The 144,179-nt window shown below is 46.0% G+C and overlaps 1 protein-coding gene across 2 annotated transcripts; it reads right to left on the bottom strand.

The window, feature by feature from the left end:
* Positions 1–51,604: 51,604 nt before the first annotated feature.
* LOC103648908 (phosphoinositide phosphatase SAC7) lies at positions 51,605–119,411 on the bottom strand. Of its 2 annotated transcripts, none has more exons than XM_020548405.1 (19): positions 119,283–119,411; positions 110,681–111,050; positions 110,517–110,611; positions 110,219–110,276; positions 105,804–105,860; positions 105,511–105,544; positions 105,153–105,233; positions 104,927–105,033; positions 104,635–104,721; positions 104,417–104,494; positions 98,721–98,791; positions 98,541–98,639; positions 97,470–97,569; positions 70,843–70,951; positions 70,687–70,759; positions 69,902–69,995; positions 53,146–53,238; positions 52,605–52,671; positions 51,605–51,887 (listed from the first exon to the last, which is right to left on the bottom strand). In XM_020548405.1, exons 2-19 carry the CDS (start codon positions 111,038–111,040, stop codon positions 51,757–51,759), a joined length of 1,794 nt encoding a protein of 597 aa, XP_020403994.1. In that variant the 5' UTR covers positions 111,041–111,050; positions 119,283–119,411; the 3' UTR covers positions 51,605–51,756. The 2 variants fall into 2 exon arrangements, with proteins under 2 accessions (XP_020403994.1, XP_020403995.1); XM_020548406.2 differs by having other exon boundaries at positions 110,517–110,608; positions 119,283–119,403.
* Positions 119,412–144,179: the final 24,768 nt, after the last annotated feature.

Raw genomic sequence — 144,179 nt, 5'->3', positions numbered from 1 at the left:
GCTTCGGCGGTAGAAAGAGCTACGGAATTTTGCTTCTTTGAAGCCCAAGACACCAAGGATCTTCCCAAGAACTGGCAAGTCCCCGATGTGCTCTTTCTATTAATTTTACACCCCGCCCAATCGGCATCCGAATAACCATTTAAATCAAATGTGGATCCCCTAGGATACCAAAGCCCAAACTTAGGAGTATAAACTAAATATCTCAAGATTCGTTTTACGGCCGTAAGGTGAGCTTCCTTAGGGTCGACTTGGAATCTTGCACACATGCATACGGAAAGCATAATATCCGGTCGAGATGCACATAAATATAGTAAAGAGCCCATCACCGACCGGTATACCTTTTGATCGATAGATTTACCTTCCATGTCGAGGTCGAGATGCCCATTGGTTCCCATGGGTGTCTTGATGGGTTTGGCATCCTTCATCCCAAATTTGTTTAGAATGTCTTGAGTATACTTCGTTTGGCTAATGAAGGTGCCCTCTTGGAGTTGTTTGACTTGAAATCCTAAGAAATACTTCAACTCCCCCATCATAGGCATCTCGAATTTTTATGTCATGATCCTACTAAACTCTTCACATGTAGATTCGTTAGTAGACCCAAATATAATATCATCAACATAAATTTGGCATACAAACAAATCATTTTAAAGTGTTTTGGTAAAGAGTGTAGGATCGGCCTTTCCGACTTTGAATCCATTAGTGATAAGGAAATCTCTAAGGCATTCATACCATGCTCTTGGGGCTTGCTTGAGCCCATAAAGCGCCTTAGAGAGTTTATAAACATGGTTAGGGTACTCACTATCTTCAAAGCCGGGAGGTTGCTCAACATAGACCTCTTCCTGGATTGGTCCATTGAGGAAGGCACTCTTCACGTCCATTTGATAAAGCTTGAAGCCATGGTAAGTAGCATAGGCCAATAATATACGAATTGACTCAAGCCTAGCTACAGGTGCATAGGTTTCACCGAAATCCAAACCTTCGACTTGGGAGTATCCCTTGGCCACAAGTCGGGCTTTGTTCCTTGTCACCACACCATGCTCATCTTGCTTGTTGCGGAAAACCCACTTGGTTCCTACAACATTTTGATTAGGACGTGGAACCAAATGTCATACCTCATTCCTAGTGAAGTTGTTGAGCTCCTCTTGCATCGCCACCACCCAATCCGAATCTTGTAGTGCTTCCTCTACCCTGTGTGGCTCAATAGAGGAAACAAAAGAATAACGCTCACAAAAATGTGCAACACGAGATCTAGTGGTAACCCCCTTATGAATGTCGCCGAGGATGGTGTCGACGGGGTGATCTCGTTGGATTGCTTGGTGGACTCTTGGGTGTGGCGGTCTTGGTTCTTCATCCTCCTTGTCTTGATCATTTGCATCTCCCCCTTGATCATTGCCATCATCTTGAGGTGGCTCATCTCTTTGATCTTCACCTTCATCAACTTGAGCCTCATCCTCATTTTGAGTTGGTGGAGATGCTTGCGTGGAGGAGGATGGTTGATCTTGTGCATTTGGAGGCTCTTCGGATTCCTTAGGACACACATCCCCAATGGACATGTTCCTTAGAGCGATGCACGAGCCTCTTCATCACCTATCTCATCAAGATCAACTTGCTCTACTTGAGAGCCGTTAGTCTCATCAAACACAACATCACAAGAAACTTCAACTTGTCCAGTGGACTTGTTAAAGACTCCATATGCCCTTGTTTTTGAATCATATCCTAGTAAAAAGCCTTCTACAGTCTTAGGAGCAAATTTAGATTTTCTACCTCTTTTAACAAGAATAAAACATTTGCTACCAAAGACTCTAAAATATGAAATGTTGGGCTTTTTACCGGTTAGGAGTTCGTATGATGTCTTCTTGAGGATTCGGTGTAGATACAACCGGTTGATGGCGTAGCAGGCGGTGTTGACCGCCTCGGCCCAAAACCGATCCGAAGTCTTGTACTCATCAAGCATGGTTCTTGCCATGTCCAATAGAGTTCTATTCTTCCTCTCCACTACACCATTTTGTTGTGGCGTGTAGGGGGAAGAGAACTCATGCTTGATGCCCTCCTCCTCAAGGAAGCCTTCAATTTGAGAGTTCTTGAACTCCGTCCCGTTGTCGCTTCTAATTTTCTTGATCCTTAAGTCGAACTCATTTTGAGCCCGTCTCAAGAATCCCTTTAATGTCTCTTGGGTATGAGATTTTTCCTGCAAAAAGAACACCCAAGTGAAGCGAGAATAATCATCCACAATAACTAGACAGTACTTACTCCCGCCGATGCTTATGTAAGCAATCGGACCGAATAGATCCATGTGTAGGAGCTCGAGCGGTCTGTCAGTCGTCATGATGTTCTTGTGTGGATGATGAACACCAACTTGCTTCCCTGCTTGGCATGCGCTACAAATCCTGTCTTTCTCAAAATGAACATTTGTTAGTCCTAAAATGTGTTCTCCCTTTAGAAGCTTATGAAGATTCTTCATCCCAACATGGGCTAGTCGGCGGTGCCAGAGCCAACCCATGTTAGTCTTAGCAATTAAGCAAGTGTCGAGTTCAGCTCTATCAAAATCTACTAAGTATAGCTGACCCTCTAACACTCCCTTAAATGCTACTGAATCATCACTTCTTCTAAAGACAGTGATGCCTACATCAGTAAATAGACAGTTGTAGCCCATTTTACATAATTGTGAAACGTAAAGCAAATTGTAATCTAAAGAATCTACAAGAAAAACATTGGAAATGGAATGGTCAGGAGATATAGCAATTTTACCCAATCCTTTGACCAAACCTTGGTTTCCATCCCCGAATGTGATAGCTCGTTGGGGATCTTAGGTTTTTCTTGTAGGAGGAGAACATCTTCTTCTCCCCTGTCATGTGGTTTGTGCACCCGCTATCGATGATCTAACTTGAGCCTCCGGATGCATAAACCTACAAAACAAGTTTAGTTCTTGACTTTAGGTACCCAAATAGTTTTGGGTCCTTTGGCATTAGACACAAGAACTTTGGGTACCCAAACACAAGTCTTTGACCCCTTGTGCTTGCCCCCAACATATTTGGCAACTACTTTGCCAGATTTGTTAGTTAACACATATGATGCATCAAAAGTTTTAAATGAAATGTTATGATCAGTTGATGCACTAGGAGTTTTCTTCTTAGGCAATTTAGCATGGGTTGATTGCCTAGAACTAGATGTCTCACCCTTATACATAAAAGCATGATTAGGGCCAGAGTGAGACTTCCTAGAGTGAATCCTCCTAATTTTGCTCTCGGGATAACCGACAGGGTACAAAATGTAACCCTCGTTATCCTGAGGCATGGGAGCCTTGCCCTTAACAAAATTAGACAATTTCTTAGGAGAGGCATTAAGTTTGACATTGCCTCCCTGTTGGAAGCCAATGCCATCCTTAATGCCGGGGCGTCTCCCACTATAAAGCATACTACGAGCAAATTTAAATTTTTCATTTTCAAGTTCATGCTCGGCAATTTTAGCATCTAGTTTAGCTATATGATCATTTTGTTGTTTAATTAAAGCCATGTGATCATGTATAGCATTAATATCAACATCTCTACATCTAGTGCAAATAGAAGTATGTTCAACGGTAGATGTAGAGGGTTTGCAAGATTTTAATTCTACAACCTTAGCATGCAATATATCATTTTAACTTCTAAGGTTGGAAATTGTAACATTGCAAACATCTAGTTCTTTAGCCTTAGCAAGCAATTTTTCATTCTCAATCCTAAGGCTAGCAAGAGAAATGTTCAATTCTTCAATCTTAGCAAGCAAATCAACATTATCATTTCTAGGATTGGGAATTGAAACATTACAAGCATTTGAATCAACCTTAGCAATAAGTTTAGCATTGTCATTTCTAAGGTTGTCAATAGTCTCATGGCAAGTGTTTAGCTCACTAGATAGTTTTTCACATTTTTCTACTTCTAGAGCGTAAGCATTTTTAACCTTAACATGCTTCTTGTTTTCTTTAATAAGGAAGTCCTCTTGGGAGTCCAAGAGATCATCCTTTTCATGGATAGCACTAATCAATTCATTTAATTTTCCTTTTTGTTGCATGTTTAGGTTGGCAAAAAGGGTACGCAAATTATCCTCCTCATCACTAGCATTATCATCACTAGAGGACTCATATTTAGTGGAGGATTTGGATTTAACCTTCTTCTTTTTGCCGTCCTTTGCCATGAGGCACTTGTGGCCGATGTTGGGGAAGAGAAGTCCCTTGGTGACGGTGATGTTGGCGGCGTCCTCGTCGGAGGAGGAGTCGCTAGAGCTTTCGTCGGAGTCCCACTCGCGACAAACATGGGCATCGCCGCCCTTCTTCTTGTAGTACCTCTTCTTCTCCTTTCTTCTCCCCTTCTTGTCGTCACCCCTGTCACTATCACTAGATAGTGGACATTTTGCAGTAAAATGACCGGGCTTACCACATTTGTAGCAAACTCTCTTGGAGCGGGGCTTGTAATCTTTCCCCCTCCTTTGCTTGAGGATTTGGCGGAAGCTCTTGATGACGAGCGTCATTTCCTCGTTGTCAAGCTTGGAGGCGTCGATGGGTGTTCTACTCGATGTAGACTCCTCCTTCTTCTCCTCCGTCGCCTTAAATGCGACCGGTTGTGCTTCGGACATGGAGGGACCATCAAGCTCGTTGATCTTCCTTGAGCCTTTGATCATGAACTCAAAGCTCACAAAATTCCTGATCACCTCCTTGGGAGTCATTAGTGTATATCTAGGATTGCCACGAATCAATTGAACTTGAGTAGGGTTAAGGAAAATAAGTGATCTTAGAATAACCTTAACCATTTCGTGGTCATCCCATTTTTTGCTCCCGAGGTTGCGCACTTGATTCACCAAGGTTTTGAGACGGTTGTACATGTCTTGTGGCTCCTCCCCTTGGCAAAGACGGAAGCGACCGAGCTCCCCCTCGATCGTCTCCCGCTTGGTGATCTTGGTTAGCTCATCTCCTTCGTGTGCGGTCTTGAGCACGTCCCAAACTTCCTTGGCGCTCTTTAATCCTTGCACTTTGTTATACTCCTCTCGACTTAGAGAGGCAAGGAGTATAGTTGTGGCTTGGGAGTTGAAGTGATCGATTTGGGCCACCTCGTCCTCATCATAATCCTCATCCCCTACGGATGGTACCTGTGCTCCAAACTCAACAACATTCCATATACTTTTGTGGAGTGAGGTTATGTGAAATTTCATCAAATCACTCCACCTAGCATAATCTTCACCGTCAAAGGTTGGCGGTTTGCCTAATGGAACGGAAAGTAATGGAGTATGTCTAGGAATGCGAGGGTAGCGTAGGGGGATCTTACTAAACTTCTTGCGCTCATGGCGCTTAGAAGTGACGGACGGCGTGTCGGAGCCGGAGGTGGATGGCGATGAGGTGTCGGTCTCGTAGTAGACCACCTTCCTCATCTTCTTCTTTTTATCACCGCTCCGACGCGACTTGTGTGAAGGGGATTCCTTTTCCTTCCCCTTCCCTTTGTTGTAGGACTCTCCCGATGGAGCCTTCCCGTGGCTTGTAGCGGGTTTCTCGCCGGTCACCATCTCCTTCTTGGCGTGATCTCCCGACATCACTTCGAGCGGTTAGGCTCTAATGAAGCACCGTGCTCCGATACCAAGTGAAAGTCGCCTAGAGGGGGGTGAATAGAGCGAATCTGAAATTTACAAACTTAATCACAACTACAAGCCGGGTTAGCGTTAGAAATATAAACGAGTCCGAGAGAGAGGGTGCAAAACAAATCGCAAGCGAATAAAGAGTGTGACACGCGGATTTGTTTTACTGAGGTTCGGTTCTTGCAAACCTACTCCCCGTTGAGGTGGTCACAAAGACCGGGTCTCTTTCAAGCCTTTCCCTCTCTCAAACGGTCACTTAGACCGAGTGAGCTTCTCTTCTCAATCAATTGGAACACGAAGTTCCCGCAAGGACCACCACACGATTGGTGTCTCTTGCCTCAATTTACAAGTGAGTTTGATCTCAAGAAAGAATGAGAAAGAAAGAAGCAATCCAAGTGCAAGAGCTCAAAAGAACACAACAAATCTCTCTCACTAATCACTAAAGCCTTGTGTGGAATTGGGAGAGGATTTGATCACTTGGGTGTGTCTTGTATTGAATGCTTAGCTCTTGTAAGTAGTTGGAAGGTTGAAAACTTGGATGACTTGAATGTGGTGGTGGTTGGGGTATTTATAGCCCCAACCACCAAACTAGCCGTTTGGTGGAGGCTGCTGTCGCATGGCGCACCGGACAGTCCGGTGCGCCACTAGACACTGTCCGGTGCGCTAGCCACGTCACCAGGCCGTTGGGTTCCGACCGTTGAAGCTCTGTCTTGTGGGCCCGCCTGGCTGTCCGGTGGTGCACCGGACAGGCCCTGTAGGCTGTCCGGTGTGCCACCCGCGCGTGCTCTGACCTCTGCGCGCGCTGGCGCGCATTCAATGCGCCTGCAGTCGACCGTTGGCGTGAAGTAGTCATTGCTCCGCTGGCTCATCGGACAGTCCGGTGTGCACCGGACATGTCCGGTGAATTATAGCGGAGCGGATTCCCGAAGCTGGCGAGTTCAGAGTTGCTCTCCTCTGGAGCACTGGACACTGTCCGGTGGTGCACCGGACAGTCCGGTGAATTATAGAGGAGCTCCTCTGCGTTTTCCCGAAGGTGAGGAGTTTAGCTCGGAGTCCCCTAGTGCACCGGACACAGTCCGGTGGCACACCGGACAGTCTGGTGCGCCAGACTAGGGTGCCTTCGGTTATCCCTTGCTCTCTTTGTTTTAACCCATTTCTTGGTCTTTTTATTGGCTTAGTGTGAACCTTTGGCTCCTGTATAACTTATAGACTAGAGCAAACTAGTTAGTCCAATTATTTGTGTTGGGAAATTCAACCACCAAAATCAATTAGGAAATAGGTGTAAGCCTAATTCCCTTTCAATCCACTATCGAGCGGCTCGGATCCTCCTGCTCTCGTGCCTTCTCCGCAGTCATTGTTGAGGCTGCGACTGTGGTGACTGCCAGCTTGGGGCTGGGGATATGGCTACTGTCATCGTACCCGCACACTCTGGCGGACTTCGGTCAGGTGGTGGATGCCACCACCGCAGGCGGCATATGAAACAGGGCCTTCACTGCGCTTCTGGTGGTGTCGGGGCCACCGGGACTGGGAGTGGGAGGGCAGGTTCCTGTTCCGAGGTGAGCTCCCCTGTTCGTTTACTCCAGAACGGTTCCATTCCAACCGTTTAGAATGATAAGTTTATTTGTGCTAGTATTGATTAGTTAGAATAGTTCCTAGCCACAATCCAACCTAACCGAACAGGGCTTTGGTTGAGCCTGTATCTCGTCTGTGGTACTTTTTGGGTAGATACAATGTGATGAGTCAGAGCCTATGGATTTATGACTATCGTTGCACGTAACATGGTTTTATACAGTAAACAAAGTGCATGTATTCTTGTCCAAACGGCAGGAGCCCCATGGCCCGGCACTGTTACAGCACCACCCGGTCCGGTCCGTTTGTAACCATGCCTCGGATACTTTGGCATGTGCAAAGTGTCGTGTTTGGGCAGGCGCCCTAGCCCATGATGTGGATGCGGGCCAACCCAGTTAAGGGGTGGCCAACCGCGCAACCGCCACCGCCCCGCACGCCCGACCCCGAGCCAAACCTAATCCCCCCGTCCCCTCTCTCACCTCTCTCGTGCAGGCACAGCCGCTCTTGGCAGCTCTCCCCTCGTCCACTCTAGTGCTCCCCGACTCTGAGGCATACGCCGGCAAACCCGTACCGACCGTCGATGGATCTGACGCTCCTCCTCCTCCCCTGTCCCCTCTGGCAAGCCACGACCCTCTCTCGTGTTGTCTGTGAAACCCTAATCCTTGATCTAGTGTTCATGTCTCCTCTCGTTTCCTCGTCACCGTCCATCTTGTAGCCTCGTCTCTGGATCTGGTGCTCCGGTGCACAGGTATGGATCTGGACACTAGTGTTAGGGTTTGGGGTTTTGTTCTTTTGATTGGTTTGTCCTCCTTTCTCACCGTGTGATGTCTGCTCTCTCCCTCTCGTCGTGAGGACCAAGTGTAGGACACCGACCATCTAGCTGGTGCCGCTTGCCGTGAGGAGCCAAAGACGTCGATGAGGTGACAGGCTGACAGCTGGTGCCTTATAGCCTAGTTCATGGTGCCATGTCATGTCACACCCGAATTTAAGGGCAAACCCGGGTGCGTCTCAAATGTGTGCTATGATCAAATCTCACACATGATGAGTCGAGTACAGAAATAAAAATCACATCTTTATTATATAGTAGAAATTATGTGCAAAATAACTAAATAAAATTATCTCATATGATGACAACGATCCTCCACAACCATAGTTGACTTGGGAGACAACGACCTAGACCTCTCCAAACTTATTGTAGCATCCTTCATGTTCCTTCAGTGGTACCTGTTCTTGACCTGGTGTGATTATAGTAAGACTGAGCTCACATACATTCATCGCTCAACAAGTGTGGGAAATAATGTGCATGAGCTCACTTAGAGTGGGGCTCATGTGTAGTGTAAGGCTTATCAAGGAAAAATGGTTAAGGCTGAGCATTGCTTTTAATAAGTTGGTCAAAATTTTATTAGCAATTACTAAGTATAAGTGTATACCAACCCAATTAAACAATTGATCACAATTAATAATAAATCCCACAATGCAATGTTAATGACAAATTAAGTTTAATTCCATAAGTTACTCATGTGAGGATTCGAGCCGCTCTTGACCGTGAGCGCAACTAATATACCGGTTTTACACTCTGCAGAGGTTGCACATCTTTACCCATAAGTCGTGTTGTCCGTTCGCCAAGGAATCACGACTTCCCATTCATCTCTACCGAGGAGACGTGGCAGGATAGCACTACAATGTCTTTACAAAGTTCTACTAGCTTTAGAAAACCCGCTATGGTTTCTGCGAGAAGGGGACGATATAGGAATCCCTCATCCGAAAAGCCATCGCAACATGATCGACCCGAGAAACTCTATATACCGGCAGCTCTTCACACTGTGGTTGCCCCTTTTGGGTAAGGTAGTCCTCCACTAGTTTTCCTAATTAGTCAGCCAAAGGTGTCCCAAACCACCCTTGTGGTAGCACTGTTTCCTCGGGTGGTTCTCCATGTTCCAATTAACAAAAATGATCTTATCATGAACAATAAAGAATCCAACAATAATGATAAAACGTGATCATAATTCAGATATAATATTAATCCTAAGACCAGGTAGAGCATAGCAAGACTACCCAATAATTCATTTGTTTGCAAGGCGTAAGGTGAACAAAATTAGGTAACCTATTAGGTCCCATCAGCTACACCTAACAGTGCCATGGTGATTGAGAATCATGAACATTATTAGGTCAAAGAAAGTGATCAAGGACATAACTTGCCTTTTACTTGCAATTCCAGGTGTTTCCCCAAGTTTGGGCTCCAGGTTCCTCGTGACCTCGCTTCTACTCGTAGCAATACATACAAACGAGCAAATAATGGATATGGTAAGATTACATTAAAGATGGAAACAAACTACACAATAACATACTACACGTTGCTACGAGATCGTAGATTTGAGAATCACTAAAATCGGAGTTGTGGTTAAACGATATAGCTTTTGGAAGATCTACGTGATTAACTATAAAAACTAGGTTCTAGGTTGATTTTAAGTAATATAAATCATGTGAGAAAGTTAACCCTATAACTAATTCAACTTCAATCTAAGTTATAACTTGATTATAGATTATACCTTATTTAGTTTATAATTATGGACAAATTAACTTTGATTAGCAAGATTAATCTACTAAACATAGGTTAAATAAATATCTAGTTATAAAAACATATGGTATGTCTAATTAATGTGTGTTACTGTGTGCTAAATATTTATACGAAGCTAATGCAACTTGAATGGACCAAATCAGAGTCAAAACGTACAAGTTATGGATTATCTAAGTTTTATGTATATTTTATTATTGATTTTGTACCCAAAATAACTAATAAGAGCTAATATGCAAATACCTAGGGCACAGATGCAATTATTCTCTACTGCTAAGGGATGGCAGGTTAGCTAAACTAATATTTTAAGGACTCTTTAGCAAAAGATCACATTGAAAGGATATGGAACACTCTGAGCCGTCTGATCTATTGTCTCTGGCCATGATTAGAACTTCTCTTTAATGAAACGGTATGCAATCACCGCAAGATCTAATATCTACGCTTCATAGTCACCACGCCTAAATCTAACAGGGACGGCTCGATCGCCAATCCCACGGCTCAGATTAGATTACTTGAAGAGGTATTTCTCCTATGATCGATGGCTAGCGCACCTTCTCCCTTCCATGGTCAGACGGACCTAGGCGGCGACGCTGCAAGCCCACGACGGCGCATCGCCGGCGCTACAACGACCACGTGTTCTACTGCCCTTATACTCAATGCAGCTAGGCAGAGACGAAACAGATCATGGCAAACTTAGTCGAGCCCTAGTTACCTTCAATCGTGCAGCGAGGTTCCCTAGCATCGACCTCCAGCGGCTCCGCAGCGGTGTGCTAGCTCCGACGAGGAATTCCCTTCGGTCCGCTACATCCCCCATCGAATTGAGGGTTGTCGAAGCTCCCCACATGCGCTCACAAATCTTCATGTCTTCTTCTTGGAACCCAAATGGCATCGAGACTACGGGGTGTCGGTGGCGGCTTCTCTCCTTACCTCTCGGCACCTGATGATGGCTCTCGGCTACTGGCTTCGGGGTGGTTCATGGGATCCAGACGCAAGGGAGGATGCAGATGAGAGTCGACTTATATGGCCCGAGTCCGCAAGCGAAGGCAGCTACGATATTTGTTACAACGTCCACGCGGATGGAGTTTGTTGTGCCTGAGTTGGGAGAAGATGAGTTGTGCACTGGGGCCCACCTGGCAGCCACCAACGTGAGCGCAAACCTGGAGCTAGCATAGGGCCCCATCGGTCAATGAGTCCCCGCCATTCATGGGTGATTAGTTGTTCGTGGGCCGTGTGGGTGAGTGGCTCAGTAAGGCTTTGTTCGTTTACACCAATCCAGCTCTGGATAAGCATGGATTGAAATTAAATCCATGTCACAATCCATGCCCCAAAATAATCCAAGACTACTTAAATTTTTTTATTCGTTTAAACCCATCATGGAATATAACCCAAGTGTTTGGGAATTTTTTAAACTATGGAATACATGGATTCTATCCATAGCTCATTAGGTATGGAACAAATCCATGAAGATATTGCACAAGTTTACATTAGAATCCATGGATCAAAAGAATAACTAGATTTGAGAGACACATGGATTAGTTGATGAATTAATCCCACCATAAGATTGGGTGTGAGGTATGGATTCACCCAATCCATACCGGGATTAAATCCATGGTGGGATTTCATCCCATGTAACCGAACAAGGCCTAAGGGGGTGGCCGAGCTGGGTAAGCGCTTGGGCTGGCTGGAAGTCTGGCTGGTGTGCGGTGGCTTGGGCCCAAATTAGAGTTTCCCCTTTTTTCTATATTCAATTTTCCTTTCCATTTTTGTTTTCCAAATTTAATTTTAAATTTATTTCAAAATTCAAATAGAAATGAAATGCAGCAAGCAAGGAACATCAGCATGAATGCAGACCTATTTTATTTATTTATTTATAACTACTTATATATTCAAACAAATGCTTTTAAATACACATTTCATGCACAGAAAAATACTTATTCTAAGAAAATAATCTCTAAGGTATAATGTTTATTAATGGATACTTTAACTTAAAACTTTAGAGGACATTCATGACTATATTATTTAATAGCTTAACTTATATAAGGATCTTCTTATTTGTTTGCCTAATTTACCCCTTTTTAGTTTCAATTTAAATGTCTACTTTCAAAAGTTCAATCTAAGTTTGAACCATTCATGATTACCATTTATCCATTATTTGGAAGAAATGGTGTAACATTATTTTAATTTTTTATCTTTTTGGAAAAAACATTTTATAAATCCTAAAGTAGAATTTTGGGTGTTACATGTCGTCCGTCGGAGATGACAAGGAAGTAGACCCAATCGCCAAGGACGAGGAGAGGAGGCTAGAAGACAAGAATGAGGTTCAGGATGCCTTCCAATTCATTATCAGTGGCACGGTTGAGGCGGGGCTAGCACTTGATCCAAACCAACGAGCCCCACGGTCGCGACGAGAAGTGGGTCTAGATCCCGCCCAGGTCTAGGCTACCGTTCGAGGAGAAGGAGGCCCGTCGTCCAAAGTCTGGTTAGACTTTGAAGAGGTAACTGCGATTGAGAGAGGTAAGGAGGTAAGAGTTGTTGCCATATGCCATTACTAAAAGCAGAGTATATCTGCTAAGTCATCTTCTGGAACTAGCCACTTGATTCGACACTCGATGCATTGCTCAACTAAGAAAGAAAAGAAAGCTGGCATTGTTTAGTCTATTGTTATGTTTAATTTTGATGGTTTTGTTGTTATCTGGGAGTACTCTGTTAGTGATGCATGAAATGAGCTTTGTTGTTTGATTTCTAGATTAGATTTGCCTATTTCCTTTGGTGAATCTGATGCTTTCCAGGAATACATTACTCATGCTCATAATCCTAGGTTCATTAAGTCATCTAGGGAAACAATAGCAAGGTATTTAATTAGACTCTATTGACTGTGCTGGACAGTTAATTGAGGTCTTAATATATGTATCATATATTGCTCTAACCTCTAATATTTGGTCTGCCAAGGCCAGAGAGGACTATATTAGTGTAGTTGCTCATTTTGTCAATTCTGATTGGTGTTTAGAGAAGAGACTGCTTGGTTTAAGACCTATAAAAATTGCACATACAAGTGAAATCATAGCTGAGGGTGTTGAAATGGTTGTAGATGACTATGGCATTAGTGATAAATTGTTTCCTATTGTTCTGGATAATGCTTCTTCTAACAAAACTGCTATGTATCATCTTAAACATGTTTTCTTTAGTTGCATGGGCCATTTAATACTTTCTGATGCTTCTACTGATGATCATTTGAGTGAAGTTTCCTTGCATCAGTGTTGTGTTTTCCATATTATTAATTTGATTGTTAAATGTGGCTTGAAACACTTGAAAGAACATGTTGATGATTTTAGAACTGCTATTACTTTCATAAATGCTTCAAATCAAAGAATTGCTACTTATAAGCAATATTGTTTGTGTGTTGGTGTTAGACCTCGCAAGTTTGGAGTGGACATGGATGTTAGATGGAACTCAACTTTTCTGATGCTTAAGCATTTATTTCCTTGTAGAGGGACTTAATTTCTCTGTGTGGATTAAAACAAACCATCCTAGCAAAGAGTATGGGTCTTTCTTACTTAATGATGATCAATGGTATATTGCTAAGAAGATGTTATCTTTTCTTCAAGTTTTCTATGATTCAATTATTGCTCTGTTAGGTGTTTATTACCCAACATCACCTTTAACAGTGACACTGAAACTTAGTTTGTTTCTGATTTCAATATTCTTACCTGGTGGAAAAGCCATAACCAGACATATCCTATCCTTTCTATACTTGCAAAATATGTACTAATTGTACCTGCTTATACAATATCTTCAAAATCCACTTTTAGTTTGGCTAGCAGGGTCCTCGAGGAGTGGCGGCGATGGCTAACAACTAAAATGGTGGAGGTCCTCTCATGCATCAAGGATTGGGAGCTAACAGACTTGCACAAGCAGCATGATGTGGAGAAGGACACCAATGAACTAGAAGTGGCTTTTGAATCTTTGTACCTGGATGATGACCAAGAAATAGCAACTGGGATGAAGAGAAAGGAGCAAGAAAGTGCTGATGCTTCTAGAAGCAATATGGTTAGAACTTGAGCTCATGGATTCTATAATGGACTATCATTATGTAGTAGTGTACTGAACACTTGGACTTGAACTCTAAAAGGAGTTGGTTGTACTCTTTTCCTTCCTAGGGTTTTCTCACAAGGTGTGAGCTTTTACATAGGAAGGTTTTTAACGAGGCAGCATTGCACTAAGGCACCAGTTTGAATGAAATTTGTGTTTAATCTGTGTTGAATATGTGTAAGTATGTTGAATCTGTTCACTCTGTGTTCAATCTGTGTTGAATATGTTGAATATGTGTAAGTATGTTGAATCTGTTGATTCTATGTTCAATCTGTTGAATCTATGTGATTATGGTTTGTGGGCACAGGCCCGACACAACATTATTGACCCATCGTGCCTCTGGCCCGGCACGGCCCATGTAAGGACAGTCGTGCTAGGCCTAGGCTGCCTCATATCGCCCACGGCCCAACCTGGCACAACACAACATTTAAGTTGTGCTGGGCATAGTCCACGTCCTGTCGTGCCGGGCTCAGTCCTGCCCGGGCCGGGCTGACATGAACGTTTGGACATGTATAAGGGCATGTTTGTTTGGGATTATAATCTTCCGAGATTATATAATCTAACTTATTTTGAACTAACACTTAGATTATATAATTTGAGTATATTATTATCGTGGTTTTGGAAACCGGGGGACAATAGAAATAGCTCGGACTCACTCTGAATGGTGAATCACCGAGATTCAAAGAGGGGGTGTGAGATGGTGGGTTATACTGGTTTAGGCTTGCGCCCTAGTCCAGTGTAGTGCTAATCATAGTATTGCCTGAATAATGATACAACTAGTGCATGTGTTTGAGAAGGAGGGCCTGCCCTTTAATAGTTCAGGGGTAGACCTTACAATAGGGACTTGTTTTCTATTCGTAAGGGGCGCTTTGCCGCCCCTGCTTGAGGTAGAATTCTTGACACCGTCTCTAGGGCCGTGCGTAGCCATACTCTCGGTATGGCGTATTGTTTTGCCTACGTGCCATACGAGTCCATGTAGCGAATCCTTCGCTGATGTCTTCGTAGAAATGTGAGGTGGGTCTTGTGGGTCAGCACCATGACATGATCGTGTGCAGCACAGCTCCGCCAGTCGTCACGAGCCACACGTCACTAGCCCGCATACGTTGGCATACGCTTGGCATGTCACATTGTCCTGTCTCCCTGATATGCGAGTCACTGTTCGGACTCTAGGGATAAGGTCCCCTTGCGGCTGAGGTTGACTAACCCCACGGGGCAGTGGGGGCACATTTGAGGTTGTATGTGGAGGCGTTCGGTCATGTTTGATAGCGACCTCCCAGTGCTCCTTTTGTATACTGCACCTATGCCCAAACGTGGGGTGGTGACGACGCATCTTGTCGTAGCTATCGCTGGGTTGGCTGGTTCAAAGTTGGTCAGTCACCCCGCCTCATAGGGTTGCTTGGCAGGGAGTTGGTCGTCAGCCTCGCCTCGTAGGGTTGCTTGACGAGGAGTTGGTCGGTCGCTCCGCCTTGCAAGGTTGCTCGATGAGGAGTTGGTCAGTCGCTTCACCTCATAGAGTTTGTTCGACGGGGAGTTGGTCGGCTGATCCACCTCGCAGGGTTGCTCATCGGGTGTTGGTCACTCGTTCTCAAATGCTATGAATCAAGAACAAGGCAACACAATTGTTAATTATTAGGGACCTTTATCTTCTGAAGCATTATCTCCCCATGGATATAATGCTCATCAGACGAAGGTCATGAAGGACATACCTTCATCATTTAATGTGTAAACAGGAATGCAAAGGGACAAAGATAATAACAGCATCTCATTAATTCATTCATATTTTGCATTCTATAAAACATGTATGAATATCAACAGAATTCATATTACATTAATACTTTTGGCTTGCTCGAAGGTGAAGACGCGAGAGAGTGATTACAATTCAACGTGAACAGTACGTTGTTACTGTTCATCTATTTATAGGCACGGAACGTAGCCCGGGTGAAATTACATTCATGACCCTCAACATTTATCTACAGACAACCTAGATTACTAAGGTCTATCTGATTTTTTCTTCTTCTGCTTAACTTGAACCGAAGCTGATGGTAGCTTTGGCATTTGGCAATGTTGCTTCTACGCAAGGTCTTTGTCCTGAGAATCTTCAACAGAGGAAGGGAAGACTTCTGTGTCATTTTGCCCAAGGTGTTTTCTCTTGAGGACCTTCGGCGGAGAAGAAGACCCCCAACAGCGGGGAGTTGGTCTGCTAATGGGCCAGGAGATGGTTTTGGGCCTACTTTTGGATACTATAAGGAAAATGGACCCAGTCCATTTGATAAGGATTTTGGTGTTTGATGATCAACATAACCTTGTGGATTAATGTAGTCTTTAGTGTTTGTGGTTGTAGTTCACAGGATGTAAAAGAGGATTGGACTTATGCTCTGAGGATGTAACACCTCATAAGAAGACCTAAAAGATACTTAGAATATTGACAAATATCAAGCACAAGTCCAGGACTCAAGACCAAAAGAGCCCAAGGAAAAAGATTGAACAATACAAGAAAAGGGTAGTCAGCTAGCGCACTGGTGGAGCACGGGACTGCCCCCGTGTGCACCGGACAACCTGCGCAGAGAGCTCCACAAAAGAACTCTCAGGTGCTGGTGGACCAGACATGTCCAGTGTGCACCGGACAATCAGTCCAATGTACAACAACTCTTCCAACGGGCAGCGGCAACTCTTCACAACAACCAACTGACGTGGCATAGGCACCGGACATGTCCGGTGTACACCAGACTGTCTAGTGCGCCCACAAACAAAAAAGTCTGCTTTCTGTCCAATGACTAGAATTCAAGTGGGGGCTTATAAATACCCCCTAGCCGTCCATTTGAGGTGTATGGAGCACAAGAAACATATCCCAAGCATATAGGATCATTTCCAAGAGCTCCAACACACAAGTGCATAAGAGAATCATTTGGTGATTAGTATAGGTGCTTTGCGAGGTGGTTAGGCTAATTAGACGACTATTGCACTTGCTCTAGTGTAATGCTAGTTAGTTGAGTGAGGTAAGAAAAACCCACACCAGCCCTCGGCTCTTGCGCGAGCCGTTGTAATTGTACCGAGCGGGCAAGAGTCTTGCGAGACCGTGTCAACCACGTTTGTGATACGCCCGCCACTATGTACGGGAGGGAACGAGGCACACGGTGTTTTCGGCCAGAAGCTCGATAACAAAGACGGCGGGGAGCATTAGAGAGGAGTCGGAAGCAGAGAACCACTTGCGCGTGGAGAAGGCTCGTGGCTCTCTACGGAGTTACTCGTCCGTGGTGCTTGGTCCTCGTGTCGGCTACCTTTGTGTAGGGGCACCAACGAGGATTAGTCAGGACCTTGTGTGGTTCTGGATACCTTGGTAAAAATATCAACGTCGAACATGGAAATTTGTATCTTTACCTTTACATTAAGTACTTAAGTTTCAAGCTTTCCTTTCTCGTTAGAATATTTTGGGTTGGAACTTATGTTGCAAAACTCCTTTTGCTGTAAAGATAGCAACACTTAGTCAAAACCAAGTTTGCACATTCTAGTTTACATTTTTGCATAGGTTTTGTTCTAGGGGTTTATTTGTGGCCTATTTTAGAGAGAAGTTTTTAGAAGTCCTAATTCACCCCACCTCTTAGGTATCAGCATTTCCTACAAGTGGTATTAGAACCAATTTGGCTCATTTGAAATGCTTTACCTTCACCGCTAATAGAGCAGACACTTTTTAGAGTAAGGGGATGGATACTCATAGGCCACCACACTTCTACGACACTAACTTTCCATATTATAGTGCTAGAATGGCTTGTTACCTAGAAGCGGTTGATCTTGGTGTTTGGAGAGTCACTTGTGATGGGATGAAACCACCTCCAGAAGCTCATCGCAAGTGATGAGAAAGAAATTCATTTAAATGCTAGAGCTAAAAACTGTTTGTATGAATCTCTTAGCATAGATATTTTTAATCAAGTATTCACTTTGAAAAATGCTAATGAGATTTGGCTTAAATTACATGAGCTCCATGAGGGCACATCCAATGTCCAAGAGCAAAAACATTGCCTAGTCTTAAATGAATACAATTCGTTTCAAATGAAAGAAAATGAGCTTGTTAGAGATATGTATTCTCCTTTGAATATAATTATCAATGAGCTCAATTCTATTGGAATTAACAAGTTAGGTGATGCGGACATTGTAAGGAAGATCATATCCTTATTACCACAAAAGAAATATGTGAGCATCATCACCATCCTTCACAATTTGGAGGACTTGAGTCAAATGACCATGGCCATTGTAATTGGGAAAAATGTGGCATTTGAGATGTCACGTAAAATGGGTCAAGAGGAGGAGCCGACTTCTTCAAGGTCATATGCTTTTGCATGTGATGAACACAAAATGATTAAAGGAAAGAAGAAGCCCAAGTCCAAGTTCCTCAAATGAAGAAGAGGAAGAAGATGAAGATGGTGATGAAGGAGATGATCAAGCCTCTACATCATCGTCCGAGGACGAAGAAACAGTCTGACGCATCAGAAAGATAATGAGGATGATTCGCAAGATTAATCTAATGGGTGTGCCCCTGCAGGTCGAGGATCTTCTCTTTAACATTAATAGAAAAAAGCAAAGAAAAAGAGGATGCTTCGCATGTGGGGAGAAGGGTCATTTCTGGGATAACTGCTCAAATTCGACCAAACCCAAGAAGAGGAAGAGCAAAGGCAAGGTGCTTACAAGTGTTAAGGCTTGGGACGATTCTTCCAGCGAAGATGAACCCCCAAGAAACCATGGCCACCACTCTTCATCATGCTCTTCACATTCATTACACAAATGCCTTATGGCAAGAGGTAAATCAAGTATCTCATCCTCTAGTGATGATAGTGATGATGATTGTGATGGTGAGGGAAAAGCGTCCTTAGATGAACTTGCACATGTCGTTCAATTTTTTGAGGATGTTTGTACTAAACAAAAGCTCCACTTGAAACTTTGAAAAGTAAGTTGCTTATCTCTCAAAATGATTATAAATGTTTGCTGGAGAAATTTGAAACTTTTCCAAATTTGAATTGTGAGCTAACAACTAAAATTGAGCAATTAGAGTTTAAATTTGTATCCTCAACTATCGATGACAGTCTTGTTAAAAAGAATTAAAAACTTAAAGCTAAGTTAGCTAGCTCTCAGGATACTATTGAAAATTTGCTAGAGAAAATGGAAATTCTTAGCATACATAATAATGAGCTAACTACTAAGCTAGAAAGCATCGGTAGTGCCCGAGAAGCATCTCTTGTTGAAATTCCTGAAATTATTAAGGAAGATGCTTCTACTTCTTGCTTAGATTTAAATTGATGATTCTAACCCCATTGTAAAGAATTGAAAGGGAAATGGACTTAATCATTTCCCATAATCAATTTTGGTGGTTGACGTCCAACACAAACCATGTGGACTAACTAGTTTGTCTAGATGTCACTTATCTCAAGTGCATAAGGTTCAACACAAACCAAGAAAGAAATTCAGTTAGGGTCACAATCAAATTTGGAGCAAGTTTGAGAGTGTGCTGCCAAGTGGCGCACCGGACACTGTCCGGTGTGCACCAGACACTGTCTGATGCACCAGGCCAAGCAACCAGCGAACCAGCCACTCTCGGGTTTCTTCTGGGTGCGCTCCACTATAATTCACCGGACTGTCTAGTGTGCCACCGGACTGTCCGGTGAGCCAGCGGAGCAACGGCTATCTGCGCGCCAACAGTCGACTGCTCAGATGAACAGTGATGAACAGTGCCTCGACAGAAGTCAGAGCTCAAAAGTCAGAGGTCACCGGACTGTCCGGTGCAGCAAAAAGACAAACAGCTCCAACGGTCAATAGCTCCAAACCCTAACGCACGAGCTTACGTGGCATGCACCGGACAGTGAACAGTAACTGTCTGGTGCGCCCATCGCCAGCAGACTTTGCCAACGGCTAGGACATGGTTGGGGGCTATAAATACCCCTCAACCACCTCATTCAAAGCCATCCAAGTGTTCTGAATTCAACATTCAATACAAGAGCAAAAGACTCCACTCCAAGACTGAAAGGGAAATGTGCCCTTGGGCCATTTCTATAAGATTTTGGTGACTAAGTTCCCAACACACATTAAGGGAATGAGTATATGCCAAAGGGTGGACAAAGTGCAAATCAATATAAAGGTATGATTCTAGACTTAGTACATTGGTTTTTGTGTACTAACATATTTGTCTAAGTGCTAGAATCAGAGAAAATACAACTGGAAAAGACTTGGCTCGAGCAGCCAATACTCTACATAGTCTGGGTGCACCGGACAGTGTCCGGTGCGCCAGGCTGGCTCTGGTGAAAAGGCCGCTCTCGGGAATTCGTCGGCGGCGTACGGCTAAAATTCACCGAACTGTCCGGTGTGCACCGGACTGTCCGGTGAGCCAACGGTCGGCCGCGCAATCTGCGTGTGACGCGTGGCCAAGCCAACAGTCAGAAGGGGCACCGGACTGTCCGGTGCGCACTGGACAGTGTCCGGTGTGCCAACGGCTCCAAAACTTCAACGGTCGACTGCGCCAGAATAGGAAAGAAATCTGCATCGGACAGTGAACAATGCCTGTCCGGTGGTGCACCGGACTGTCCGGTGGTGCACCGGACTAGACAAGAATTGCCTTCCTAGAATGCTCTCAACGGCTCCTAGCTGCCTTGGGGCTATAAAAGGGACCCCTAGGCGCATGGAGGATGACACCAAGCATACCTTGAGCATTCTTGATCATTCACACTTCGTCTTTGCGCACTCGTTTGACATTCTTAGTGATTTGAGCTCCGTTCTAGTGAGAACTTTGAGATATTCGTTTGAGCTCAAGTCTTGGCCGTGTGTGTGTGCGTATTTCTGTGGACTTGTGTGCGTTGCTTATCCCATCCTTACTTCCGTGTTCTTTTGTGATCATCTTTTGTAAGGGCGAGAGACTCCAAGTTGTGGAGATTCCTCGCAAACAGGATATAGTGAAAGGAAAAGAAACACCATGGTATTCAAGTGGATCTTTGGATCACTTGAAAGGGGTTGATTGCAACCCTCGTCCGTTGGGACGCCACAACGTGGAGTAGGCAAGTGTTGAACTTGGCCGAACCACGGGATAAACCATTGTGCCTCTCTGTGTTGATATCTTTGTGGTTATAGTGTGTTGCAAGAACTCCCTTCTAGCCACTTGGCTTTATTGCTCTAACACTAATCAAGTTTGTGGCATTAAGTTTTAAGTTTTTATAGGATCACCTATTCACCCCCCCCCCCTCTAGGTGCTCTCAATTGGTATCGGAGCCATTCTATTCAAGAAAGAGACTAATCGCCCGAAGAGATGGATCCTAAGGGAAAGGGGTTGGTGGTCAACGATAATGAGAAGGAGTCCATCTTCAACGAGCCAAGGGACGACAAAGTCAATGACTTCGGCTCGAGTCAAAAGAAGAAAGATGGAAAGAAGAAGAGGCGCATCAGGAAGGTTGTCTACTACGACAACGACGAATCTTCCTCTTCTCAAAAGGACGACGAATGCGAGGAGAAAAAGAAAACGGTTAACTCGAACTTTTCTTTTGATTACTCTCGCATTCCACATAATTCTAATACTCATTTGCTTTCTATTCCACTCGGTAAACCTCCTCACTTTGATGGAGAGGACTACGGATTTTGGAGTCACAAAATGCGTAGTCATTTGTTTTCTCTTCATCCAAGTATATGGGAGATAGTAGAAAACGGAATGCAATTTGATAGTTCGGATAATTCTATGTTTATTAATGAACAAATCCATAAGAATGCACAAGCTACTACTGTCCTTTTAGCATCTTTGTGCAGGGAAGAATACAATAAGGTGAGCGGCTTGGACAATGCCAAGCAGATCTGGGACACCCTCAAGATCTCACATGAGGGGAACGATGTCACCATGCTCACCAAGATGGAATTGGTGGAAGGCGAACTAGGAAGGTTTGCGATGATCAGGGGAGAGGAGCCAACCCAAACGTACAACAGGCTCAAGACCCTCATCAACAAAATAAGGAGCTATGGAAGCACACGATGGACGGACCACGACATCGTCCGACTCATGCTAAGGTCTTTCACCGTCCTTGATCCTCATCTTGATAACTCTATTCGTGAGAATCCTAGGTACACCAAGATGATGCCCGAGGAAATACTTGGGAAGTTTGTAAGCGGGCGGATGATGATCAAGGAGGCAAGATACGTTGATGATGCGTTGAATGGCCCAATCCACGAGCCTCAAACCGTTGCTCTCAAAGCAACGAGGAGCAAGGTGGCGCAAGTTGAGGCGGCCGGGCTTAACGAGGAAGAAATGGCCCTCATCATCAAGCGTTTCAAGACGGCGCTCAAAGGTCGCAAGGAGCATCCCAACAAGAGCAAGACAAAGGGAAAACGCTCCTGCTTCAAGTGTGGTAAGGTTGGTCACTTTATTGCTAATTGTCCCGACAATGATAGTGACCAGGATCAAGAAAAGAGCGGAAAGTGGGAACAGAAGAAGACCTACAAGAAGGCAAAGGGTGAGGCACATCTTGGAAAGGAGTGGGATTCGGATTGCTCCTCGTCCGACTCCGACAATGAAGGACTCGCCGCCTCAGCTTTCAACAAGTCGGCTCTCTTCCCCAACGAGCATCACACATGCCTCATGGCAAAAGAAAAGAAGGTAAATAGTAGAAGTACTATTACATATGCTTCTTCAAGTGATGATGAGTCTAGTGATGATGAAATAGACTATGCGTGTTTATTCAAAGGATTAGATAGAACTAAAATTGATAAAATAAATGAATTGATTGATGCTTTGAATGAGAAGAATAGACTTTTAGAAAAGCAAGAAGATCTTTTATATGAAGAGCATGATAAATTTGTAAGTGCACAAAATTCTCTTGCTTTAGAAGTTAAAAGAAATGAAATGCTTTCAAGTGAATTGTCTACATGCTATGAATTCATTTCTAGCTTAAAGAGTATAAATGATGACTTGAATGCTAAGTTAGAAATAGCTAATGAATCTTGTGTAGAACATGTTGTGATTTGCAATAGGTGTAAAAATTTGAATGTTGATGCTTGTGGTGAACACCTAGTTGCCATTTCTAAATTAAATGATGAAGTGACTAGTCTTAGTGCCCAACTTAAGACTAGCAAGAATGAATTTGACAAACTAAAATTTGCAAGGGATGCCTACACTATTGGTAGACACCCCTCAATTAAGGATGGGCTTGGCTTTAAGAGAGAAGCCAAGAACTTAACAAGTCATCAGGCTCCCATCTTCACCAAGGAGAAAGGGAAGGCCCCTATGGCTAATAGTACTCAAAAGAATCATGCATTTATTTATGATAGGAAATTTTCTAGAAATGTTCATCATGATAGGAGTTGTAATGCTTATGATTCAAATACAATGTTTGCTTCAAGTTCTTCCTATGTGCATGGTAGGGATATGCCTAGGAAAAATGTCATTCATCATATGCCTAGGAGAAATGTTGCTCATGTTCCTAGGAAAATAGTTAATGAACCTTCTACAATCTATCATGCTTGCAATGCTTCCTTTGCAATTTGTAGAAAGGATAGGAAGGTGATCGCTAGAAAATTAGGGGCAAAGTGCAAGGGAGATAAAACTTGCATTTGGGTCCCTAAGACCATTGTTACTAACCTTGTAGGACCCAACAAGAGTTGGGTACCTAAGACCCAAGCCTAAATTGCCTTGCAGGTTTATGCATCCGGGGGCTCAAGCTAGATTATCGACAGCGGATGCACAAACCACATGACGGGGGAGAAGAAGATGTTCACCTCCTACGTCAAGAACAAGGATTCTAAAGATTCAATCATATTCTGTGATGGGAACCAAGGCAAGGTTAAAGGATTAGGAAAAATAGCAATTTCATCCGAGCATTCCATTTCTAATGTGTTTTTAGTAGAATCGCTCGGATATAACTTGTTGTCTGTTAGTCAACTTTGTAGTATGGGTTATAATTGCTTATTCACAAATGTAGATGTGTCTGTCTTTAGAAGAAGTGATGGTTCATTAGCTTTTAAGGGTGTACTAGACGACAAACTTTATTTAGTTGATTTTGCAAAAGAGGAGGCTGGTCTAGATGCATGCTTAATTGCTAAGACTAGCATGGGCTGGCTGTGGCATCGCCGCTTAGCACATGTGGGGATGAAGAACCTTCACAAGCTTCTAAAGGGAGAACATGTGTTAGATCTAACAAATGTGACTTTCGAAAAAGATAGACCTTGTGCAGCGTGTCAAGCAGGTAAACAAGTGGGAAATGCTCATCACAGCAAGAACGTGATGACCACATCAAGACCCCTGGAGCTGCTACATATGGACCTCTTCGGACCCGTCGCCTACCTTAGCATCGGGGGAAGTAAGTATGGTTTAGTAATTGTTGATGATTTTTCCGGCTTCAATTGGGTATTCTTTTTGTGGGATAAATCTGAAACCCAAGGGACCCTCAAGCGCTTCCTAAGGAGAGCTCAAAATGAGTTTGAGCTCAAGGTGAAGAAAATAAGGAGCGACAATGGGTCCGAGTTCAAGAACCTTCAAGTGGAGGAGTACCTTGAGGAGGAAGGAATCAAGCACGAGTTCTCCGCTCCCTACACACCACAGCAAAATGGTGTGGTAGAGAGGAAGAATAGGACGCTCATAGACATGGCGAGGACGATGCTTGGAGAGTTCAAGACGCCTGAGCGGTTTTGGTCGGAAGCCGTGAACACGGCTTGCCACGCCATAAACCGGGTCTACCTTCATCGACTCCTCAAGAAGACTTCATATGAGCTTCTAACCGGTAACAAACCCAATGTTTCATACTTTCGTGTATTTTGGAGTAAATGATATATTCTAGTGAAGAAAAGTAGAAATTCTAAGTTTGCTCCCAAAGCTGTAGAAGGGTTTTTGTTAGGTTATGACTCAAATACAAAGGCGTATAGAGTTTTCAACAAATCATCGGGTTTGGTTGAAGTCTCTAGCGACGTTGTATTTGATGAGACTAATGGCTCTCCAAGAGAGCAAGTTGATCTTAATGATGTAGATGAATATGATGTTCCAACGGACGCAATTCGCACCATCGCGATTGGAGATGTGCGACCACAGGAACACCAGGAGCAAGATCAGCCTTCATCCTCAACAATGGTGCATCCCCCAACTCAAGACGATGAACAGGTTCATCAAGAAGAGGCGTGTGATCAAGGGGGAGCACAAGACGATCATGTTAATGAGGAAGAAGCACAACATGTACCTCCAACTCAAGTTCGAGCGACGATTCAAAGGAATCATCCCGTCGACCAGATATTGGGTGATATTAGCAAGGGAGTAACTACTCGCTCTAGATTAGTTAATTTTTGTGAGCATTACTCTTTTGTCTCTTCTATCGAGCCTTTTAGGGTAGAAGAAGCCTTGCTAGATCCGGACTGGGTGTTGGCCATGCAGGAGGAGCTCAACAATTTCAAGAGAAATGAAGTTTGGACACTAGTGCCACGTCCCAAGCAAAATATTGTGGGAACCAAGTGGGTGTTCCGTAACAAACAGGACGAGCACGGGGTGGTGACAAGGAACAAGGCTAGACTTGTGGCAAAAGGTTATGCCCAAGTCGCAGGTTTGGACTTTGAGGAGACCTTTGCTCCTGTGGCTAGGCTAGAGTCAATTCGCATATTGTTAGCCTATGCCGCTCACCATTCTTTCAGGTTGTTCCAAATGGACGTGAAGAGCGCCTTCCTCAACGGACCAATCAAGGAGGAGGTGTACGTGGAGCAACCCCCTGGCTTTGAGGATGAACGGTACCCCGACAACGTGTGTAAGCTCTCTAAGGCGCTCTATGGACTTAAGCAAGCCCCAAGAGCATGGTATGAATGCCTTAGAGACTTTTTAATTGCTAATGCTTTCAAGGTTGGGAAAGCCGATCCAACTCTTTTCACTAAGACATGTGATGGTGACTTATTTGTATGCCAAATTTATGTCGATGACATAATATTTGGTTCTACTAACCAAAAGTCTTGTGAAGAGTTTAGCAGGGTGATGACTCAAAAGTTTGAAATGTCGATGATGGGCGAGTTGAACTACTTCCTTGGGTTCCAAGTGAAGCAACTCAAGGACGGCACTTTTATCTCCCAAACGAAGTACACGCAAGACTTGATCAAGCAGTTTGGGATGAAGGACGCCAAGCCCGCAAAGACTCCAATGAAAACTTACGGACACGTCGACCTCAACATAGGAGGTAAGTCCGTTGATCAAAAAGCATACCGGTCTATGATAGGTTCCTTGCTTTACTTATGTGCTAGTAGACCGGATATTATGCTTAGTGTATGCATGTGTGCTAGATTTCAATCCGATCCAAGGGAGTGTCACTTAGTGGCCGTGAAGCGAATTCTTAGATATTTAGTCGCTACGCCTTGCTTCGGGATCTGGTATCCAAAGGGGTCTACCTTTGACTTGATTGGATATTCAGTCTCCGACTATGCTGGATGTAAGGTTGATAGGAAGAGTACATCAGGGACGTGCCAATTCTTAGGAAGGTCCCTGGTGTCATGGAGTTCAAAGAAACAAACTTCCGTTGCCCTATCCACCGCTGAGGCCGAGTACGTTGCCGCAGGACAGTGTTGCGCGCAACTACTTTGGATGAGGCAAACCCTCCGGGACTTTGGCTACAGTCTGAGCAAAGTCCCACTCCTATGTGATAATGAGAGTGCTATCTGCATGGCGGATAATCCTGTTGAACACAGCCGCACTAAGCACATAGACATCCGGCATCACTTTTTGAGAGATCACTAGCAAAAGGGAGATATCGAAGTGTTTTATGTTAGCACCGAGAACCAGCTAGCCGATATCTTTACCAAGCCTCTAGATGAGAAGACCTTTTGCAGGTTGCGTAGTGAGCTAAATGTCTTAGATTCGCGGAACCTGGATTGATGTGTAGCATACATGTGTCTTATGCTTTGATCATGTTCCTTTATGCATATTGTTGTTTATTTATGGTGCTCAAGTTGTACAAGCACTCCCCGGACCTCACAAGTCCATTTGCAAGTGATGCACATATTTCGGGGGAGATGTGCTACAACTTGACTCTTTGAGACTAACCATATGCTTGAGTGTTCTTAAGATAAGTCTCAAATGGTGGATTAAAAGGAAAAGGTGGACTTGGACCATGAAAGACTTCCACTGCACTCCGATGAGAGGGTAACTCACTCCAAGTTCATCTCCATGTCTCTTATTGCCTTTTGCTCTTAATTGACAATTTTGGTGAGGCAATGGGGTTTAAGGGCCAACAATGATCCCGTTTTGGTGCTTGATGCCAAAGGGGGAGAAATTAAGGGCCAAAGAAATAAATGGATCAGTTACCACTTGAGAATTTTGAAAATGGTAGAGTTAGGATTTTTGATTTGTCAAAATTCTAAATGTCTCTTTTTGTCAAAAGTTGGTCTCTTGTGGGGAGAATGGTTGATTATGGGAAATAGGGGGAGTTTTTGAATCTGTGATCAATTTCTTTTGGAATACCTCTCTCTATGCCTCTACAAGTGATTTTGACTTAGAGATAGGAAATTGAGTTTGATTTGCAAAAACAAACCAGTGGTGGCAAAGAATGATCCAAATATGCCAAATTTGAATCGAAACAAATTTGTGTTCTCATTTGCCTTGATGTTGCACTTCTTTTAGTTGCTTTTTGTTGTGTTGGCATAAATCACCAAAAAGGGGGAGATTGAAAGGGAAATGTGCCCTTGGGCCATTTCTATAAGATTTTGGTGATTAAGTGCCCAACACACATTAAGGGAATGAGTATATGCCAAAGGGTGGACAAAGTGCAAATCAATATAAAGGTATGATTCTAGACTTAGTACATTGGTTTTTGTGTACTAACATATTTGTCTAAGTGCTAGAATCAGAGAAAATACAACTGGAAAAGACTTGGCTCGAGCAGCCAATACTCTACTCAGTCTGGGTGCACCGGACTGTCCGGTGGTGCACCGGACAGTGTCCGGTGCGCCAGGCTGGCTCTGGTGAAAAGGCCACTCTCGGGAATTCGTTGGTTGCGTACGGCTAAAATTCACCGGACTGTCCAGTGAGCCAACGGTCGGCCGCGCCAACGGTCGGCCGCGCAATCCGCGCGTGACGCGTGGCCAAGCCAACGGTCAGAAGGGGGCACCGGACTGTCCGGTGTGCACCGGACAGTGTCCGGTGCGCCAACGGCTCCAAAACTTCAACAGTCGGTTGCGCCAGAATAGGAAAGAAATCCGCACCGGACAGTGAACAGTGCCTGTCCGGTGGTGCACCGGACTGTCCGGTGCGCCAGTCGACAGAAGGCAAGAATTGCCTTCCTGGAATGCTCTCAACGGCTCCTAGCTGCCTTGGGGCTATAAAAGGGACCCCTAGGCGCATGAAGGATGACACCAAGCATACATTGAGCATTCTTGATCATTCACACTTCGTCTTTGCGCACTCGTTTGACATTCTTAATGATTTGAGCTCTGTTCTAGTGAGAACTTTGAGATATTCGTTTGAGCTCAAGTCTTGGCCGTGTGTGTGCGCGTATTTCTGTGGACTTGTGTGCGTTGCTTATCCCATCCTTACTTCCGTGTTCTTTTGTGATCATCTTTTGTAAGGGCGAGAGACTCCAAGTTGTGGAGATTCCTCGCAAACGGGATATAGTGAAAGGAAAAGAAACACCGTGGTATTCAAGTGGATCTTTGGATCACTTGAAAGGGGTTGATTGCAACCCTCGTCCGTTGGGACGCCACAACGTGGAGTAGGCAAGTGTTGAACTTGGCCAAACCACGGGATAAACCACTGTGCCTCTCTGTGTTGATATCTTTATGGTTATAGTGTGTTGCAAGAACTCCCTTCTAGCCACTTGGCTTTATTGCTCTAACACTTAATCAAGTTTGTGGCATTAAGTTTTAAGTTTTTATAGGATCACCTATTCACCCCCCCCCCCTCTAGGTGCTCTCAAAGACACATCCAATAGATCAAAATCCTCTCCAAGTCCCAAAATCAACTCCACCACTTAGTGACTTGAGGGAGAGAGTTTTGTGTTCATTTGGCTCTTGTTGCTTGGATTGCCTTCTTCCTTTCTCATTCCAATTCTTGGGTGCTTTGTAAAGCCAAGCAAGAGACACTAAGTGTGTGGTGGTCCTTGTGGGGTCTTAGTGACCCATGTGATTAAGAGAAGGCTCACTCGGTCTAAGTGATCGTTTATGAGAGAGGGAAAGGGTTGAAATAGACCCGGCCTTTGTGGCCTCCTCAACGGGGACTAGGTTCTTTGGAACTGAACCTCGGTAAAACAAATCACCGTGTTCACTTGTGTTGATATCCATTTGATTTGTTTTCCCCATTTCCTCTCTCTAACATTTCCTTGCTAGTATTGATTTGAGTTTGCTCCCAAACGTCATCTGCATCATTTTAGCAACTCATAACAAGAGAAACAACCTTCTGCACTCGGATTTAATTCTAACGCTAACCCCAGCCTTAGTGTGTGTTTAAAGTTTATAAATTTTAGGTTTCGCCTATTCAACCCCCCCCCCTCTAGGCGACTTTCAATTGGCATCAAAGCCAGTGCTTCATTAAGAGTCTAACCAACTTGAAGTAATGTTTGGAGATCACGCCAAGAGGGAGATCATGAGCGGCGATAAGCCCGCGGGCTCGGGGAAGACTCCATAAAGGGAGTCCAACAACAAGTGTAAGGAGGAATCCTCTTCCTCCATCAAGTCACATAGGAGGGGTGACAAGAAGAAAAATAAAATGAAGAAGGTGGTCTACTACGAGACCGACTCTTCATCACCCTCCACGTCTGGCACCGAGTCGTCCACTACTTCTAAGCGCCATGAGCGCAAGAAGTATAGTAAGATGCCCCTACGCTATCCCTGTATTTCAAAACACGCTCCATTACTTTCTGTACCCCTAGGCAAACCACCATATTTTGATGGTGAAGATTATTGCATGTGGAGTGATAAAATGAGGCACCACCTAACCTCACTCCACGAAAGTATTTGGGATATTGTTGAGTTTGGAGCGTAGACACCTCAAGTGGGGGACAAGGACTACGACTCGGATGAGGCCGCCCAAATTAGGCACTTTAACTCCCAAGCCACTTCTATACTCCTCGCCTCTTTATGTCGAGAGGAGTATAATAAGGTGCAAGGGTTGAAGAACGCTAAAGAAATTTGGGACGTCCTCAAAACGGTGCACGAAGGGGACGAGGTGACCAAGATCACCAAGCGCGAAACGATCAAGGGAGAGCTCGGTCGATTCGTCCTTAACAAAGGGGAAGAGCCGCAAGCTATGTACAACCGGCTCAAGACAATGGTAAACCAAGTGGGCAACCTCGGGAGCACCAAGTGGGATGACCATGAGATGGTCAAGGTTATTCTTAGATCACTTGTTTTTCGTAATCCCACTCAAGTGTAACTAATCCGTGGACACCCTAGATATAAACAGATGTCTCCAGAGGAAGTGATTGGCAAGTTTGTGAGCTTTGAACTTATGATCAAAGACTCCAAACAAATTGTCAACTTGGAGTAAGGCGCCACCTTTACACCCAAGGTGCAACCCATTGCATTCAAAGCAACGGAAGAAAAGAAGGAGTCTACACCAAGTAGGCTTCCAATTGACGCCTCCAAGCTTGACAACGAGGAGATGGCTCTCATCATTAAGAGCTTTCGCCAAATCCTCAAGCAAAGGAAGGGGAAGGACTACAAGCCCCGCTCCAAAAGGGTGTGCTACCGGTGTGGTAAGACCGGTCACTTTATAGCTAAATGTCCATATTCTAGTGAAAGTGACAAGGACGACGATAAGAAGGGGAAGAAGAAAATGGAGAAGAAGAAGTACTACAAGAAGAAGGGCGACGAGGCACACATGGGGCGGGAATGGGACTCCGACGAGAGCTCCACTGACTCATCCTCTGACGAGGACACCGCTAACATCATCGTCAACAAGGGACTTCTCTTCCCCAACGTCGGCCACAAGTGTCTTATGGCTAAGGACGACAAGAAGAAGAAGGTACACTCTAGAGCCACCCCTAAATATACTACATCCGATGATGAGGGTAGCTCTAGTGATAATGAAGATGATTTAATTTCTCTTTTTGCCAACCTTAACATGGACCAAAAGAAAAAATTAAATGAATTAATAGAGACCATTAATGAGAAGGATGATCTCTTGAAATGCCAAGAGGACTTGCTCGTTAGGAGAACAAAAAATTTGTTAAGTTGAAAAATGCTTATGCTCTAGAAGTAGAAAAATGTGAAAACTTAACTAAGGAGCTTAGCATTTGCAATGATTCAATTTCCTGTCTTAGAGATGAGAATGCTAGTCTAAATGCTAAGATTGATGAATTAAAAGATTGCAAGCCCTCTACATCTACTACTAAGCATGTTACTATTTGCACTAGATGTAGAGATATTAATGTTGAAGCTATTGATGATCACCTTGCTATGATTAAAGAACAAAATGATCACATAGCTAAATTAAATGCTAAAATTGCCGAGCATGAGCTAGAAATGAAAATTTTAAATTTGCTAGAAGCATGCTCTATAATGGGAGAAGCTCTGGCATTAAGGATGGTATTAGCTTCCAACAGGGCATCCAAGACAATGTCAAACTTAATGCTCCTAAGAAATTGTCTAATTTTGTAATGATTAAGGCTCCCATGGTTCAGGATAGAGAGGGCTATATTTTATATCCTGCAAACTATCCTGAGCATAAGATTAGGAAAACCCATGCTAGAAAACCTCACCCTATTTCTCATCATGCTTTTATGTATAGAAATGAGGCTTCTAGTTATAGGCATACCACTCATATCAAAATGCCTAAGAAGAAAATTCCTAATGCATCAAATGAGCATAACATTTCATTCAAGACTTTTGATGCTTCTTATGTGCTAACTAACAAATCAGGCAAAGTAGTTGCCAAATATATTGGGGCAAACACAAGAGTCCAAAGACTTGTGTTTGGGTACCCAAGGTGCTTGTTTCTAATGTCAAAGGACCCAAGATCGTTTGGGTACCTAAGAACAAGGCCTAAATTTGTTTTGTAGGTTTATGCATCCAGTGGTTCAAGTTGGATAATCGATAGCGGGTGCACAAACCACATGATAGGGGAGAAAAGGATGTTCTTCTCATATGAGAAAAATGAAGATCCCCAAAGAGCTATCACATTCGGGGATGGAAATCAAGGCTTGGTCAAAGGTTTGGGTAAAATAGCTATATCTCCTGACCATTCTATTTCCAATGTTTTTCTTGTAGATTCTTTAGATTATAATTTGCTTTTTGTTTCTCAATTATGCAAAATGGGCTACAACTGTCTTTTTACTGATATAGGTGTTACTGTCTTTAGAAGAAGTGATGATTCAATAGCATTTAAGGGAGTGTTAGATGGTCAGCTATATTTAGTTGATTTTAATGATAACTAAGCTGAACTAGACACTTGCTTAGTTGCTAAGACTAATATGGGCTGGCTCTGGCATCGTCGACTTGCCCATGTTGGGATGAAGAATCTTCACAAGCTTCTAAAGGGAGAACACATTTTAGGACTAACAAATGTTCATTTTGAGAAAGGCGGGATTTGTAGCGCATGTCAAGCAAGGAAGCAAGTTGTAGTCCATCATCCACACAAGAACATCATGACGACTGACAGGCCGCTTGAGCTACTCCACATGGATCTATTCGGCCCGATAGCTTACATAAGCATCAGCGGGAGTAAGTACTGTCTAGTTATTGTGGATGACTATTCTCGCTTCACTTGGGTATTCTTCTTGCAGGAAAAATCTCAAACCCAAGAGATCTCGAAGAGATTCTTAAGACGAGCTCAAAATTAGTTCGGATTGAGAATCAAAAAGATTAGAAGCGAGAATGGGACGAAGTTCAAGAATTCTCAAATTGAACGATTTCTTAAGGATGAGTGCATCAAACATGAGTTCTCTTCCCCCTACACACCTCAACAAAATGGTGTAGTGGAGAGGAAAAATAGAACTCTATTAGACATGGAAAGAACCATGCTTGATGAGTACAAGACTCTGGACCGATTTTGGGCGGAGGCGATTAACACCGCCTGCTACTCCATTAATCGGTTATATCTTCACTGAATCCTCAAGAAAAAATCGTATGCACTCCTCACTGGTAAAAAGCCCATTGTTTCTTATTTTAGAGTCTTTGGGAGCAAATGCTTTATTCTTATTAAAAAGAGGTAGAAGTTCTAAATTGCTCCTAAAGCAGTAGAAGGCTTTTTACTAGGTTATGATTCAAACACAAGGGCATATAGAGTCTTTGACAAATCCACTGGATTAGTTGAAGTTTCTTGTGACATTGTGTTTGATGAGATTAATGGCTCTCAAGTGGAGCAAGTTGATCTTGATGAATTAGATGATGAAGAGGCTCCATGCATTGCGCTAAGGAACATGTCCATTGGGGATGTGTGTCCAAAGGAATCCGAGGAGCCCACACAAACACAAGATCAATCGTCATCTTCCATGCAAGCATCTCCACCAACTCAAGATGAGGACGAGGCTCAGGAAGAAGAGGATGAAGATCGAGACGATGAGCCACCTCAAGAAGAAGACACTGGTCAAGGGGAGATAATGATAATGAAGATGAGGAAGATGAACAAGAGATTCAGGATCAAAGACCGCCACACCCAAGAGTCCACCAAGCAATTCAAAGAGATCACCTCGTCAACTCCATTCTTGGTGACATTCACAAGGGAGTAACCACTAGATCTCGAGTTGCACATTTTTGTGAACATTACTCCTTTGTGTCCTCTATTGAGCCATACTGGATAGAGGATGCACTAAGGGATCCGGATTGGGTGGTGGCAATGCAATAGGAGCTCAACAACTTCACGAGGAATGAGGTATGGCATTTAGTTCCATGTCCTAATCAAAATTTTGTAGGTACCAAGTGGGTATTCCACAACAAGCAAGATGAGCATGGTGTGGTGACAAGGAACAAAGCCCGACTTGTGGCCAAAGGTTATTCACAAGTTGAAGGTTTGGATTTTGATGTTATGCACTCGTAGTTAGGCTTGAGTCAATTCGTATATTACTTGCCTATGCTACTTACCATGTCTTTAAGCTTTATCAAATGGACGTGAAAAATGCTTTCCTCAATGGTCCTAGCAAGGAAGAGGTCTATGTTGAGCAACCTCCCGGCTTTGAAGATAGTGAGTACCCTAACCATGTTTATAAGCTCTCAAAGGCGCTTTATGGGCTCAAGCAAGCCCCAAGAGCATGGTATGAATGCCTGCGAGACTTTCTTATCACTAATGGCTTCAAAGTCAGAAAGGCTGATCCTACTCTCTTCACTAAAACTATTGCAAGAGACTTGTTTATATGCCAAATTTATATTGATTATATTATATTTGGGTCTACTAACAAGTCAACTTGTGAAGAGTTTAGTAGGATTATGATACAGAAATTCAAGATGTCTATGATGGGGGAGTTGAAGTATTTCCTTGGATTTCAAATCAAGCAACTCAAAGAGGGCACCTTCATCAGCCAAACTAAGTACATTTAAGACATACTTAAGAAGTTTGGAATGAAGAATGGCAAACCCATCAAGACACCCATGGGAACCAATGGGCATCTTGACCTCGACACAGGAGGTAAGTCTATAGATCAAAAGGTATACCAGTCGATGATAGGTTCTTTACTTTACTTATGTGCATCTCGACCGGACATTATGCTTTCTGTATGCATGTGTGCAAGGTTCCAAGCAAATCCTAGGAAAGTTCGCCTTAGGGCCGTAAAAAGAATCATGAGATTCTTAGTTTACACTCCTAAGTTTGGGCTTTGGTACCCCAAGGGATCTACCTTTAATCTAATTGGGTATTCCAATGCCGACTATGCCGGATGTAAAATTGATAGAAAGAGCACATCAGGGACTTGTCAGTTTCTGAGAAGATCACTGGTGTCTTGGGCTTCAGAGAAACAAAATTCAGTAGCTCTTTCCACCGCCGAAGCCGAGTACATTACCGTAGGCCATTGTTGTGCGCAATTACTATGGATGAGGCAAACCCTTAGAGACTATGGCTACAAATTGATCAAAGTCCCTCTCCTATGTGATAATGAGAGTGCAATCCGCATGGCAGATAATTTCGTTGAACACAGCCGCACTAAGCACATAGACATCCGGTATCACTTTCTTAGAGATCACCAACAAAAGGAGGATATCAAAATTTCTTATGTGAGCACCCACAACCAATTAGCCGATATCTTTACCAAGCCACTAGATGAGAAGACTTTTAGCAAGCTTAGGAATGAGCTAAATATACTCGATTCTCGGAACTTTGATTGAAACATTGCACACATAGCTCATGTATATAACTTTGATCATGTATCTTTCATTTGGTACAAATGCATATTATTCTTCTTGTGCTAAGGCTAAGACTAATGTGCTTTCAAGTGTATTTCTATAATTAGTCTTAGATTGAAAGGGAAATGGAGTATTCTGAGAGCACCTAGAGGGGGGGTGAATAGGTGATCCTGTGAAACTTAAACTTATAGCCACAAAAACTTGTTAAGTGTTAGCACAATAATCGCCAAGTGGCTAGAGAGGAGTCTCAACAAAACACAATACCACAAGAGATCAAACACAGAGATGACACAGTGGTTTATCCCGTGGTTCGGCCAAGACCAACGCTTGCCTACTCCACGTTGTGGCGTCCCAATGGACGAGGGTTGCAATCAACCCCTCTCAAGCGGTCCAAAGACCAACTTGAATACCACGGTGTTTTGCTTTGCCTTTTAATATCCCGTTTGTGAGGAATCTCCACAACTTGGAGCCTCTCGCCCTTACACTTGAGATTCACAAAGAAATATGGAGTAAGGGAGGAACTAGCAACGCACACAAGACTCAAAATCAGAGCAACAGCACGCACACAAGTCGCAACAAGAGCTCGCAACACAACTCAATGAGTTCACAACTCAACAAGAGCTCTAGATGCTATCACAACGAATCAAATGCGCGGAATCGATGTCTTGGTGCTTAGGAATGTTGTAGGAATGCTTGGTGTGCTCCTCCATGCGCCTAGGGGTCCCTTTTATAGCCCCAAGGCAGCTAGGAGCCGTTGAGAGCAAATCTGGAAGGCTGATCTTGCCTTCTGTCGACTGGTGCACCGGACAGTCCGGTGCACACCGGACACTGTCCGGTGCCCGATTTCTTTCCTTAAACGGCGCAGCCGACAGTTGGCCGCCAGAGAGCCGTTGGCGCACCGGACATGTCCGGTGCACACCGGACAGTCCGGTGCCCCTTCTAGCCGTTGGCTCGGCCACGTGTCCCGCGCAGATCACGCGGCCGACCGTTGGCCCGGCCGACCGTTGGCTCACCGGACAGTCCGGTGAATTATAGCCGTACGTCGCCGGTACATTCCCGAGAGCGGCCAGTTCGCCCGAGTCAGTCTGGCGCACCGGACACTGTCCGGTGCACCACCGGACAGTCCGGTGCTCCAGACCGAACAGCCTTTTGGCTGTACACAGCCAACTTTTCTCTGACTCGATTTCTCCTGTTTCAAGCACTTAGACACAATACATTAGTCTTCAAAACAATGTACTAAGGCTCAGAAACATACCTTTACTCTTGATTTGCACTTTGTCCATCCATGGGTATAGATTCACATTTAAGCACTTGTGTTGGCACTCAATCACCAAAATACTTAAAAATGGCCCAAGGGCACATTTCCCTTTCAATCTCCCCCTTTTGGTGATTTATGCCAACACAACATAAAGCAACTAGAACAAGTGCAATATCACTTCAAGTAAAACTCAAATTTATTTTGATTCAATTTTGGCATATATGGATCATCCTTTGCCACCACTTGGTTTGTTTTTGCAAATCAAATTCAAATTTCTATCTCTAAGTCAAACACACATGTTAAGACATAAAGAGAGTCATTTCAAGAAGTTTGATCAAGAATTTCAAAAACTCCCCCTTTTTCCCATAATCAATACTTCTCCCCACAAGAAGCCAACTTTTGACAAGAGAGACAATAAAAGAGTTTTGACAAACCAAAAGCTCTACTCTACTATTTTCAAATCTCTCAAGTGGTAGCTGATCCATTTATTGCTTTGGCCTTTATTTTCTCCCCCTTTGGCATCAAGCACCAAAATGGGATGAATCTTGGCCCCTGAACCCCATTGCCTCACCAAAATCTTCAATAAGAATACAAAGGCAATGAGAGTACATGAGATGAACTTGGAAATAGTTACCCTCTCATCGGAGTGCAGTGGAAGTCTTTCATGGTCCAAGTCCACCTTTTCCTTTTCAAACCTCCTTTGAGACTAAAACAAGCAAACTCAAGCACATGGTTAGTCTCAAAGGGTCAAGTTGTAACACATCTCCCCCTAAAACTGTGCATCACTTTGCAACGGACTTGTGAGGTCCAGGGAGTGTCTGTACAACTTGAGTACCATACTAAACAACAAAATGCAAAAAGGAACATGATCAAAAGCATAAATACATGTATGCTACAATTCAATCCAAGTTCCGCGAATCTAAGACATTTAGCTCACTACGCAGCCTGCAAAAGGTCTTCTCATCTAGAGGCTTGGTAAAGATATCGGCTAGCTGGTTCTCGGTGCTAACATGAAACACTTCGATATCTCCCTTTTGCTGGTGGTCTCTCAAAAAGTGATGCCGGATGTCAATGTGCTTTGTGCGGCTGTGTTCAACAGGATTTTCCGCCATGCGGATAGCACTCTCATTGTCACATAGGAGTGGGACTTTGCTCAGATTGTAGCCAAAGTCCCAAAGGGTTTGCCTCATCCAAAGTAGTTGCGCGCAACACTGCCCTGCGGCAACATACTCGGCCTCAGCGGTGGATAGGGCAACGGAGGTTTGTTTCTTAGAGTTCCACGACACCAGGGACCTTCATAAGAATTGGCACGTCCCTGATGTACTCTTCCTATCGACCTTACATCCAGCATAGTCGGAATCTGAGTATCCAACCAAATCAAAGGTAGACCCCTTTGGATACCAGAGTCCGAAGCAAGGCGTAGCAACCAAATATCTAAGAATTCGCTTCACCGCCACTAAGTGACACTCCTTAGGATTGGATTGAAATCTAGCACACATGCATACGCTAAGCATAATATCCGGTCTACTAGCACATAAATAAAGTAAAGACCCTATCATTGACCGGTATGCTTTTTGATCAACGGACTTACCTCCTTTGTTGAGGTCGGTGTGTCCGTCGGTCCCCATCGGAGTCTTTGCGGGCTTGGCGTCCTTCATCCCAAACCGCTTCAGCAAGTCTTGCGTGTACTTTGTTTGGGAGATGAAGGTGTCGTCCTTGAGTTGCTTCACTTGAAACCCAAGGAAGTAGTTCAACTTGCCCATCATCGACATCTCGAATTTATGCATCATAACCCTGCTAAACTCTTCACAAGACTTTTGGTTAGTAGAACCAAATATTATGTCATCGACATAAATTTGGCACACAAAAAGATCACCGTTGCAAGTCTTAGTAAAGAGAGTTGGATCGGCTTTCCCAACCTTGAAAGCATTAGCAATTAAGAAGTCTCTAAGGCATTCATACCATGCTCTTGGGGCTTGCTTAAGTCCATAGAGCGCCTTAGAGAGCTTACACACGTGGTCGGGGTACCGTTCATCCTCGAAGCCAGGGGGTTGCTCCACGTACACCTCCTCCTTGATTGGCCCGTTGAGGAAAACGCTCTTTACATCCATTTGGAACAACCTGAAAGAATGGTGAGCGGCATATGCTAGCAAAATACGAATGGACTCTAGCCTAGCCACAGGAGCAAAAGTCTCCTCAAAGTCCAAACCTGCGACTTGGGCATAACCTTTTGCCACAAGTCGAGCCTTGTTCCTTGTCACTACTCCGTGCTCGTCTTGTTTGTTGCGGAACACCCACTTGGTTCCCACAACATTTTGCTTAGGACGAGGCACCAGCGTCCAAACTTCATTCCTCTTGAAGTTGTTGAGCTCCTCTTGCATGGCTAACACCCAGTCCGGATCTAGCAAGGCCTCCTCTACCCTGAAAGGCTCAATAGAAGAGACAAAGGAGTAATGCTCACAAAAATTAACTAATCGAGATCGAGTAGTTACTCCCTTGCTAATGTCACCCAAAATTTGGTCGACGGGATGATCCGTTTGAATCACTGCTCGAACTTGGGTTGGAGGTGCCGGTTGCGCTTCTTCCTCCATCACGTGATCATCTTGTGCTCCCCCTTGATCACACGCCTCCTTTTGATGAACCTGTTCATCGTCTTGAGTTGGGGGATGCACCGTTGTTGAGGAAGAAGGTTGATCTCGTTCATCTTGTTCCTGTGGTCGCACTTCTCCAATTGCCATGGTTCGTATAGCGGCCGTCGGAACATCTTCTTCATCTACATCATCACAATCAACAACTTGCTCTCTTGGAGAGCCATTAGTCTCATCAAATACAACGTCGCTAGAGACTTCAACCAAACCCGATGATTTGTTGAAGACTCTATACGCCTTTGTATTTGAGTCATAACCTAACAAAAACCCTTCTACAGCTTTGGGAGCAAATTTAGAATTTCTACCCTTCTTCACCAGAATGTAGCACCTGCTCCCAAATACACGAAAGTAAGATACATTGGGTTTGTTACCGGTTAGTAGCTCATACGAAGTCTTCTTGAGGAGGCGATGAAGGTAGACCCTGTTGATGGCGTGGCAAGCCGTGTTCACGGCTTCCGACCAAAAACGCTCGGGGGTCTTGAATTCTCCAAGCATCGTCCTTGCCATATCGATTAGCGTCCTGTTCTTCCTCTCTACCACACCATTTTGCTGTGGTGTGTAGGGAGCGGAGAACTCGTGCTTGATCCCTTCCTCCTCAAGGAACTCCTCCACTTGAAGGTTCTTGAACTCGGACCCGTTGTCACTCCTTATCTTCTTCACCTTGAGCTCAAACTCATTTTGAGCTCTCCTGAGGAAGCGCTTGAGGGTCCCTTGGGTTTCAGACTTATCCTGCAAAAAGAACACCCAAGTGAAGCGGGAAAAGTCATCAACAATAACTAAATCATACTTACTTCCTCCTATGCTTAGATAGGCGACGGGTCCGAAGAGGTCCATATGTAGCAGCTCCAGGGGTCTTGATGTGGTCATCACATTCTTGCTGTGATGTGCTCCTCCCACCTGTTTGCCTGCTTGACATGCTGCACAAGGTCTATCTTTTTCGAAAGTAACATTGGTTAGACCTATCACGTGTTCTCCCTTTAGAAGCTTATGAAGGTTCTTCATCCCCACATGTGCTAAGCGGCGATGCCACAGCCAGCCCATGCTAGTCTTAGCAATTAAGCATGCATCTAGACCGGCCTCTTCTTTTGCAAAATCAACTAAGTAAAGCTTGCCGTCTAATACACCCTTAAAAGCTAGTGAACCATCACTTCTTCTAAAGACAGACACATCTATGTTTGTGAATAAACAGTTATATCCCAGATAGTAAATTATATCCCAGAGACTCAACTAAAAACACATTAGAAATAGAGTGCTCATTTGAGATTGCAATTTTACCTAACCCTTTTACCTTGCCTTGGTTCCCATCACCGAATATAATTGAATCTTGGGAATCCTTGTTCTTGACGTAGGAGGTAAACATCTTCTTCTCCCCCGTCATGTGGTTTGTGCATCCGCTGTCGATAATCCAGCTTGAACCCCCGGATGCATAAACCTGCAAGGCAAATTTAGGCTTGGGTCTTAGGTACCCATCTCATGTTGGGTCCTACAAGGTTAGTGCAAATATCCTTAGGAACCCAAATGCAAGTTTTGTCTCCCTTGCATTTTGCCCCTAACTTCCTAGCAACTATTTTCCTATCCTTTCTACAAATAGCAAAGGAAGCATTTAAAGCATGATAAATTGTAGAGGGTTCATTCATTACTTTCCTAGGAACATTAACAACATTTCTCCTAGGCATATTATGAACAACATTTCTCCTATCAACATTTCTATCATGCACATAAGAAGAACTAGAAGCAAACATGTCATGAGAATCAAAAACATCATATGCGTTACATCTCCTGTAAGCATTTCTAGATTGTCTCCTATCATGGTACATAAAGGCATGGTTCTTTTGCACACTACTAGCCATAGGGGCCTTCCCTTTCTCCTTGGCGGAGATGGGAGCCTTATGGCTTGTCAAGTTCTTGGCTTCCTTCTTGTAGCCAAGTCCATCCTTAATTGAGGGGTGTCTACCAATTGTGTAGGCATCCCTTGCAAATTTTAGCTTATCAAAATTACTCTTGCTAGTCTTAAGTTGAGCATTAAGACTAGCCAATTCATCATTAAGTTTGGAAATTGAAACTAGGTGTTCACTACAAGCATCAATGTCAAAATCTTTACACCTATTGCAAGTTTCAACAATTTCTACACAAGATGTTGATTTACTAGCTATTTCTAACTTAGCATTCAAATCATCATTAACACTTTTTAATTTAGAGATGGATTCATGACAAGTAGATAATTCACTAGAGAGCATTTCATTCCTTTTAATTTCTAGAGCAAGAGAATTTTGTGTACTAACAAATTTATCATGCTCCTCATATAAAAGATCCTCTTGTTTTTCTAGTAATCTATTCTTGTCATTCAAAGCATCAATCAACTCATTAATCTTATTAATTTTAGATCTATCTAATCCCTTGAATAAGCATGAGTAATCTATCTCATCATCATCACTAGACTCATCCTCACTTGAAGAAGCATAAGTACTAGTATCATGAGTGCTTACTTTCTTCTCCCTTGCCATGAGGCAAGTGTGACGCTCGTTGGGGAAGAGGGATGACTTGTTGAAGGCGGTGGCGGCGAGTCCTTCATTGTCGGAGTCGGAGGAGGAGCAATCTGAATCCCACTCCTTTCCGATATGTGCCTCGCCCTTGGCCTTCTTGTAATGCTTCTTCTTCTCCCTTTTGTTCCCCTTTTCCTGGTCACTTTCATTATCGGGACAGTTAGCAATGAAATGACCAATCTTACCACATTTGAAGCACGAGCGCTTCTCCTTTGTCTTGGTCTTGCTTGGCTGTCCCTTGCGACCTTTAAGCGCCGTCTTGAAGCGCTTAATGATGAGGGCCATCTCCTCATTATTTAGCCCGGCCGCCTCAACTTGCGCCACCTTGCTCGGTAGCGCCTCCTTGCTCCTCGTTGCCTTGAGAGCAATGGGTTGAGGCTCATGAATAGGACCGTTCAACGCATCGTCCAAATATCTTGCCTCCTTGATCATCATTCGCCCGCTTACGAACTTCCCCAGAACTTCTTCGGGCGACATCTTGGTGTACCTAGGATTTTCACGAATATTGTTCACCAAATGAGGATCAAGAACGGTAAAGGACCTTAGCATTAGGCGGACGACGTCGTGATCCGTCCATCGCGTGCTTCCGTAGCTCCTTATTTTGTTGATAAGGGTCTTGAGCCGGTTGTATGTTTGAGTTGGCTCCTCGCCCCTCATCATTGCGAACCGTCCAAGCTCGCCCTCCACCAACTCCATCTTGGTGAGCAAGGTGACATCATTCCCCTCATGAGAGATCTTGAGGGTGTCCCAGATCTGCTTGGCATTGTCCAAGCCGCTCACCTTATGGTACTCGTCTCTGCACAAAGAGGCTAGCAACACAGTAGTAGCTTGTGCATTTTTATGAATCTGTTCATTAATAAACATGGGACTATCCGTACTATCAAAGTGCATTCCACTTTCTACAATCTCCCATATGCTAGGATGGAGAGAGAACAAGTGACTACGCATTTTGTGACTCCAAAATCCGTAGTCCTCTCCATCAAAATGAGGAGGTTTACCAAGTGGAATAGATAATAAATGAGCATTAGTACTTTGAGGAATACGAGAGTAATCAAAAGAAAAGTTTGAATTGACCGGTTTCTTTCTCTCGTATTCGTTGTGGTCGTCGTCCTTATGGGAGGAAGTAGACTCATCGCTGTCGTAGTAGACGATCTCCTTGATGTGTCTTGTCTTCTTCTTCTTCCCATCTTTGCGTCTGTGGCCCGAGCCCGAGTCGTTGGACTTGTCATCCCTTGGCTCGTTGACGAAGGACTCCTTCTCCTTGTCGTTGATCACGATTCCCTTCCCTTTAGAATCCATCTCTTCGGGCGGTTAGTCCCTTTGTGAAGAGAACGACTCCGATACCAATTGAGAGCACCTAGAGGGGGGTGAATAGGTGATCCTGTGAAACTTAAACTTATAGCCACAAAAACTTGTTAAGTGTTAGCACAATAATCGCCAAGTGGCTAGAGAGGAGTCTCAACAAAACACAATACCACAAGAGATCAAACACAGAGATGACACAGTGGTTTATCCCGTGGTTCGGCCAAGACCAACGCTTGCCTACTCCACGTTGTGGCGTCCCAATGGACGAGGGTTGCAATCAACCCCTCTCAAGCGGTCCAAAGACCAACTTGAATACCACGGTGTTTTGCTTTGCCTTTTAATATCCCGTTTGCGAGGAATCTCCACAACTTGGAGCCTCTCGCCCTTACACTTGAGATTCACAAAGAAATACGGAGTAAGGGAGGAACTAGCAACGCACACAAGACTCAAAATCAGAGCAACAGCACGCACACAAGTCGCAACAAGAGCTCGCAACACAACTCAATGAGTTCACAACTCAACAAGAGCTCTAGATGCTATCACAACGAATCAAATGCGCGGAATCGATGTCTTGGTGCTTAGGAATGTTGTAGGAATGCTTGGTGTGCTCCTCCATGCGCCTAGGGGTCCCTTTTATAGCCCCAAGGCAGCTAGGAGCCGTTGAGAGAAAATCTGGAAGGCTGATCTTGCCTTCTGTCGACTGGTGCACCGGACAGTCCGGTGCACACCGGACACTGTCCGGTGCCCGATTTCTTTCCTTAAACGGCGCAGCCGACCGTTGGCCGCCAGAGAGCCGTTGGCGCACCGGACATGTCCGGTGCACACCGGACAGTCCGGTGCCCCCTTCTAGCCGTTGGCTCGGCCACGTGTCCCGCGCAGATCGCGCGGCCGACCGTTGGCCCGGCCGACCGTTGGCTCACCGGACAGTCTGGTGCACACCGGACAGTCCGGTGAATTATAGCCGTACGTCGCCGGTACATTCCCGAGAGCGGCCAGTTCGCCCGAGTCAGTCTGGCGCACCGGACACTGTCCGGTGCACCACCGGACAGTCCGGTGCTCCAGACCGAACAACCTTTTGGCTGTACACAGCCAACTTTTCTCTGACTCGATTTCTCCTGTTTCAAGCACTTAGACACAATACATTAGTCTTCAAAACAATGTACTAAGGCTCAGAAACATACCTTTACTATTGATTTGCACTTTGTCCATCCATGGGTATAGATTCACATTTAAGCACTTGTGTTGGCACTCAATCACCAAAATACTTAAAAATGGCCCAAGGGCACATTTCCCTTTCATATTCGGCAAAGACAAGGCTTCCACTCCAACTCTAACGGTATCATTTACCCTTTGCCGTTACTCATGTAAATCTCATTTGGTATGACCCTTCACTCATACTTGTTTTACCATTTGGGAGAAAATATTAGGCCCCAAAGGGGGAGAAAATGCAAAAGGGCTCTCAAGTTCTCCAGTTTTGGCGATTAATGCCAAAGGGGGAGAAAGTATTAAGCCCAAAGCAAAAGGACCGCACCACCATTTCAAAAAAAATTCACAAGTGTTTATTTCAATTGGTATTTGAGTTAGCCTCAAAATGAATTTTCAATTGGTGTCTTAAAGTTAGTTTTCAAATTGGTATCTCATTAGTATGAAAAAATTCAACTGGTTTTTGGTATCCATTTCAAAAAGGGAAAAATCATCTCAAAAACCCTCTTGAAGCTAAGGGGAGAATTCATTCAGGGGGTGCTTTCATTTAGTCAAAGGAAAAGCATTTGAAATAGGGGGAGGAATTTCAAATCTTAAAAATGCTTCGTGTAATTGTATTCCTATACCTTTGACTATTTGCAAAGATCTTGAAAGGATTTTTCAAAAAGATTTGTAAAAACAAATAAGTCATGCAAATGTGGTCCAAAATATTAAATAAGAGAAAAGCAATCCATTCATATGCATAAAGCCTTTCATTGGTTTAAATTCCAAGTAACCTATGCACATCTATCTCAATTGCAAACTAGTCACATTTCTACACTTCATATTTGCTTTGGTCAGTGTTGGCATCAATCACCAAAAAAGGGGAGATTGAAAGGGAAATGGACTTAATCATTTTCTATAATCGATTTTGGTGGTTGACGTCCAACACAAACCACGTGGACTAACTAGTTTGTCTAGATGTCACTTATCTCAGGTGCATAAGGTTCAACACAAACCAAGAAAGAAATTCAGTTAGAGTCACAATCAAATTTGGAGCAAGTCTGAGAGTGTGCTGCCAAGTGGCGCACCGGACACTGTCCAGTGCACCAGGCCAAGCAGCCAGCGAACCAGCCACTCTCAGCTTTCTTCTGGCGCGCTCCACTATAATTCACAGGACCGTCCGGTGTGCCATCGGACTGTCCGGTGAGCCAGCGGAGCAATGACTCCCTGCGTGCCAACGGTCGACTGCTTAGATGAACAGTGATGAACAGTGACGCGACATAAGTTAGAGCGCAAAAGTCAGAGGTCACCGGACTGTCCAGTGTGGCACCGGACTATCTAGTGCAGCAAAAAGACAAACGGCTCCAACAGTCAACAGCTCCAAACCCTAACGGGCGTGCTGACGTGGCGCGCACCGGACAGTGAACAGTGACTATCCGGTGCGCCCATCGCTAGCAGACTTTGCCAGCGGCTAGAAAGTGGTTGGGGGCTATAAATACCCCCAAACCACCTCATTCAAAGACATCCAAGTGTTCTGAATTCAACATTCAATACAAGAGCAAAAGACTCCACTCGAAGACACATTCAATAGATCAAAATCCTCTGAGAGTCCCAAAATGAACTCCACCGCTTAGTGACTTGAGGGAGAGAGTTTTTGTGTTCATTTGCGCTCTTGTTGCTTGGATTGCCTTCTTCCTTTCTCATTCCAATTCTTGAGCGCTTTGTAAAGCCAAGAAAGAGACACCAAGTGTGTGGTGGTCCTTGCAGGGTCTTAGTGACCGTGTGATTAAGAGAAGGCTCACTTGGTCTAAGTGACCGTTTGTGAGAGAGGGAAAGGGTTGAAATAGACCCAGCCATTGTGGCCTCCTCAACGGGGACTAGGTTCTTTGGAACCAAACCTCGGTAAAACAAATCACCGTGTTCACTTGTGTTGATTTCCATTTGATTTGTTTTCCCCATTTCCTCTCTCTAACGTTTCCTTGCTAGTATTGATTTGAGTTTGCTCCCAAACGTCATCCGCATCATTTGAGCAACTCATAGCAAGAGAAAAAATCTTCCGCACTCGGATTTAATTCTAACGCTAACCCCAGCCTTAGTGTGTGTTTAAAGTTTATAAATTTTAGGTTTCGCCTATTCACCCCCCCCCCCTCTAGGCGACTTTCAAGAATGTTGTTATAGAAACATGTCCCGATGAGGTTGCTTTGGAAAATGAGTTGTTGAAGTAAGAGGTGGCTCGCCTTGGTAAGACCTTGTATAACAAGAAAGGCCAAGCCAAACAAACCCAACCTTCTTAGGATAACACCACTGCAGTAGTGAACAAGCCTATGGAGGGAGAAACTATGGTTTGCTGGCTCTGTCACAAGGAAGGCCACAAGTCTTACCAATGTAAGGCAAAGATCGGGGAGAAGCAAAAGAAAAGGCCAACATGCAAAGTCTCCAACAACTATATCAACAAGGTGGACAAAAAGGCGGCTACACCATATTTGATCAAGAAGAAAAGAATAGCAAGGTGATAGCCATCAAGGCCAACACACAAGACAACAAAGGAAAGGGGGCCAAAAGCATATGGGTGCCAAAGGAGATTATCTCAACCATGAAAAGCACCAAGAAGGTTTGGGTTCTGAGAGGGAAGTGAGAAGTCTGAAGGACTTCGAGGAATTTGGAGACTTGGAAAAATTGGGGTGTATATCATGGGATGCATCACACCAGATTAAGTTTATTTCCAAGTGGGTTAGTGAATACCTTGGACCCAAATTCCACATCCATGACTCAGGTAACTAGATTTATTGCATTTCCTTGCTTTTAGATATGCGTATCTATTTTCTTGCATCTAGTTTACCATTCATGCCTAGTTGCTCATCTTAATTGATTTCTGCTTTCAATTGCTATACATGCTTGCATCCTTTTAATCTTACAAGTGGTATTTAACCTTCAATTGAATTGCATGCATTCTAGGACAATCATATGGTAGGAATACTCGTTTTCAATTCAATCTCTTGAGCAAAGCTACATGGTTTAAAATGATTAGCAAAGCACGACACATAGCTTTTTAAATTCCTAAGTAAATGATATCCGTGCTTATCAAATAGTTCTTCAAGTGGTATATGTGCCAAAGATCAAATTATAGATAACTTGCCACTCTTGATCTCAAAATCAAAGTGCATGTCTCCTATAGGTATTCAAAACTTGTATGCACACCTTCAGGGGGAGGTTACTCTATAATCTAAGTCTTTGAGACTAATACTCTTTTTCAAGTCTATTATGTGTGTAGTAGTCTCATTGAAGGAAAATGGAGTCCCCGAAGAAAGACAATAAGCTTCCACTGCAAATCTACAAGTGCTTTCAAGTTCTGCAAGTGGTTTTATTCCACGATTGGTATCTTTTACATGTTTTCTCCAATAATTGAATAGATTATGCTTTATTTTAATCATATGCCCTCCATGTTGCCATGTATGCATATGTTGTTACTTTTGCCATATACCTATGCATAGTTTAAGGGGAGTTAGTCTTTTCATCATGTCTTGTTTCCTCTCATATTCATGTGCTTTTTCTTAGTAGAGGGCTTTTCAACAGGGGGAGTATGTCTTTTTCCTTGAAAGGGGGAGTATACTTCTCCACATGGGGAGCACTTTCTTTTAGGGGGGTAATCCTTTTAAGAGGGCAAGTCTTTAATTTCCTTCCTATATGGTTTTAATGCCTTCATTTTCGATGTTTGATTCCAAAGGGGGAGAAGTTTTAGGGACCAAATCAATTCAATGTATACCAAATACCAAAACCACCAAATTTAAAATTTTTATCTTTACAAGTGGCTTCTTATGTTGTTTGTGGTCCAAATTAGGAAGTATGTGGATTATGGAGTTAGGGGGAGGCTTATGTCCATAATCTCACATTATGGGGACATTCATGCATCCTAGCAAGTAGATTGCATTTTACCAAGTATTTGTTGTATTTGCTTGCTTTGGTTGTGTTGTCATCAACCACCAAAAGGGGGAGATTGTAAGGAAAATGGACCCCGACCCATTTGATTAAGGATTTTGGTGTTTGATGATCAACATAACCATGTGGACTAATGTAGTCTCTAGTGTTTGTGGTTGTAGTTCACAGGATGTAAAAAAGGATTGGAATGAGGCTCTGAGGATGCAACACCTCAAAAGAAGACCTAAAAGATACTTAGAAGATCAACAAATTTTAGGCACAAGTTTAAGACTCAAGACCAAAAGAGGAAAAAGATTGAAGAATACAAGAAAAAAGTCAGCCAGCACACTGGTGGCACACCAGACTGCCCGGTGTGCATGAGACAGCCTATACAGAGAGCTCCGCAAAAGGACTCTCGGGAGCTTATGGACAAGACATGTCCGGTGTGCACCGCACAGTCAGTCCAACTGTCAGCAATGACTCTTCCAACTGTTGGCAGCACCTCTTCACAACGGTCGGCTGACGTGGCATAGGCACCAGACATGCCCAATGTGCATCTGACTATTCGGTGCGCCGCAGACAGAAAAGTCTCCTTTCTGTCCAATGGTGGCCGACCAAAACTTTTTCCTATAAGAATTGCATGTCGTTTCTTCAGTTATGTTTCGAAATGCAACACATATTTCTGCATTGTCACTCTTTTTATGTTTACATGTCATTTCTTCAGCTTTCTTTGCTTAATGAGTGGTTGAGCCTTTTCCTTGTATATTTGATATGCAATATAAAAAGCTTACGTTGTTTACCATATTCTGTGAGAGGAAATACATATGCTTGGGCTTGATAGAAGATCATTTGTTCTTTATTTCCTTTTAAATGACAAAGAACCCTAAAATCCCATAGGGAAAGCAACCACCATGTGAGTCAGTTGGGTAATCAAAGAAATAATTGCAGCCTTTAGTTGACACCTGTAAAAATAGCTGTTGTAGTTTCATTGGATGTACATAGCATGGAGAACCCATGGAAGGGGAAAACACTCCCTAATGTCTTAAACTACATAACTCTGAGTAATATAGAAGTGGAGATTGCCATTTAGCTCTCAGGCTTGTCCTGTTGAGAAGTGGCTGAGATCAGCCATAATATATTATAACTTATGTAGCTGGTATTTCTATTAGTTGATGTAGAGGTATTGTAAGCAGTTGCAAATGTCATGGTGGCCTGCAATGTTTTAATAGAATAACCAAGAAGCATGCCTTGTATGGGTGCACTAGTGGGGAAATGATGGGATTTGATACATCTGTGTTCAAGTAATCAATTACCCTATGTGGTATGGTGTATGGAGTTCACATGTCTTATTAGCTAATTCGTCCTAAGGTTGTTCCTTTGTTCCATCTCAATTTCTTTCTTTTTGTTGATTTGGTGGCCATAACAATGAGAACAATCAAGATGTTGTGATTCATTGAACTTTTGCCCATTTGCTTTAGCGTGGGTAGAATTTGTATCGTTCTACCGTCTGTAAAAAAACTCGACCTACGGCAGTAAGACCGCCCCCACGACATTCTATTAAGAGGGAGACCTTCTCATGCTGGTCTTGAAAACCCCTGAACCTCTGCCCCACCCATACACAATGACACCATAGCTCAAGTGAGAACGACGGCAGGGACGACGGGGCCACGCGTGGCATGAGTGGGATCGACGGTGTCGTGTGGGGTGAAGGTGGGGTCGACCGGGGTGGAGGAGGACATGGTCGGAACCAAGGAGTGAGTCAAGATCGATAGGTGGAGTGGATCCAACGAGGGGAAAGACATCCTCGTCAAAAACGACATGTCGAGAGATGATGATGTGGTGGGTGAGGAGATCAAGGCAGTGGTACCCCTTGTGGCCAGAGGAGTAACCAAGGAAAAGAAAATGAGAAGAGCGAGGAGAGAGCTTGTGAGGAGCAGCGGCAGAGGTGTTGGGATAATAGGCACAACCAAATACACGAAGGTGGTCATAGGAGGGGGCTTGTGTCATACAGGGCAAAGTGGGGGGGTAGGGTGATTCAGCGCCTTCAAGGGAAGGCTATTGAGGAGATGTGTAGAAGTGTTCATGGCCTCTACCCAGTAGATGGTAGGAAGAGACGCCTGAAAAAGGAGGCAGCAAATCATGTTAGTGGTAGTGCGAATGATTTGTTTGGCCTAGCCGTTCTGAGGATAAGTGTAAGGACACGAGAGTCACAACCGAACGTCGTGGGAGAGAAAGAAAGAGCGAGAGGTGGAGTTGTCGAACTCATGACCGTTATCACACTGAAGGGCACGAACCGAGCGACGGAACTAAGTGGAGACCCAGGCGAAGAAGTGTGATGGTTGGAAAGGTGTCGGACTTCAACCGCAGCGAAAAGTCCAAGAAAATGAGAGAAACCATCCAAAATCACCAAGTAGTATCTATAGTAAGAAAGACTGGGTATAGGAGATGCCCATAGATCACAATGAATAAGATCAAAAGCCTACTCAACCCTAGAAGAAGAGCTAGCAAAAGGGATACGAGTATGGCGACCTAGCTGACAAGCATGACACAAGCCCTCAAAATGTCGCCCACTACAAGAAATGTCTGAATTACTAGTGAGCTTGGACATGACGTAGGGTCCAGCACGACGGAGACCCGGACCGGATGTTGTGAGCTCTGGCCGCCTGAGCGGAAGAGCGGCGATGGTGTCGACATCGAGCCCGGAGGCATGGGGAGCCTCAAGGGCCACCGTGGGGGTACAGCACTGAGGCCGAGGATGAGGCACTGAGAGGTCGCCATTTCAGCGGTCAAGGCGGCGCCCACGGTGCCCTTGCTCTCCAGGGCGAGGGACGTAACACGTTCTCGCTCTTGAGAGGCAGCGACGACAGCTTGGATGGTGGCGAGGGCCGCAATAAGAGCGGAGTCGGTCGTTTAGCTCGACCACGCTCAATGGAGTAGAGAGGGCCCATGTGGGGCTCAGAGAAGTGTGGGCGAGAGGTGGGAAAGCCGTGGGGGTGCCTGCCAAACTTGTTGCGACTGCTGCAGGGAGAGGCGCGTAGGGAAGAGGGCGGCGACAGGCGATGCGACATGGCTACCCACGCCTGCTACGGCAGCGAGGCTACCCGTGTCTACAGCAGCGGCGAGGTGACCCGCATTCGTGCTAGTGAGGTAGGTCCCTCTGTGCGCGTGGGTAGCCGGGCAGGCCTAGCCAGTCGGAGTCCGGTGCGGTGAGGTGGGAGCGGTCGAGGAGAGCAGCAGGGGCGCCACGCAGCTAGAGAAGGAGCCAATGGCAGGGAGAGCCGCACGTCTGTGGCATGACAAACTCTAACCCTAGTCCAAGATTAGGTGTGTATTATATAGACCGGTTAGGTGAGCCAGGCACATTACACATTGTTAAACGGGTAAATACAAGAGAACCTAAGCCCAACTCTAAACATGAGTCTAACATTTTGTATTTTCTTTTATTGTCCTAAAATTTCTAGAGTACAACATATTAGGATGGAGGGAAACAAATGATAATAAGCTTCTTAGTAAATATATTTCTCAATTTCTTTGCTCGTTTATACTACACATAGGTAACATTAATTATTTTTCTCTCGTAAGAAAACTATGGGAAGAACAGCAATCGCACGACTAGTTGGGCACATAAAATCCGTTAGTAGCACTACACAAACAGAAGCAAATGTTTAAGCAAATCATAACAGATCAATATTGGGGATGCAACCAAAATTGGTGAGGAACAAGTCCTTTACAAGTTAATGATAAAGGAATAGAATCTTTTTCACAATTGTTGTTGCAACAAGCAGAAGGCAACCTGACAAACACACATGACGTGTAAGCATCCTTGTGCAGCGATCAATGGCGTGACTGGTAGAAACGGGGTCGATTGCAGAACACACGACCATTGGTTCTCACATATTGTGTTATGCCAATGCAAATACCAGCCCACATAAATGAGAGCACCAAGTGCCGAGCATCATTTCGTGCTGCGGTGTTATAAAAGTAGTTAGTTATCCACATTTTCCAACCAGCATGGTGTTATGGTTCAGAAAACATGTATAAGCTAGCACAATTGGCTATGAATCAAGGAAAAGCTTGAAAATAATCGAAATTTCAATTTTAGCATGTGTCAATTACATGTTAACCTTTTTTTTCAAAGTTCTATTTACTATTATCCACTAGATATCAAGTTCAAAGTTGCCACATTAACTTTCTGAGAGACTCGGAGGCACCAGTCTGAGTTACACTAGGTAGACCGTTAAATTTTAGTAAACCATGTGACCAGTCCTGGTACAAACATCTTATAAGAACAAAATAAGGGGACATGTCTCCCATGGTAGACTTTTTTCTTTCACTTTATGCAAGACTTGAACAAAAGCAGAAAGGTGCATTTTACTTATTTCACATAAGAAATGTGTTTTAGATAGAGAAAAGGATGGTGAATATAAATGCACACTACTTTCCAGAAATGCAAGTAAACCTTAGGCGAGGCTTAGGGGTTTTTTGTTTGGGATTATAATCTATCCAGATTATATAATGTAAATTTTCTTAGTTCAATAAAGTTGATTATATAATCTAAACAGATTATAATCCCAAACAAACAAACCCTTAATCATGACATAACAATACATGCAAATATGCCTATCGGTGGTTTATTTTTCCCAAAAGAACAAAAAATATCAGTCTTCAATGTGATATCTTACCTTGTTTAAGTGCAATAATCAAGAACATAAGAGCTCCCACAACCAACGCGAAAGCAATGCGGAAGGACTGCATAGGGAAATTGTAGATTATTGTGCCAGCGTAATTCACAAAAATACTTTTGAGAATGTTTGCAAGTCTACAAAGAGGAGTTTCTAACTTATTTTGTCTTACCAATAATCACAGAAATCATTATACACTAGCGCACATGGATAACTAATAAGATTGTAACTTAGTCTCATAAGATTTCTTCAATGAGAAAGCTTTATTATCAAGTAGTATACTCAATCAGAAAATGATGCTTGGTTCGTGAAATGCTAAATAGATCAAAGAAAGAGCTCTCTACTTATTTTTATTTTACAGTTGTAAAAATCAAATGCAGTAGTTCATTATAGAAAAAAATGTTTTATGGCGATGTAACAAGGAAAAATATTTTTGAGAGGTTATTAGCATGGAGAACACATGAAGAATTTGAAATTAGAAGGTACATTATGATGATCGCATCTAGTCAAAGCAATTTCAAGCAATGTCAATAGTACCCACCGCATAATTCTCCAGAAGTCCTTGTTTGCTTAGAGCTGCCATGTCCCGACTAACAGAGGAGATGTAATGTCCTTGAAGAAGATCCATGGCATCCTATATTAGGCAACAAAATAGGGATAATGAATGGCTGCACTCTGATAGAACTCTTATCCCGATGATCACATGTTTTAGATGGAAAGAAGTCATATCCTAAAATTAAATGTATGTATGCGTCATTCAAAGAGCTACAGAAAAGAGGGTTTGTCTGTATGTGTTGTGCTACTACTGATGGAGAGAAAATAAAAGGGTACAAAGACCACCACCCATTCAGACACCCCACAAAATAAAAAGGTTGACTACATAGGATTCACTACATCCTGGAGACTAGAAAATAAAAGGCCACAAAAAATGTATTTTACCAAACAGTCTCATGAACATAGTTACTAAGACGGCAAGGCGAAGTAAGGCGATCGACCCTTTTTTATCTTTTAAGCGATAAGGTGTAAGACGATGCGACGTCTTAATAATATATAAAAGATAATAAAAATAAAATATATAGAAATATAGTCCCAAATAGATGTATTACACTAGCAAATAGGGTCCGGTCAGTCCAAGCAGTTCATAAACCAGCCCAGCAGCCCACTTAGCCCATCAAAAGTAGGTTACCCACCCGACACAGCCACTTCTTTCCCTTCCCTCCCATTCGCTCCCTTAGCCGCCAGGCTCTTCTCCCCCCGCCGCCAACAGCCCAACACTGAGCTCGTCGCCGCCAGCAGCCCAACACTCAGGTCGCCGCCAGCAGCCCAACACTCAGGTCGCCGCCGCCAGCACTGCTCTGCGCATGTGCGCCCCCTCTCCTCTTCCCTCCTCCGTCTATCTCGTCGCCAGAACTACTCTAGGCGGGCGTCGCGCGCCTTCCAGGCCACCGGCCGCCAGCAACCGGCGCGGCCACTCAAGCGCCCCCTCACGACCGCCTTTCCCTCCGTAACGCGGGTGCCAGCGGGCAGAGCCCTCTCCCACTCGCATTCCGCTCGCCTTAGGCGCTCGGTAAGGCGAGGCGGACGGCTTATCTCGGCCGAGCGCTTTACCGCATCCTTGAGGACGCCTTAATAACTCTGCTCCTAAATATTATTTGTTTTACAATATTTGGTTTGCTAGTGAAATACATGGCAAACTGTAGGCAGAAAGCACTTCACTTAATGCACACACAAACTACTGTTGACTGTCCAAAGGATCATCAATTATGTCAATCTATATTACCCATTGCATTTTTATATTATGAAAAAACAGTATTACACATAGTAACCCTACAGTTTCTCCCCTAAAAAACTCGACCCTTGGGGGTGAAAACTCCTATAGCCTAAGGAGTCGAACTCAAGACATGAGAAATATTATTTAGACACCTAACCAACTCAGCTATAAACTCTTTCACAACAATTTCTTACATAGCTCTAGTTACATATTTGTATTGCTACCTGTATACAATTGTAAGAGCAACTAAGCAATAGCCCACAATCAGGACCTCTATTTTTGATTATTGAAGGTTCTCCTACTTTTTGGTGCCCTGATTTCTATGTTCCGCTATAGTAAAACCTCTAAATCAAAGCACCTACTTTTCTAGGACATATGTGTACGTGATATAGGGAGGGGTTGTTGGGAGCCCAAGGCTTCCAATAGTTACAGAAAGTCCCAACCAATTCGTGCTTCTAGTCGCACCAGCCATCCCTGACCCCACTAGGAGCACCGATGTGTGTTTTTGGTTCAATCGGGTGGGAATCGGCCCGATCGGCATACTGGTGGCCGCACCGCCAGGTTTGAGCGTTAAATACTCTCAAGTTTAAGTGTAAATAGTGTCAGATATAGCGTAAATATTGGCACAACGGTCAACGTGATGTTGCTTACGACCCAAACATAACAGACGTGTATGAATCCAGGTGGTTACCGTAAATACAGAGCCAACGTGAGAGACGTGGAAATCTCTGAGACGTTGTATCCATGATCGTAAAACTCCCAAGTTTGAGCGTAAATAGTATTAGAAATAGCGTAAATGTTGTTACAATGATCGGCGTGATGTCACGTCCATGCCAACAAGATGAGTTGGTTGTGTATTCTGATGCGGATTGGGCTGGATGTCCCGACACTCGAAAGTCTACCTCAGGATATGTGGTGTTCCTTAGTGACTATCATCTCATGGTCATCCAAGCGTCAAAACAGTCTCACACTCCAGTGTTGAAGCTGAGTATTGCGCCATAGCAATGCAGTCGCCAAGCATCCAGGCTATGCCAGCTTCTTAGTGAATTGCAAACTCCTCTACGTCGCGCCACTTTGGTCTTCTATGATAACATCGGCATAATCTACATGTCCTCCAACCAAGTTCAGCATCAGCGTACCAAACACATCGAGATTGATCTTCACTTTGGGTGGGAACGCGTTGCTTGTGGTGATGTTCGCGTACTTCATATTCCAACATCCTAACAGTACACTAACATATTCACCAACGGTCTTCCATCTTTGCGGAATTCATGACCAGTCTGAATGTTCATTCCACCGACAATCGGATTGTAGGGGCATGCTGGTAAAGAATATGCCCACGACCGCATGGATCTCATCCCATGTGTGCGCAGGCCAGAATAGGGAAGAGAGATCATCAATTAGGAAAAATGTGGGTTAATTAGGCAAGGATCTGCAGTGATTTGGGGGTGTTTCTATAAACCATGTGCAGTAACTTCTATATATATGTAGCCTATACCTTTCACCATAATCAATTACTTTTCTAGCCACATACATTTACAATATATATATATATAGGGCGGATCTATTTGTCACCTAGTGTGATGGACCAGCCTGGACCAACCTAGCGCGCCACCCGACTGAGCGAGTCGCTCCCCCGCATGCCTCCACCCGATCGAGCGAGCCGCCCCTCGCGTGCACGCTCCGCCCCTCGCGTGCACGCTCCCCGCAAGTCGAGTCGCTCCTCCTGTGAGTTGAGCTGTCTTGCCCGCACATGTCTGCTTTGCCCCACACGTGCTCCCACACAAACCGAGCCAAAAAAATGAACCGAGATGGAATAAAATCACTTATTGAGCTTGAATGACTAAATAAATGACCAAACGTTCATGAATGACATAATGCGCTCAAATGTCTTAATGGGCACGAATAACTTAACGTGGGCAGTTGTGGGCTCAAATAATTTAACGAATGACTTAACGCGCTCAAAATGACTTAATGTGCTTGAATGACTCAATGTTTTCTGCACGTTAAAATTACTTAATGTTACCTGAATGCTTAAATGACTTAATGTTGTCTAGAATGACTGAACTAAAGACAAGGAATGTTCAAGAAAAATATGAAAAAAATGACTTAATGTTGCCTAACTGCTAGAATGACTTAATGTTTCCTGAAATGACTTAATATTTACTGGAATAACTTAATGTTGCCTAAATGCTTGAATAACTTTGCCTGGACTCTGGAATGACTTAATGTTACCTAAAATAACTTAATGTTGTCTAGACGCTAAAATAACTTAATACTGTATGGAATCACTGAACCATGAACAAGGAATGTCTCAGAAAAACATGAAGAATGACAGAAAAAACAACAATAACTTAATGTTGCTAGATGCTGGAATGCCTTAATGTTGCCTGGAATGACTAAACCAAAACAAGAAATGTTTGAGAAAAACATGAAGAATGACTAAAACCAAGAACGACTCGATGTTTCCAGAAATGACTTAATGTTTACAGGAATGACTTAATGTTTACAGGAATGACTTAATGTTGCTTGAATGCTTGAATGATTTTTCCTCGACTCTAGAATGACTTAATATTATTTGGAATGACTTAATGTTGTCTAGACACTTCAATGACTTAATATTGTCTGAAATAACTGAACCAAGAACAAGGAATGTCTGAGAAAAACATGAAGAATGACTGAAAAACAAGAATGACTTAATGGTGTATGGACGCTGCAATGTCTAAATCAGAAGGGAAAATGACTTAACAGACTCACGGGCCCAGGGAGCTAGGAAAAAAATCTTTACATCTCGAATGCAAACACACTCCTTTACAGCCCATCACATCCACAACCTGGAGGTTCACATAAAAAGAAGAAAAACAAACTATAAGGGGGTTAAGTTGCAAATTTTGATCTATTTTTCTAGGCCTCTAACTGGTGGATGTGAGGGGCTACAAAGGAGTGTGTTTGCATCTGGGATGTAGAGAATTTTTTCCTAGAGCCGACGCATGGCATGGAGTAAGCCACATGGGGGGAAGAGCCGACGCATGCCACGCGCGAAGGGAGCCACGCGGAGGAAGGGTCGCGCGTGGTGCGGAGAGAGCCGCGCACGGGGATGCTGGTCCTGGTGGGTCGCGCGAAGGTTGATCCAGGCGATGAACAGTTGTATCCATCGCCCTAGGTGAAAAATAGAGATATATACACTTTTTGTCTAATTCATCAATCTTTCCATCTAGCTAGTCAACAACGTGGTCAAGCGATGAGGCTAGGAGGGAGGAGCTTAAGGGATGAGTAGGATGGTGGGAAGGGCAGAGCTTTTGGGCATTAACGACTAAGCAGTCCAGAGAGGGACCCGCTTCATGAGAAAGTAGAAGAATGGGCGATCAAGCAACTAGGGAGGGCAGAGTTGCATGGGACATGGCCATGAGTCTGACAAGTGATGGCAGTGGTTCGGGATGATGCGCAAGTCAGTGAGGGTACGGTGGAGCTCTGGTGGATGAATTTGAGGACGACAACGAACCTAGGGTTTCAACTATAGGATTCATGGAACAACTATGAGTTTTATGTTGATATTTAGAGGATTCATGGGACTTGAAAATTTAATTGGATTGATGTTGAACTATGTGAATGTGAATGTGGCTGGTGAATGTGATGTATATATGAATGTGGCTGATATGTATTGAATTTGTGGTTAAATCTAATATATATTAAATTTGTAATGTATTGAATTATGGGAATTAACAAAAAATAGGGAGGATTTTTACCTCCTTGCTATTTTTTATTTCCGACGGTTTTGTTAATTTTGATGGCATGGTTCCAAGCCGTCGGAGATAGGTTATTAAATCTGAAGTTTGTCCAGGTTATTTTCGATGGCTCCCTAGTAGCTATCGTAATTAATACTGCCATGTCCAACAGCCTGCTTTAGAGTCATTAGACATAAGTTGGTGGGGCCCACTTGACGGCATAAGAGCCACTAGACAGCGTTGTCACCAACGGTCGTTAACGGCCATCGAAAATATGCTTATTTGTAACTGCTTATGACCGACGGACCGACGTCGTTAGAAATAAGCCCTAACCTTTGGAATTAAACTATTTCAGACAATTATTAGCTTATATCCAACAATATAAGTCATCATAGTTTATGTTGTTTACTATTGTGTAAAACATGGAACAAGGTGTGATGTTATTGTTGATACTGCAGATCATATGTTTAGCTTTGCCATTATGTAAAGTATAGGGGCAAGAAAGTCAAAGTAGGATGTTGAGACTGGATAAGAAGGTAGACATGGCATGATTAACGAACTCGGTGTCATTATCATATGGGAAGCATTTAAGTATAGAACCAAACTGAGTCTAAATGTATGCAACAAAATCAACAAAATAATCGGATCTCAGATTTTTTACTCAATGGAAAGGACTAGCAAAAATGACTAAAAACATCAAGAATTCCAAGATAATATATGTAATACTAAGTGTTAAGGAGTAGAGATGTCCATACATCACAATGAAAAAAAGCAAAAGGTTCTAACGTACTGGACACTAAACTAGCAAAAGGTTGTGTTTCCCAAGTTGACAGGCATGAAACAACACATTGCTTTATTATGTGATAACCAACATGTTTTGAAGAGAAATGACGTCAGGAGCCCGGATGACAGTTGTTGATGCCATAAGGTGGATGATACAATGAGGTTACTGAAAGGGAAATGTGCCCTTGGGCCATTTCTAAGTATTTTGGTGATTTAGTGTCCAACACAAGTGCCTAAGTGTTAATGGTGGACAAAGTACAAATCAAGTATAAAGGTATGTTTCTCAGACTTAGTACATTGTTTTAGAGACTAATGTATTGTGTCTAAGTGCTGGAAACAGAAAAAATCAAGTTAAGATTAAAGATGGCTTTGTTCAGCCAAAGTCAGCTCTGTCTAGGTGCACCGGACAGTGTCCGGTGCGCCAGGCTGGCTCAGGCGAACTTGCTGCTCTCGGAAAGTGATTAACGGCGTACGGCTATAATTCACCGGACTGTCCGGTGTGCACCGGACTGTCCGGTGAGCCAACGGTCGGCCGCGCGATCCGCGCGAGACACGTGGACGAGCCAACGGTCGGAAGGGGGCACCGGACTGTCCGGTGTGCACCGGACAGTGTCCGGTGCGCCAATGGCTCCAAAGCACCAACGGTCGGCTTCGCCAAAGAAGGAAAGAAATCCGCACCGGACAGTGTCCGGTGCGCCAGGCGACAGAAGGCAAGAATTGCCTTCCTGGAATGCTCTCAACGGCTCTTACCTGCCTTGGGGCTATAAAAGGGACCCCTAGACGCATGGAGGAGAACACCAAGCAACCTTTGAGCATTGTTGATCATTCACACTTCACTCTTGCGCACTAGTTCGACATTCTTAGTGATTTGAGCTCTGTTCTAGTGAGAACCTTGAGATATTGTTTTGAGCTCAAGTCTTGATCGTGTGTGTGCGTACTTGCTGTGGTTTTGAGTGTGTTGCTTCCCTCCCCTACTCTTGTGCTTCATATTGATTCTTATTGTAAGGGCGAGAGACTCCAAGTTGTGGAGATTCCTCGCAAACGGGAAAAGAGCAAAGCAAAAAGAACACAGTGGTATTCAAGTTGATCATTGGATCACTTGAGAGGAGTTGAGTGCAACTCTCGTCCGTTGGGACGCCACAACGTGGAGTAGGCAAGTTTTGTACTTGGCCGAACCACGGGATAAACCACTGTGCCATCTCTGTGTTGATCTCTTTGTGGTTATCGTGTTATGCAAGTTCTCCTCTCTAGCCACTTGGTTTAATTGTGCTAACTCCTAATCAAGTTTTGTGGCATTAAGTTTCAAGTTTTTACAGGATCACCTATTCACTCCCCCCCTCTAGGTGCTCTCAATTGGTATCAGAGCCATTCTCTTCAAGAAGGGACTAATCGCCTGAAGAGATGGATCCTAAGGGAAAGGGGATGGTGGTCAACAACAACGAGAAGGAGTCTATCTTCAATGAGCCGAAAGATGACAAGCCTACGACTCAGGCTCGAGCCACAAAAGAAGAGAAGGGAAGAAGAAGAAGACAAGGCGCATCAAGGAGATCATCTACTACGACGACAGCGACGAGTCCACTTCTTCCCAAAAGGACGATGACGACTACGAGAAAAAGAAAACGGTCAATTCAAACTTTTCTTTTGATTATTCTCGTATTCCGCAAAGCACAAATGCTCATTTACTCTCCATTCCACTTGGTAAACCTCCTCACTTTGATGGAGAGGACTACGGATTTTGGAGTCACAAAATGAGTAGTCAGTTGTTCTCTATCCATCCAAGCATATGGGAGATAGTCGAGAATGGAATGAAATTTGATAATACTGATAGTCCCATGTTCATTAATGAGCAAATTCACAAAAATGCACAAGCTACTACTGTTCTCCTAGCTTCTTTGTGCAGGGACGAGTACCATAAGGTGAGCGGCTTGGACAATGCCAAGCAGATCTGGGACACCCTCAAGATCTCACATGAGGGGAACGACGTCACCATGCTCACCAAAATGGAGTTGGTGGAAGGCGAACTCGGGAGATTCGCGATGATTAGAGGGGAGGAGCCAACACAGACGTACAACAGGCTCAAGACCCTCGTCAACAAGATAAGAAGCTACGGAAGCACGCGATGGACGGACCACGACATTGTCTGCCTAATGCTAAAGTCCTTTACCGTCCTTGATCCACATCTTGTGAACAACATTCGTGAGAATCCTAGGTACACGAAGATGACGCCCGAGGAGATCCTTGGAAAGTTCGTAAGCGGGCGGATGATGATCAAGGAGGCTAGATACGTCGACGATGCATTAAATGGTCCAATCCAAGAGCCTCAAACTATTGCTCTCAAGGCCACAAGGAGCAAGGAGGCGCTACCTAGCAAGGTGGCACAAGTTGAGGCGGCCGGGCTTAATGATGAAGAGATGGCCCTCATCATCAAGGGGTTCAAGACGGCGCTAGAGGGTCGCAAGGAGCACCCCAACAAGAACAAGACGAAGGGGAAGCGCTCCTGCTTCAAATGCGGTAAGATTGGTCATTTTATCGCTAATTGTCCCAATAATGATAGTGACCAGGAAAAGAGGAGTGGAAAGTGGGAAAAGAAGAAGAACTATAAGAAGGCGAAGGGCGAGGCACATCTTGGGAAGGAGTGGGATTCGGATTGCTCCTCGTCGGACTCCGACAATGAAGGACTCGCCGCCACCGCTTTCAACAAGTCATCCCTCTTCCCCAACGAGCATCACACATGCCTCATGGCAAAGGAGAAGAAGGTATGTACTCGAAACAATACTACTTATGCTTCTTCAAGCGAGGATGAGTCTAGTGATGATGATGAAATAGACTATTCATGCTTATTCAAGGGCTTAGATAGAACTAAGATTGATAAGATTAATGAATTGATTGATGCTTTGAATGATAAGAATAGATTACTAGAAAAACAAGATGACCTTTTATATGAAGAGCATGATAAATTTGTTAGTGCACAAAATTCTCTTGCTCTAGAAGTTAAAATGAATGAAATGCTTTCTTCTGAACTATCTACTTGTCATGAAACCATTTCTACTTTAAAAAGTGTTAATGATGATTTAAATGCTAAACTAGAAGTAGCAAGTAAATCTAACTCTTGTGTAGAACATGTTATGATTTGCAATAGGTGCAAAGATTTTGATGTTGATGCTTGTAGTGAACACCTAGGTTGCATTTCTAAATTAAATGATGAAGTGGCTAGTCTTAATGCCCAACTTAAGACTAGCAAGAGTGAATTTGACAAGCTAAAATTTGCAAGGGATGCCTACACGATTGGTAGACACCCCTCAATTAAGGATGGTCTTGGCTTCAAGAGGGAAGTCAAGAACTTAACAAGCCATAAGGCTTCCATCTCCGCCAAGGAGAAAGGGAAGGCCTCTATGACTAGTAGTGCTCAAAAGAACCATGCCTTCATGTATCATGATAGGAGACATTCTAGAAATGGTTATAGAAATTATGATGCTTTTGATTCTCATGCCATGGTTGCTTCTAGTTCTTCTATTATGCATGATAGAAATCTAGCTAAGAGAAATGTTATTAATTACATGCCTAGAAGAAATGTTGTTCATGTTTCTAGGAAAATAATAAATGAACCTTCTACAATTTATCATGCTTGCAATGCTTCATTTGCAATTTGTAGAAAGGATAAGAAGGTGATTGCCAGGAAACTAGGGGCAAAATGCAAGGGAGATAAGACTTGCATTTGGGTCCCTAAGACTATTGTGACTAACCTTGTAGGACCCAACATGAGTTGGGTACCTAAGACCCAAGCCTAAATTTGCCTTGCATGTTTATGCATCCGGGAGCTCAAGCTGGATTATCGACAGCGGATGCACAAACCACATGACGGGGGAAAAGAGGATGTTCTCTTCCTACGTCAAGAACAAGGATCCCCAAGATTCAATCATATTCGGTGATGGGAACCAAGGCAAGGTGAAAGGGTTAGGGAAAATTGCTATTTCATCCGAGCACTCTATTTCTAATGTGTTTTTAGTTGAGTCGCTTGGATATAATTTGTTATCTGTTAGTCAATTATGCAATATGGGATATAATTGTCTATTCACAAATGTAGATGTGTCTGTCTTTAGAAGAAGTGATGGTTCACTAGCTTTTAAGGGTGTATTAGACGTCAAACTCTATTTAGTTGATTTTGCAAAAGAGGAGGCCGGTCTAGATGCATGCTTAATTGCTAAGACTAGCATGGGCTGGCTGTGGCATCGCCGCTTGGCACATGTGGAAATGAAGAACCTTCACAAGCTTCTAAAAGGAGAACACGTGATAGGTCTAACAAATGTTACTTTTGAAAAAGATAGACCTTGTGCAGCCTGTCAAGCAGGGAAACAGGTGAGAAGCTCTCATCATGCCAAAAATGTGATGACAACATCAAGACCCCTGGAGTTACTTCATATGGATCTCTTCGGACCCGTCACCTATCTAAGCATAGGAGGAAGTAAGTATGGTCTTGTTATAGTTGATGATTTTTCCCGCTTCACTTGGGTATTCTTTTTGCAGGATAAATCGGAAACCCAAGGGACCCTCAAGCGCTTCCTAAGGAGAGCTCAAAATGAGTTTGAGCTCAAGGTGAAGAAGATAAGGAGCGACAATGGGTCCGAGTTCAAGAACCTTCAAGTGGAGGAGTATCTTGAGGAGGAAGGAATCAAGCACGAGTTCTCCGCTCCCTACACACCACAGCAAAATGGTGTGGTAGAGAGGAAGAACAGGACGCTACTAGACATGGCGAGGACGATGCTTGGTGAATTCAAGACGCCCGAACGGTTTTGGACGGAAGCCGTGAGCACGGCTTGCCACGCCGTCAATCGGGTCTATCTTCATCGCCTTCTCAAGAAGACTTCATATGAGCTACTAACCGGTAACAAACCCAATGTTTCGTATTTTCGAGTTTTTGGGAGTAAATGCTACATTCTAGTGAAGAAGGGTAGGAATTCCAAATTTGCTCCCAAAGCCGTAGAAGGGTTTTTGTTAGGTTATGACTCAAATACAAAGGCGTATAGGGTCTTCAACAAATCATCGGGTTTGGTTGAAGTCTCTAGCGACGTTGTATTTGATGAGACTAATGGCTCTCCAAGAGAGCAAGTTGTTGATCTTGATGATGTAGATGAGGAAGACGTTCCAACGACCGCAATGCGCACCATGGCGATTGGAGATGTGAGACCAATGGAACAAAAGGAGCAAGATCAACCTTCTTCCTCTACAATGGTGCATCCCCCAACTCAAGATGATGAACAGGTTCATCAAGAGGAGGCGTGTGATCAAGGGGGAGCACAAGATGATCAAGTAATGGAGGAAGAAGCACAACCGGCACCTCCAACTCAAGTCTGAGCGATGATTCAAAGGGATCATCCCGTCGACCAAATTTTGGGTGACATTAGCAAGGGAGTAACTACTCGATCTCAATTAGTTAATCTTTGTGAGCATTACTCTTTTGTCTCTTCTATTGAGCCTTTCAGGGTAGAGGAGGCCTTGCTAGATCCGGACTGGGTGTTGGCCATGCAAGAGGAGCTCAATAACTTCAAGAGAAATGAAGTTTGGACACTGGTGCCTCGTCCCAAGCAAAATGTTGTGGGAACCAAGTGGGTGTTTCGCAACAAACAAGACGAGCACGGGGTGGTGACAAGGAACAAGGCTAGACTTGTGGCAAAAGGTTATGCCCAAGTCGCAGATTTGGACTTTGAGGAGACTTTCGCTCCTGTGGCTAGGCTAGAGTCCATTCGCATTTTGCTAGCATATGCCGCTCACCATTCTTTCAGGTTGTTCCAAATGGATGTGAAGAGCGCTTTCCTCAACGGGCCAATCAAGGAGGAGGTGTACGTGGAGCAACCCCCTGGCTTCGAGGATGAACGGTACCCCGACCACGTGTGTAAGCTCTCTAAGGCGCTCTATGGACTTAAGCAAGCCCCAAGAGCATGGTATGAATGCCTTAGAGACTTTTTAATTGCTAATGCTTTCAAGGTTGGGAAAGCTGATCCAACTCTTTTTACTAAGACTTGTGATGGTGATCTTTTTGTGTGCCAAATTTATGTCGATGACATAATATTTGGTTCTACTAACCAAAAGTCTTGTGAAGAGTTTAGCAGGGTGATGACTCAAAAGTTTGAGATGTCGATGATGGGCGAGTTAAGCTATTTCCTTGGGTTCCAAGTGAGGCAACTCAAGGATGGTACTTTCATCTCCCATACAAAGTACACGCAAGACTTGATCAAGCGGTTTGGGATGAAGGACGCCAAGCCCGCAAAGACTCCAATGGGAACCGACGGACACACCGACCTCAACAAAGGAGGTAAGTCCGTTGATCAAAAGGCATACCGGTCTATGATAGGGTCTTTACTTTATTTATGTGCTAGTAGACCGGATATTATGCTTAGCGTATGCATGTGTGCTAGATTTCAATCCGATCCAAGGGAATGTCACTTAGTGGCGGTGAAGCGAATTCTTAGATATTTAGTCGCTACGTCGTGCTTCGGGATCTGGTATCCAAAGGGGTCTACCTTTGACTTGATTGAATATTCAGACTCCGACTATGCTGGATGTAAGGTCGATAGGAAGAGTACATCGGGGACGTGCCAATTCTTAGTAAGGTCTCTGGTGTCATGGAGTTCCAAGAAACAAACTTCCGTTGCCCTATCCACCGCTGAGGCCGAGTACGTTGCCGCAGGACAGTGTTGCGCGAAACTACTTTGGATGAGGCAAACCCTCAGGGACTTTGGCTACAATCTGAGCAAAGTCCCACTCCTATGTGATAATGAGAGTGCTATCCGCATGGCGGATAATCCTGTTGAACACAGCCGCACAAAGCACATTGACATCTGGCATCACTTTTTGAGAGACCACCAGCAAAAGGGAGATATCGAAGTGTTTTATGTTAGCACCGAGAACCAGCTAGCCGATATCTTTACCAAGCCTTTAGATGAGCAGACCTTTTGCAAGTTGCGTAGTGGGCTAAATGCCTTAGATTCGCGGAACTTGGATTGATTTATAGCATACATGGTTTTATGCCTTGATCATGTTCCTTAAGCATATTGTTGTTTATTTATGGTGCTCAAGTTGTACAAGCACTCCCCGGACCTTACAAGTCCATTTGCGAGTGATGCACAAATTTAGGGGGAGATGTGCTACAACTTGACCCTTTGAGACTAACTGTGTGCTTGAGTTTGCTTAATTTAGTCTCAAAGGAGGTTTGAAAGGGAAAAGGTGGACTTGGACCATGCAAGACTTCCACTGCACTCCGATGAAAGAGTAACTTTTTCCAAGTTCATCTTTGTACTCTTATTGCCTTTTTACTCTAAGTTGAAGATGTTGGTGAGGCAAAGGGGTTAAAAGGGCCAAAATTGATCCCATTTTGGTGCTTGATGCCAAAGGGGGAGAAAATAAGGCCAAAGCAATAAATAGATCAGCTACCACTTATGAATTTTGAAAATAGTAGAGTTAGAGTTTTTGTTTTTCAAAATACTCTTGTTTGCCTCTTATTGTCAAAAGTTGGTCTCTTGTGGGGAGAAGGCTTAATTATGGGAAAAAGGGGGAGTTTTTGAATCCTTGATCAATTTCTCGTGAAATATCTCTCTTTATGTTTCAACATGTGTGTTTGACTTAGAGATAGGAAATTGAGTTTGATTTGCAAAAACAAACCAAGTGGTGGCAAAGAATGATCCATATATGTCAAATTTGAATCAAAACAATTTTGAGTTCCTATTTGAAATGATTTTGCACTTGTTCTACTTGCCTTATGTTGTGTTGGCATAAATCACCAAAAAGGGGGAGATTGAAAGGAAAATGTGCCCTTAGGCCATTTCTAAGTATTTTGGTGATTTAGTGTCCAACACAAGTGCCTAAGTGTTAAATGGTGGACAAAGTACAAATCAAGTATAAAGGTATGTTTCTCAGACTTAGTACATTGTTTTAGAGACTAATGTATTGTGTCTAAGTGCTGGAAACAGGAAAAATCAAGTTAAAATTAAAGATGGCTTTGTTCAGCCAAAGTCAGCTCTGTCTGGGTGCACCGGACTGTCCGGTGGTGCACCGGACAGTGTCCGGTGCGCCAGGCTGGCTCAGGCGAACTTGCTGCTCTCGGGAACTGATTAACGGCGTACGGCTATAATTCACCGGACTGTCCGGTGTGCACCGGACTGTCCGGTGAGCCAACGGTCGGCCGCGCGAGACACGTGGCCGAGCCAACGGTCGGAAGGGGGCACCGGACTGTCCGGTGCGCCAATGGCTCCAAAGCACCAACGGTCGGCTTCGCCAAAGAAGGAAAGAAATCCGCACCGGACAGTGTCCGGTGGTGCACCGGACTGTCCGGTGCGCCAGGCGACAGAAGGCAAGAATTGCCTTCCTGGAATGCTCTCAACGGCTCTTACCTGCCTTGGGGCTATAAAAGGGACCCCTAGGCGCATGGAGGAGAACACCAAGCAACCTTTGAGCATTGTTGATCATTCACACTTCACTCTTGCGCACTAGTTCGACATTCTTAGTGATTTGAGCTCTGTTCTAGTGAGAACCTTGAGATATTGTTTTGAGCTCAAGTCTTGATCGTGTGTGTGCGTACTTGCTGTGGTTTTGAGTGTGTTGCTTCCCTTCCCTACTCTTGTGCTTCATATTGATTCTTATTGTAAGGGCGAGAGACTCCAAGTTGTGGAGATTCCTCGCAAACGGGAAAAGAGCAAAGCCAAAAGAACACAGTGGTATTCAAGTTGATCATTGGATCACTTGAGAGGAGTTGAGTGCAACTCTCGTCCGTTGGGACGCCACAACGTGGAGTAGGCAAGTTTTGTACTTGGCCGAACCACAGGATAAACCATTGTGCCATCTCTGTGTTGATCTCTTTGTGGTTATCGTGTTATGCAAGTTCTCCTCTCTAGCCACTTGGTTTAATTATGCTAACTCCTAATCAAGTTTTGTGGCATTAAGTTTCAAGTTTTTACAGGATCACCTATCCACCCCCCTCTAGGTGCTCTCAGTTACAACTAGCGACGAATGATGGAGAAGTTGGTGAGTTTTTTCTCGAAAAATGCAGGAGAGTTACGTATCATTCCATTAAGAAGGTCTCTTCTACCATTGCAAAAAAAGGACCACATGCCCCATCGATGGTTCCTTGATACATAAACCAAAACTGTCAAATTCAATGGAACAATTATTATCACAAGTAAACTGACAAATAGATAGAAGATTATGCATGAGAGCATGGGCACCAAGAACATTGTTGAGGTAAAAGGAAGTGTCGGTCTTGGGAAAGATGGAAGTGCCACGATTGTTAACAAGAATAGAGTGATCATTGCCCACAACGACAGATGGATAGGGAGTGAGCAATATACCATTAGAGGAGGACATGTGGGATGTAGTACTAGTGTTGCACACCCATGGATGGCACTAAAGGGCATCGTTTATGGCGGTGTTGAGACTCATCGTATCCCAACTCCTAACCTAAGGGGCTTTCGAGGAGTTATTGTTGAACAACCAATTAAGGAGAGAATTGGGTAGGCGTGGACTGTATGAGCCTATGAAGCCATCCCGAGGACATCAGTGCATGCCATACCATTTGTTGCTACCACCACCAAAACAACGACTGATGTTGTTGATGATTGGCCAAACGACGAATGTAAACCCACAACTAAAGGGGGTGGTGCACATTGACCACCATGATGTTTGTTCATGGTCACGTCGACTGCCACCTCCAGTGTTGTCGCTGCCCTTTTTGTTGTGGCGGTTAGTGGTCTATTGACCACCCTGACCTTGTGTTGCACTAAACCACACTGACAAGCCATGTCACGGGTAGAGGATTGAGCAGCGAGGATCATAATCTCGGAGGAAATTTTGCCTTCCATGGCAATGAAATTCCTTCAGGATGAACTTCTTGTGCATGGTGTTGATGTCGAGAAGCCACATTGTTGTTCGATGTGTTGCAGAACTATGGTTGAGGCCATGTAGAAGGTTGAGGAGTAGTTGCGACAGCAAGAAAGCATGGCCCACATCGTGTAGTGCATCAGAGATGGTCTTCATGCGTTCCTGGTAGTAGTCATTGATACAAAGGTCCCCCTACCTCATAGAGGAGAATTTCTCATGCAAAAAGATGATGAGGGGCTCTTTGTTGAGCCAACAGAGGATCTCGATGGCAACCTAGAGCTGGCACGACGATTGCGCCACAACTAGGTCCCTAATGTCGGTGGCGATGGATCTAACAGGCCAATTTTGGACACAGGAATCATCCATCACCCACTGGGGACCATTGTGGTTTGTCAATATTGTCCCGTCGATGTGGCCATAAGGCCGAACTTCCCCACAGGGCCTTAAAGAAAGGTGCCCACTTGTGGAAGTCCTGGTCTCCTAGCTTGAGGACGTCATGGAGATGAGAGCGGACATCGATTGTCATGTAGGGAGCGACAACAGTCAACCCAGCAAGGAGATGGCACATGGCGCCGATGGTGGAGGAGGAGGTAGTGGAGTCGATAGATATCACGACAAGAAGGAAGCACAGAGGCAAGCCGTCGTATGCATGCAGAGGAGATCATGGAAGGGGCATCTTGATGTGCGTGGCCACAATGCCATGGAATCGGTGATGTGGGAGAGAAGTTAGGAAAAACAAAGGAGTCGAAAGAAGACCCAAAATCTTGATACCATGTACACAATAAAGAGAATACTGTATATATATAGTCAGGATACAACTCAGAGAAGTTATATAAGACCGTGTCCAGCGGTTCACCCATATGGTCACCCAAAACAAGTTTTGCACTATAGGCTGCACTTGGCTGCACTGTTTGTAGAGTGAAGTTTGAATATGGGTATGTGGATGGGTAAGCTGCTGGTGATAGTCTAATACACATGTCTTAGACTATACATATCTCTAATACTCACATTTGAAGAAAGCGAAGTCGATGAAAGTCAATGTTAGTTTATGCACACGCCCACCATGTTGTTAACATGTAATGCATCATTCTTATTAGTTCTTATAAATATCATGGTTCATTCATGAGCATGTACAAAAGGGCAGTAAATACCTGTTTAGTACCATCTGCAAAGTTGTTCAGGTAGTATCTAGCAAGTGCATTCCATAAATCATTTAAAATTCCCTGAGTAGTTCTCTTGCCATATCTAATGTATAAAACAAATATAAATACGGGTAATTAGAACAAAAGAAGATTTTCAGTTACAGAATACGGACATAAGGCAGCAGTAGCACAACAGAGTGAAAAGTGAAAACATACAGGCTAGCACTAAAAATTGTACAACTCGAAAAGCATAAATCAACATGGGGATGCATGTCACAGATGCATTGAAATAGTTTTCCTTCTAAAAATAACATTTGTGATCAATTCAACAATTTTCCCAAACTACAGAACATATGGATCACTGCAGATGATGTAAATGTTGCACAGAAAAAGAAATGGTAAATTAGTCAAACAATGGCCAGTGTCATGGTGAAAGTCAAAGTGCAATGTATGGTCATCAAATCCTATAGTTTCACAAAAAAATATTAGGAGCTGTGCTGCTAAGATATTAAGGTGGAAATAACTCCAGGCTCGTTGCCAGACTTGCTTTGCTTAACTTCTCTATTAAGAAGCTGGGCAAAACTCTTGCCAGCACTTTCCAAAAAAAAGGTAGAAATAACTAATACTCCCTCTGTTCTTTTTTATTTGTCGTGGTTTAGTTAAAAAATGAACTAGCGGGCGACAAATATTCGAGAACGGAGGTAGTACCTCCCATTTGAGGAGGAAGTATGAACAAAAACAATTCAAATGCACTTCAGGAATGAGAAAATTAGAAGCAGCTCAAAGAAAATTACCGAACAAAGTCTCCTTTCAAAGCAGGAGTTCCAGAGTATTGAGTGCTTATTGCATCTCCATGATTGGCCCACACTGAAATGGCAATATTATTCATACTTTTATAGGTGGAGTATTAATTGGAACCATGATTAATAATTAGTAAATGTAATACTTACGAATTTTGTAATTTGCATCAAAATCTGGAAAGTCACTGACAGTATCATTAGCAACAAAAACCCCTATTTCTTGGAGCTGACTTTCCAGAAGTTTTCTCCCAATCATGCTCTATCAATATCACAGCAAATATCAGAGTTCTCGTAAGCAAGATGTTAAAGGGATATAATAATGGACTGCAAGGAAATGATATATGTCAGCATGAAAGCGCAAATATTTTTAGTTTGATCCAGTCGATATTGTGTACATAAACTTCTTGGAGACAGCCTTATGCAAGGTGAGGCATGTAATGACTGCATCAAAAGTATGCTTTGCTCAAGCACAGAGAATCAGAAGACTTTTTCATTGCTAAACCAAAACCAGAACAAAACTGTAGACTATGCTAGCGTTTAAAGCTTTGAAGTTAATAGCAGGCTAGCTGTTGAGCTGACTTTTGAAAAGCTAGAAAGCTGAGGAAATGAACTAAAAGCTGAAAAGCACAGTTTGAGGGGCGTTTCCTGTCTTTTAGTCTGCTAAGAAGCTAAATTTTATTATAAAAGCTAATCGCAAAAGACCAATAGGTAGAAGCCAAAAGCTAGAAAACTAGCTTTGAGCCAAAAACGCAAAAAGCTGCAGTTCAAACTAACAGGAACTAAACCATGTAGGTTGCAATACTTCAAAAGGAAGACATACACACCTTGGCCTCTGCTACTGTTGTGAACAATTTTGTCGGCATATACACCTTGGCCTCTGCTACTGTTGTGAACAATTTTGTCGGCAAAACATACACACGCTGCAAGAAGCCCATGTCCACAACAGCAAGTGGCTAGCTGGCGCGAAAGGGTCTCTAGCATAATGGTTAAGCCTTTCGAGTAGCAACTTTAGGTCCTGGGTTCGATCCCCCTCGGGGGCGAATTTCGTACTTGGTTAAAAAAATCCCCTCATTGTGCCCCGCTCATTCTCGGAGAATGGAATCCTACGCGTCACCCTCCGGCTAGGCTGATGCACAGTGGGCAGTGGATCGGCTCATTAGTGATGGGGGGCCAGGATTCGGAGGTTTTCTTGGCTGGGACCATGTTTCGGTCTCTTCTTCATATAATACCGGGAGAGCCGTCTTTCCCTCCCCGGCCGAGTTTTTTAAGTGTCTAGCTGGCACCTAGATTGGTGCATTGAATCTTTCCTAGTTTATTGCATGCAGTTCAGTCAATTGGCTAGGATGAATAATAGGATTTATTGCATGCATTCCACTCAATTGATTAGAAGGATTAATAGGAAGGGAGTGATTGTAGGGGTTGGTGATCCTTGATGGCTATTTACCTAAAACCCGCATGGGCTTAGGGGTTAAGCAAACAAGGGAGTGATTGTAGGGGTTGGTGATCCTTGATGGGTGTAACACCCTGAATTTGGGGGTATAAAATTTCTTTGCTCATACTCACAAATTCAGGTGTTACTTCCTTTTCTCATCCTTCTTAATTCTCTTCTCTCTCATTTCTATAGGAGTTAAGTGCTTATTTTACTTGTAACTATAGTTTATTATGTTAAACCCTAAGGGAGTATGAATTGTTGCATCATGTTGAACCCTAGGTTTCACTTCTGCTTGGTGCATAATTCTTGTAAGGTTTGATTTGAATTTGGGGCTCATTTGAATTTGAATCAAATAGAATAAATAAAAGAAAAGGGAAAAACAATTCAGAATAAAAGAAAAAGGCAAAGAGGCCCAACCCAGCCGCCCCCCTCGGCCTTTCGGCCCAGTCGGCCCATCTCCCGCGCGCGCCTCCCTCCCCTTCTCTCTCTGCGCAGCGGGCCCGGCCTGTCGGCGCGGCCGCCTTCCGCGCACCCGCCTCTCTCTCTCACTGCTCGTCCGGCCCCACCCGTCGGCGCCCGCCTTCCCCGCGCGCGCCCGCTCCCTCGCTCTCTCTCTGCCCGTGGGCCCAACCCGTCAGCCCCGCTTCTCTCGCGCCCGCACCCGCTTCCTTCTCTCCCTCTGCGTCGCGGGCCCGGCTTGTCAGCCCCGTCGTCCCCGCGTAACCGCCACCGAGCTGCTCGCGCCCACCTTCCCCGCGCCCACGTCGCGCGTGGAACCCGCCCCACCTCGCCCTCGGCCACTTGTGCCCCGAGCCCCACTCGCCCTCACCCTCTCTCCCCCCATTTGCGCCCAGTAGACCCTCTCTCCCCCTCGCTGCGCGCACGCAGAGCACCGCCGCCATAATCCCGCCGTCCCGAGCTCGGTTCCTCGTCGCCGTTGGAGCTCCGCCGCGCCCTTAGCCCCGGTGAGCTCCGCCCCGACGCCCGCAACTCGGAACGCGCCCCAATTCCCTCTCCCCCTCCCTATTTCTCTCTGCCCGCGCTCACCCGTCGTCCGCCGTGCAGCCGCCACCGTCGACCCGGGTCTCCGTCGCGTCTCCGTCGCCGCCGAGGAGTCCCCGGAGCCCGCCTTGAGGTAACGGACCTCTCCCGCCCCTATCGCCCTTTGTTTTGCTCTCTGTTGCGTTTGATTGCTCGCCGGAGTAGAGTAACCCCGCCGCCGAGCCGCCCCGCCGTGAATCGCCCCCCTCCGGTGCCTCTGCCCCGACCCAGACCCTACCGGAGAACTCCCCGCGCCCTCCCCGACCTCCCCGACCTCTCGGATTGCCCCAGAGCCCCGCCAGTCGCCCGTGCCCCTCGTCTCCGGCGAGCCCTCCGCCGCGGGGACGAACCTGAATCAACTCGCCCGGACCTAATCCTGGCCGTCCGCCAGCGATCCAGCGGCCCAGGCCCACTGCCCCCTCACCCCGTCTCTCTGCCCGCTAGGCCCCGCTTGTCAGCTCGCCCGCGCACCCGCGCTGTCCGCCCGGCCCCGCCCGTCAGTCCGCCCGCGCGCTCTGCCCGCCCGGTCCCGCCTGCCAGTCGCTCGCGCCCGCGCTGTCCGCCCGGCCCCGCCTGTCAGCCGCTCCCGCCGCCGCGCGCCCGCGCGCCCGCCCGCAGGATCTAATCCTAGCCGTCGATCTGAGATCCAACGGCTGTAGGCGCCCGATACCCCTTCGCTCGCGCATTTTCTTAAAGAGCCCCCCTGTTTTCTGGAAATTGCGCCCGCCGTCCCTGGTTTCTCGCAGTTAAGTCCCTGGCTCTTTTATTTAATTCAAAATGAGTCCTTAGGGTATAATTTTAACCCCTAAACTTGTAAAATTCATAACTTTGTCATATGAACTCCAAATTAGGTGATTCAAATTGCAAAATGTTCATAATATTATTATCTATCTGTTTATGCAATGTTTCCCTGCTGTTTCCATATACTAATTAATAGCTAATCACTAGGATAGGATTAAGACTATTGAAACCTTATTTAAGATAATTAGAAATGAGTAGACTTTAATAAAAGTTGGTTTACTTAAGTTTATGGACTTACACACTTAAGTTTAGGAACTTAAACCAGATAATTATTTAATCCCACCACTAACTTAGATCTGATTAGTAGATAGTAAATCACTTTGTGTAGTCCTCTACCCCAGACCTAGGGAACACTAGAGTGCCTACCCCTTTTCTGTTATGAACTTGTGACCCCTCTCTGCTGCATATGTTTGGTATATTGTTTTTGTTTGTTATTTTCCCAAGTGCATAGTGTGAATGATTGCTTTACGTAGACAACGAGCAGTCTGTGTTTCCCGAGGCAGTTGCAGAGGAAGTCCCTGATCAGCAGTTTGGTGAAGGCAAGTGTCCTCTGTCCCATTATGTCCTATTCATTTATAACTTACTACCCCGCATTACTTACTGGAAACCTAAGGATTGACTAGCTTTACATTTTACTTTATCCTTGATGACCTTATGGGCTATTATGGTTAGCACTTTGCTATTGCTTTAACATAATCAATGAACATGATGTGACTATTTATGATACTGTTATCCTGTTGATGTTGATGATCTTGTGATACTCTAGGGGGCTCAGGCTGTTTCCTGAGTACCTCTCCGTAAGGACTGGTTCGTTGAGAGACCACCCGGGATAACAGTGCAACCATGAGGGTGAAATGGGATGCCCTTAGCTGATTAATTAGATGAACTAGAGGTGTAGTTGCTTAGCCGTCGTGCCGTCAATGGGGTCCAGGCACAGTGCTTGCTCTGCCGAGGCTGAGTGCCGAGGTTCTTTCGTTTTGCTCTTTGTTAGTCACTCTCCTGCGGGGAGGGGTACTGTGTTTATCAAACTGGAGAAACCTAACGGGCAGCTATGATCTCTAGGGAATCTTTGTAAAAGCTACGTAGTGATGCCCTGCCGGACCACCTAGGTAGTGGTCAATGGGGAGTAGCTCTTCCCGGGTAGAAAGGGAATCATGACTCATGGGTAAAGTGTGCAACCTCTGCAGAGGGTAGTGAAACTGGTATATCAGCCGTGCTCACGGTTAAGAGCAGCCTTGGGATCCTCTTTGATTAGAGATACAGATGGTTCGAGATACAAGGATTATGTTATGGTTTTGGTTCGACTATGATGATGATGTTCCTCGATGAGGAAATGGTTACGGGTTGGTTAATGCTAAAATCTGGCTTCTACCAATGATAAATACCTGACCAACTAAAAGCAACTGCTTGAGCCTAACCCCACATAAAGCTAGTCCACTTCAGCCAAACGGGACATTTGCTGAGTACGTTGATGTGTACTCATCCTTGCTTTACCACAAAACACCAGGTTGTCCGCATTGTAATCACTGCTCAGGAGAAGGCGAAGCCGTGGAAGGAGACTTCCAGGAGTTCCAAGACTACGATGAATTCTAGGTGTGGGTTGGCGGCAACCCCCAGTCAGCTGCCTGTGAAGGCCTTATCGTTACTGCGTTTCGTTTAGCACTTTGATTTACTTATTAAGACAATGACTATGTGGATGTCTATGACTCTATGATGTAATAAGTACTCTTTTATGTTAATATTCGAGCATTGTGTGATGATGTTCATTTATGTAATCGCTGTGTACGTGAGTTCTGATCCTGGCACGTACATAGTTCGCATTCGGTTTGCCTTCCAAAACCGGGTGTGACATAAGTGGTATCAAAGCCCATGCTGACTGTAGGACCGCTGACCTAGAGTAGCACTGGTCGTACTAAGGACTATTGACCCTCCCCCTCACCTTGACATCTGATGTTACTTCAAAAGTCGGTCACCTCGACCAACCCTATATTTTACTATCTATCTATACAATACCTTGTTAAAATTTTTATCTTATTCTGTCTTTGGTTTATTCACTTGTCATATTAGTTCTGCTCTTACTCTTATGCTTACGGTGTCTTTTGTAGATGGCTCGTCTTAGACACACTGCACGTAAGTCGGTGATTCCTTTCCTGCCGTCTCGACTTGCGGAGCGTCCTCTGCACCGCACCGTGTCCGGACAGTCGAGTCACCTGGAGAGGCTGCACCACCGCCTGCGTGAGGAGCAGGAACGCCGGCGCCAGCACGGAGAGCAGCAGGGCTCTTCCTCCTCACCCCAGCAGGAGGTGGAGACCGTGAGGCCCCGTTCCTCTGTTGCCCAGCTGGAGGCGCCCCTTGTACCACCGCGGGATGCCCCGGCTGTTGGAGGAGCTACTGGAGGAGATCCCGACGACGACGACTCAGACCACAGCACGGAGTCTTCTGAGCCGCAGGAGGCGGAAGGATGGGTCGCCCGACCCATCACCCGTGACGCCGCTCGCGGTTGTCACTTCCACGACGCACTCGACACCTTGCTGCGCCAGGCTTTCGACCGGCACACCTGGTCGATCGAGTATCGTTGTGTAGTCTACCAGCACAGTCGCGGGAGGTACCCGGACCGCTGGGAGGCTACCTGCCTAGTTCGCCGTCCGGAGGATGACCTCCGGGGTGCGGAGGCCGTTTCGGAGCACTATTCCATCTCCGAGAGGGACACTGCAGAGGCGGCTATGCAGGATGCAGCACGGCGTGCACTCTCTCAGTACTGTTCTTTGTTCGGTGGCGTGGCCGATGGTCTTAACCTTCGGTACTACCCCCGCCGCCCTACTGGCAGCACAGAGAGTGTGGTTGTCTCACCCGTTGGTGAGGCTAACCCCAGGTTGAGCAGCACAGTCAACCTAGTCGCAGTGCTTAACACGGAGCTGGACCACTCTCTGGACGAGCTAAGCAGAGCTCGAACGGAGATTGCGGAGTTGCGTGCTGAGTTGGCAGAGCGCCATCATCAGGAGGGTGGTTCTCCCGCTCCTGTTGGGACTCAGCACCCATACCGCTCACCGCCACGTGGTCACCACACTTATGGTTCCCCCGTCTGTAAGACCAGGATAGATTTGGATCCTTAGGTCGTTAGCGTCGAAGTTTGTAATAATTCTTAAGTCAGATGTCTCAGTTTTAGGTAGTCAGTTTAGTTTGCTTATCAGTTGCTTCCATTTAGTTTAGTTTGCTTATCAGTTGTTTGCATGCTTGTTATGATGAACTTGTGTTGGAGTTGGATCTTTGTAATGACTGTAGCCAACATGTGGGTTTCCCCTGCAATTTGGCTTAGCTAGTAATATTAATGAAGTCAGTTGTTTAGTTGGGAAGCCATTTACTCTTACTTTCCTTTCTTATCTGAGAAGCTGTGTTGAATCATAATGAGGATCAGTGAAGCTCTTTTGTTTACTCAGTGTCATGAAGAATTCTGTATTCTCTTTTCTTATGCTGAAGGATTGTGAGATCAATGCTGATGTATGAATGTCTTCCACAGATGTCTGACAACAGGCGCCGATGCAACAGGCGTGCTCAGCTAGAGCAGCATGACCAGCAGGAGGAAAATCAGAGGCAGCCTCCCCCACCACCCCCGATGTCAGTGGAGCAGATGTTCTTGATGCAGACCCAGGCAGTGCAGGCCATTGGGCAGACTCTGGCAGCCATGCAGCAGGCTCAACAGCAACCCCAACCCCAATTGCAAGTGCAGATGCCCCAGATGCCACGAGATAAGCGTGGTGAGTTCATGAGAGGGCACCCTCCTACCTTCGCCCATTCTGCTGACCCCATGGATGCAGAAGACTGGTTGCGCGCAGTGGAGAGGGAACTGCGCACCGCCCAATGCGACGACAGGGAGAAGGTTCTGTATGGTCCCCGCCAGCTGAGGGGAGCAGCCCAGTCCTGGTGGGAGTCCTACCTCGCCACCCATGCTGACCCCGAAGCCATCACTTGGGAGGAATTCAGCGAGAGTTTCCGTCGGTACCATGTGCCAGAGGGACTGATGATCGTGAAGAAGGAGGAGTTTCTGGCTCTGAAGCAGGGACCCATGTCTGTTAGTGAGTACAGAGACAAGTTTCTGCAGCTGTCTCGTTATGCACCCGAGGATGTCAACACGGATGCCAAGAGGCAGTACAGGTTCATGAGAGGTTTGGTGGATCCCCTGCATTACTAGCTGATGAATCACACCTTCCCCACCTTCCAGCACCTGATCGATAGGGCAGTCATGACTGAGAAGAAGCGTAAGGATATGGAAGATCGGAAGCGCAAGATGAGTGGACCCCAGTCCGGAGGCATCAGCCGTCCACGTTTCTCAGGCAGTTCATCTCAGCAAGGCAGACCTGGTCACCCACAGGGATATCAGAATCAGAATCAGCGTCCGCATCAGCAGCAATTTCAGAGGCAGTACCCGCAGCAGCAGCAGCAGTATCGTCAGCACAGCCAGCAGGGAGGTAATCAATATCAGAAGCAGAACAACCAGGCACCTCGCCTTCCTGCCCCAGCAGCGAATCAGAGCAACCAAGCAGCCCCAGCACAAGGAGGAGGCAGAGGATGTTTCCACTGTGGAGATCAAGGCCACTGGGCGATGCAGTGCCCAAAGAAGACGGCTCAGCAGCAGACCAACCCCAATGCTCCAGCAAGGCAAGGTGTACTGCAGCCGGCAGCAGGCAATCGTAACCAAGCGTACAACCGTGGAAAGGTGAACCACTTGGAGGCCGAAGCAATCCAGGATGCACCCGATGTGGCAGTAGGTATGTTCTCAGTCGAATCTCATCCCGCAAAAGTGCTATTTGATACTGGTGCAACTCATTCATTTGTCACTGCAACATGGGTAGAATTGCATAACATCTCAGTAGAGGCAATGATGCCACCCATGAGGATTAATTCGGTTGGTGGCAAGGTGCAAACAGATAAAATATGTTCAAACATAATGGTGGAAATAAGGGGGATAGGATTCCCCAGTGACTTAATAGTAATAGACACCCCCGGGATAGATGTTATTCTAGGGATGAACTGGTTAATGAAGTATGAAGCAAATGTTAGTTGTGACAAGAGGACCATAACATTGAAGTCCCCGTCAGGAGAAGAGGTAGTGGCTGAGCTAAGGATGCCTAAGTCAGAAGAGGGAGTCTGTCACCAGCTTTCAGTTGATAGTAAGGAGCCCAACCCGCTCGAGGCTATTAAGGTTGTGTCGGACTTTCCGGATGTGTTTCCCGAGGAGCTAACGGGCATGCCACCCGAGAGAAAAGTCGAATTTGCCATAGAGCTTATCCCTGGTACCGCCCCCATTTCAAAGAGAGCCTACCGAGTGTCTGGACCAGAATTGGTGGAACTCAAGAAGCAGATAGATGAGATGTTAGAGAAGGGTTACATCAGGCCAAGTACCTCGCCTTGGGCCGCTCCAGTGTTGTTTGTAGAGAAGAAAGATGGTACCAAAAGGATGTGCATAGACTACAGAGCCTTGAATGAAGTCACTGTCAAGAACAAGTACCCCCTGCCAAGGATAGAAGATTTGTTCGACCAGCTCAGAGGTGCCAGCGTATTCTCGAAGATAGATCTGAGATCTGGTTATCATCAACTCAGAATCCGACCCTCGGATATACCGAAGACGGCATTCATCACCAAGTACGGGTTATATGAGTTCACAGTTATGTCCTTTGGTTTGACAAATGCGCCAGCCTTCTTTATGTACCTGATGAACAGTGTGTTCATGGATTATCTGGACAAGTTTGTGGTAGTGTTCATCGACGACATTCTCATATACTCTCAAAGTGAGGAAGATCATGTAGAGCATTTGAAATTGGTATTGCAAAGACTTCGAGAGCATCAGTTGTATGCCAAGCTGGGCAAATGCGAGTTCTGGATTCATGAAGTCTTATTTCTGGGTCACATCATAAACCAAGATGGGTTAGCAGTGGATCCAAAGAAAGTAGCAGATATCCTGAACTGGAAAGCACCGAAAGATGTTCGTGGGATCAAGAGCTTCATTGGAATGGCTGGATATTATAGGCGTTTCATTGAAGGTTTCTCGAAGATTGCTAGACCAATGACAGCGTTGCTAGCGAAGAAAGTTGAGTTTAAGTGGACCCAAAAGTGTCAGGAAGCATTTGAAGAACTGAAGAATAGATTGACTACAGCTCCTGTGTTAGTCCTGCCTGATGTCCACAAGTCATTCTCAGTATATTGCGATGCTTCGTACACCGGATTGGGATGTGTGCTGATGCAAGAAGGGAGAGTTGTAGCATACTCATCTCGACAGCTGAAGATCCATGAGAAGAATTACCCCACACATGACCTGGAATTGGCAGCAGTGGTTCATGCTTTGAAGACCTGGAGACATTACCTGTATGGGCAGAAGTGCGACATCTACACAGATCATAAGAGTCTGAAGTACATATTCACCCAGTCAGAGTTAAACATGAGGCAGCGAAGATGGTTGGAACTGATCAAAGACTACGAGTTGGAGATACATTACCATCCGGGCAAAGCCAATGTTGTTGCAGATGCTCTGAGCAGGAAAAGTCAAGTCAATATGTTGGCCTCGCACCCAATGCCGTATGAGTTAGCCAAGGAGTTTGACAGACTGAGCCTCGGTTTTCTGAATAGTACGCAAGGAGTGACAGTGGAATTAGAGCCCACCCTAGAGCGGGAGATCAAAGAAGGGCAGAAGGATGATGAAAACATCAACAAGATCCGGCAGCTGATCCTAGAAGGAAGAGGCAAAGACTTTCGAGAGGACGAAGAAGGAGTAATATGGTTTAAGGACCGATTGTGTGTTCCCGACCTCAAACCCATTCGGGAGCTGATCCTAAAGGAAGCTCATGAGACAGCCTACTCCATACACCCAGGGAGTGAGAAGATGTACCAGGATCTAAAAAGGAGGTTTTGGTGGTATGGTATGAAAAGAGAGATCGCAGAATATGTCGCCATCTGTGATAGCTGTCAGAGAACCAAAGCAGAGCATCAGAGGCCTGCCGGATTGTTGCAGCCATTGCGGATTCCTTAGTGGAAGTGGGATGAGATCGGGATGGATTTCATAGTTGGCCTACCTCGTACCCGGGCCGGTTACGATTCCATCTGGGTGGTTGTGGACCGCTTAACAAAGGTGGCCCACTTCATACCTGTGAAGACGACATACACCGGAGCAACGTTAGATGAGTTATACATGTCACGAATAGTCTGCCTTCATGGTGTGCCGAAGAAGATAGTGTCAGATCGAGGAACGCAGTTCACATCTCATTTTTGGCAGCAGCTACAAGAAGCTTTGGGCACACATTTGAACTTCAGCTCAGCTTATCACCCGCAGACAGACGGCCAGACTGAAAGAACTAACCAGATCCTAGAAGATATGTTGAGAGCCTGTGCGTTGCAAGACAAGTCAGGATGGGACAAAAGGTTACCTTATGCAGAATTCTCCTACAACAATAGTTACCAGGCCAGCTTGAAGATGTCACCGTTTCAGGCACTCTATGGGCGGAGTTGTAGGACTCCGCTGCACTGGGACCAGCCTGGAGAGAGACAGGTGTTTGGCCCCGACATCTTGCTTGAAGCCGAAGAGAATATCAAAATGGTTCAGGAGAACCTGAAGACAGCCCAGTCAAGGCAGCGAAGCTATGCGGACCGAAGGAGAAGAGAACTGAGTTTTGAAGTGGGAGACTACGTCTATCTGAAGGTGTCACCTATCAGGGGAGTCAGAAGGTTCGGAGTCAAAGGCAAGCTAGCACCCCGGTACGTCGGACCATATCAGATTCAAGCCAAGCGTGGAGAAGTGGCCTACCAGCTCGACCTACCAGAGAGTTTGTCAGCAGTGCACAATGTGTTCCATGTATCGCAATTGAAGAAGTGTCTGCGAGTACCAGAAGAACAGTTGCCAGTGGAAGGTTTGGAAGTCCAGGAGGATCTGACATACATAGAGAAGCCAACGCAGATTCTGGAGTTTGCAGACAGAGTCACCCGGAGGAACACCATCAGAATGTGCAAAGTCAGATGGGGTCACCACTCTGAGGAAGAAGCAACCTGGGAACGAGAAGATGACCTGAAGGCCAAATACCCTGAACTCTTTGCTGACCAACCCTGAATCTCGGGGGCGAGATTCTTTTAAGGGGGATAGGTTTGTAACACCCTGAATTTGGGGGTATAAAATTTCTTTGCTCATACTCACAAATTCAGGTGTTACTTCCTTTTCTCATCCTTCTTAATTCTCTTCTCTCTCATTTCTATAGGAGTTAAGTGCTTATTTTACTTGTAACTATAGTTTATTATGTTAAACCCTAAGGGAGTATGAATTGTTGCATCATGTTGAACCCTAGGTTTCACTTCTGCTTGGTGCATAATTCTTGGAAGGTTTGATTTGAATTTGGGGCTCATTTGAATTTGAATCAAATAGAATAAATAAAAGAAAAGGGAAAAACAATTCAGAATAAAAGAAAAAGGCAAAGAGGCCCAACCCAGCCGCCCCCTCGGCCTTTCGGCCCAGTCGGCCCATCTCCCGCGCGCGCGCCTCCCTCCCCTTCTCTCTCTGCGCAGCGGGCCCGGCCTGTCGGCGCGGCCGCCTTCCGCGCACCCGCCTCTCTCTCTCACTGCTCGTCCGGCCCCACCCGTCGGCGCCCGCCTTCCCCGCGCGCGCCCGCTCCCTCGCTCTCTCTCTGCCCGTGGGCCCAACCCGTCAGCCCCGCTTCTCTCGCGCCCGCACCCGCTTCCTTCTATCCCTCTGCGTCGCGGGCCCGGCTTGTCAGCCCCGTCGTCCCCGCGTAACCGCCGCCGAGCTGCTCGCGCCCACCTTCCCCGCGCCCACGTCGCGCGTGGAACCCGCCCCACCTCGCCCTCGGCCACTTGTGCCCCGAGCCCCACTCGCCCTCACCCTCTCTCCCCCCATTTGCGCCCAGTAGACCCTCTCTCCCCCTCGCTGCGCGCACGCAGAGCACCGCCGCCATAATCCCGCCGTCCCGAGCTCGGTTCCTCGTCGCCGTTGGAGCTCCGCCGCGCCCTTAGCCCCGGTGAGCTCCGCCCCGACGCCCGCAACTCGGAACGCGCCCCAATTCCCTCTCCCCCTCCCTATTTCTCTCTGCCCGCGCTCACCCGTCGTCCGCCGTGCAGCCGCCACCGTCGACCCGGGTCTCCGTCGCGTCTCCGTCGCCGCCGAGGAGTCCCCGGAGCCCGCCTTGAGGTAACGGACCTCTCCCGCCCCTATCGCCCTTTGTTTTGCTCTCTGTTGCGTTTGATTGCTCGCCGGAGTAGAGTAACCCCGCCGCCGAGCCGCCCCGCCGTGAATCGCCCCCCTCCGGTGCCTCTGCCCCGACCCAGACCCTACCGGAGAACTCCCCGCGCCCTCCCCGACCTCCCCGACCTCTCGGATTGCCCCAGAGCCCCGCCAGTCGCCCGTGCCCCTCGTCTCCGGCGAGCCCTCCGCCGCGGGGACGAGCGCCGCCGCCCCAGCTAGCCGTAGGGAAGACCCAGGCCGCCCACCCGATCTCCGCCGTCCAACCCAGATCGGGCGGCCCTGATTCAACTCGCCCGGACCTAATCCTGGCCGTCCGCCAGCGATCCAGCGGCCCAGGCCCACTGCCCCCTCACCCCGTCTCTCTGCCCGCTAGGCCCCGCTTGTCAGCTCGCCCGCGCGCCCGCGCTGTCCGCCCGGCCCCGCCCGTCAGTCCGCCCGCGCGCTCTGCCCGCCCGGTCCCGCCTGCCAGTCGCTCGCGCCCGCGCTGTCCGCCCGGCTCCGCCTGTCAGCCGCTCCCGCCGCCGCGCGCCCGCGCGCCCGCCCGCAGGATCTAATCCTAGCCGTCGATCTGAGATCCAACGGCTGTAGGCGCCCGATACCCCTTCGCTCGCGCATTTTCTTAAAGAGCCCCCCTGTTTTCTGGAAATTGCGCCCGCCGTCCCTGGTTTCTCGCAGTTAAGTCCCTGGCCCTTTTATTTAATTCAAAATGAGTCCTTAGGGTATAATTTTAACCCCTAAACTTGTAAAATTCATAACTTTGTCATATGAACTCCAAATTAGGTGATTCAAATTGCAAAATGTTCATAATATTATTATCTATCTGTTTATGCAATGTTTCCCTGCTGTTTCCATATACTAATTAATAGCTAATCACTAGGATAGGATTAAGACTATTGAAACCTTATTTAAGATAATTAGAAATGAGTAGACTTTAATAAAAGTTGGTTTACTTAAGTTTATGGACTTACACACTTAAGTTTAGGAACTTAAACCAGATAATTATTTAATCCCACCACTAACTTAGATCTAATTAGTAGATAGTAAATCACTTTGTGTAGTCCTCTACCCCAGACCTAGGGAACACTAGAGTGCCTACCCCTTTTCTGTTATGAACTTGTGACCCCTCTCTGCTGCATATGTTTGGTATATTGTTTTTGTTTGTTATTTTCCCAAGTGCATAGTGTGAATGATTGCTTTACGTAGACAACGAGCAGTCTGTGTTTCCCGAGGCAGTTGCAGAGGAAGTCCCTGATCAGCAGTTTGGTGAAGGCAAGTGTCCTCTGTCCCATTATGTCCTATTCATTTATAACTTACTACCCCGCATTACTTACTGGAAACCTAAGGATTGACTAGCTTTACATTTTACTTTATCCTTGATGACCTTATGGGCTATTATGGTTAGCACTTTGCTATTGCTTTAACATAATCAATGAACATGATGTGACTATTTATGATATTGTTATCCTGTTGATGTTGATGATCTTGTGATACTCTAGGGGGCTCAGGCTGTTTCCTGAGTACCTCTCCGTAAGGACTGGTTCGTTGAGAGACCACCCGGGATAACAGTGCAACCATGAGGGTGAAATGGGATGCCCTTAGCTGATTAATTAGATGAACTAGAGGTGTAGTTGCTTAGCCGTCGTGCCGTCAATGGGGTCCAGGCACAGTGCTTGCTCTGCCGAGGCTGAGTGCCGAGGTTCTTTCGTTTTGCTCTTTGTTAGTCACTCTCCTGCGGGGAGGGGTACTGTGTTTATCAAACTGGAGAAACCTAACGGGCAGCTATGATCTCTAGGGAATCTTTGTAAAAGCTACGTAGTGATGCCCTGCCGGACCACCTAGGTAGTGGTCAATGGGGAGTAGCTCTTCCCGGGTAGAAAGGGAATCATGACTCATGGGTAAAGTGTGCAACCTCTGCAGAGGGTAGTGAAACTGGTATATCAGCCGTGCTCACGGTTAAGAGCAGCCTTGGGATCCTCTTTGATTAGAGATACAGATGGTTCGAGATACAAGGATTATGTTATGGTTTTGGTTCGACTATGATGATGATGTTCCTCGATGAGGAAATGGTTACGGGTTGGTTAATGCTAAAATCTGGCTTCTACCAATGATAAATACCTGACCAACTAAAAGCAACTGCTTGAGCCTAACCCCACATAAAGCTAGTCCACTTCAGCCAAACGGGACATTTGCTGAGTACGTTGATGTGTACTCATCCTTGCTTTACCACAAAACACCAGGTTGTCCGCATTGTAATCACTGCTCAGGAGAAGGCGAAGCCGTGGAAGGAGACTTCCAGGAGTTCCAAGACTACGATGAATTCTAGGTGTGGGTTGGCGGCAACCCCCAGTCAGCTGCCTGTGAAGGCCTTATCGTTACTGCGTTTCGTTTAGCACTTTGATTTACTTATTAAGACAATGACTATGTGGATGTCTATGACTCTATGATGTAATAAGTACTCTTTTATGTTAATATTCGAGCATTGTGTGATGATGTTCATTTATGTAATCGCTGTGTACGTGAGTTCTGATCCTGGCACGTACATAGTTCGCATTCGGTTTGCCTTCCAAAACCGGGTGTGACAATGGGGCTTAGGTATTAAGCAATAAGGGAGTTATTATGATTAGGGCCTCGTAGGCAGGGCGATCATGCTCTCAACCTTGCCATTGTTCTATGTCTAGGCGGATTTAATAAAGCCAATCATCTAGTCATAACATCTTTGGTGTTTGGAGCCTTTGATCCTGCAACCTTTTCCATCTTCATTTTCCCCACGCCCAGATTAGATCTATTCCTACCCATTCTCATCCCCAATTCACGACAATTGCATATTTAGGACTTCAAACATGACGCTTCGCAATTGTGCCATTCAAAACATTTGTTTCGTAAAAATGGGACTCAGAACATCTCCTATTTGATTAGGATGTCATTTAACGTATTTTCTTGCTTTTCTATTCTCTTCCCTTGTATTTAAATCTGAGTAGAAAAAATTGTCCTTCTGTTTTTTTTCATCAAACAACCATGAGCCCATGGGAGACGCGCGATGATGCAAACATTGGCCGGTAAATAAAGTTACCAACGATGCGCCAATGGGTCGCGGTGATTTCTGCTCGCTGCAACAAGCCGCTATCGTTTATTCATATGTCGTAGACAAAACCGGCTATGTCCTTTTGACGAGGGACCATGAGCGGTCGTGCCGCCGTGGCTATGGCAGAGACGTTCGAGGCCTGATGAGGGTAGGATTGGCGCGGCGGCAGTGGCCACGACAAAACCTAAGATGGCCGGGGCCAGGCGAAACCGACGACGCTCATGGTTGTTTCATGCAAAAAATAGAAGGACAATTTTATCTACTCATATATAAAATACAAGGAAAGAGAATAGAAAAGAAATAAATACGTTAAATGGCATCCTAATCAAAGAGGAGAGGTTTTCAGTCCCGTTTTTGCGAACCAAATGTTTTGAATGGCACAATTGCGAAGCCTCATGTTTGGAGTCCCAAATATGCAATTGCATTCACGACCGTGCACCATGGGCGACTCCCTCCCTACTGCCGATTTCAAGGATTCCATGTATAAGATCTCTGAATTCACCTCCATTCAAATCAGAGATCACCATCGAGAACGAAAAAAGTCGCCTGTTTGTCACCGTCAATTACCGACAGTCAGACAAGCTCTACGTTGGTGGCTCCAACAACATCAAAGACTTGGAGAAGTAGGAGACTTCCTCACCCCATCCCCAAACACGAGAACAGGCTGCCCACATCTTGTGATTTCCCCGTTAACATGGCAACGCCAACCCAGTTATCTGGCTCTACAAGGCAGAGCAGTTCTTCCGCGCTCACTGCGCTTCGATTGAGGAGAAAGTTTGGCTCACATCCTTCTATAAATGGAGGGTGTGGCCCAAGATTGGTACTACAGTCCAGAACAAAATCAGGGCACACCATCATGGCCGGAGTTCATTGACAGGGTGCAGTGCGCCTTTCGGTCCACAAGTGTGCAACAACACTATTGGCGCACTCAAGAAACTATGTCGCACCGGCACCATGGAGTACAAAGCCATGTTCTTGCCTATGCTGATGCGCTACAAGAACGTCTCTGAACCACAACAAGAAAACGACAAACGTCCGACAGCCCTGGAATTTTCGACGGCCTTCTAGGATACCGTCGGCAATAACGTTATGTCTGACGCCTTCCAGTGGCCGTCGAAAGTTACTGTTATGTCCGACGGCTATACTTACAGCTGTAGATCGACATCTTCACCCCGCTGGTTTGTGCAATCCTCTCTAGATGGATGTGGAAGTGGAACTTCAATGCCCAGGGACCCACAACGTTGCCATGGTTCTGGCGCCCACATTTGAGCATCCCTTAGACCGTGTCTAGGAGTTCACTTGGTCACCCAAAATACTGTTTTCCACTATAAGCTGCATTGTTCGTAGAGTGGAGTTTGAATATAGATATAACTGTATAAGGATGGGTAATCTGCTGGAGATAGCCTTAGAGATGAATGATGACGATAATGACCTGAGCACTACACTTGTGCCCCCACGGGTCCCTCCTAGCAAGGCGGACCAGGCAGCTACAACGGTAGCACTGCACACTCTACCACTGGCTACCAAGGCAACAGTCCACACATCGCCGGCTCTAACCAAAGGCACGGCTCCTGTACATGTCCATGCTTGAAGCGCTTCACATCCCAGGTATACATGTCCATAATCCCGTCTTGTCTGCCTGGAGCCCAGCATGGCCTTGCGTGACAACAGCCATGCTCGAGCCATTAAAAGCAGCCCATGGTGCAAGCACGGCCCAGCCCATCTACAACGACTGGTCTGGCTAGGGACCGTCATCGGGAGTACATATGAGTGGTCCCATCCGCCACCATAGCTCGTGGCCTACTTAGAAACCTTAAGCATTTCCCCTCCCCACTCACGCGCAACCACTCGTCCTCGTTGTCTCCATTTTCCCCACATGTAGCTGCAGATGTGGGGGCGACGGTGAGCCACCATCACCGCTGCAGCAACTCGACTCTTGTGCTCACCTTCTCTATCCCCTCTAGCCCTGCAATGTTGTCACCTTGTCAGCGAATCCGGTGCTCCGGTTGCATAGGTGCCAGCGTGCCAGTGCCATCTTCTCCATTATCCCCTTCCATCTTCCCCTCATTGTCCCCTTCTAACTTCTCTATCCCCTTCCAGCTTCTTTGTCCCCTAACCCTAATCCTGGATCTGGTCAAGATCACCGCTCCGTTGTCCCCTCGTTAACATGCTCCGGATGTGTAGGTGCCAATGTCATTTTCTCCTCCTTGCATCCTCCCCTGGTCCCTCCCTTTCCCTCTCTAATTCTATGGTGTTGTAGATCTAAATATCTAACCATTTGATTTGTTCTACCAAGTCGCTGGCCTAAGGATATAGTTCCACAAAGTGTGTGCGGTGCACGTCGTGAGGAGCCGAAGGTGCAAGGAGGCGGTGGCCATGGATCTATATCCAGCCACCTCTGAGGAGCGGAGACATGAAGACCGAGACGAGGAGGATGTGATGGAATTCATCATTGGTAGCAGCCCAGCTATTGCTGTCGATGTTGATGGAGCGGCCAGGATAGGCACTCGCATGGGATCCATGAGCCCGAACGCCACGACAAGCACTACCCACGATGGTGGCAAGCGTAGGAGGAGGGGACCCACTTCTGAAGTCTAGGTGGACTTTGAGGAGGTGATCGTAATGGAGCAAGATAAGGAGGTAAGGATCTCTACCATCTGCTATCACTGTAAGACCTCATCTGCTAAATCTAGTTCTATACTTGGCACTTGCTCCAGCACATTGATCATTGTCGTGCTAAGAAAGAAAAGGAGAGATATAGCATTGTTCAGTCAGTTCTTAAGTACAACACATGGTTTTGTTGTGTGTTGCGAGTACTGTGCTGCAGTTGCACTGTCATGTACGGTAAGCCGTACACAAGGCGCAGGCGCGCACGCGACATCCGACGGGCAGCAGAGCGCGCCAAAAGTGCAGCAGCACCACAGATGGCAGGCGCTCAAGTTTAGGAAAGCAGCAGCCACTTATGGCAAGGGATAAATAGGAAAGTATCAATTTGGCTCTTATGGCAAGGAATAAGTAGGAAAGTAGCAATTTGGCACTTATGGCAAGGAATAAGTAGGAAAGTAGTAATTTGGCAGGAAAGATAATTAGGGAGCTTGCTCCATTTGTGTGGTCGCCGGCCCTATATATCCCCAGGTGCGCAGCACTGTTGAGGGCAATAAAGTATCAAGTCATTTCCCACCCCTCTCTCTCAAGCCTACGGTTAGGAGGAATAATCCTACCAGAGAAGACGGCCGAGGGCTACGAGTTACGTACCCGAGGCCCGGCGAGTCAAGGGTTTGACGCTCTTGACAGCTTGGTATCCCGAGTCCGGAGATCCTTGCCTCACCCAGTCCTGCCCACCGATCCACTCACCACACCACCATCCCCGACCACGTCCACCAACGATTCGCCACCCTCCATCCACATGGTCGAGCCCACTTTAGCCGACGTCATCGAGATGATGAAGGCCATGCAGGCCGACATCACCAGGCTGAAGGAGAAGTCCGATTCCTCATCCTCAAGCGACGCCCAGCCCGAGCGTCATCGCGACATCGATCGCCCGCCAAGGTTCCAGAAATGGGACTTTCCGCGGTTTGATGGCAAGACCGATCCCCTCCTCTTCATCAACAAATGTGAGTCGTATTTTCGACAGCAGCGTACGATGGTGGAGGAGCAAGTGTGGATGACCTCGTATAGCCTCAAGGGCATCGCACAACACTGGTACATCCAACTACAGGAAGACGAGGGCACCCCGTCCTGGAGCAGATTCAGGGAACTGCTCAACCTGCGCTTCGGGCCAGCCCTCCGTTCAGCGCCGTTCTTCGAGCTCACCGAGTGCCGACGCACCGGCACGGTCGAGGAGTACTCCAACCGATTCCAGGAGCTCCTACCCCGTGCTGGCAGGATGACGGAGGAGCAACGCGTCCAACTCTACACCGGCGACCTGCTGCCACTGCTCAGCCACGCAGTGCAGATACTCAACCCCGACAACCTCAACACCACTATGAGCCTAGCGCGGCAGGTGGAGCAGATGGAGCTCGCCAAGATCCAGGCACCAGCCAAGACAGGGCCGCGCGGCATCCTACCGCCGCCACCACCGCGGCCAGCGCCCCAGGCCCCCTTGGCGCTGCCAGCGCCGCCACTGGGCGCAGCAACGGGCCATGGCGACAGCTCCAGGCGCTTATCTCTAGAGGAGATGGCGGATCGGCGCCGCCAAGGCCTGTGTTTTAATTGTATCGAGAAATATTCCCGTGGCCACAACCGTTTTTGCAGGCGCATTTTCTTCTTGGATGGCGTCAAAATTGAGGAGGCCGAGGCGGAAACGGGGGCCGCGGAGACCGACGCTCCCTGTTTCTCCCTCCAGGCCGTGGCCGGGGTCGCGCCAGGGGACACCATGCAGATCGCCGTCACCCTCGGTCCGGTCTCCCTGGTGGCACAGTTCGACTCGAGAAGCACCCACAATTTTATATCCGCGGCGACGGCGCACCAGTCGGGCATTCCCATCCAGCGCCAACCCCGCCTCACGGCCATGGTGGCCAACGGCGAACAGATCACCTGCGCGGGCGTTCTTCGCAATGCGCCGCTCCACGTCGAGGGCGAACTCTACCCGGCTGACCTCTTCGTCATGCCATTGGCCGGGTACGACGTCGTCCTTGGCACACGATGGCTTGGGGCGTTGGGGCCAATCGTGTGGAACCTCGCCAATCGCCGCATGATGTTCCAGCGCCAGGGCCGCTCCATCTCCTGGACGGGCACGCCCAGCCCCAAGGAGCCAGTGCTGCGCGCCACCAACGGGACAGAAGCCCTACTGGAGGCCCTCCTCGCCTCGTTCGGGGGGCTCTTCGCAGCTCCGATGGGTTTGCCCCCCAAGCGCGCCCACGATCATCGCATCCTCCTCAAGCCCGATGCGTCGCCGGTGGCTGTCCGACCGTACCGCTACCCGGCTGCACACAAGGACGAGCTGGAGCGGCAGTGCAACGTCATGATTGACCAGGGGATCGTGCGACGCAGCGACTCCCCATTCTCGTCGCCTGTGCTCCTGGTAAAGAAGCCCGATGGCTCGTGGCGCTTCTGCGTCGACTACCGGGCCCTGAACGCCCTCACCATCAAAGACGCGTTTCCCATCCCGGTCGTGGAGGAGCTTCTCGACGAGCTCCACGGCGCCAAATTCTTCACCAAACTAGATCTACGGTCGGGCTATCACCAGGTCCGGATGCGGCCAGAGGACGTGCACAAGACCGCGTTCCGCACACACGACGGCTTGTACGAGTTCCTCGTGATGGCGTTCGGGCTCTGCAACGCCCCTGCCACGTTCCAGGCACTGATGAATGACGTGCTCTGGCCATTCCTCCGACGGTTCGTCCTGGTATTCTTTGATGACATCCTAATTTACAGCATCACGTGGGCCGATCACCTCTGCCATCTATGGGCCGTCCTCGATGAGCTACAACGCCATCAGTTGTTCATCAAGCGCTCGAAGTGTTCTTTCGGCGCACCATCTGTCGCCTACCTCGGCCACATCATCTCGGCCGCAGGGGTGGCCATGGACCCGGCCAAGGTGGCTGCCATTCACGACTGGCCGCCACCGCGCTCGGTCCGGGCCGTTCGAGGGTTCCTCGGCCTCGCCGGGTACTACCGCCGCTTCGTCCACAACTACGACACGGTGGTTGCCCCCTTAACGGCCCTCCTCAAAAAGGATGGCTTCGTCTGGGATGACGCGGCCATGACTGCCTTTACGGCGCTCAAGGCAGCCGTGTCGTCCGCTCCTGTCCTCGCCATGCCAGACTTCGGCAAGCGGTTCGTGGTGGAGTGCGATGCATCCTCCACAGGCTTCGGTGGGGTGCTCGTCCAGGAGGGACACCCGGTCGCGTTCTTCAGCCGACCTATCGCACCCCGCCACCGCGCCCTCGCCGCCTACGAGCGCGAACTTATCGGCCTGGTCCAGGCCGTCCGGCACTGGCGGCCGTACCTATGGGGACGACACTTCACTGTCAAGACGGATCACTTCAGTCTCAAGTATCTCCTCGACCAGAGGTTGGCCACGATTCCCCAACACCATTGGGTGGGCAAACTCCTGGGATTCGACTTTACGGTTGAATACCGCTCGGGCGCCACGAACACCGTCGCCGACGCACTATCCAGGAGGGACCCCGACGAGGGCACGCTGATGGCCATTTCAGCACCCCGTTTCGACTTCGTCGAGCGCCTGCGCCAGGCACAGGCTACGGACCCGGCCCTCGTCGCCATCTACAAGGAGATCCGCGCAGTCACGCGCGTAGCTCCATGGTCCATCGTCGGTGGGATGGTCGCCATGGAGGGGCACCTCTATATCCCAGCCACTTCACCACTACTACGGGAGATCGTGGAAGCTGTACACGACGACGGTCACGAAGGCGTCCACCGCACCCTGCATCGACTACGGCGCGACTTTCATTTTCCCAACATGCGTCGTATTGTGCAGGAATTCGTCAGGGCGTGCGGCACGTGCCAAACATACAAGTCAGATCACCTACGACCGGCTGGTCTCCTACAACCCCTGCCGATCCCAGATGGGGTGTGGTCGGACATCGGCATAGACTTCATCGAAGCTCTTCCCCGCGTGCAAGGCAAGACGGTCATTCTCACTGTCGTCGACCGTTTCAGCAAGTACTGCCACTTCATCCCGCTGGCGCACCCATACACGGCGGAGTCGGTGGCGCAAGCATTCTGCGCCGAGGTGGTGAGGCTGCACGGCATCCCGCAGTCCATCGTCTCGGACCGCGACCCTGTCTTCACGTCGGCCTTCTGGAGGGAGCTAATGGCCCTGACTGGTACCAAGTTGTTCATGTCCTCCGCCTTCCACCCGCAAACCGACGGCCAGTCGGAGGCAGCCAACCGCGTCATCGTGATGTACCTTCGCTGCTTCACCGGCGATCGACCCCGACAGTGGCTCCGGTGGCTTCCATGGGCGGAGTACACCTACAACACTGCCTACCAGTCCTCGCTCCGCGAGACGCCATTCCGGGTGGTCTACGGCTGTGACCCACCGACCATCCGGTCCTACGAGCCGGGTGACGCACGTGTGCCCGCGGTGGCGCAGGAGATGGAGGAACGGGCCGCCTTCCTCGACGACGTTCACTACCGTCTCCATCAGGCGCAAGAATCCCAGAAACACGCCTATGATCAGCATCACAGGCAGGTCATCTACAACGTCGGTGACTGAGCCCTTCTTCGTCTCCGTCAACGACCATCGGCATCCCTGCCACGTTCAACCACAGGCAAGTTGAAGCCCCGCTACGTCGGCCCCTACCGTGTCGAGGAGATCATCAACGAGGCGGCCGTACGCCTACAGCTTCCGTCCGACGCCAAAATTCACGATGTCTTCCATGTGGGCGTCCTTAAGAAGTTCGTTGGGGCGCCACCAACGGTACCACCTGCGCTACCGGACACACTCAACGGCGCAACGGTGTCCACACCTTCCCGTGTCCTGGCGGGTCGCCTGGCTCGCGGCATTAGGCAAGTTCTGATACAGTGGCACGGTGAACCGGTGACGTCTGCGACCTGGGAGGATTTCGAGGACTTCAGGGCCAGCTTCCCCGCTTTCCAGCTCGAGGACAAGCTGACTTTCGAGGCCGGGAGAGATGTCATGTATGGTAAGCCGTACACAAGGCGCAGGCGCGCACGCGACATCCGGCGGGTAGCAGAGCGCGCCAAAAGTGCAACAGCACCATAGATGGCAGGCACTCAAGTTTAGGAAAGTAGCAGCCACTTATGGCAAGGGATAAATAGGAAAGTATCAATTTGGCTCTTATGGCAAGGAATAAGTAGGAAAGTAGCAATTTGGCACTTATGACAAGGAATAAGTAGGAAAGTAGTAATTTGGCAGGAAAGATAATTAGGGAGCTTGCTCCATTTGTGTGGCCGCCGGCCCTATATATCCCCAGGTGTGCAGCACTGTTGAGGGCAATAAAGTATCAAGTCATTTCCCACCCCTCTCTCTCAAGCCTACGGTTAGGAGGAATAATCCTACCGGAGAAGACGGCCGAGGGCTACGAGTTACGTAGCCGAGGCCCGGCGAGTCAAGGGTTTGACGCTCTTGACATGCACGAACAGTTGTTTGTCGTTTAATTGCTAGATAAAATCTGCCTCTTTGCTTTGGTGAAACTGATGCTTTTCAAGACTACATTACCAATGCTCATAACCCTAAATTTGTTAATTCATCTAGGCAAATTACTGCTATGCACTTAATAAAGCTTTATAATGAACGTGTGGGAAAACTAATTGAGGTCTTGAAAACTTCTGTTTCTTCTGTTGCTCTTACTTCTGATATTTGGTGTGGTAAAGCTAAAGAGCACTACTTTAGTGTGATTGCTCATTTTGTGAACTCTGATTGGGGGTTAGAAAAGAGACTGTTTAGTCTAAAACCTATTGAAGTGGCACATACTGGTATTTATATTGTTGAGCATGTTGAAATGGTAGCAGATGATTATGGCATTACTAATAAAAAAATTCTATTATTCTAGGCAATGCCTCATCTAACAAAACTACAATGGAAGTTCTTAAACTCGTGTTCTCTGGTTATATTGGCCATTTAATTCCTAATGCTAATGAACAAGACGAAGATCAGTCTCATTTTTTTGTTGCATCAACGATGTGCTCGCCACATTATTAATCTTATTGTTAAAAGTGGTTTGAAACATTTGATGGAGTATGTTGATAACTAAGATGTTTCAGATGTATGAACTCAAGTTTGGAGAAGTTTTCTTGAATGTCAATCCACATCCAGCAGCAGGTGGTTCTGGTAATGCTATAGAGGCTTGGGATGATATATACTGTGATGAGTCTTACTCTACTGTTTCACTAAGGGAACCAGGTGTATCAACTTCTGCATCTGCTATGTTTGACCTATCTTCACACCTTGATAGTGACCCTGAAGCTAAATTTGGACGTGACTTCAATATTCTCAAATGGTGGCAGCAGCATAAGCTTACTTATCCTATTCTCTCTATATTTGCTAAAGATGATATGATTGTTCCTGCTTCCACTATATCTTCAGAGTCTACTTCCAGTCTAGGTGGCAAGGTGCTCGAGGAGTGGCAATGACACCTAACAACAGACATGGTGGATGTTGTCTCTTGCATCAAGGACTAGGAGCTAGCATATTAGCACAAGCAGCACATAGTGGACAAGGAGACCACAGAGCTTGAAGCTACCTTTGATGTTATGTACCTGAATGAAGATCCAAGCAACCAGGTGTGAGTTTCATAATCCATAGAGCTTTAACATTGAATTGTTGGAGCTTGAAGCTACCTCTATTTCTTTATCCACAGAGCTTAAAGCTACCTTTGTTTCTTTATCCTCTTGTAATGATTATGGACTGTCGGACCTAAACTATTGAACATTGAACTTAAACCTCTAAGGAGTTGTTTTTTACTCTTTTCCTTCCTAGGGTTTTCTCACGAGGTGTGAGTTTTTACCTAAGAAAGTTATCAATGAGACAACATTGTAGTTAGGCTCCATTATCATTTAACTTGTGATTATCTTGACCTATATGTGTCGTGAGTGAAGAACATGGTGTATAACGTGGACTAGGAATAACAACAAATGGCAAGTTAGTGGAATGAAAGAACCTCGTCTGAACCCAACAAAAAACGACACGTTTTATCCGACCCAAGACCTTCACAAGCAGTCTTGCATCGAGACTTCGCCTCGACCGACCCCCGATCCTAGAAGGACCAAAAGGAGGACAGGCCGACTCCCCATTTCACCCCACCTCTGATCGCCCAGGGGTCAGAGCGCAAACCAACATCCTGTAGAGTCTACCTCGTCCGACCTCCCAAATCCAGAATTAACAGGATAGTACCAATGGCCATTCTGGGTAAGGGAAAGTGCGGGTTAGGCTATGGCACATCCATGCAGTTCAAATGATGGCTCAGGAGAAAGTATGCTAGGAGAAAGGCGTCACCTGTCATGGCGTGGACCCTGTCACTAGGCCAACCACCCTACCATAGAGAAGGCAACAGAGGACAACGAGTAATCCGCTACAAGACAAGATGGCATACAACTATGACATGGCGTCGCTACAGTATTGTGACGGAGGGAAACAATGTTAGCCAGAGGAGTCTGTCGGTCGACAGGAACCATAGAAGATGTGAAACATATGATAAGGCTAGGTCTCCGTCCGTCCCATCCGACCTCTAGATTTATGTAACGGGGCCTCTCTTCTCCTTGGTCTATAAAAGGAATGGGAGGATCATGATCGAAGGACACATGCAACAAGCTAGCATAAGTAGCCAACACCCGTAACCGCACCGAGCACTTCACTTCACCCGCACTCCACACTAGAGGCTTGGGCACCGAGCCCTCCCTCAACCAAGTTTGTAATCCATCCCCGTTGCAAACATAGTGCAAGGTAACACAAGTTACTTGACTAGACATAAGGACTTTTGGCTCAAACCAGTATAAAATCCTTGTGTCTTCGTTGCACACCATCTGCACCGGACGCACAAAGCACGTAGATTACTAGACGGTGGTTTCAGAACACCAACAATATGTTGTGAATTGTGTGATGATCTTGATTTGGATATGTGAAGTTGTGATGATTTCTGGACATGAATGTATTTGATCTATATTGAAGTTGTGATGATCTACATTGAACTTGTGATGATCTTATCTATATGCATTATCTGTTAGATATGTGAAGTTGTGATGATTTCTGGACATGAATGTATTTGATCTATATTGAAGTTGTGATGATCTACATTGAACTTGTGATGATCTTATCTATATGCATTATCTGTTAGCCAGGCTGTAGGGTGGCACGGTGCCTAACCGTACCTTCAGCCCGCAGTGCGCCCGTCCCGGTTTTACCAGAACCACATGCTGTCACGACCACCTGCTGCACAACTATTATTGGTTTCAAAAGCCTCAATTTCAAAGAAAGGTATTAACAATAATGACACAACAGAGAATTTTCTATGCACCAGTTTTTAACAAAAATCAAAGGTTTATCATAACCAAAAATTCATTTCGAATCCCTGAGTAGTTTCTTTCTGGATGCCTTTTATTTCTTTGACTGTAACAACTATATTGTGTTAATTGGGGTCTATGTGATGTTAAGTGTGTTGTAAAGTTGGGTTTCTCTTCATTCTTAATGAAATAATGCACAACCATCCTGCATGTATCATAAAGAATAACATAACAGATCTGAACTTCAAAGTATGTACCTGAGTTACATTAGTACGATCTAAACAATCAACACAATTTGTTCTGACAGTGCCAGTTTGCTGCGCAATTTTCTCGTCTTTATCGGTCAACAGGAAGTACCTATAAACCAACTTTAGGTAAGACCATGCAAACAAAGCAATGACAAGCTTTCAATCATCAACAAAATACAATATTATTTCAGATCTACAATTGACTCTCACTACTCTTTTCCCTTCCTTAGATGGCACAAGAGATCTATGTGTCACTCCATTAACATAGAGGAGTATAAGGCGAGCCAAATTTAAAAGAAACCTAGATCTCCAAAAAATAACACACGCACCCTAACCAAAAAGGGTGGGGGTGGCTCTATGCATGACCCTGACTTGGACAACAAAACTACTAAGAAATTAGACAAACTGGACCATAACGACATTTTTTCTCAAATACGTAGGTGCATATCATTATAATAAGAAGAAAAAAGTTGGGCCGAAGCCCGTACAACCCATGCCACTGACACTGAGGTTTTAAAACCCCCCAAAACAAGAAAACCCTCTGATCTGTCCTAGAACAGGAAATAAACAGAAACTAGCGGGGAGGGAGGGTAGCTACTAGGAAGATAAGCCCCTTAGCACTGCAAGCATGTCACTAAGATTTGATTCGCCAGCCATGCACCACAAACTGCACTCATGACTCATCTCCTATAGTTTAAAGGAGTGTATGGATACTAGGCAAAGCTCCTTCAAAAATCATTGATGCATACACGAAAAGAGACTACTATTGCACCAGCTTAACTAAATATTAAACTAGCACAAGTCTATGGATAGTTCGTATTTATTGAGAGAATGCCAAATCAAGAGACAAATACACCATGCACAAGTCAACCAAACTAGTATTCAGCAGCAAGCATGGATAATTTAGGGTTTTCTTAACATGGTAAATACAGAAAATTGATTAACTAAGTAGCTGTCAGAAATTAAGATGCAATTATGCAATGCATAAAGAAATGCTAAAACGAAGAGCAACAAATAAAAAACAAGACCAAAAGTACAGACTAAGTATTCAAAAGTAGTAAAATATGTAAAATTACAAACTTGTGCTTCTTGAGATAATCCTCAATTTGATCATAGAGTTGAGAAAGGCGCTCAAAGTGAATATGACCACATATTCGATGGAAATCAAAATGCACAAATCTACAACGGATGATTAGATCACAATTAGCAACAGTAGCAAATAGCAATAAGGAAAAGGAAATGAGGACATGCAAATGTGACCTTATATCTTCACTAAGTATCGGTTCAATAGATTTTGCGTATCTTTCGTAGAGTCGGCCTTCGCCACCATGCTAAATATGATTTTAGAGGGAAAAATGTGTCACAAGGAAACATTCATTAGCTTTATTAGGCAAACAGAGAAGTATGTGATCACAATTATTAATATTGGGAACAAATATATATGAAACATTCCATGACTTTTAGATGTTAGGAGAACAAGAACGATCAACTCAATTTGTATTCTAGGGACTCAAGTGGTAAATGTACAGTTTTGTACATATACAAAGAAAGAAACCCTCCTATCTTCCTCTCCCATAACTGAAAAACTATATATAATTCTTTACTCCCTCAAGTTTTTTTACCCATGGTCCCACTCCCATGCCAACCACAATTTTTTAAATAATATTATTTTATTGAATAGTTGCATATCTATGTGTTAAATTATTGTATGTGTTACTAATATAATGGGCTTCGGCACACCCTATATACTGTTGCTATATATATGCATAAGCCTACCCTAACTAGGGTTAGGGTTTTCTATTCTAACATGGTATCAAGCCACTCTTCTTTCTCCTTTCTTCCCTAACCGCCAACCTTCTTCTTCCCTCCCATCCTTGTCGGTATGTCGCTTCCCGTCGGCACCTCCTCCCTTCCATCCCCTCCTTCCCCCTGTACCACACATGGTCAACAGTTGCCACCTCCCCTGCGCCCTCTCCGGTTGCCTGCGCGGGAGCACGCACGGATCCCTCGACTCACGTGGCTCCCTTAGGCGTAGCCGTGTAGGCCCTCTCCACCCCGATGGCGCCATCCTCGCCTTCTTCAACAATAACACTGAAAACCCCATAGCCGTGGCTGGCCCAGACACAACCTCCACCACAGTCTCGTTGAGTCAAGTGCGGACCTAGCCACCGCAGTCGCCCCTGGCCGAGGCGCGAGTGTGCATCTCCCACCCACAACAGCACGCCTGCCCCTTCCCCTGTGGCCCTAGGCGTCGTAGCAGCCATCGTCTGGCTTCCCCCGGCCGTTGTTGCCCCCTTCTCAGACTTCGCACCGCCCACTGTTGCAGCAGCATGGTCCCACCCTGCTCCGACACTCCCTCACGTCTCCATTGATCCCCCACAGGTGGTGCCTACATCCCCTGACGTTGTCACTGCTAAATCCACCTTGGTTGCGGCCCTCACTGCTACTGAGCATCTCCAAGAGCTCCCTAGAAAATGACTCCTCAAAATTAGTTTTAAGGGGCATCTAAAAAATTAGTTGGGGTAGATTTTAATCCTTTCTCCAATAGATCCCTTAAAGCGGCAGATTCTTTCTGAGGAGCCCAAAAAAACCCTCATTTGTAGCTACAAATGAGGGAGTTTTAAGGGCTATGAAAAAATTGGGAACATTTTAGGGGAACTGTTGTAGACACATTTTTGTGTTTTCCCCCAAAAAACTTGATTTAGGAGAGACTTTTGGGAAGCTCTTGGAGATGCTCTAAGGCCATCGTGGCCGCTGCCTAGGACCACGAACTCATGGCTGCCCTAGCATAGGAGCATGAGCACACGCGACGGATGCCCTCGGCTATCAGTTCGCTGAAGCTGAATATCACCTACTCGGCTACTACGTCGTCGAGCCTTCCCCGACAACCTCGGTGGTTCCACCCCTCGTAGTATGAGACCATGGTCATCACTAACCTCCACGCTCAGGCGGTGGGGGTCCAAAACATTTGGTCGCTCATCTCTGTCATCCTTGACCTCGCATCCCCATCTATGCCCGCTGGTGCGACAAGGTGTTCCTCACCCTAAAGCGCTACACCCTCTACAACCATGTCCTCGTCGACACCATATCCCACCTACTCATGTCCTGATGTCGAATGGACAGTGTGGTACTCTCGTGGCTCCTCAGCACTCTTAACGTCGAGCTCTAGGATGTCCGCGAGTGGGGGGCACCACTCGCCAGGCCCGGCTTGCCCTCGAGGCCTAGTTTCTCAATAACCGGGAGGCCCATGCCATCAACCTCGATGCCTCCTTGTGGCTCTTCTCCTAGGGTAACCTCTCTGTCACCGAGTATTGCCGACGGATGAAGAGCATGACGAACCCCACTCAGGATCTCGATGAATCCATCTCTGATGGCACCCTTGTCCTCAACCTTTTGTGTAATCTCAGCTGTCGCTACAACCACTTGAAGGCCCTCATCAAATGCTCTATACCCTTCATGTCCTTCCAACGTCCGCAACGAGCTGCTCCTCGACGAACTCATTTTGCGCGTTGAGTCCAACGAGTCTGTGCTAACCCTCTATGTCACACCCTCTAGTTGCCATCCACCTCGCACTCCCTCGACTAGGGTGCCTCCTCCGCACCCTCCTCTCCTACTCTTGGGGCTCCTCATCAGGATGCTAGCTCCGACAACGGTCATCGCTACCGTAAGGGCGATCGTGGAGGCGATGGCCCTCACGTTGGTACCCCTCCTGGTAGAGGGGTCCCACGTAGCAGTCCCTCTACAACCTGTGGACCAAGACCATTTGCTCAAACTTCAATAGCCTACAGACCATGTGCAAAGTTGTCATTCAAGTTATTTGTCCCTTTTAAGGTCATCAACAAGATTGGGTCTACTGCATACAAGCTTCTGTTACCAAATTCGACTGCTATACACCCGCTATTCCATGTTTCCCAGTTAAAAGAACACATACCAGATCATACTGCAGTGTTCTTTGATTTGCCACCTGTAGCCTTTTCAGAGAATTCTAATCCAGATCCTAAAAGCATTTTTTATCGCCGTTTGGTGAGAAAAGGTTCTTCGGTTGTTACACAAGTCCTGATCAAGTGGGCTGGTCTTCCGACAGAGATGTCTACTTGTGAGGACTACACTGTGTTGCAATCCAGGTTTCCAAATTCTACCATCTAGGGGCCAGCTGATTCTTCAGGAGGGGCGCTGTCATGACTTTTTCTCGAACATGCAGGAGAGTTGCGTATCATTTCATTAGCAGAAGGAAGAAAAACAAAACACACTATATATAGGGACCTAACAAAACACTCATGCACACACATACCAACAAGAGGCACAACCGCCTCCTGACCGGGGTTGAACACAAAGGCTAGGACCGAAAGACAGGTCAAGCCTTTGGCCCCCACAAAACACCACATATTGAACTCATCACCGGCTGTGGCAAGCAATCTAGCTATATTAGGCTGAGCACCATTAAAAACACAATCATTTCGGTGTCTCCAGATACTCCAAGCCCCTAGGACCACCAAGGAGTTAAAGCCATCTCTGAGATCCTTAGGAACAACCTCAGCCGATCTACTCCAGCAAGCTCCAAAATTTAAATCATCTAGCACCGGGAAAGGGCGGCCAGGCCGACTCGTTGATGAAGGAGAAACCAGAATTGTCTTGCAAGAACACATGAAACAAGCAAGTGATGAATAGACCCCTTTCCTGGTCACATAAAGGGCAATTACTAGGATGGGAAAGAACATTCTTAGTGAGCCGGTCAGCCGCCCAACACTTGTTATGTAAGACCAACCAGAGGAAGAAATGACACTTAGGCGGCGCCAGGTGCACCACATTCTTTCAAAGCCCGCCAGGGAGGTAGAGCCACATAACATTAGCTCATAAGCAGATTTGGCCGAATAGAGACCATTGGAAGAGAACCTCCAATAATGTTTATTAGGAGCCCCCAGTTGAAGAGCAACATCAGTTATAGCATCTGCAAGAATGATGAAGTCAGCAATGACCTCCCACATCACCACTCCTCTTAAATCACCAAGCCATGAAGAGCTACATAGAGCATCAGCCATTGTCCTTCTCTTCACCAGTCTTTTAGGAACCAAACTAAAAACTTGAGGGCCCAAGTCTGCAATCCTCTGACCCATGAGCCATTTGTCATGCCAAAAAAGAGTGGACTGCCCATCGCCCACCATGCAAGCCATTGCCAAAGAGCACAACTTATCCAAAAACCAATTTGATTGGATAGGCAAATCTGCCCAAGGTCTGGAAGAATCAGTTTTTTGGAGCCAGATACATCTAACACGTAGGGCCCTATTCAAACACTGAATATCAGAGATACCAAGGCCCCCCAACTCTTTGGTACATGTTACCTTGCCCCAGGCCACCATACAGTGGCCATCATTAGCCTCTTTACGCTCTCTCCACAGGAACCCGCAGCGGATTTTATCAGTGGCCTTAATAGCCCACTTAGGCAGATCCAGTGCCATCATATGATAGATAACAGTAGCAATGAGCACAAATTGCACTTGGGTAGCTCTGCCAGCATGGGTCATCAGGTCAGCTTTCCAAGCAGGTAAGAGGTCCGCAGACTTATCAATGAGGCTGAAGCTGAGCCTTAGACTTCAGGGAGAGAGGAAGGCCCAAGTATTTAAATGGAAAAGCTTCAAGTCTGCAGGGAAGAAGCTGTTGGACCAAATTCAGATTAGTAGGGGTGCATCGAACGGGCACGATACTGCTCTTCACTATATTAGTCCTCAACCCTGAAGCTTCCCCAAACAAATCCAAAATCATCACAGCAGTATTTAAGTCACTGGGCTCTGGTTTTAGGAAGAGCGCCACATCATCGGCGTAAAGTGAGATCTGGTGATGGATGGAATAAGAAGAAATGGGCTGCAGCAACCCATGCTCCTCAGCCTTGACCACAAGCACATTAAGGACATCCATAACAAGAATAAAAAGCAGCGGAGACAAGGGGTCGCCTTGCCGCAAGCCCCTTTTATGAGAAATGAAGCTCACAAGCACCCCAAGAAGTCATAAGAATACCACTTATCACATCCCTCCACACTACGGTGGCGGCGCAAGAGAACTAGTTGTTCGATGGCAAGCAGGCGGGAAAGAAGAGGCCGACGTCGTTTGATTGTTGGGCCGGATATGGGCCTTGTAAAGTTGGCATATAGGCCATATGCATAAATACTGTATTCCAACTGGTGTGGCGTAAGAAATATTAGAACAGAAATATCCTCCCCCATACCTATGTCTCTTCTTCCCGCTGCATCTTCTCTCGTTCTTCCTCGGAGATTTCCGGTGATCACCGGTGGTTCGCCGCCGGTCATCACAGAATGGCACAACGGCCAGGGGATGGGCATCATCCCGAAGGAAGGGGACGAGTTGGAAGTTGTAACTGCTTGCCTGGAACTAGCAGAGGCTCACCGGAAACTTCCTGATGGCAGCTATAGAAGGATCTAGAGGCTAGAGCAACATACAAAGCATCTCCAACCGTAGGAGAAAAATTCAACCCAAAAACTAGTTATTAGGGGAGACACAAAAAGTGTTTTTGGGTTTTGAAGGTCTCCTCTCCAGCAGAACTAGAAAATCCCATCCCCGATGAGAAAAAAACAATTATCGTCAAAAAAATGAGAAAAAACTGTGGATTAGGGGAGGAAAGATTTCCCCTTTAGGCCTAGTTTGGGTCTTAGTTTCTTTTTGGGTCTTGGTTTTAGATTTTTGTATCCTACCTTTACGGAGGATAGTTTTTCTTGTATGGGGCTCCCCCCCTTTCTTTCTCTATTTAATAGAAAGATATGCAGCAGTCCTCGTGTTCGAGAAAAAAATAATCAGATGTACAATGGGGCTATGCAGAGACTGAATATTTTCTTTGAAGAAGCAATTTATTTACACTAGAAAATCAGAAACATTCATGTAAGAAACCAACAATAAATAGTGGCAGAAGCATAAGTGAGTTTGAAGTTCATTGATTCTGTACTTACTGTATTGACAAGATCAACAGCAACAACAGCTCCATATTTCTTTTGTAAATCATGAAAGTGGCGCTCAAGTACAGAAGCCTACAGAATAGATACAAAGGAAATTGAATAGAAAAAGTTTATATTCGTCAGCGGTATTTGGGGAAAATGTTGCTGATGAAAGAGGTTATTTCAGAACAATGTTAATAAAATTGAATGAAGCATATATCGACACAGCTTACCGCCTCTTCTACTCTTACAACATCAAAACCAGGTTTATATGTCAGGTCAACAATCTGCTCCCACAGAAAAGGCATAGAACCTCGAACCTAGAGAAATACCAGTTTCACTGACTCATTTGAGGGGGAAAAAGGAAGATAGTTACTGAATATGAAGACTGACAGAGGACACAAACACTTGGACACATCAAAATCGTATAACATGACAATGCAGAAAGAGAATGTTGTTAAACATCCAAAACATATAATCAACAGAGTTCAAATGATTAGATTCATATTATGTACAGAGATGTACTTGTACATAGGATGCTGTAAATCCTTTTGATTGCATTATCTGCTCTGATTCAACAAAATTTGCAGCATAACCCTTAGGATCAGCGCCTCGTCTCCACATCCTAGTACCTTCAGCAAACAAGCTGAACCTCAGGAACCAGGAAACAAGTCCAGATTGATAATACATTGTATGAATGTGATGGAGGAAACTGGTGATCAATCTTATTTTGATCCTTGATAATTCTCACCTATCCTCCATCTGCACCTTCGTGCAATCAGAGTCACATTTACCTTTTCTGACCTAACTTCAGCGTGAATATTCTGAAAACCTATAATTTAGTTAAGTTGCAGCAATTCAAACTGACATATGGGATAGCACAGAAATACAGAACAGGTCATTAAATTTTAAACTATGGAAAGAGGGGCAAATAGTTGTAGATAAATTATTAAAGATGTAAACCAAAAAAATCAATTATTTATATGGTAAAAAATTGTGTACATAAAAGGAGAATGCTTAGCATAGAGGGTGTTTGCCAACCGGCACCTCCCTCCCTCCACCCTTGAAACCAACTAATTACATATAAAAAAATTACAAGCCAAGGATACTTCCTTGAATAACTGGTAACAAGTACTGGTGCAACTGTCAACAATGAAAATACGAATCAGAACTAGTGTGACTTAGGTGCTGTTTGGTTCACATATTTGTAACGTAATGGGTAACTAATAACGTTAAATAATATTTGTTTAAGTCCAACTAGAAATTGATACCGGCCTATTAAAACATGTTACTGTCGGTACTCGAGTGTGAACCATTACCATTTTCGTTACATTTCGTGAACCAAACGGCACCTTAGATCCATTAAAGAAAAAAATTATGTAGATAGAAAACCTAATCTCACTTTATTCTCAATCAGAGGCTCCAACAAGTAGCCATTCCATAGAAACCTTGGTTCTGCCTGCAGAAAGTGTAGAAGAGTGAACTGTTGGATGTATTGCATAGAGAACGGGTACAATATATAGACTCAACCTTAACCATAATGGGCCGGCAGCCCAACAGTGGTGTCAGCCCACACACACTCACACACATAGTCTAACATCCCCCCGCAGTCGCAACGGGGGAACCACACACGATGAGACTGGAGTAGAAGCCGAAGGTAGGAGCCGACGGGTTGAAATCCCCCCGCAGTCGCAGCGTCGTGATGGTGCGAATGTTGCGGCTGGAGTAGAGACCGGTGTGTGCTCCAAGAAGACGATAGCCCCTAGATGCCGAGGTAGCCGAAGTCGATGTGGTCGCGGTCGGGAGACACGCAGCAAAAGCCTGATCTTCGGGAGGGTCGACGTTCGAGCGTCAACGATCGGCAGGGCGACACAACAAAAGGGCACCGGCAGACCGACCTTTCTGCTTCTTCGATCATCCGGGCCTCAACGAGCCCCGCCAGGGAGGCCGACAGCAGCGCACGCGTCTGCGTCGGTCATGGTCTCCGCGCCCGCGGCAGAATAGAAGGGGAACGACGGATCCGGCCGGGAAGGCCACGGCAGCGACGGATCCAGCCGGGAAGACGCGATCCGGCCAAAGGGACGGCGAATTGAGCCAGGATGGTCGCAGCAACGGGGATCCGGCCGGGAAGGCCGCGGCAGCGACGGATCCAACGAAGGCGATGAAGGGGTGGGCGGCGGGGCGGGTCCAGCCGGGCAGGGGCTTGCGCCGGACCTGGCAGGCGGTGTTGACTGCACCATGACGGGAGAAGTTCGAAGGGTGGCGCTACTTGGTGCTGCTGGTCGAGGTGATCGACACTAGGGAGAGAACGTCGGCGCGTGCCCGCATGCTCGCGGATCTAGCGACGCAGACACAGGGGCGCGGGGATCCGGTGGCGGCGGCTTGGGACGCCGGGGAAGGGGGGCGCCCACGGCCAGTGAGGCGGCATGCGTGCAGCCAGGGAAGGGGAGGGGTTGGCCGAAAGGGCCGAAAGGGGAGGGCCTGGCCGGCATGAGGGGAGGGGCGGCCACGACGCCGGGCTGCAGGGAAGGGGCGGCCGCGGGGAGGGGAGGTCCAGCGGCTAGAAGCAGACCGACGACACTCGAGAGAACCACGGACGAACGCCGGCGGCGTAGGGGAGCGGGAGAGGAGAGCGCCGACGAGAGAGGCCGGCGACGGTCGGTGCCGTGGCCGAGGAGGACCGGCGGCGCGGATCCATGGACGAGGCACCCCGGCGGCGGATGGAGGAGGCCCACGAGCCTGCGCCAGCGCCTAGGTCGCGCCGGGGCTGCACCTCGCCGGAGGAGCCAGCCGCCAGGGCGGCGCCGTGGCCACTGTTGCCTCGTGACGAGGCTCCGTGCCGTGCGCCGCCGGGCCGTTGCCCGCGTCGGGGCCGGCGTGGGCGCGCCCACGCAAGGGGCCACGCGCACCTGCGCCGCGCCGTCGGAGCCGGGGGCTGCCGCGCTGAGGCTAGGCAGCCACGCCCGCGCCGAGCTGCGAGGTGTCGCGCCAGTGGTAGGGGCAACCCCGGGAGGGAGGAGGAGCCTCCCGGGGTCGGCGGCGGCTCAGGTGGGAGGCGGCTGCTGGGTGGGAGAGAGCCGCCGGCGGCTGCATTGGGAAGGGAGGAGAGCTCGGCTGGGAGGAAGAAGGCCGCCTCCGGGAGGGAAGGATGAGCCTCCCAGGGGGCGGCGGCTGGTCCTAGGGATGGCGGCGGCTGTGGGGTGGGTGACAGCTGTGGGTGGAGAGGGAGAAACCCTAGACCTAATCCTCTGATACCATGTAGAAGAGTGAACTGTTGGATGTATTGCATAGAGAACGAGTACAATATATAGACTCAACCCTAACCCTAATGGGCCGGCAGCCAATAGTGGTGTCGGCCCACACACACTCACACACACAGTCTAACAGAAAGGTGTAATAAATTAATCTATGCAATATATGAAAGAGTAATTAAAAGCATGAGTTAGTGTTACATGTTCAAAGTATTGCATACTTAGTGCACATAATATTAACCCTATGTCTCAGATTACCACCGATCAACACTATAAACATTTTAACTGTCTAGACTCTAGAACACTTATTGTCGTTCTTGAATATTTACTTTAGTTCAGCTTTCAAATTTGTAGATGTTTTTTACTCGAACATGCAGGACAACTGTGTATCATTATATTAAGAAGAATAAAGAGACTAAGGTGAACCACTCCTCACCGATGGTCACCGACACCTATTTGCAGACTCAGGTAGAGGGGCACATCATCGCTTTTGGCCACACCGGCTTTCAGGATTCGATGTAGTTCAAGGACGAGGTTAAGGTGGTAATGTGGTATCATTGTCGTCGTCCAAGACCTTGTCCTCTTCGACCATCCCGTTGATGGTGGCGTCATCAGCAAATTCCATCAAGTACAAGCTCTTCACGGTATACTGCTAAAGATGGTACTTGGAGAACTATTCTATAAATTTGAGGTAGTCTGTGGATGCACCGTTAGGCCATCACCCGCTTGAAACGAGACCTTGGCGGTGGGGCACTTTTAGTCGAGGTCAACAGTGTCGAGGGTAGCTATTTAGGGGTGTTCCACACAAAGGTTGTGCACAGCATGGTGGAAGTGGCAACAGGTGCCACGCAGATTGCAGAGCTCACGCACGTAGGCGCCCGAGTGGCTCTTAAGTCTGCCTTGTTGTCATGCAACTAGAGGCGGCGCTCAAATTCGTGTGCTAGTCCCATGTCGTCATCGAGTGTCTCTAGAGCATGCAATTCGATGTTGGTCTAGAACAGACCCATGGTGAAGATGTAGATCTACTGCTGCTCGGTTACGTTCTTGCGATGGGCCGAAAATGGTAGGATACAAACTTGGTTCTCCTTCACCGAGCTCATGTGGCGGAGTTCCATGAGTGTGCCCAACGTGCTGCTGCACACCGATGGACAAAAGAACCCAGTCGATGAACTAGGGCCAAGTTGGGACACCATTGTTCTGCTCAAGGCAGTAGTTCCAATCCTAGGCCGCTCCCTCCATGTAGAAGGAGGAAAACTAAACCTTCTCTTTCGGCGTGCATTGGGCGGGTAATAATTGGTCTACCTTGAGACGCCAGACCAGCGACACCTTTGAAGCTTGAAACGCAGTTTGTGGGTGGCTGAGACAGCGATAGTAGAGGATTGGCACCAATCTTCTCCTTGTCCTCGCCATTGTCAAAGTTGTTCGATTTGATCTTCTTGGTCTGTAGCCTATTGATTACCACCATCAAGATGCTCCAGTGGCCCTTCATCATAGCCATTTTGTCCTTGAGGGAAGAGAGGTCGACAAATAGATTGTCCATCATGGATTTGAAGTTTGTGGCGGTGATGGCATCGCCCATGATCAAGTCATAGAAAAGTGTATTATACCAAAGATGATGTGGTAGATGAGGTGGGAGGTAGACAAGGGGTGATGGTATGTTCTCTTGATTATGGGGAGATTTTTCCTTGGTTGATTGATTAATAGAATGCTTACAAATATACTAGCATATAGCCCGTGCCAACGCTACAACCTCACGGAGGGGAGGGATCGACGGCGGCGACGGCGCAAGGGGAGGGATCGACGGCGGCGACGACGCGAGGGAAGGGGTTGACGGCTTTGGCGGTGGCGACGCGATAGAGGGGGAGGGGCGGCGGGGATGTGGGAGAGGGGAGAGGGGGAGGCTAAGGGCGGTGGGGTCGCGGGGAGGGGAGAGAAGGGATGAGGGATGATCTAAATAATTTTGTTCATTGGATTTGACCGAGTAAAGGAGGGGGTTATCTAGCGATCTGAACCGTTGGTTTTGATAGTGCATTAAGTCTGGGTGCAATTTGTTTGGTCGATTTAGCGGAGGTTATGGGTATATGGGTGATTTGATTGGGTGGGTTTTGCAAAGTTTAAACTGGTGTATTATATAGTGGTATAGATACACCAAAGAGGTTATCTAGTGCCCTATAATCACATTCCTCCTTCCAAACTAATTTGCATGCACAAGTTAACAAACTTAGCACTAAACTACGTGGCTTTCACCCACTAGATGTTGTGTGTGCCAACTTCTACTTGTTTCTGCGCTTAAAGGTCGTGCCTACAAATGTGCCCACAACACATGATTAAGCATGTTTTTTGTAATTACTTTGTTCACATTAAAAAACAAATCAAAACAGGTTGCATTGGGAATCATTTATGAAATGCCTATGTAGCATTGAAAAAATAGAATTGGTGGTCTAGAATCAAATAGAAAGGTAGGTAGGCCACAAAAACATTTCAATTACTAAAATCTATAGGAAAGAAGATTGGGACCGTCATGCTTAGAAGTTAAGGGGACTGCAGAATTCCATAAAAAAACAACCTGTCTCCAAAGTGGAAGTGATTTGAATTCATCACCTAGTTCATGTAGCCTCTGTGAACTGTAAAACAAGGGACAAAGATAACAATTTATGCTATTCAATGACAAGAGAGGAAGATATGAAATGAACTCACATGTACATTCAATAGATCAACAAAGCAATTGAGCAAATATACCCAAATCACCAAATTTGCTAGGCCCATGGATATTTAGTTCAAGATCTTCTATTAACACCAAATATTTCAATAAAACATATTGTAGAAATAAAACTTTTCCTAAAAAACAAACATTAAATACTCACGTTACTGTTAAGTTGGAATCGTAGGAGAAGTACAGGCCCAAAGTCCTCTCTGCAGCATCCAAGAGTTCTGAAAATTCTATGCCCACTTTTTTCTGCTGAGAACTTACTGGAATAAATAGTGCAATATAGACATTGTAACTGGAAGTAATTAAACATTACCATACCTGTTCAGCAGAAGCAGAAAGGGAATTATTACACGGCAGAGCTCTCAGACCTCTCACTTTGAAAACTGCATGTCCCAAGTAGGATCCAGCACAATCACGGTCAGTGATCACCAGAATATATGTCCCAACTGCAAGTTTTAGCACTCCTATTACACCAAACACTATTTGAACTTTTGGATTTATAGAGGGGCCATGCTGTGGCAATTCCTCCACTAGATTCATTGATCCATTGATCCGGTTGACTGACAGTAAAAGATCATTAAGACCAACTGGTTCAAAAACATAACAGTCCGCAAATTCCCATAGCCTCAGTCTTGTGTGGAGTTTTGGTGAAGAGCAAGTGTCATTTGGCATATCCATGGTGGGATACCTGAAATATCGACCATGAAATGCTTTGGAAAGGAAAATATATAGCAGACTCAGAATTTAGCAGCAAACGAAATCCATCTATGAAAAGAGAGGCGTAAAGCTGTAAAATAACAGTAGTAGCTAGTTAAAATGCAAGCATCATGTTTACAACCATCAGATTGAGCTGTTTCATTTATAATGGAATACAACACAAGCAGTAGTCAATAATACCTTCGACTAGCATTGCTAAAAAAATGACAGATAAGTTAACAATTGGGAAGCACAACCGCGGATGGTATGACAGTTTAGGCTACTGAACAAGCTAGACAAAAGATATGTCCTGCCCTGCATCCTTCTATTAGCAGGGTCCAACAAAGTTTCAGAAAAAATGTAATTATTAATTAGGAACTGTACAACATCAGCCAATTGCTAGTAAGATAATTTATTTGGAAAAAAATATGTCACTAAATATTTTGTATTTGAGAAACAGCATACAGCTAACAGTTTTCATCTTCATGCTTGAGTTATTTGACCATGTAGGCTCATGCAGACAGATCAGCTGAATTGATAACTAATTGGACCAAACAATCGACGTTGCTCCCTCCATCCTAGAAAGAATCTAAATTTAGCTTTCCAAGTAGTAAATCCATATCTAGTTGGACCAAATATAAAAAAAATACATGCGTAACATGAGATTAATCATGGGATGTATTTTTTTTTTCTCGAAAGCGCAGGAGAACTGCGCGATATTATATTAAAGAAGAAGGACAATTACAGAAGAAAATAAAAGAGGCGCCTATGGCGGCCAGTAACAGGCATACAGAAACCCATCCATGTCTAAAGAAGAACCTAACACAAATAACCACAATGCTAGCTAACTAGCAGGGATGCCTGGAATGGGGGCGGTGAGCAAAGACAACTTTTTTGCACCAGCCATCTCCCATAGGTGAACCTCCAACTCAACTCTTCTAATAGCATCAGCAATACTGGGGTTCTTATTGTCAAAAACACATCCATTGCGTTGCTTCCATAAGGTCCAAACTCCCAGGATGACTAGAGAATTGAGGCCGTCCCTTGCAATTCCAGAGACTTTGATACATAACTTTCTCCACCATTCAAGAAAAGCACTATCCTCAGATTGGGGGGCAAGAAACTGCAGGTTCACTTGAAGAAACAATTTAAACCAGAATTCACGAGCAAAAACACATCCAATCAACATATGGTCCAAGGTTTCTTGATCCTGGTCACATAGTGGACATCTCTCTGGATGGTCCATACCCCTTTTCTGCAGCCTGTCTGCCGTCCAAACCTTCCTGTGAGCGACCAACCACATAAAAAACTTGGTTTTTGGAGGAGCCCAAGATTTCCATATTCTATGAAAAGGCTCAAACTCAGAAGATCCCAAAAAGAAACCCCTATATGCTTCCTTTGAGGAGAACTTTCCGTTTGCAGCTAGACGGAAGAAATGTTTGTCTTCAACTTGAGGTCTCAAAACAATTGAGTCAATTAAATCCCACAAAATGAGAAATTCATTGATAATTCCAACCGAAAGAGCTCCTTGAATGTCAGAAATCCAGCTCTGATTAGAGATAGCATCCACCACTGTTCTCTTGCTAACCCGTCTCTTAGGGATGATCCCAAATAATCGAGGGACTAACTCTGCAATTCTGTGACCCGATAACCACCTATCGGTCCAGAAATAGGTTGTAGCCCCATTACCAAGCTCAGTTTGCATAGCCATGGAGAAGAAATCTTTTACCTTTTTAGGAACCTGGATAGCCAGAGAGGCCCACGGGCGAGATGGCTCAGTTTTAGCCAGCCAAAGCCATCTCATTCTAAGAGACCAAGCAAGTTCTTTCATGCTGGAAATGCCTAGACCACCCAATTCGCGAGGCCTACAAACAATTCCCCAAGCCACGTGACAGTGGCCACCTTTTACATCTCTTCGACCACGCCACAGAAAACCTCGACGAATCTTATCAATGGCTTTAAGGGCCCAAGCTGGAAGGTCAACAGCCATGGCCAAGTAGATCACCATCCCTGTGAGGACATGCTGGACGTGCACCTTACGACCAGCTTTAGTCAATAACTCAGCCTTCCATCCGGAGAGTTGATTTGCAATCTTATCAATGATGGGTTGTACTTGGATTTTTGAAAGCTTTTTAATGGCAAGCGGTAAACCCAGATAGCGGCAAGGGAATTCAGCTAACTCACAAGGCAACATGTTCTGCAGCAAAGCAAGGTCCTGATCTCCACATCTAATAGGGTACACGCTGCTTTTCTGAACATTCGTTCGTAAACCCGAAGCATCTCCAAACAGCTGAAGACAATCAAGAATAACATTGATATCCATGGCAGCCGGCCGAAGAAAGATCACCACATCATCCGCATAGAGAGAAACCCGGTGGTGCAATGCCCGAGGAGCAAGGGGCTGCAGCAGTCCATCCTGCGCGGCCTTATTAATCAAGAAGCCCAGAGTATCCATGACCAAGATGAACAGAAAGGGAGACAGAGGATCTCCCTGCCGGAGACCACGACGATGAAGAATAGGTTGTCCAGGTAACCCATTAAGTAACACCTGAGATGAGGAAGTCCATAGCAAGCCACTAATAATATCTCTCCAAACTTGGCCAAAACCCAAATGTTGCAAGACTTCCAGGAGGAAAGGCCATGAGACTGAATCAAAGGCCTTTGAGATATCAAGCTTTAGAAGCATCCTAGGTTGCTTCTGTTGATGGAGATAGCGGGTGGTTTGCTGCACCAACATATAATTATCCTGAATGAAGCGGCCTTTAATAAAAGCACTTTGGTTAGGAGAAACCATATCATGAAGTCTTCCAGCTAGACGATTAGCGAGAAGTTTAGTGAGCAATTTTGCAACACTATGAATTAAACTGATAGGTCTGAAATTTTTAACTTGATCGGCCCCCTCAAACTTTGGAATAAGGGTGATATAAGCAGTATTAAGGATCTGAAAATTAGCGAACCTTCTGCTCCCAACCGCCGAGAAAACAGCCATAACATCAGCCTTAATAATCTCCCAGCAGACTCTATAGAATTTTCCTGTGAACCCATCTGGCCCTGGAGCCTTGTCCGAAGGAAGGTGCAAAATTGTGTCCCATACCTCTTTCTCAGTGAATGGTGCATCTAAGGCTGACAGATCATGACAAGGAATTCCCAAACTTTCCAGAGAGATAGTTTGCTCTCTATCGCTGCATTGTCCCAAAAGATTGCCATAGAATTCGTTGACCAGATCAGCTTTGGCATCATGGCTGGTTAGGACAGCACCATTAGAGACTAATTTAGGAACAAAATTCTTCTTCTTGCGGAATCTTGAATGCATGTGGAATAATTTAGTATTAGCATCACCCTCACGCAGCCACCCAATTCTGGAACGAAGCCTGGCAATTGTCCTTTGAAGTGAAGATAGAGCAAGGGAGTGTTTCTTAAGGCATAAGAGAAACCATAGCTCAGCTGGGGAAAGACCACGACTGTCTTGAGCAATTTCCAACTGGTGCAGGAGTACACGGGCAAGGGCTAAAGAGGCTGAAATATGCCCAACCTTTTTAGCACTCCAAGCCTGCAGCCCACGAGCAGTAGCTTTCAGTTTAGAGTTCAACGTTGCAAAAGGACACTGCACAGCTGGAACAGAATGCCAGGCCAACGAAACAGCCTCCAAAAATCCCTCAAACTTAGGCCAAAAGGACTCAAAATGAAACCTGCGCCTTCCTGCCATACTATTGTCATTCAGGCCCAAAAGGAGGGGGCAGTGGTCTGAGTCATTAGAGGCAGAACTCTGAAGTAAGGAATTTGGAAACAAATCCACCCAGTCCAGTGTGCATAAAACTCTATCAAGTTTCACTAGGGTTGGGGGATCCTGCTGACTAGACCAAGTGAATTTCCGACCAATTAAAGGAAGCTCACTTAGAGCAAGATCATTGATGAAGCTACGAAATCTTCCCATCATAACTCGGTTTATGTTAGTATTATTCTTATCTTCAGCTTTATAAATCATGTTGAAATCACCAGCAATCATCCAAGGGCCATGACACAGTAATCTCAGGTCCCTAAGCTCCTGCAAAAAAAGGACTTTTTCACTGTTTCCCTGTGGGCCATACACGCAAGTGAGCCACCATGTTCTCCCATTGCAATTGCAGAACTGCACCGATACACTATTATTCCTCACATACAATTCTCCAGTGGTGTCCACACAGTGTTTCCATGCAACCAGAATTCCCCCGCTAGAACCAACAGCAGGGAGCTCAATATGGTGATCGAAATTAGAACCCAAGGCTGAAAGGAGGGTTCCACGACTAATAACATCCATTTTGGTTTCTTGTAAACAGACTATATCAATTCTAGTAGAATCAACTAAGGAACGAACAGAAGCTTGCCTAGCTGAGGAGTTTAATCCTCGAACATTCCAGATAAGAACACGTTCTGGATCCATTTATCTTAAGGGTACGGGAAGCGACCGAAGCAGCCAAAGGGAGCAACTACATGTCTTCAGGAGGCTGCCAGCCAAACAGCGCTGCCAGAGCCTTTATATGAGAACTTGACAAGGGTGTCTTGAACAGATTTGCATATTCATCAACCGCCCTCTGTTCCATACCATTATTATTGGTAATTATGCCTACTGCTCTCATGATTTTCCTAGTAGCACGACTGTCAAGGTCAGCAGAGGTGTATTCAACACCCACTCCAGCAACTCTGCGACTGTGTCTTGGAATTGGTTTGGTGGCCATCTTGTATCCTGATTTTAAGAGCTGTACGGGAGGAGCAGGCAGAACTCTGGAAGGCCGCCGGGAAACAGACGCCAGGAAGGTCTGTCTTTGGTGTGAATGAAGCACCTCCTGCTCAACAGCGAGAGTCCCCCACATTTGGACGCAGGAGCCACCACAACTGGAGTCACCTGAGTGTCTACCACAGTCGCAGTGAGCTCAACCACCTCCGAAGAAGGAACATGGGAGGGAGAAGCATCCACCAAGCAAGGAGATGTAACAGCCGTTGGTGCACCAACAAGCTCCAGCGTAGGCAGCTGCTCTGAAATTAGAGAACCTTCCTGCTTCCCACACAGCCGTCTTCTGTAGTAAACCTTAGTTACCGTGTTGGATGCTTGTAAACCAGCGGGCAACGTTGAAGTAGATTTTAGCAGATTTTCAGCCAGGGATTTTCTGCCTATAGCTCTGGTATCTAGCCTGACTGTCTGAGCACTCACAGGCGACGGAACAGTGGCCGAACCAGGGGGTGGCTCAAGGTTCACATTCTGCTCAACGCAGAGGAGACCATCATCAACTTCGAGACTACCCTGAGTGGAGGATGTGGTGTGAGTAGATACCAGCATCAGAACTGTGACCGAACCAGGAGGTGGCTCCAAGATCACATTCTGCACAACGCATAATCCACCACCAGCATCATCGGTAAAGCCAGGAGCGAAGGGTGTGGGGTGGCCAGACTCAAGCGTCTGCAAACCGGCATCAGGAGGTCCAAGAATGGAGGACGTCGGAGCTATAACCGAGCCATGGGGTGGCTCAAGAGTCATATTCTGCACAACCTGAGGATCCCTGCAGCTAGCTTCACGAAAGCCATGGCAGGAGGACGAACCCTGAACGTAATGATCTGTGCCTTGAGCATGACCAAAGGAAGTTCCACTACGCTGACCTCTGTATGCCGGCGGAGAACGGGAGCGCAAATGTCGACGAGGTTCTGCAGGAGTGATCACTGAGGATGGAGGGGGGCGGGGAGCTGAATTTTCAGAGCCAGCAGCAGCCTTCCACCGAATGCTAACCGGGTAGACCAGTGATCTGACACCAGAACCATCCCCAATACCCAGTTGCAGAGGTTCAACAACCCAAAGATCTCTAGCAGGAGGTATGCTGACAGGGTCCAGACACCAAACAGAACAACGGAAGCTGCTGAGATCTCTTAGTTGCAGTGTATCTTCATGCACACTCTCTAACCATGCAAAAGGGCTGAGCAAACTCTCCACGGTGGGTACTTCCCAGGCATGTGCAGGGATGCCAACCAGTTCAACTTCTAACAACTGAGCAAGGGTGCTTCCAGAGGAATTCATCAGGCGTGACCATCTTTTGCAAGAAAGTGAGAAGGAATTAGCACGCACAATTGACCATCTTCCACACAATTGTTGCACCAGTCCATCCGAAGGCAGCACCAGCAGGAACGAAGAAGTAGAAAGCTGCCTAATAACCAGGGATCCTTCATCAACCTCCAGACGTGACGCCAGGGGTGCCGCAATATCATTGGCAGACACAACTTCCATATTACCAAAAACAGTGATGACAACCGCCGTAGCGAGATCATCCTCCGCCCGCGACATACTCGGATTCCAACCAATGATACAAGGGAAAGAAGGTGGGGAAGAGTCCTCCAGCACAGGTGAAGCAGACTCGTGGGTCGGGGAAGAAACCGGCGCCAACTGGGCATCCTCATGAATAATGGGTGCCAATGATCGTTTCTGTTGTCGGCGACGACGCCTCTTAGCCGGACGAGCCTCTCCACCAATAGTCGGGCCACCATCAGAAGACCCAGTCAGCACAGCAGGTTCCGCACGCTGCGAAGCATCACTGACAGGGGTGATTCTCCTCCAGACTGGGATTCTCTCAGGCGCCGCACCCGCAGAAGACGAAGACAGAAGGTCTAACCGATCACGATGCGCCATCGCCGAGCCCAGCCGATCCCAGACCGACTTCTTGGACACCGGTGCAACCGTAGGCCCAAGTCTCCGCCAAACTGGTCTTCTTGGCTCTGCACGCCTGGGAACAGAGCACTTATAGGAGAGATGTCCCAGGCCACCACAGCAGAAGCATCTTGATCTCTCCCAACAGTCCTTGGCAAAGTGATGAGGCGAGAGGCAGTTGAAGCAGCGGCCTACAAGGTCAACCGGCACACGGCGGGACCGAGGCTCCTGCTTCAAAAATAAGCGCCTCCTCCTGGACCTTCTTGATTCCACCAATTGCCACCCGCCGGCATCAACAGAGGAAGGGCGAGTGGGGCAAACTTCACGTCGAGTGGTGAACGTCGCTTGGATTTTCTCCCGAGAGGGCGAATGCGATGAAGATGAAGCCTTCCGGGAGCCGGAGCGGGTAGGAGCAGGCGCAGCAATCACCACATCCCGGAAGGACGGCGGCGATGAGGTAGAGAACGTGGAGTCCGACGGGCTAACTTCACGCCAGCGTTGAGGCTTGGAACGACCGCCAGCCGCCGCTGCCGTGGGAAGGGTGCTGGCCGACGCCAATGGGACGGGTGATATCAAGGGGCTTAAGACGGTGGCTGCCGGTTCCGGGATGGTCGCCGGCAGGGAGCTGGGGAGACGGGAAGACGGGGGGTTGGAAGTCGGCGAGACAGTGGCTGCCGGCTCCGGGGTGGCCGCCGGCAGGAAGCTGGAGAGGTGGGAAGGTGGAAGGGTGGAGGACGGCGTCGCCTCGGGGGAGAGGGAGGCGGGAGCCATCCGAAGCGTCAGCACTACCTCATTTCAACAAATATAGGTGGTATTGATTGTTTGAATGTTTATCGGGATGTATTTTCATAACAAGCTTATTTGGAGAGATATAGGAGTATATTGATACTATTTTATATAAACCAGTCAAACTTGAATTAACTGACGAATAGCGACTCCTTGAAGAATGAGATTTAGCGCTAGTTTGGAAGCAAGGATACCGAAAAGGATTAGAGGAGCTAAAATTCTCTTCTATTCAAAATTAAATAACAAGGATAATTTAGCCTCTCCGTTAAATAACAAGAAAAATTTAGCATCTCCAGTATCCTCCAGTATGCTCCCAAACTAGCCCTTACATGCCATTCTAGGACGGAAGAAATAAGGACGTAACGTGCATCATGTTAGGCAAAAAAAAAAAGTCCACGTATCCTCTCTCGCTTCGTTGCAAAAGTTGGGCGGTTTTAATCGATCGTGCAGACAATGTGTGTACAAACTACTCATCACACGTTATAACAATAAACTGTCATCGCCTATTCTAGTAGTATCAGATGATGCCAAATCAATACCAAAAGGTAACGAAATGAAAAGGACAAAGATCCCTACGGATCCGCAGTTCTTCTTCTACACCAGAACCACGAAATCAACTCGACCAAAAACAACAATGGGAAATTCTAAGGAACAATTAAGAATTCGACATATCCAGAACGATTACAAATCACGAGTAATGCATAAACGGCCGCGCAGGACGCCCCCTCCAATTGATGAATAAATATTGCGCAGAAGGACGAACGAGATTACCGGAGAGAGCACGGCCAACGGGAGGGGGGATTGGATGCCGGGGCGCTGAGCAGAAGAGAAAAATGATTTGGTACTGAGATGGGGTGGCGACGCGGGAGAGAGGGTTGATGGAAATAGAGGTGGCGACGACGTCCATGCGGGAGAACCGGAGAAATATTAGCATCGAGAGGGATGGACAGCGGAGCGGCTTCGTGGAGCGCAACATCAGAAACTCGGAACAGAGGAGTTTTTTTTTCTTCTGCTAGCATATAGCACCCAATAACGCTACGATGGCGCGAGGGAAGGGGCGACGATGCGACGAGGGAGAGGTGACGGAGAAACGGGGTCGAATGGACGAGGAGACGAGAGAGAATGATTTAAATAATATTGTTTATTAAATTTGAGTAAGTATCAGAGAGCGGATTATCTATTAATTTAAATTGTTGATTTTGATGATGTGTTAAGTCTGGTTATAATTTGTTTGATAGATTTAGTGAAGATTATACGTGTGAGAGTGATTTGATCGGTTGCGTTTTGCAAAATTTAAAAAGATGAATTATATAGTGGTATAGATTATAGTATTTATTTTAACATAACTTAGGCCCTCTTCAAAAGCTTCCTCGTTAGCTTCTTCAATAAATCTATCAAACGTCAGGCTTCTTTATAAAAATAGAAAGAAGTTGTCCCTAGAAACTGAGCGAAGCCCGGAGCCAAATAAAGAGGCTTCTCCTGTTATGTCTCATCATTCCTTCTCCCGTGAAATAATAAGAGTTATATTTATAACCAAATGAAGTGCTCCTCAAAATTCTCTTCCTAAAAATAAGGAGGAAGTTATTTTTCTAAATGAGATAAAGATGAAGCTGATGATGCAAGAGCTCTATCAAAGAGGGTCTTAACCTTCTCCCTATCAATATTTATAAATGATCTTATCCTTCTGAACAGTACTTTGACTCTTTATAAATTATTTATGTTGTCTTCTTTTTCCACAACTAGTGGCATGACCATATTGTCCTTTCCTGCTTTTCCATCTTGCCACTGCTCCCCTCCACACCACTGTGTTGTGTTCTCGTCGTGAAAGCTATCGTTCTATGACTAGTCGCATCGATAGTGCTCCTCCCCATGCCAATGATTCTTCTCTGCCCACTCCAATGATTGGTTCTATGGCGATAGACGATGCCACTCCATAGCCAGTCACGTTGGTGGTTACTAGAATGAAGAAGACTATAAATTGTGTTCCCACTCCTGTAATTCATGCAAGTGCAAGCAACCTATACAAATTATGGTCGCATAGGAATTGTAAAGATTGCCATTGCATAAGTTTGAGAAAGATTTCCATTGTATTATGGCGGAAAAAAGCTACTATTCAGATGCCATCATTCAATAGTAGCCGTTGTTCACAGTCATGTAATACTCATCCATCGAGCAATCTTTTGCTGAACAAAAGCTACAATTGTATTATGAACCAAAGTATTATAGAACAAAAGGCAATGTCCAACTATCTGTTGTTTATGTAATACTAATGTCAATGGAAAGCACAAAAGATGTTGTTGAATGATAATTGCAACTTCAAAGGCTACATCTAGTTTCAAGTGTATATGGCATTACTACTGAATATTTCACTTGAACTACAAAACCCAAAACTATTTGAACATGATTCAAAGGAGGTTGATGATCCATGTCCTATCTGTAAAGACTATATGATGGCCCCGTTTGGATCCGCTTTTTGCGGATTCTGGCGGTCAAAAGCTGCTTATCTCAACCAAACGCTCGTATTCTCGTGCTGCTTCTGAGACAAGCGCTTCTTGTGGACGTTGGATTTGAACTCCACCGTGGAAGCAGGTAACCAGGCGCGTCTCAGGGAAGCTGACTGCTTGTCTCCTATTTGCCATGCGTGCCCATCGTAGTTACCCGAGTCATATGTTTATTTATTCATATTCATAATTTCTTTGTTTTGTTTTGTAAACATCATTAGCGTGATAATTGACATATAGTAGAGGATCATTGATAATTACGAGGTTGCATGCATCGTTATTTGTGAAATTACGTAATAATTTGGTTTTTGTATGGCGTTTTTGAATAATTATGTAAGTAAAAATGTTTCATATTAGAATTGTATCAACTGAAGAACGTGTTGTACTGTAATGCATTAAATTAAGTTAAAGTATTTTTCATATATCATAAAGTGTTAACTACATTATAAGTTAGTGCTCTGATATCTAATAATCCGATCGGCCAAACACCTAAAAAAGCCGAACCAAACATGCCCGTAATGATGTGTTGCTTGTGTTTATTTATCTGGTTCCTTTTTTCAATCAGAATCTACAATCTCATAATTTGCGTATCCAAACACCTAGATTCTAACCATCAGCTTCTCCCCATAGCCAGCTTTTCCCCACAGCCAGCTTTTCAGAAAAGCTTCTCAAAAAAAGCCAAAACAAACAGGCCCGATATGTACTGCTAGAAAGTTAGCACATGAAAATGTCGCAAAAACTAAAACTGTGTGGCTCTCTTAAACATCCATGTCATATGCCCTAGCTATTGGCCACATGTGTCCACTGCTTTCATCCAAATATCTCTTAGCACAATTCTGCATTAGATGTCTAAAGCATTCTCTTCGGTTAGTTTTTGGAAACTGTAAAACCCTGAATTTCGGGGTATAAATTTTTTTTGCTCTATACTTAAAATGCAGGTGTTACTCTCCTTTTTCTTTGCTTCTCTTTTTCCTTTTCTAAAGTAATGGAGAGTTATTTTGTTATATGTTGCATGAGCCTAGTGAAGTGAGCCCTAGAAGATATTTGGTTTTGTTAGTCACCCCTTAGGGAGGAGTACTGTTTTTGTACGACTGACGAAACCTAACAGGCGGCTACACACCAGGAGAATCTTTGTAAAGGCTACGTAGTGAAACCTTGGCAACTCACCTTGGAAGTGTTTCAGGGTTTGATCGACCCGAGGCAAAAAGGGATCACGACTCGTGGGTAAAGTGTGTGACCTCTGCAGAGGGTTAGAAACTGGTATATCAGTTGTGCTCACGGTTAAGAGCAGCCTTGGGATCCTCTTTGATTAGAGATACTCTGGATACATTTATGTTGATAATTTAATGATGATGGCTATACTTATGGTTTTTGGTATTTTCCTCTCTGTGGAGGTGCTTTTTGGGATATCAGCTTGGGTTCTATGATAAAACTTGGCTTCTACTAATGATAAATACCTGACCAACTAAAAGCAACTTCTTTGAGCTTAAACCCACATACACCTAGTTCACTTCAACCAAATGTGACATTTGCTGAGTACGTTGATGTGTACTCACCCTTGCTTAAACACCAAACACCAGGTTGTCCACATTGCAACCATTGCTCAGGAGAAGATGAAGGCAACGAGGAGGACTTTCAAGAGTTTCAGGACTTCGAGGAGTTCTAGACTAGATTAGCGGCAAACCCGTAGTCAGCTGCCTGTGAAGGCCTTATCTTTACTGTGTTTCTCTTTAGCACTTTAATTTTTTTATAAGTTAATGACTATGTGGATGTTTCGGACATCATGATGTAATAAAGTAATACTTCTTTACGCTATTATTTGAGCATTGTGTGATAATGTCCGGTTATGTAATCGCAATGTACGTGAATTTCTGATCATGGCACGTACATGGTTCGCATTCGGTTTGCTGTCCGAAACTGGGTGTGACAAAAACACATCACACACTACATTTAGCAATCCTTTGCAAGCATCTGAACAGATATCAAGTTTAGGAATATCTCCTACAACCTTATGTAGTTGAGTCATCCACCATTTCCAATTGTCTTTTGTTTCTAAGTCAATAAATCCATATGCAATTGGGTACATCCAATTGTGACCATTCACACCAGTTGCTGAAGCTAACTGTCCATTCCACCTACCATTTAGTTCAGTTGCATTAATACTAAGCCATAGCCTACAACTTGTTCGAAAACCTTCAATACAAGGACAAAGTGCTCAAAACAATTGTGGAAATAAGCCTTCCCTTAACCACTTTGCATTCAATTTCAATAACACTATCTAGCATTCTCTTCATGATTTGTGCCCATGAATTGTACAATAGCTGAAATATCTCTTCTTGAAAGGGAAATGGACTAGCTCTACATCTTAGATAAGTTCTAAACACCCCTAGGAAACCATTTGACCTATCTAGAAGTGTTGGAAAGCTCATACTCAACGAATCGCTCTTTTTGAAGCTAGTTTGAGTTAGAGACAATAAAAAGTCCAAGATCCATGACTTAGACTAGTTGAATTGACACTACATATGTATTTCTAAGTCATAGGAACACCCTCAAGGGCAGCAAAATCAACTTGAAGAAGAATTGGACAATTCTACAAAAAATGATTTGTTGTCTAGCGTGCCGGACCGGTCCGGTGGTGCACCAGACCGTCTAAACAGAGAAGGTTGAGATTCGACTTCTATCAGCTACCGCACCGGGCTAGTCTGGTGTGCACCGGACCGGTTATGTAGAGAGCATGTATTTTAGACACTTCGGTGGAGGGTAGCCTGGACCGGTTCGGTGTGCACTAGACCACCTGATAGTTTGCAACGGTCGGCTTCCTTCAACGGCTATGATGATGTCGTAGTTGTCCAATGAGCCACCAGACCATCTATAGTGCCTGACCCGGTCAAAACGGTAGCATGCTCCAGCAGACTAACAAGGGTCTGGTGTGCACCAGACCAATACTATGCAAGGTCCGGAGCACATGCAGAAAGTGCAATTCGCCCATTTCATTTCAACTGCTATTTGGGTGGTTAGGAGATATAAATACCACCCAACCAGCACATTCATTACACAAAGAGCTACACCAAACAACCATATTGTCGTGGTTTCGAGAACCGGAGGACAATAAGTTTTGTGTTCGGCATGGGTGTTAGCTCAGACTCACTCCGAATGGTGAGCTAATGGGGGCTCTAGGGTGGATCTGAGGCGAGCTGTTTATACTGGTTTAGGCTAGAGCCCTAGTCCAGTGTAGTGTTGATCATGATATTGCTTGGAACGTGTTATAGCTAAGTGCTTGTGTGAATTTGTAGAGATATGGGATGATGTTTGGATGGGGGTTGTCTTGCCATTTTATAGCCAAGGGTAGAAGTTATAATGAGGACTAGTATTCTAATGGTGTGGAGTTTGGCCTCCTGCTTTTGGGCATCGTAGCTCCGGTGGTATCGTCTGTTAGGCCACGCTTCTGGGCTTTGTAACCCTTGTAGAGTCGTCTACCAAGGCGTAAACTGTCGTACCTCTGGTATGGCGTTGCGTCTTGTCTGCCTTCCTGTAGCTACTCTGATTTAGACGTGGCAGTGCTTGGCAGGTTCTATTGAGTCAGCTCAAGGAGTGGTTTAGGGGTTTCTTTAGTACATCTTCATCTTCCGTCATCCCCTAGCATCATCTTTCATCATGTGTAGACGCACGCCTGGTACGGTGTATTGCCCTGTCCCCTCCGGTGTATGGGTCACTGTAGAGACCCTGATGCTGAGGTTTCTACGGCCGGGGTCGTCTAGTCCCACGAGTCAGCGGGGATGCGTATCCGTTATCATTTTTGAAGAGACCCCTCGGTGTCACTTCCATGGTTGGGGCATGGCTCGGTGATGTCTCGTCATGTCGATGTGGTTTGGTAGTACTAGGTCGGCTCTTCCTAGGTGTCGTGTTGCTGGGTTGCTCGATGAACTGGTTGGTCGGTAGCCTTGTCGGGTTGATCGGCAGCCCCGCATCGCTGGGCTGGTCGGCAATCCCACCTCGCTGGGTTGCTCGGTGATCAAGTTGGTTGGAAGCCTCGCCTCGCTGGGTCGCTTGGCAAACAGGTTGGTCGGCAGCCTCGCCTCCTAGGGTTGCTTGGCGGACATTTGTTCGATGGGCTGGTTGACTTGGTGGGTCATCCCTGGGTGGCCTTTTGGGCCTTCCCACATAAATTTTTGGTGGGTAATCGTTTTTGGAAGGTCTTGGGCCTTCTTTGGGTACCCAGTTCCTAGGTACCCAGTAGGAGCCCCCGAGCCTTTATGTAACTCCTTAGAGTTGCGCGAAGCCTTTTGTTGTGTGGTTCCTCTTCTAGTGTACGCACAAGCGCATATGTTAGATGTAGTCCCCAAGCCTCCAAGTAATCCGTGTGGATTTCTTGAGGGTTTATATAGTATAAGGGGCAGATCCCTCCCTGTAATGGTCTGTCATGCATCAGACATGAGTCCATTTGTTTCTTGGGTGCGCATGTGCTAGGAGTAACCCTTCAGCCCCCGAGTGATCCGCATGGATTGGTTGGGGGTTTATGTAGTGTGAGGGGTGGACCCTTTCCTGCAGTTGCTCATCACGCACCAGACGTGAGTTCATGGTGGCCGGAGCCTGGCGCGTCCTCTTGCATCTGTTTCTCTGATTTAGCGACTTGATTCCTTTATGTGCACACATCTCCCCTCGAGATGATTCCTTTGGAATCCTTGTGAAGGGAGGGCACCCATCCTCTGGCTTAGTTAGCGTGTGGTGGGGAGCCATCAAGCTGTGAATGGGTTATCTAAGTGAGATCTGACCGCCCTTTGGCTGGACATAGTTTCTATGTGTGGTCCCACTAGGGGGCTCAATCCGTTGGGGCATCTCATGAAGTCCTTCCTTATTCAATCTCGTATCCCTTGCATCCCTTCGTACATGGGCTCCTTCACTACTATCAGTTGGAGGTGCATAACCTTCATCCCAATGTTGTTCTTCACATAGCATTTTTATTACGTTATGTGAGGCGTTTATGGGGATCGACCCACACTAGGGCTTGTGGTAATAACTCTTCAGCTTTCGAGTGTCCCCAGGCCATAGCAATCAACCGTATGTTGGGTCGGCCATCATTCAACTCCGAACCGGGTGGAAGGAGTACCTCCAGGTGTCACACCCAGTTTTAGAAGGCAAACCGAATGCAAACCATGTATGTGCCATGATCAGAAATTCATGTACACAACGATTACATAGTTGGACATCATCACACATTGCTCAAAATAATAACGGAAAATAGTACTTTATTACATCACGATGTCCAAAACATCCACAAAGTGTTGAACGAAACGTAGTACGATAAGGCCTTCACAGGCAGCTGACTAGGGGTTTACCACTAAACTAATCTAGAACTCATCGAAGTCCTTAAATGTAACACCCCAGTGTTACCTAGGGTTTGCCCCAGTGCCCCAACTTGTGACCATTATCTTATGTGACTTTAATTGAGCAAGAGACATCATACTTAAGGAACTAAAACCTAAGTTAAGTCTCTTTCATCTCATAAACCACACTCTAAACATATCATACACCTCAGGGGAGAAAAACATCTAAAACCCTAACACCTTCCAAATGGGCCATTTAAGCACATAGAGAGAAATTGAGAAAAGACTTGGAAAACATGCAAAATTTTGATATGAACCAATTAACAAAGTTTTAGTGCACTAAAAAACCTACAAGATGTAGTAAGAAAGATTGGTCATTTGAGTTTTCCAAAATCCCCAAATCAGCCCATGAACTAATGCCCTATGGGAAAATTCAGAAATTTAGAAATCTGAATTTCAGCCCCTTTCCAAAGATCTTCTACGTTCTTTGTTTTTCAAAACTTGAATCAAATAATTCCAAATATAAAAATAGCGTCAAACTACCTTGAACACACCATGGAAATATTTGGGAGCAAGACTCGGCCGTTTGACATGATCTTGGCAGGGATTTGCCTCGGGACTCTGCCTTGTGACACTGCCACATTGGCGAGGCAACAACTCTCTGCCCTTGACCCGAAATCGCTTGGCTCCACGCGCAAACGATAGAGCATAGTCGGAAGAACAAATCTTACACAGCGATCTTGCCCAAATTCTCAAAGATCTGCGCTCTATCGGCGTTAGAACTCGGGCAGAAACAATGGCGCCACGTGTTCGATCGGGGCTGACACGCCCGGTTCACGCCAGTTCGCGCACCCGTGCCCAGTCGTGCACGCCCGCGCGCCCACGTCGGTCCACGCCCAACTATGCACCGCGCCGCATCTATAAGAGCAGGGAAGCCTCAGTCGTACTCTCTCCGCGCCTCACTTAACTTCTCAAGCCCAGCACTTAGCTCCGGCGAGCTCTACGCCGCCCGCTAAGCAACCCGAGCGCTCGGTCGCCATGGCCAGGCCACTCCCGGCCATCCCCACTCAATCTCGTGCCTCGGTTAGCTCCCCTAGAGCCTCGTAGAGCTCCCCGAAGCAAGAAACCGGGCGCTACTTCACCGGAGAAGCCGTTCCACCCTCGCCGGAGTTTTTCTCCCCGCCGGCGCGCGTGGCCACGACTAACCGGTAAGCCATAGTCCAATTACTCGCACCTACGTTTTCCCTAGCACCTAGTGAAGCTCACTGACCAGTTTGATTGAACTCTACCGCCCTGGATAGGCCGGAGTCCTCGCCGCCGACGAGCTCGCCCGCCTGCGAACGTGGCTTGGCCTACTCCGACCATCCCCGGAGACGATCCGCACATCGGCGTGACCGTCAAGACCTCCCCTACACCCTCGGCCACTTCACCGGAGCAATCCCGCCACCGGTAAGTGAAAGGGAAATGTGCCCTTGGGCCATTTCTAAGTATTTTGGTGATTAAGTGTCCAACACAAGTGCTTAAGTGTTAAATTATGCCAAGGACTCAAGAAGTGCAAATTAAGATTAAAGGTATGTTTCTAGACTTAGTACATTGTTTTGAAGACTAATGTATTGTGTCTAAGTGCTAGAAACAGGAGAAACAATTACGGAGAAGTTGGCTGTGTACAGCCAAAAGGCTGCTCGGTCTGGGTGCACCGGACTGTCCGGTGGTGCACCGGACAGTGTCCGGTGCGCCAGGCTGGCTCTAGTGAAAAGGCCGCTCTCGAGAATTCGCCGGCGGCGTACGGCTATAATTCACCGGACTGTCCGGTGGTGCACCGGACTGTCAGGTGAGCCAACGGTCGGCCGCGCAATCCGCGTGTGACGCGTGGCCAGACCAACGGTCTGAAGGGGGCACCGGACTGTCCAGTGTGCACCGGACAGTGTCCAGTGCGCCAACGGCTCCAAAAACGCCAACGGTTGGCTGCGCCAAAACAGGAAAGAAATCCGCACCGGACAGTGTCCGGTGGTGCACCGGACTGTCCGATGCGCCAGGCGACAGAAGGCAAGAATTGCCTTCCTGGAATGCTCTCAACGGCTCCTAGCTGCCTTGGGGCTATAAAAGGGACCCCTAGGCGCATGGAGGAGTACACCAAGCATTCTCTAAGCATTCCTAAGCACCAAGACTCCAATTCCGCGCAATTGATTCTTTGTGATAGCAACTAGAGCTCCATTTGAGTAGAGAACTCTCCGGGTTGTGTTGTGAGCTCGAGTTGTGACTTGTGTGCGTATTTGTGCTCTGATTTTGTGTCTTGTGTGCGTTGCTCATCCCATCCTTACTTTCGTGCTTCTTTGTGAACATCAAATTGTAAGGGCGAGAGGCTCCAAGTTGTGGAGATTCCTCACAAGCGGGATATAGTGAAACAAAGCAAAACATCATGGTATTCAAGTGGGTCTTTGGACCACTTGAGAGAGGTTGAGTGCAACCCTCGTCCATTGGGATGCCACAACGTGGAGTAGGCAAGTGTTGGACTTGGCCGAACCACGGGATAAACCACTGTGCCTCTCTGTGTTGATCTTCTTGTGGTTATTGTGTTTTGCAAGAACTCCTCTCTAGCCACTTGGCTTTATTGTGCTAACTCCTAATCAAGTTTTGTGGCATTAAGTTTCAAGTTTTTACAGGATCACCTAGTCACCCCCCCCTCTAGGTGCTCTCAATTGGTATCGGAGTCGTTCTCTTCACGTAAGGGAATAATCGCCCGAAGAGATGGATCCTAAGGGCAAGGGGATGGTGGTCAACGATAAGGAGAAGGAGTCTTTCTTCAATGAGCCAAAAGATGACAAGCCCACCGACTCGGGCTCAAGTCACAAGAAGAAAGATGGGAAAAAGAAGAGGCGCATCAAGAAGATAGTCTACTACGACAGTGACGAATCTTCCTCTTCCCAAAAGGACGACGACGACTACGAGAAAAAGAAAACGGTCAATTCAAACTTTTCTTTTGATTATTCTCGTATTCCGCAAAGTTCAAATGCTCATTTGATTTCCATTCCCCTTGGTAAACCTCCTCACTTTGATGGAGAGGACTACGGATTTTGGAGTCACAAAATGCGTAGCCACTTGTTCTCTCTCCATCCAAGTATATGGGAGATAGTAGAAAATGGAATGCAATTTGATAGTACGGATAGTCCCTTATTTATTAATGAACAAATTCGTAAAAATGCACAAGCTACTACTGTGTTGTTAGCCTCATTGTGCAGGGATGAATATCATAAAGTGAGCGGCTTGGATAACGCCAAGCAAATTTGGGACACCCTCAAGATCTCACATGAGGGGAACGACGTCACCATGCTCACCAAGATGGAGTTGGTGGAAGGCGAACTAGGAAGGTTTGCGATGATCAGGGGGGAGGAGCCAACCCAAACGTACAACAGGCTCAAGACCCTTGTCAACAAAATAAGGAGCTATGGAAGCACACAATGGACGGACCACGACGTCGTCTGCCTAATGCTAAGGTCTTTCACTGTCCCTGATCCACATCTTGTAAACAATATTCGTGAAAATCCTAGGTACACCAAGATGTCGCCCGAAGAAATACTTGGAAAGTTCGTAAGCGGGCGGATGATGATCAAGGAGGCAAGATACGTCGATGAGGCGTTGAATGGTCCAATTCATGAGCCTCAAGCTATTGCTCTCAAGGCAACAAATAGCAAGGAGACGCTACCCAGCAAGGTGGCACAAGTTGAGGCGACGGGGCTCAATGAGGAAGAAATGGCACTCATCATCAAGCGCTTCAAGACGGCGCTAAAGGGTTGCAAGGAGCATCCCAAAAAGAGCAAGACGAAGGGAAAGCGCTCCTGCTTCAAGTGTGGTAAGATTGGTCACTTTATTGCTAACTGTCCCGATAATGATAGTGACCAGGAACAAGGAAAGAATGGGAAAAGAGAGAACAAGAAGGTTTACAAGAAGGCTAAAGGCGAGGCACGCCTTGGAAAGGAGTGGGATTCAGATTGCTCTTCGTCCGACTCCGACGACGAAGGACTCACCGCCACCGCCTTCAACAAATCGTCTCTCTTCCCCAATGAGCATCACACCTGCCTCATGGCAAAGGAGAAGAAGGTAAGTACTCAAAATGCTATTACTTATGCCTCTTCTAGTGATGATGAATCTAGCGATGATGAAATAGACTACGCTAGTTTGTTCAAGGGCTTAGATAGAACTAAAATCGATAAGATCAATGAATTGATTGATGCTTTGAATGATAAGAATAGATTGTTAGAAAAGCAAGAGGATCTTTTGTATGAAGAACATGATAAATTTGTAGAGGCACAAAAATCTCTTGCTTTAGAAGTTAAAAGGAATGAAATGCTTTCTTATGAACTATCTACTTGCCATGAAACCATTTCTAGTTTAAAAAGTGTTAATGATGATTTAAATACTAAACTAGAAGTAGCAAATAGATCTAACTCTTGTGTAGAACATGTTGTGATTTGCAATAGGTGTAAAGATCTTAATATTGATGCTTGTAGTGAACACCTAGTTTCTATTGCAAAGTTAAATGATGAAGTGGCTAGTCTTAATGCTCAACTTAAGACTAGCAAAAGTGAATTTGATAAACTAAAATTTGCAAGGGATGCCTACACGATTGGTAGACACCCCTCAATTAAGGATGGACTTGGCTTTAAGAGGGAAGCCAAGAACTTAACAAGTCATAAGGCTCCCATCTCTGCCAAGGAGAAAGGGAAGGCCCCTATGGCTAATAGTGCTCAAAAGAACCATGCTTTCATGTACCATGACAAGAGATATTCTAGGAATGTTCATAGAAGTTATGATGCTTTTGATTCTCATGCCATGATTGCTTCAAGTTCTTCTATTATGCATGATAGAAATTTTGCTAGGAAAAATGTTGTTCATCATATGCCTAGAAGAAATGTTGTTCATGTACCTAGGAAAGTAAGTAATGAACATTTTACAATTTACCATGCTTGCAATGCTTCCTTTGCTATTTGTAGAAAGGATAAGAAAGTGGTTGCTAGGAAATTAGGGGCAAAATGCAAGGGAGACAAAACTTGCATTTGGGTTCCTAAGACTATTGTCACTAACCTTGTAGGACCCAACAAGAGTTGGGTACCTAAGACCCAAGCCTAATTTGCCTTGCAGGTTTATGCATACGGGGGATCAAGCTAGATAATCGACAGCGGATGCACAAACCACATGACGGGGGAGAAGAAGATGTTCACCTCCTACGTCAAGAACAAAGATTCCCAAGACTCAATCATATTCGGTGACGGGAATCAAGGCAAGGTTAAAGGACTAGGAAAAATAGCAATTTCTTCCGAGCATTCTATCTCTAATGTGTTTTAGTTGAATCGCTTGGATATAATTTGTTGTCCGTTAGTCAATTATGTAATATGGGATATAATTGCTTATTCACAAATATAGATGTGTCTGTCTTTAGAAGGAGTGATGGTTCATTAGCTTTTAAGGGTGTACTAGACGACAAACTCTATTTAGTTGATTTTGCAAAAGAGGAGGCCAGTCTAGATGCATGCTTAATTGCTAAGACTAGCATGGGCTGGCTATGGCATCGCCGTCTAGCACATGTGGGGATGAAGAACCTTCACAAACTTCTGAAGGGAGAACATGTGTGAGGACTAACAAATGTGCATTTCGAAAAAGATAGACCTTGTGCAGCTTGTCAAGCAGGTAAACAAGTGGGAAGTGCTCATCACATCAAGAACATGATGACTACATCAAGACCCCTAGAGCTGCTGCATATGGACCTCTTCGGACCCGTCGCCTACCTCAACATTGGGGGAAGTAAGTATGGTTTAGTAATTGTTGATGATTTTTCCCGCTTCACTTGGGTATTCTTTTTGCAGGATAAATCTGAAACCCAAGAGACCCTCAAGTGCTTCCTAAGGAGAGCTCAAAATGAGTTTGAGCTCAAGGTGAAGAAGATAAGGAGCGACAACAGGTCCGAGTTCAAGAACCTTCAAGTGGAGGAGTACCTTGAATAGGAAGGAATCAAGCACGAGTTCTCCGCTCCCTACACACCACAGCAAAACGGTGTGGTAGAGAGGAAGAACAGGACGCTCATTGACATGGCGAGGACGATGCTTGGAGAGTTCAAGACCCCCGAGCGGTTTTGGTCGGAAGCCGTGAACACGGCTTGCCACGCCATAAACCAGATCTATATCCATCGCCTCCTCAAGAAGGCATCATACGAGCTTCTAACCAGTAACAAACCCAATGTTTCTTACTTTCGTGTATTTGGGAGCAAATGTTATATTCTAGTGAAGAAAGGTAGAAATTCTAAGTTTGCTCCCAAAGCTGTAGAAGGGTTTTTGTTAGGTTATGACTCAAATACAAAGGCGTATAGGGTCTTCAACAAATCATCGGGTTTGGTTGAAGTCTCTAGCGACGTTGTATTTGATGAGACTAATGGCTCCCCAAGAGAGCAAGTTGTTGATCTTGATGATGTAGATGAAGAAGACATTCCAACGGCCCCAATACGCACCATGGCGATTGGAGATGTGCGGCCATAGGAACAAAAGGAGCAAGATCAACCTTCTTCCTCAACAACGGTGCATCCCCCAACTCAAGACGATGAACAGGTTCATCAAGAGGAGGCATGTGATCAAGGGGGAGCACAATATGATCATGTAATGGAGGAAGAAGCACAACCGGCACCTCCAACTCAAGTTCGAGCGACGATTCAAAGGAATCATCCCGTCGATCAGACATTGGGTGATATAAGCAAGGGAGTAACCACTCGCTCTAGATTAGTTAATTTTTGTAAGCATTACTCTTTTGTCTCTTCTATTGAACCTTTCAGGGTAGAAGAGGCCTTGCTAGATTCGGACTGGGTGTTGGCCATGCAGGAGGAGCTCAACAATTTCAAGAGAAATGAAGTTTTGACACTGGTGCCACGTCCCAAGCAAAACGTGGTGGGAACCAAGTGGGTGTTCCGCAACAAACAGGACGAGCACGGAGTGGTGACAAGGAACAAGGCTCGACTTGTGGCAAAACGTTATGCCCAAGTCGCAGGTTTGGACTTTGAGGATGAAAGGGAAATGTGCCTTTGGGCCATTTCTAAGTATTTTGGTGATTGAGTGCAAACACAAGGGCTTAAATGTGAAAATATGCTCATGGATGAACAAAGTGTAAATCACAAGTAAAGGTATGTTTCTAAGCCTTAGTACATTAGTTTTGTGTACTAACATCTTGTCTAAGTGGTAGAAACAGGAGAAAGAAGAAAAGAAAAGAAGTGGAGAGTGGCTGTGTACAGCCAAAGGCTGCTTCGGACTGGGGCACCGGACTGTCCGGTGTGCACCGGACAGTGTCCGGTGCGCCAGACCAGCGCGGAGCAAACCAGCCGCTCTCGGGTTTTCTCCGGCGACTTCGGCTAAAATTCACCGGACTGTCCGGTGTGCACCGGACTGTCCGGTGAGCCAACGGTCGGCCGGGCCAACGGTCGGCCGCGCGATCGGCGCGCGACACGTGGCCGAGCCAACGGTCGGAAGGAAGCACCGGACTGTCCGGTGTGCACCGGACTGTCCGGTGCGCCAGATCTGCAACGGTCGGCAACGGTCGGCTTCGCCATTTAAGGAAAGGAATCGGGCACCGGACACTGTCCGGTGTGCACCGGACTGTCCGGTGCGCCCGACGACAGAAGGCAAGAATAGCCTTCCAGATGTGCTCTCAACGGCTCCTAGCTGCCTTGGGGCTATAAAAGGGACCCCTAGGCGCATGGAGGAGAAAACCAAGCATTCCTTGAGCACTCTTGATCACTCACACATCAATCTCGCGCACTTGTTCGACATTCTAGTGATTTGAGCTCCGTTCTAGTGTGCTAGTCTTTTGAGCTCAAGTCTGGGTCTTGTGTGTGCGTATTCGCTGTGATCTTTGTGTCGTGTGTGAGTTGCTAATCCCTCCCTTACTCCGTGATTCTCTGTGAACATCTTTTGTAAGGGCGAGAGGCTCCAAGTTGTGGAGATTCCTCGCAAACGGGATTGAGAAAAGAAAAGCAAGAACACCGTGGTATTCAAGTTGATCATTGGATCACTTGAGAGGAGTTGAGTGCAACTCTCGTCCGTTGGGACGCCACAACGTGGAGTAGGCAAGTTTTGTACTTGGCCGAACCACGGGATAACCACCGTGTCATCTCTGTGATTGATTTCTTGTGGTTATTGTGTTTTGACTCCTCTCTAGCCACTTGGCCATACTTGTGCTAACACTTAACAAGTTTTTGTGGCTTAAGTTTTGAAGTTTTACAGGATCACCTATTCACCCCCCCCTCTAGGTGCTCTCAATTGGTATCAGAGCCGTTCTCTTCAAGAAAGGGACTAACCGCCCGAAGAGATGGATCCTAAGGGGAAGGGAATTGTGATCAACGACAAGGAGAAGGAGTCCTTCGTCAACGAGCCAAGGGATGACAAGTCAAATGACTCGGGCTCGGGCCACAAGCGAAGAGATGGGAAGAAGAAGAAGACAAGACGCATCAAGGAGATCGTCTACTACGACAGCGATGAGTCCTCTTCTTCCCAAAAGGACGACGACCACGACAAACAAAGGAAACCGGTTAATTCTAACTTTTCTTTTGACTACTCTCGTATTCCGCAAAGTTCAAATTCACATTTGCTTTCCATTCCACTCGGCAAGCCCCCACACTTTGATGGGGAGGACTACGGATTTTGGAGCCACAAAATGCGTAGTCACCTATTCTCTCTCCATCCTAGCATATGGGAGATTGTAGATAGTGGAATGCACTTTAATAGTTCGGATAGTCCTATATTCATTAATGAGCAAATCCATAAGAATGCACAAGCTACTACTGTTCTTCTAGCCTCATTGTGCAGGGATGAATATAATAAAGTGAGTGGCTTGGATAACGCCAAGCAAATCTGGGATACCCTCAAGATCTCTCATGAGGGAAATGACGCTACCTTGCTCACCAAAATGGAGTTGGTGGAGGGCGAGCTTGGACGGTTCGCGATGATAAGGGGCGAGGAGCCAACTCAGACATACAACCGGCTCAAGACCCTTATCAACAAAATAAGGAGCTACGGAAGCACGCGATGGACGGACCACGACGTCGTCCGACTAATGCTCAGGTCCTTTACCGTTCTTGATCCTCATTTGGTGAACAATATTTGTGAGAATCCCAGGTACACCAAAATGTCGCCCGAAGAAGTCCTAGGAAAATTCATCAGCGGGCGAATGATGATCAAGGAGGCAAGGTATGTGGACGACGCCTTGAATGGACCGATCAACGAGCCGCAACCTTTTGCTCTAAAAGCCACAGGGAACAAGGAGGCGCTACCCAGCAAGGTGGCGCAAATTGAGGCGGCCGGTCTTAATGAAGAAGAAATGGCCCTCATTATCAAGAGATTCAAGACGGTGCTAAAGGGTCGCAATGGACAGCCGAGCAAGACTAAGACCAAGGGGAAGCGATCATGCTTCAAATGCGGTAAGCTTGGTCATTTTATTGCTAACTGTCCCGATAATGATAGTGACCAGGAAAAGGGAAACAAGAGGGAAAAGAAGAAGCATTACAAGAAGGCAAAGGGCGAGGCGCATCTAGGCAAGGAGTGGGACTCGGATTGCTCCTCGTCCGACTCCGACAATGAAGGACTCGCCGCCACCGCCTTCAACAAATCAACCCTCTTCCCCAACGAGCGTCACACATGCCTTATGGCAAGGGAGAAGAAGGTATGTACTCGCAACTCTACCTATGCTTCTTCAAGTGAGGACGAATCTAGTGATGAGGATGAAGTAGATTATTCATGTTTGTTCAAGGGCTTAGATAGATCTAAGATAGACAAAATTAATGAATTAATTGATGCCTTGAATGAAAAGAATATACTTTTAGAAAAGCAAGAAGATTTGTTGTATGAAGAGCATGATAAATTTGTTGAGGCACAAAAATCCTATGCTTTAGAAGTTAAGAGAAATGAAATGCTTTCTTTTGAACTATCTACTTGTCATGAAACCATTTCTACTTTGAAAGGTGTCAACAATGATTTAAATGCTAAATTAGAAGTAGCAAATAAATCCAATTCTTGTGTAGAACATGTTGAAATTTGTACTAGGTGTAAAGATTTTGACATTAATGCTTGTAGTGAACACCTAGTTTCAATTTCCAAGCTTAATGATGAACTGGCTAGTCTTAATGCTCAACTTAAGACTAGCAAGAATGATTTCGATAAGCTAAAATTTGCAAGGGATGCCTACACAATTGGTAGACACCCCTCAATTAAGGATGGACTTGGCTTCAAGAGAGAAGCTAAGAACTTAACAAGCCATAAGGCTCCCATTCCCGCCAAGGAGAAAGGGAAGGCCCCTATGGCTAGTAATGTGCAAAAGAACCATGCTTTTATGTATTATGATAGGAGACAAACTAGAAATGCTTATAGGAGTTATAATGCTTTTGATGATTTTGACTCTCATGCCATGTTTGCTTCTAGTTCTTCCTATATGCATGGTAGAAATATGTCCAGGAGAAATGCTATTCATCATGTGTCTAGAAAGAATGCTATTCATGCTCCTAGGAAAGTAGTGAATGAACCTTCCACAATTTATTATGCTTTAAATGCTTCCTTTGCTATTTGTAGAAAGGATAAGAAAATTGTTGCTAGGAAATTAGGGGCAAAATGCAAGGGAGACAAAACTTGCATTTGGGTCCCTAAGGATATTTGCACTAACCTTGTAGGACCCAACATGAGTTGGGTACCTAAGACCCAAGCCTAAATTTGCCTTGCAGGTTTATGCATCCGGGGGTTCAAGCTGGATTATTGATAGCGGATGCACAAACCATATGACGGGGGAGAAGAAGATGTTCACCTCCTACGTCAAGAATAAGGATTCCCAAGATTCAATCATATTCGGTGATGGGAATCAAGGCAAGGTAAAAGGGTTAGGTAAAATTGCAATTTCTAATGAGCACTCTATCTCTAATGTGTTTTTAGTAGAGTCACTAGGATATAATTTACTATCTGTTAGTCAATTGTGCAATATGGGATATAACTGTCTGTTTACAAATGTAGATGTGTCTGTCTTTAGAAGAAGTGATGGTTCACTAGCTTTTAAGGGTGTATTAGACGGCAAACTTTATTTAGTTGATTTTGCAAAAGAAGAGGCCGGTCTAGATGCATGCTTAATGGCTAAGACTTGCATGGGCTGGCTGTGGCATCGCCGCTTAGCACATGTGGGGATGAAGAACCTCCACAAGCTTCTAAAGGGAGAACATGTGATAGGTCTAACCAATGTTCATTTCGAAAAAGATAGACCTTGTGCAGCTTGTCAAGCAGGGAAACAGGTGGGAGGAGCGCATCACAGCAAGAATGTGATGACCACTTCAAGACCCCTGGAGCTGCTGCATATGGACCTCTTCGGACCCGTCGCCTATCTAAGCATAGGGGGAAGTAAGTATGGTCTAGTTATTGTTGATGACTTTTCCCGCTTCACTTGGGTGTTCTTTTTGCAGGATAAGTCTGAAACCCAAGGGACCCTCAAGCGCTTCCTCAGGAGGGCTCAAAATGAGTTTGAGCTCAAAGTGAAAAAGATAAGGAGCGACAACGGGTCCGAGTTCAAGAACCTTCAAGTGGAGGAGTTCCTTGAAGAAGAAGGGATCAAGCACGAGTTCTCCGCTCCCTACACACCACAGCAAAATGGTGTGGTAGAGAGGAAGAACAGGACACTCATCGATATGGCGAGGACGATGCTAGGAGAGTTCAAGACCCCCGAGTGCTTTTGGACGGAAGCCGTTAACACTGCTTGCCACGCCATCAACAGGGTCTACCTTCATCGCCTCCTCAAGAAGACATCGTATGAGCTACTAACCGGTAACAAACCCAATGTATCGTACTTTCGTGTATTTGGGAGTAAATGCTACATTCTAGTAAAGAAGGGTAGAAATTCTAAGTTTGCTCCCAAAGCTGTAGAAGGGTTTTTGTTAGGTTATGACTCAAATACAAAGGCGTATAGAGTCTTCAACAAATCATCGGGTTTGGTTGAAGTCTCTAGCGACGTTGTATTTGATGAGACTAATGGCTCTCCAAGAGAGCAAGTTGTTGATTGTGATGATGTAGATGAAGAAGATGTTCCGACGGCCGCTATACGCACCATGGCGATTGGAGAAGTGAGGCCACAGGAACGAGATGAACGAGATCAACCTTCTTCCTCAACTATGGTGCATCCCCCAACCGAAGATGACGAACAGGTACCTCAAGCGGAGGCGCTTGATCAAGGGGGAGCACAAGATGATCAAGTGATGGAGGAAGAAGCGCAACCGGCACCTCCAACCCAAGTTCGAGCGATGATTCAAAGGGATCATCCCGTCGACCAAATTCTGGGTGACATCAGCAAGGGAGTAACTACTCGTTCTCGATTAGTTAATTTTTGTGAGCATTACTCTTTTGTCTCTTCTATTGAGCCTTTCAGGGTAGAGGAGGCCTTGCTAGATCCGGACTGGGTGTTGGCCATGCAGGAGGAGCTCAACAACTTCAAGAGAAATGAAGTTTGGACGCTGGTGCCTCGTCCGAAGCAAAATGTTGTGGGAACCAAGTGGGTGTTCCGCAACAAACAGGACGAGCACGGGGTGGTGACGAGAAACAAGGCTCGACTTGTGGCAAAAGGTTATGCCCAAGTCGCAGGTTTGGATTTCGAGGAGACCTTTGCTCCTGTGGCTAGGCTAGAGTCAATTCGAATCTTGCTAGCATATGCCGCTCACCATTCTTTCAGGTTGTACCAAATGGATGTGAAGAGCGCTTTCCTCAACGGGCCGATCAAGGAGGAGGTATACGTGGAGCAACCCCCTGGCTTCGAGGATGAACGGTACCCCGACCATGTGTGTAAGCTCTCTAAGGCGCTCTATGGACTTAAGCAAGCCCCAAGAGCATGGTATGAATGCCTTAGAGACTTTTTACTTGCTAATGCTTTCAAGGTTGGGAAGGCCGATCCAACTCTTTTTACTAAGACATGTGATGGTGATTTGTTTGTGTGCCAAATTTATGTCGATGACATAATATTTGGTTCTACTAACCAAAAGTCTTGTGAAGAGTTTAGCAGGGTGATGACGCAGAAATTCGAGATGTCGATGATGGGCGAGTTGAACTACTTCCTTGGGTTCCAAGTGAAGCAACTCAAGGACGGCACCTTCCTCTCCCAAACGAAGTACACGCAAGATCTGCTAAAGCGGTTTGGGATGAAGGACGCCAAGCCCGCAAAGACTCCGATGGGGACCGACGGACACACCGACCTCAACAAAGGAGGTAAGTCCGTTGATCAAAAAGCATACCGGTCAATGATAGGTTCTTTGCTTTACTTATGCGCTAGTAGACCGGATATCATGCTTAGCGTATGCATGTGTGCTAGATTTCAATCCGATCCTAAGGAGTGTCACTTAGTGGCGGTGAAGCGAATTCTTAGATATTTGGTTGCTACGCCTTGCTTCGGGCTCTGGTATCCAAAGGGGTCTACCTTTGACTTAGTTGGATACTCAGACTCCGACTATGCTGGATGTAAGGTCGATAGGAAGAGTACATCGGGGACGTGCCAATTCTTAGGAAGGTCCCTGGTGTCATGGAACTCTAAGAAACAAACATCCGTTGCCCTATCCACCGCTGAGGCCGAGTATGTTGCCGCAGGACAGTGTTGCGCGCAACTACTTTGGATGAGGCAAACCCTCAGGGACTTTGGCTACAATCTGAGCAAAGTCCCACTCCTATGTGACAATGAGAGTGCTATCCGCATGGCGGAGAATCCTGTTGAGCACAGCCGCACAAAGCACATAGACATCCGGCATCACTTTTTGAGAGACCACCAGCAAAAGGGAGATATCGAAGTGTTTCATGTTAGCACCGAGAACCAGCTAGTCGATATCTTCACTAAGCCTCTAGATGAGAAGACCTTTTGCAGGTTGCGTAGTGAGCTAAATGTCATAGATTCGCGGAACCTGGATTGAATTGTAGCATACATGTACTTATGCATTTGATCAGGTTCATTCTGCATATTGTTGCTTATTGTGGTGCTCAAGTTGTACAAACACTCCCTGGACCTCACAAGTCCGTTGCAAAGTGATGCACATGTTTAGGGGGAGATGTGTTACAACTTGACCCTTTGAGACTAACCATTTGCTTGAGTTTGCTTGATTTAGTCTCGAAGGTGAATTGAAAGGGAAAGGTGAACTTGGACCATGAAAGACTTCCACTGCACTCCGATGAGAGGGTAACTAATTCCAAGTTCATCTCATGAACTCTTATTGCCATTTGCTCTTAATTGAAAATTTTGGTGAGGCAATGGGGTTCCAAGGCCAAGATTAATCCCGTTTTGGTGCTTGATGCCAAAGGGGGAGAAAATAAAGGCCAAAGTGATAAATGGATCAGCTACCACTTGAGAGATTTTGAAAATAGTAGAATAGAGTTCTTGTTTTGTCAAAAGCTTTTATTGTCTCTTATTGTCTCTATTTTCAAAAGTTGGCTTCTTGTGGGGAGAAGTGTTGATTATGGGAAATAGGGGGAGTTTTTGAAATCTTTGATCAATCTCTTTTGGAATGACTCTCTTTATACTTCAACATGTGTGTTTGACTTAGAGATAGAGATTTGAATTTGATTTGCAAAAACAAACCAAGTGGTGGCAAAAGATGATCCATATATGCCAAAATTGAATAAAACTCAAAGTCAGTTTTTATTTGAAGTGATTTTGCACTTGTTCTATCTACTTTATGTTGTGTTGGCATAAATCACCAAAAAGGGGGAGATTGAAAGGGAAATGTGCCTTTGGGCCATTTCTAAGTATTTTGGTGATTGAGTGCAAACACAAGGGCTTAAATGTGAAAATATGCTCATGGATGAACAAAGTGTAAATCACAAGTAAAGGTATGTTTCTAAGCCTTAGTACATTAGTTTTGTGTACTAACATCTTGTCTAAGTGGTAGAAACAGGAGAAAGAAGAAAAGAAAAGAAGTGGAGAGTGGCTGTGTACAGCCAAAGGCTGCTTCGGACTGGGGCACCGGACTGTCCGGTGTGCACCGGACAGTGTCCGGTGCGCCAGACCAGCGCGGAGCAAACCAGCCGCTCTCGGGTTTTCTCCGGCGACTTCGGCTAAAATTCACCGGACTGTCCGGTGTGCACCGGACTGTCCGGTGAGCCAACGGTCGGCCGGGCCAACGGTCGGCCGCGCGATCGGCGCGCGACACGTGGCCGAGCCAACGGTCGGAAGGAAGCACCGGACTGTCCGGTGTGCACCGGACTGTCCGGTGCGCCAGATCTGCAACGGTCGGCAACGGTCGGCTTCGCCATTTAAGGAAAGGAATCGGGCACCGGACACTGTCCGGTGTGCACCGGACTGTCCGGTGCGCCCGACGACAGAAGGCAAGAATAGCCTTCCAGATGTGCTCTCAACGGCTCCTAGCTGCCTTGGGGCTATAAAAGGGACCCCTAGGCGCATGGAGGAGAAAACCAAGCATTCCTTGAGCACTCTTGATCACTCACACATCAATCTCGCGCACTTGTTCGACATTCTAGTGATTTGAGCTCCGTTCTAGTGTGCTAGTCTTTTGAGCTCAAGTCTGGGTCTTGTGTGTGCGTATTCGCTGTGATCTTTGTGTCGTGTGTGAGTTGCTAATCCCTCCCTTACTCCGTGATTCTCTGTGAACATCTTTTGTAAGGGCGAGAGGCTCCAAGTTGTGGAGATTCCTCGCAAACGGGATTGAGAAAAGAAAAGCAAGAACACCGTGGTATTCAAGTTGATCATTGGATCACTTGAGAGGAGTTGAGTGCAACTCTCGTCCGTTGGGACGCCACAACGTGGAGTAGGCAAGTTTTGTACTTGGCCGAACCACGGGATAACCACCGTGTCATCTCTGTGATTGATTTCTTGTGGTTATTGTGTTTTGACTCCTCTCTAGCCACTTGGCCATACTTGTGCTAACACTTAACAAGTTTTTGTGGCTTAAGTTTTGAAGTTTTACAGGATCACCTATTCACCCCCCCCCCCCTCTAGGTGCTCTCAGAGGAGACTTTTCCTCCTGTGGCTAGGCTAGAGTCGATTCGCATATTGTTAGCCTATGTCGCTCACCATTCTTTCAGGTTGTTCCAAATGGACGTGAAGAGCGCTTTCCTCAACGGGCCAATCAAGGAGGAGGTGTACGTGGAGCAACCCCCTAGCTTTGAGGATGAACGGTATCCCGACCATGTGTGTAAGCTCTCTAAGGCGCTCTATGGACTTAAGCAAGCCCCAAGAGCATGGTATGAATGCCTTAGAGACTTTTTAATTGCTAATGCCTTCAAGGTTGGGAAAGCCGATCCAACTCTTTTCACTAAGACATGTGATGGTGACTTATTTGTGTGCCAAATTTATGTCGATGACATAATATTTGGTTCTACTAACCAAAAGTCTTGTGAAGAGTTTAGCAGGGTGATGACTCAAAAATTTGAGATGTCGATGATGGGCGAGTTGAACTACTTCCTTGGGTTCCAAGTGAAGCAACTCAAGGATGGCACCTTCATCTCCCAAACGAAGTACACGCAAGACTTGCTAAAGCGGTTTGGGATGAAGGACGCCAAGCCCGCAAAGACTCCAATGGGAACCGACGGACATGTCGACCTCAACAAAGGAGGTAAGTCTGTTGATCAAAAAGCATATCGGTCTATGATAGGGTCTTTACTTTATTTATGTGCTAGTAGACCAGATATAATGCTAAGCGTATGCATGTGTGCTAGATTTCAATCTGATCCAAGGGAGTGCCACTTAGTGGTCGTTAAGCAAATTCTGAGATATTTAGTCGCTACGCCTTGCTTCGGGATCTGGTATCCAAAGGGGTCTACCTTTGACTTGATTGGATATTTAGACTCCGACTATGCTGGATGTAAGGTCGATAGGAAGAGTACATCGGGGACGTGCCAATTCTTAGGAAGGTCCCTGGTGTCGTGGAGTTCTAAGAAACAAACTTCTGTCGCCCTATCCACCGCTGAGGCCGAGTATGTTGCCGCAGGACAGTGTTGCGCGCAACTACTTTGGATGAGGCAAACCCTCAGGGACTTTGGCTACAATTTGAGCAAAGTCCCACTCCTATGTGATAATGAGAGTGCTATCCGCATGGTGGATAATCCTGTTGAACACAGCCGCACAAAGCACATAGACATCCGGCATCACTTTTTGAGAGACCACCAGCAAAAGGGAGATATCGAAGTGTTTTATGTCAGCACCGAGAACCAGCTAGCCGATATCTTTACCAAGCCTCTAGATGAGAAGACCTTTTGCAGGCTGCGTAGTGAACTAAATGTCTTAGATTCGCGGAACTTGGATTGATTTATAGCATACATATGTTTAAGCCTTTGATCATGTTCCTTTATGCATATTGTTGTTTATTTATGGTGTCCAAGTTGTACAAACACTCCCCGGACCTCAAAAGTCCATGTGTGAGTGATGCACATATTTAGGGGGAGATGTGCTACAACTTGACCCTTTGAGACTAACCATGTGCTTGAGTTTTCTTAATTTAGTATCAAAGGAGGTTTGAAAGGGAAAGGTGGACTTGGACCATGAAAGACTTCCACTGCACTCCGATGAGAGGGTAACTTATTCCAAGTTCATCTCCATGCTCTTATTGCCCTTTCACTCTTAATTGAAGATTTTGGTGAGGCAATGGGGTTCCAGGGCCAAAAATGATCTCGTTTTGGTGCTTGATGCCAAAGGGGGAGAAATTAAGGCCAAAGCAATAAATGGATCAGCTACCACTTGAGAATTTTGAAAATAGTAGAATAGAGCTTTTGGTTTGACAAAACTCTCTTATTGTCTCTCTTGTCAAAATTCTAAATGTCTCTTTTTGTCAAAAGTTGGTCTCTTGTGGGGAGAATGTT

The sequence above is a fragment of the Zea mays genome, chromosome 2, assembly GCF_902167145.1.
Source record: "Zea mays cultivar B73 chromosome 2, Zm-B73-REFERENCE-NAM-5.0, whole genome shotgun sequence".
NCBI classification, from domain to species: Eukaryota; Viridiplantae; Streptophyta; class Magnoliopsida; order Poales; family Poaceae; genus Zea; species Zea mays.
The sequence above is the reverse complement of the archived record's forward strand: the minus strand, read 5'-3'. Positions and strand labels throughout refer to the sequence as shown.

Excerpts from the sequence above, each read along its gene's own strand:
- LOC103648908 (XM_020548405.1), bottom strand. The coding sequence starts at position 111,040 with ATGGATATGCCAAATGACACTTGCTCTTCACCAAAACTCCACACAAGA. Across the intron at positions 105,545-105,803 it reads AGCCTCTGATTGAGAATAAA|TTGCACCAGTACTTGTTACC; the intron begins GTGAGATTAGGT and ends CATTGTTGACAG. Across the intron at positions 104,495-104,634 it reads TTGTAAGAGTAGAAGAGGCG|GCTTCTGTACTTGAGCGCCA; the intron begins GTAAGCTGTGTC and ends TCTATTCTGTAG.